This window comes from Miniopterus natalensis, chromosome 8, assembly GCF_054644295.1.
Source record: "Miniopterus natalensis isolate mMinNat1 chromosome 8, mMinNat1.hap1, whole genome shotgun sequence".
Taxonomy (NCBI): Eukaryota; Metazoa; Chordata; class Mammalia; order Chiroptera; family Miniopteridae; genus Miniopterus; species Miniopterus natalensis.
Window position 1 is genome coordinate 75,320,022 of NC_142088.1, and position 121,896 is coordinate 75,441,917.

At 45.3% G+C, this 121,896-nt stretch overlaps 2 protein-coding genes across 2 annotated transcripts in view; one reads left to right on the forward strand and one right to left on the reverse strand.

The window, feature by feature from the left end:
* The window catches only part of SCTR (secretin receptor), a 78,631-nt gene extending 55,278 nt beyond the window's left edge, over positions 1-23,353 (reverse strand). The window contains exons 1-2 of the mRNA XM_087819401.1: positions 23,285-23,353; positions 7,506-7,626 (exon numbers count right to left, since the gene is read on the reverse strand). Of these exons, the coding sequence (XP_087675527.1) occupies positions 7,506-7,626; positions 23,285-23,353 (190 nt within the window). The remainder of the gene's footprint in view (positions 1-7,505; positions 7,627-23,284) is intronic.
* A 12,568-nt stretch (positions 23,354-35,921) lies between these two features.
* On the forward strand, positions 35,922-121,216 carry CFAP221 (cilia and flagella associated protein 221). Its single transcript, XM_016209810.2, has 23 exons — positions 35,922-36,174; positions 38,362-38,462; positions 46,611-46,697; positions 46,855-46,953; positions 48,352-48,452; positions 71,425-71,528; positions 83,398-83,557; positions 85,762-85,882; positions 85,965-86,076; positions 86,273-86,381; positions 91,619-91,706; positions 95,616-95,705; positions 97,012-97,110; positions 101,923-102,028; positions 103,111-103,244; positions 104,881-104,961; positions 105,840-105,947; positions 106,037-106,171; positions 109,706-109,864; positions 111,219-111,310; positions 113,959-114,051; positions 116,485-116,580; positions 121,108-121,216. Exons 1-23 carry the CDS (start codon positions 36,036-36,038, stop codon positions 121,214-121,216), a joined length of 2,523 nt encoding a protein of 840 aa, XP_016065296.1. The 5' UTR covers positions 35,922-36,035.
* Positions 121,217-121,896: the final 680 nt, after the last annotated feature.

The window sequence follows — 121,896 nt, forward strand, 5'->3', positions numbered from 1 at the left end:
CTCCCACGCATATCCAGGCCCAGTAGATGCAGCCACAAACAGTGAATAGTGCAGCAGCTCCAAACAAGTAGTCAAAGGCCGGCTACACACAATGTTTAATGTTGACCTGTACCTGAACCCCTCCCAACTGAACCCAGGACCAACACAACCAGTGGTGGGTTTCAGACCACACCAGAGCTTGACCCAACTAGCTACACAAGTGGCACACCCAAAGAGAGATTACAGCAGGCACTAGACCCTGCCAAAGGTTAAAGACAAAAAGAGAATCTTAAAAGCAGCAAGAGAAAAACTATTAGTTACCTACAAAGGAGCTCCCGTGAGGCTGTCAGCTGATTTCTCAACGGAAACACTTCAAGCCAAAAGGAATTGGCATGAAATAATGAAAGTGACAAAAAGCAAGGACCTACAACCAAGATTACTCTATCCAGCAACTCTGCTGTTTAAAATTGAAGGCAGCCCAGCCTTCAATTATTTGTTAATATTGTTAACTAATATTAACAAAATATTAGTTAAGCATAGACCTATGATCTGGAGATCTCAGTTCGATTCTCAGTCAGGGCACATGCCCGACTGCAGGCCCAATCCCCAACAGGGGTCATGCAGGAGGCAGCCAATCAATGGCTCTTTCTCATCACTGATGTTTCTATCTCTCTCTCCCTCTCCCTTCCTCTCTCTGAAATCAATAAAATATATTTTATTTTTTAAAAAAGAGCTTCCCAGACAAGCTAAGGGAATTCATTACCAACGAAACAAATATTGCAAGAAATGTTAAAGAGCCTGCTTTAAGAAGAAGAAAGAAAAAAAGAAATTGGGGTAGGGGGGACATAGGTATAAAGAAAGATATAAGGGCAACAAATAAGTACCTATCAATAATCACCTTAAATGTAAGCAGATTAAATGCTCCAATCAAAAGACATAGGGTAACTGAATGGATAAGAAAACATGATGCCTATATGCTGTCTACAAGAGGCCCACCTCGGAACAAAAGATATACACAGAATGAAAATGAAAGGACAGAAAAAAATATTCCATGCAAACAGAAACAAAAAAATAGCTGGGGTATCAATACTTACACCAGACAAAATAGACTTCAAAACAAAGGCCATAACAAGAGATACAGAGGTCAGTACATAATCCTAAACAGATCAATCCAACAGGGGGTTATAACTCTTGTAAACATATATGCACCCAACATAGGAGCACCTAAATGTATAAAGAGAAAATTGATGGATATTAAGGGAGAGATTGACAGCAATACAGTTATAGTCAGGGATTTTAACACCCCACTGACATTAATGGGTAGATATTCCAGGCAAAAATTTAACAAGGTAACACACTGAATTGGATGGGTTTAATTGATATTTACAGAAAGTGGTAGAATATGCATTCTTCTCAAGTGCACATGAAACATTCTCAAAGATAGATCACATGTTAGGACACAAAATAAATCTTTTTTTTTTTTTTAATATATCTTTATTGATTTCAGAGAGAGGGAAAGAGAGGAAGAATGAGGGACAGAAACATCAATGATGAGAGAGTCACTGATCGAGCCCGCAACCTGGGCATGTGCCCTGACCGGGAATCAAACCCCAATCACCTGAATCCTAGGTCAACGCTCAACCTCTGAGCCACGCCCAGCTGGGCACAAAATAAATCTTTATAAATTCAAAAGGACTGAAATCATATCAAGCATCTTCTCTGACCACAATGGTAGGAAACTCAAAATCAACAATAAAAAAACTGAAAAACATTCAAATACATGGAGGCTAAATAGCATGTTATTAAACAATGAATGACTTAACAATTAGATCAAGGAAAAAAATAAATGAAAATGAACACACAACAACCCAAAACTATGGGGCACAGAGAAAGAAGTCCTTAGAGGGAAGTTCATAGCATTATATGCCTACCTCAAGAAACAATAAAAATCTCAAATAGACAATCTAGCCCTACACCTAAAAGAACTAGAAAAAGAACAACAAACAAAGCCCAGAGTAGAAGGAATTAATATAGATTAGAGCATAAATAAATGACATAGAGACTAAAAAAAGCAATACAAAAGATCAATGAAAGCAAAAGCTGGTTTTTTGGAAATGATTAATAAGATTGATGAACCTTTAACCAGACTCATCAAGAAAAAAAGAGACGAACCAAATAAATAAAATCAGAAATGAAAGAGAAGTAACAACCGACACCACAGAAATACAAAGGAGTGTAAGAAAAGACTATGAACAACTCTATGCCAACAAATTGGACAACTTGGGCAAAAGAGATAAAGTCTAAAACACATACAATTTTCCAAAACCGAATCAGGAAGAATCAGAAAACCTGAATAGACCAACTACACCTAATGATATTGAGACAGTAATAAAAAAAACTCCCAGCAAACAAAAGTCCTGGACTGGATGGCCTCATAGGTAAATATTTACCAAACATTCAGAGAACTAACACCTATCCTTCTCAAACTATTCCAAAAAATTAAACAGGAGGGAAGACTTCCAAGCTCTTTCTATGAAGCCAGCATTATTCCAATTCCAAAACAAGATAAAAACACTAAAAAGAAAGAAAATTATAGGCCCATATCCCTGATGAACATAGATGCTAAAAGCCTCAAAAAAAAAAAATATTAGAAAACCAGGTCCAGCAATATATTAAAAAGATCATACAGCATGATCAAGTGGGATTTATTCTGTGGATACAAGTTGGTACAATATGGGCAAATCAATAAACATGTTACGCCACACAAGCCAAATGAAGGGTAAAAACCACATGATCACATCAAGAGATGCAGAAAAAGCACTTGATAAAATCCAGCGTCCATTTAAGATAAAAACTTTCAGCAAAGTGGAGATAGAGGGATCATATCTCAACATAATAAAGGCTACATATGACAAATCCACAACCAACATCATACTCAATGGGCAAAAACTAAAAGTGTTTCTCTTAAGATCAGGAACAAGGCCCACTGGGTGTGCCTCAGCAGTTGAACATCAACCTAGGATCCAGGGGATCGTGGTTCGATTCCCGGTCAGGGCACATGCCCGGATTGCAGGCTCGATCCCCAGTTGGGTGCATGAAAGAGGCAGCAGACGGCTGATCAATGACAACTCTCTCATCATTGATGATTCTGTCTCTCTCTCTCTCTCCCTTCCTCTCTCTGAAATCAATAAAGATATATATTTTTTAAAAATGATTAGGAACAAGATAGGGATATATGCTTTCACTCTCTTATTCAACATAGTACTAGAAGTGCTAGCCACAGCAATCAGACAAGAAGAAGAAATAGAAGAAAACAAAATTGGAAAAAGAGAAGTAAAATTGTCATTTTTCACAGATGACATGATATTGTACATAGAAAATCCTAAAAACTCCACTAAAAACTTCTACATCTAATAAATTAATTTGGCACAGTAGCAGGATGCAAAATTAATATTCAGAAATTGGTGGCATTTTTATACACCAACAATGAACTATCAGAAAAAGAAATTAAGAGAACAATCCCATTTGCTATTAAATTTTTTTTTTTTTAAAAAAAAGGTACCTGGGAATAAATTTAACCAAGAAGGGAAAAGACCTGTACTTGGAAAATTATAGGATATTGAAAAAATAAATTGAGAAAGATACAAATATGTGGAAGCACATACCATGTTCATGATTGGAAGAATTAACATCATTAAGATGTTCATACTACCCAAAGCAACCTATAGATTCAATGCAATTCTTACCAAAATGCCAATGGCATATTTCACAGATATAGAAAAAATATTCCAGCCCAGCCGAGCGTGGCTCAGCGGTTGAGCATCGACCTAGGATCCAGGCGATCGGGGTTCGATTCCCTGTCAGGGCACATTGCCCGGGTTGTGGGCTCAATCAGTGACTCTCATCATTGATGTTTCTATCTCTCTCTCTCCCTCTCCTTTCCTCTCTCTGAAATCAATAAAGATATATTTGAGAAGAAAAAAAAGAAAAGAAAAAATATTCCAAAAATTTATATGGAACCAAAAAAAAGACCCCCAAGTAGCCTCAGCAATCTTGAGAAAGAAGAATAAAGTTGGAGGGATCACACTACTTGATATCAAACTATACTACAAAGCCATTGTAATCAAAACAACCTTATACTGGCGTGAGAACAGACATATAGATCAATGGAACAGAACAGAGAGCACAGAAATAAACCCATTCTTATATGGTCAATTAATATTTGACAAAGGAGGCAAGCGTGTAACGGAGTAAAGACAGTCACTTCAATAAATGGTGTTGGGTAAATTGGAGAGGTACATGCAAAAAAATGAAACTAGACAACCAACTTACACCATACACAAGATAAACTTAAAATGGATTAAAGACTTAAATGTAAGTTATGAAACCATAAAAATCCTAAAAGAAAATGTAGACAGTAAAATCTCAGACATCTCTTGTAGCAATATTTTTGCTGATATATCTCCTAGGGCAAGGGAAACAAAGGAAAAAATAAATAAATGGGACTACATCAAACTAAAAAGCTTTTGCACAGTAAGAAACCATCAACAAAATGAAAAGGGACCCCACTGAATGGGAGAACATATTTGCCAATAAAACATCTGATAATGGGTTAATTTCCAAAATATATAAAGAACTTATACACTCAACATGAGGAAGACAAACAACCCAATTTAAAAAATGGGCAAAGGACCTGAATAGACACTTCTCCAAAGAGGACATACAGATGGCCAATGGATATATGAAAAAATATTCAACATCATTAGTCACCAGAGAAATGCACATTAAAACCGTTATGAAATATCACCTCACACCTGCCAGAATGGCACCACCAGTAAATCAACAAACAACAAGTGATGGCTAGAATGTGGAGAAAGAGGAGCCCTGGTGCACTGCTGGTGGGAATGCAGACTGGTGCAGCCACTGTGGAAAACAGTATGGAGTTCCCTCAAAAAGTTAAAAATGGAGCTGCCTTTTGACCCAGTGATCCCACTTTTGGGAATATAACCTAAGAATCCCTAAACACTGATTCGAAAGAATATATGCACCCCTGTGTTCATAGCAGCATTATTTACAATAGCCAAGACCTGGAAACAGCTCAAGTGCCCATCATAGATGTGTGGATGAAAAAGCTGTGGTACATTTTACATAATGGAATATTACTTGGCCATAAAAATAAAAATTAAAAAAAGGAAATCTTATCTTTTGAGAGAGCATGGATGGACCTGGAGATTATAATGCTAAATGAAAGAAGCCAGTCATAGAGAGACAAATACCATGTGATCTCATTTATATGTGGAATCTAATGAACAAAATGAACTAACAAAATAAAAACAGAAGCATGAATGCATGGAACAAAATGACAGATCTCAGAGGGCTGGGGTTGGGGGAGTGAGAGGGAGCTGGATGAAAGAAGGTGAAGGGATTAACCAAAAAACATATACACATTACACATAGAGATAACAGTGTGGTGATAGCCAGAGGGAAAGGGGGTGGGTGGCAATTGAATGTGAGCAAAGGGTGGGGGAAATGGGGACCGGAAGAGATTTTGCTTGGGGTGATGGGTGCATGATGCAGTGTGTAGATGATGTTGTATTTAGTTGCACACTTGAAACCTGTATGGTTTTGCAAACCAATGTCACATAAATTCAATAAAGAAAGCAGTACATCTACTTTGTAAGACAGTTTGACGGTTTCTTACAAAACTGAACATGCTCTTACCATATATGATCCAGCAATCATGCTCTTTAATATTTATCCAACTGAGTTGAAAACTTATGTCTACACAGAGCAGCTTTATTTATAGTTGCAAAAACTTGGAAACAACCAAGATGTCCTTCAGTAGGTGAATGGATAAATAGTGTACATCCAGACAACAGAATATTATTGAGCTCTAAGAATAGATGAACTACCAAGCCCATGAAAAGACATGGAGAAAACTTTAAATGTATATCACTAAGTGAAAGAAACCATTCTAAAAAGGATACATCTTGTATTATTCCAACAATATGACATCTGTAAGAAACAAAGCTATGGAAACAGTGAGAAGACAGGGGCTAGAGAAGAGGGGGGAATGAATTGGTGGAGCACAAAGGACTTTTAGGATTGAGAAATTGCTCTGTATGATATTATAACGGTGGATATAGGTCATTATACATCTGTCAAGACCCACAAAATATACAACACCAAGAGTGAACCTTAATGTAGGCTACGGATTTGGGTGCTAATGAGGTGTCGGTGTAGGTTCATCAGCTGTAACAAACGTACAGCTCTGGTTCAGGATGTTGATGGCAGGGAGGCTGTGTGTTCGAGGAATAGGGCGTATGTGGGAATTCTGTCCTTTCCACTCAATTTTGCAGTGAATTGCTCTAAAACAATTAAATCTATTAAAGTAAATTCAAATAATATCAAGTTAACCATTTTTAAGTGTACAATTCAGTGGCATTGACAGTATTGCACAACCACGACCTTCCTCTGGTTCTAAGACATTTTCACCGCCACTGAAAGGAAATCCCCAAGCAGGTGCCCCTCATTCCTTCTCCCTTCAGTCCCTGACAACCATAGTCTGATTTCTGTCTCTAAAGACTTACCTAAAGTGACATTTCATATAAATGGAATCATATACTACATGGTCTTTTAAAACTGGCTTTGTTACTTAAGAAGATTTTAAGATTCATCCCTGTTGTAGCATGAATCAGTACTTATTCGTTTTTAAGATGAATAACATTCCATTGGACATACATACATTTTGCTTATCCATTCATCAACTGACCGACACTTGGGTATTTCCACCTTTAGGCTGTTGTAACTAGTGGTACTATGAACACACGTGTATAAGTCTTTATTTGAATACCTGTAATGGACTATTTTCTTAATGCAACACTTCCTTGCCCTTAGATGAGGGAAAACAAAGAAGATATGTTAAAGAAGGGACTAGAAATAAAATTAACATTTAAATATCAAATTACTAATATTTAGAGCTTTGTTTAGTAATAATAATTAATATTTAAGTTAATAATATTTAAGAAACACCTGATTTAACATACTTTATCTCATGCATCATTATAATTCTAAAGTAGACAACCACTTTATAGAGCAGGAAACTGTGAGGCTCAGATGGTTAAATAATTTGTTCATGGTTGCATAGCTAGTGACCCCAGGTTTTTCTGACCCCCACACTACCTTTCTGACTACCTCACTCATCAAACTAGCATTGGAAGTGAGAGAATGGATGAAAGGTACACTGCCTTGACAAGTAATTCTTACCAAACTTTTACCTTGGTGAAGTTATCATGCAGAAGTTAATGATACAAAAACCTTGGTTATGTATACAAGCCCAGAGAAAGAAAGAGTGATGATGATCTGGCTTTTTGGGTGTGAGTGGACTGATCACCAGCTGATTATCTGAATGAATGTAGCTGGTCCAGCCCCCTACAACCCCACCCTGGTCCAGAGGACAAACTTACCCTGACACAGTGGGACTGGACACGGCCCATGTCAGGAGTGGACTAAGGTGGGCTACATACCTGGGGTTGGCTGCACAGTGCCTAGGTCTTCTGTCCTCTCTTTGGAGAGTTCCTGCAGGCACTGGTCCCGCTCCTCCCGCAGCACCCGGAGCACGTCACACAGTCGAGGGAGGGCTCCAATCTGCAAATCCAAAACCAAGAATGTTCATCACTGCAACTAAGTTGATTCTGCCACACAAGGATTTACTGTGAACAAAAATGGGGCTAGACAATGAGATTACGAATTCAGGGAGGCAAAGCCCCTGCCCACAAGAAGCTCCGAGTCCACAGTGAAATACAGGCAGCCACTTCTAGGAAGGACTTCAGAACAACAATCTGCAGCTTGTTCACTGCAAATCTTGCCCTTAAGTTTATAAAGGCCCTCAAGTCCAATAAGCTACCTGCTTTTTGGGCACCTCATTATTAGTCTGTAGGACTTCATGTATTCCACTCCAACTGTATTTATTCGTCGGGTTTCCAAAGCTTAGCTTGGTTCAGACAAGGTCTTTGAAACCTTTATGTGCCTAACTCAGACCAATAGCGACTGCAGGAATGAGTTGAACAGGGAGGCTGAGGAAAAACTGGCACACAGTCCTGGCTTCCTAGCTCTTCCTAGGTTTCCAAAGCATGACTTCATTCCTTCATTTGTACTTGAGACTTAAAAAATATGTGAGTGAATAAATGAATGTATGAATGAATGAATGAATAAAACTCCTACTTTACTTTTTACAGAGTATACAATTACAATATTACAGATTCCTTTCACATACATTGACTTATTCAGTTCTCAAAATAACCCTATAAAACTCTCAGCAAAGTGGAAATACCTCAATGTAATAAAGGCCATATATGACATCATACTTAAAGGTGACAAGCTAAAAGTGTTTCCCTTAAGATCAGGAACAAGATAAGGATATCTACTTTCACCACTTTTATTCAACATAGTATTAAAAGTCCTAGCCACAGCAACCAGACAAGAAAAAGAAATAAAAGGCATCTAAATTAGAAAGAAAGAAGTAAAACTGTCATTATGCGCAGATGACATGATACTATATGAAGAAAACCCTAATGAGTCCACCAAAAACCTATTAAAACTGATAATGAATTCAGTAAAGCAGAACACAAAATTAATATTCAGAAATTGGTTGCATTTTTATACACCAATAGCAAACTATCAGAAAGAGAACTTTAAAAAACAATCCCATTTACAATTATATCAAAAAATAAAATACCTAAGAATAAATGTAACCAAGGAGGAAAAAGACAGAAAATGATAAGACACTGAGGAAAGAAATTGAAGAAAATACATATAAATGAAAGCATATACCATCCTCATGGATAGGAAAAATTAACACTGGTAAAATGTCTATACCACCCAAAGCAATCTATAGATTCAAATGCAATTCTTATTAAAATACCAATGGCATGTTTCACAGAACTCAAGCAAATAATCCTGAAATTTATATGGAACCACAAAAGACCACAAATAGCAACAGCAATCTTGAGAAAGAAGAACAAAATTGGAGGTACCATGCTACCTGATATCAAACTAACAAGGCTACAGTAATCAAAACAGTATGATACTGGCATAAAAACAGACATATAGGTCAATGGAACAGAATAGAGAGCCCAGAAATAAATGCACTTCTATGTGGTCAATCAATATTTGACAAAGGAGGCAAGAACATACAATGGGGTAAAGAAGGTCTATTCAATAAATGGTTTGGGGGAAATTGGACAGATATGTGCAAAAAAATGAAACTAGACCACCTTCTTACACCATATACAAGAATAAACTCAAAATGGATTAAAGACTTAAATGTAATACTCAAAACAATAAAACTCCTAGAAGAAAATATAGGCAGTAAAATCTCAGACATTTCTCTTAGTAATATTTTTTTTATATATCTTTTTGGACAAAGGAAACAAAAGAAAAAATAAACAAATAGGACTACATCAAACTAAAAAGTTTTGAACAGCAAAAGACACTATCAACAAAATAAAAAGACAAACAAAAGAAAAGACAACCACTGAATGGGAGAACATATTCTCCAATGATACATCTGATAAGGGGTTAATACCCCAAATTTATAAAGAACTTATATATGTTAACATCAAAACCCCCCAAACAATCTAATTAAAAAATGGACAGAGGATAACCCATGGACACAGAGAATAGTGTGGTGAAGGCCTGGGGGGGAAGGTGGATATGGGGGGAGGGGTCAATGGGGGGGAAAAAAGGATATCTGTAATAATTTCAACAATGAAGATAAATTTTAAAAAAACAAAATGGACAGACGACCTTAATAGACATTTCTCTAAAGAGAGATATATAAATGATCAATAGCCAAATGTAAAGATGCTCAATAGCACTAAGCATCAGAGATACGAAAATTTAAACCAAAATGAGAATTAAAACATCACACTTGTCAGAATGGCTCCCTTCAATAAATCAACAAACGACATGTGTTGGTGAGGGTGTGGAGAAGAGGGAACCCTCATGCATTGTTGGTGAGATTGCAAATTGGTGCAGCCACTATGGAAAACAGTAGGGGGGTTCCTCAAAAAATTAAAAATAGAACTACTGCCCTGGCCAGTTTGGCTCAGTGGTTAGAGCATCAGTCTGGGGACTGAAGGGTCGTGGGTTTGATTCCAGCTAAGGGCACATATCTCAGTTGTAGGCTCACTCGACCCCCAGCCCCAATCAGGGCTCATTTGGGAGGCAACTAATTGATTTGTCTCTCTCACATCAATGCTTTTTGCTCTCTCTCTTTCTTCCTTTCTCTCTGAAAAGCAATGGAAAAAATAAAAAAGAACTACCTTATGACCCAGCAATTCCACTATTCCACTTCTGGATATTTACCTGAAGGAATCCAAAATACTATTTCAAAATAGTATATGCACCCCTATATTCATTGCAGCATTATTTACAACAATCAAGATATGGAAGCAGCCTAAGTGTCCATCAGTAGACAACTGGATAAAGAAAATGTGGTGATATATACAATGGAATATACTCAGCCATAAAAAAGAATTAAATCTTACTATTGCAACAGCATGAAGGGACCTAGAGGGTACTGTGCTGAGTGAAATAAGCCAGATAAAGACAAATACCATATGATTTCACTTATATGTGGAATCTAATGAACAAAATAAACAAGCAAAATAGAAACAGACTCATAGATACAGAGAACAAACTGATAGCTGACTTTATGGGGCTGGGTGAGAAAAGTGAAGGGATTAAGAAGTACGAATTGGTAATTACAAAACAGTCATGGGGATATAAGGTACAGCATAGGGAATATAGTCAATAGTAGTGGGCACCAGACTTATAGAGGGATCACTTCATAAATTATATAAATGTTTAACCAGTATGCTGTACACTTGAAACTAATATAAAATAATATTGAATGTCAACTGTAATAAAAACTAAAAATAACCCTATGAAGAGAAACAGAAAAGGAAACCAAGGCCCACAGTGGTTAGGGGATGTGACCAAGACTGTTCACCCAGGAATCTCGATTTCAGAAACCAACTTTGGCAAAGGACAAGGCTTTATGCTCTCTTGTCAACCCTACACTAATACTCCATAAATGGAAGTGCATCTGAAACTCATATTAGTTTAGAAGGAAGAAGAGAAGGAGGGTGGGGCTGAAAACTACCCAAATTTGACAAGAGACATAAACTTATAGATCCGAGATGCTGAACAAGCTATTGATACATGTACCAACCTAGATCAATCTCCAGGGAAGTATGCCGAATGAAAAAAGCCAACTCCAAAAGGTTCCATACTATATGATTACATTTATATAACATCCTTGAAGTGGCATAATTATAGAAATGGGGAATGTATGAGTGGTTGTCAGGAGTTAAAGAAGGGGTGGGCCTGGGAGGGAAGTGAGTGTGACTGTAACGGGGCACCATGAGGTTCCTTGGGTAATAGAAATGCTCTGTACCTTGACTGTATCACCATCAATATCACGGTTGATCAATCGAACTCTTGCTCGCTTGTAATCAGTAAGAGAAATAACATCTGTTGCTGTATTCCACGGAGATTTTTGTGATTGTTATGAGCATAGCTGACTGACACAGGGTGGGAAATAGATTCTAGGGCAGCATCAATGTGAGTAGACAAGGAGTGAAGCTTCCCAAAAGTGGGTGGCAGTTTGCACTGCTGGAGGCTGAAGACTGTGGATATTCCACAAAGACGACTCTTGAGAGCAAAGGAGCAAGATTAGAAATGAGAGAACACCAGTAATGGGAACCACCCCCTCCACGGCAAGTTCAACTTCCTGGCTGTTTTTCCCCTGAGACTATCGAAAAATAATCAGAGGACAGTTTAACTTTATTTTCTAATCCTACATTTCTTTTTTTTTTTAAGTTGTACTAAAATATGTATATCATAAAATTTACCATTTTTACCATATTTAAATATACAATTCGGTGGCATTCAATACGTTTACAATGTTGTACGACCATCATCACTATCCATCTCCAGAGCTTTTTCAACATCCCAACAGAAATTCTGTCTCCATTAACCACTAACTCCCCATTGCTCCTCCCCCCAGCTCCTGGTGACCTTTATTCTGCTCTCTGACTCTATGAATTTGCCTATTCTAAGTAGTTCATACAGGTGGAATCATACAGTATTTGTTCCTTTGGGTCTGGCTTATTTCACTCTTATGTTGTAACATCTACCAGAATTTCATTCCTTTTTAAGGCTGAATAATATTCCATCGCATGTATAGAGCACATTTTGAACATCCAGTCAACTCCTGATGGGCACTTGGGCTGTCTGCACCTGGTGGCTGCTGTGAATAGTGCTGCTCTGAACATGGGGGCACAAATATCTCTCCTCCCTTCCCCTCCCTTCCCTTCCCTCCTCTCTCCTCTCCTCTGTTTTTGACTCTTTTAGGTATATAGCCAGAAGTGGAATTGCTGAATCATAAGGTAACACTATGTTTACTTTTTTTTCTATGTTTGCTTTTTTAAGGACCCACCAAACCGCTGCCCACGGCAGATACGCCCTTTCACACTCCCACCAGCAGTGCACAAGGGTTTCGATCTCTCTACACCCTCATCGACCCTGGTGACTTATTTCTTTTACCCTTGGTCCTTCCATTAAAACTTAATAAGTCAAGATAATTGTGTGCACTGGTGGTATTCTAACTAAAGAAGTGGGTGGTGTCCCCTGATGTGTGACAGCAACAGTATTCCGGATGGGACGGTGACCGGCCGTGGAGGACAGGGGGCCTCAGGGCTGCCGGGAGTGCTGGGGGACGGTGTGTTCAGTGGAGCAACCGCTGGGTAGGGGCCTGCAGCGGAAGAAACCCCCTTAGGATCTGAAGGAAGCTCCAGAAGGGGAGGAGAGACTGATACTTAGCAGCCATGTGTATATTTATATTGATATCTCTATATACTTAATAAATTTTAAAGTATTAAATGTAATTTTACTTAAAATCCACAGGGGAGACAAGTGAATATGAAAGCATTGCTAAAATTTATTTAAAATGTTTCTCAAAACAAGAGCTGTCAGTCCTTAAAAGCTTCCTTTAAACCATTTTTTTAAAAATATCAAGTTTGTATAAGTACTTAAAAAACGTTTGCTTGTCCTAGTATCAAAGTATTGGCAATGAAAGGGAGCCGTCCCTCCCCCAGCCTCTACCTGCCGCCGGCTGCAGTCACTTCCAGTTCTGTTTAGCTGTGGATCCCCGTTTGTATCTCCATACTTGACAATTATATTCCTCTGCAGCTATTTCTTGGTTTATTCATTTAAGACATTACCTGCTATGGAAGGTAAAGGTTTAGATGCTTTTTGATCTCCCCACATACACTTCTCTCCCCATGTATTACACAGCCTCCTTTTGACTTAATTTCTAAATGCCTGATCTGTATTTACAATGATTTATTTTGACTATGAAATATTGTTCAGCGCTGAGTCTAGTCTGTAAAATGATTATGTCTCCTCTTGTACATTTTGTCTTTCCTGAGGTCAATCGTTACTTTGTCGTTTCATTTGATTAGTTTTCTATGTAGGGCTAAATTTCCGAGTACGCCAACAGCTCTGCCGGCCGTCTATCAACAGTTCTTTGTTTTACCTCCGCAGCCCTCTCCCACAGCCTCTCCCTCCTGCTCCAGTCTGGGCCTGGCAGCTGGCTGTGGCTTGGGGTACCCTCTCCCCAACTCCCGGGGCTCGACCTCCGTTTCCTAGAGTCCACGTCTGTTTCCTGGCTTTGCTTCCTTGCTTCACAGAAGCACCTTCTCTAGGAACATCCTAAGAAAGTGCACGCAGGAGGTCGACGTTTGAATCTTGGAGAGCACATTAGGTTGAAAGGAACGTTTCTTCCAGATTTTCAAGGCATTCCTCCTTTTCTCTCCTGTGTGGTTGATAAGAAATTTATTTCTGATTTCAAATCTGTTGTGTATGACTTTTCTTTCTAGAAATATTTAGGATTTTTCTTTGTTTTCAGCTATGTTAAAATTTCTCGAGGAAATGGTTCCTTTTTTACTTATTGGTTAGATATTCAGTGGGCATTTCTATCTGAAGATTTGAGTTCTTACTTTCTGGGAATTTAAAAATAGTGCTATTTATTTTATGTGCCCCCTCCTCGTCTCTCTTCTGCCTTCCCGGGACTTGCAGGTCGAACAGTGACCAACCTGGGGGGACCCTCTGATCACCTTTCTCACTCTTCACCCCGTCTCCGGAGTCTCTCTGGGACATTTCCTTGGCATCGCCTAAGTTTTCTAATGAGCGTCTTGTCATCATGCATTCGATTTCCACAGGCTTTCCGATTCCCTGACCACTCCTGTCCACGGTACCCTCTGCCCCACGCTCCCTCCCCGGCTCCGGCAGCCTTTTAGGGAACCTTTGAAGGACGGGCTATTGGCTCTGCTCTTGTGTTTGGGGTTCCCCCCCTCTGCATGGCCTCTGCTTCTTCTCTTCTGTGTGTTGGTGTCCACGTTTGAGACTTTCCTCCGTGTCGCATCTGAGCCTGAGTCACTCCCGTGGCCCTGGGAACCACTGTGGGCCTGAGCCGCTTGGGGACCGGAGGCCTTCGCTGTAAGACGATCAGATGGAGGACGGCCCGGCGGGTCTGCGGGGTGCTTCTCCCCGTGCCCGGCCTTTCCGGAGCTGCAGGCCGACCCCACAGTTTCCCACGGACGCCCCCTCCTCCCGCTGCAGGCGTTTAGGCCCCTTCTCCTAAACGGCCACCCCTGCTTCGCCCGCTTTCCTTTCCAGAAGATTTCTTGAGACCTCCGCTTCCTTATGTGGAATCTAATGAACAAACTGAACTAAGGAGCAAAATAGAGACAGACAGACAGAGAGAGAGAGAGAGGGCAGGCCGAGAGCCTGGGGGGGTAGCGGGGGCGTAGAAGGGATAAGTGGTGATGGGGAAAGGAATGGAAGAAAGGAAACGTTACAGATGCAGAAATGCTATGGATGTTATTATTACTATCATTACCCTCTCATTCGCATTCATGTGTAGGACCAAAAAATAACCTAACCACAAAAATAAAAAACAGTCATCAGGAAAGAAGAAAAGAAAAAGAAATCTCTGCTTCCATGTCCCTTGTCTTGTTCTCTTTGACTTTGTGGTTTTAAAGTCTTTTCATTTTTTATTCCCTCGCTGTCACTTTAAGGGCATCCCCAAGAAGAACAGACAGACACCTGCGGTTAGCCTGCGGTTTCAAACTGGACGTCCCGCTGCGACATTGCGATAAGATAAGAAATGAGTCTACATGTGGTCTTTGTCCCAGGTTCCCAACACGGTGCTCCTGGAGGCCTTGTAATTTCCTGAGTGATGGGGTGAGGGGAACATCTTTTGTCATAATATTTGCTCTTAATCCCCAGATCCTGATACAGGAGCTTCTAAGACCCTTGGAATCTCCTGTGATGAGTGACTCTTTATATGCTAATAAGATGACTGGTGGCTGGGGACCCCTACAGAGTTTCAGGTTGGGGGATAGTCATTATTTAAATTAACCAAACAAAAACAGTTTCACAGTTTCAGTCCAAGCCATCTTTACATCCAGAATTTTAAAAATATTGCTAAAATCACGTAATAGTTTTAAAATACTTGGACCACAAAACTTTTCATACAACTTTCGTCTTTTTCTGGAATTTTAAGTTGACTTTCTTCCTTCCTTTTTTAATATGTTTTTTAATTAATTTTATTTTTTATTATTTTTATTTTTAAAAAATATATCTATTGATGTCAGAAAGAGGAAAGGCGAGGGAGAGAGATGGAAATATCAATGATGACAGAGTCATTGATCAGCTGCCTCCTGCACGCTCCCGACTGGGGATCGAGCCCACAACCCAGGCATGTGCCCTGACCAGGAATTGAACCCCGACCGTCTGGATCCTAGGTTGATGCTCAACTGCTGAGCCACGCCTGGACGGGCGTTTTTAAATTAACTTTAGAGAGAGGGGAAGGGAGAGGTGGAAACATCAATGGGCAGCCTCCTGCACTCCCCCGCTGGGGATCGAGCCCACAACCCGGGCATGTGCCCTGACCGGGAACCCAACTGGAGACCTTTTGGTTCACGGGACGACAATCAACCAACTGAGCCACACCGGCCACGCTCTTTCTTCTAGTTCATCACAAAATTCATAGGCCTTCACCGCGTCCATTTACATGTCCTGGTTGTACTCGCAGGTTCTGGATGGAACAACGCGGGTAATATTGCCAACGAGCTTCTCTGGGACTGGCCCCACGGAGCTCTGACTTTCTAAACCAAATCCTCTTAGGTCTGTTGCAGAACTCTGGAGTAGACTTCTGCCCATGGCCATGCTGGGTGAATCCCACTCTTCTGTATCCCATGTTAGAGATTCCATTTTGGCTTTGTTAGAGCATAACCTACACTTGTTGTTTTTTAGAAAAGGCACTTAAGTTGTAAACTTTCTGAGATTTTGTATATCTAATAGTGTCTCTGGTAGGGAGGGTCACCCTTTGTTTTCTCACTCAGCACCCAGTCATGGCTGGCCCGCTGCTTCCACCGTCCCTTTCTTTGGAGCTTTCTTAGATGGTAAACATACTTTGAGATGTCTTCTCAGCCTTTCTGCCAACAACTCCCCCCACTCCCACCCCAGGAAAGACCCCTTCAGCACAAGGTAGTTTGGTTTGGGCTGTGAGGTCCCATATCACTGATCAGACTAAGGGAGAAGACTTCACCCAATTTGAGACAGTCAGCTTCCCTCTCTTGGATACTTGCTACTGGAATTGGGAGCAACGTCTCTCTGTCCCATTCCTGAAGCCTGAAAGCTTCGAAGCTGTGGCACAGCCTAGTCTGTCCTAAATGAAGCAACAGAGAAATCCAGTCTGCAGAGAGAGATAAGGGAGCAAACCCCAAATAAGAGGGAGGGTGTCAAAGAGCAATCTGTAAGCTGGTTTAGAGTTGAATTTTGAACTCGAACCTGAAAAGATAAAATCTGGGAGGAGATAGAATACAAACCTATTGAATTCTGAAGAATTCACTTTACCTATCACATTTTATAATATAATTACTCGCTTGCCAACTTGAGACTGGAAAGAGTTTTACTTTGTGGCAAAATTTTTTTTTTAATAAAGCTAACTGGCATCTAGGGAAAAAGGAAACACTAGTCTAGTCTATACAGTGAAAAAAAGAGGAGGGAACTTATCTTACAACCAATCCAAATGCAAAATTTCAGCAAATTTTTATTGGGCACCTACTATATTCCCAGCAATCTGCTCATCACTGGGGACATGAAGGCAAAAGGGACACGGTTCCTGCCCCTCAAGCTCATGGTCTCCAATGGCCAGAATGCATGGTGAAAGCAGCAGCCAGATCATGATGGACCAAAAGTGACAGCAGGGCGTTTCCAGGAGGTGGCTACACCACGTAGCTGTGCAGTGAGGAAGAAGTGTTGTGCTCAGAGAAGCAACACACCATAAAGAAGAGGGCCCCGAGGTGGCAGATCTTTTAGGACATGGGTTGAGTGTGGGGGTGAGGCAGGGGACAGTGTGGCTCCCATGAGTCTGGTTTGGGTGCCTCAATAGTTTCAAGAACAGAGAAAGGCATAAGTTTGCGAGTTGGGGTAAGATAACTTTGGTTAGAAGATTGAATTTCTGTCTTGGTGGGTCTGCCAAGGACGATCACACAGTCAGAGCAGGCCGACTGAAGGGAGCAAGGGCAACAGACAGAGCCTGGGGAACGGACCCTCAGGCTGGAAGACTGAGGGCCAGCGAGAGAGGCAGGCTGGGAACCAGGAGGCCGCAAAAGGCAGAAGCCAAGGGAAGGGGAAAGGAAAGGAAGGGGGGTCCTGCCACCCAGTGCCTCCAAGAGGCCGGGTCCCATGCTCCTCTTTGCCCAGGACAGTCCACACGTATGCCTGCTGCCCCAATGTCATCATTCATGATGTTGCATCCCTCTCATAAATCACGTGGTCCCCCTAGGTAGGACCGGGACTGCAACGTGTGTAGTGAATGTGGCAAAATGAAGGCCAGCGGTGAGACTGATTTCAGGTGGGGTGGAAGCCAGATTGCAGGGCTGAGAAACAAGTGGAAGCTGCTTCCAAGAAGCTGGCCATCAGGGGGCAGAGGTGGAACTGTGGCTGGAAGGGCCCAGAGTGCAGAGGGAAGGCCCTCTACCACCTGGGCTGGACAGACTTGAGCAAGCTGACCAGCTGACGGAAAAAAACAGTCAAGACAAAGATGGTAAAGATTGGGCACAGCGGCTGCATTGTGTCATCTCAGAACGGAAGTCACTAAGGATGGTGGGGCAGGGATCAGGAGCACATGTATAGGGACTAGCATGGGCAGGAATAAAGCCTCTATTTCACTCGGATGGTATTATGAATGGAATGTTTGTATCTCCTCAAAATTTGTATATTGAAGTTCTAACCCCTAGTGTGGCAGTATTTGGAGATGGGGCCTATAAGAAGGTAATTAAGGTTAAATAAGGTCATAAGGGTGGGGCCCTGATTTGACAGGATTAGTGTCCTAAGAAAAGACAGCAGAGAACTCACTCTCTATCTCTCTGTCTGCACCTGCTCAGAGGAAAGACCGTGGGAGGCCAAAGCACACATCTGCAAGCCAAAAATAGGGCTCTCACCAGAATCCCACCATGCTGGCCCTTGATCCTACACTTCAGTGTCCAGAACTGTGAGAAATAAGTGTGTGTTGCCTCAGCCCCTACTCCGTGGTGTTTGTTACGGCAATCTGAGCTGACCGAGAAAGATAGAAGGAAGAGACCGGGGGTATAATTGAGACACGCTTATAAGACATTGGCATGGAAGTTCATCCACATAGTCTTGCCTCTCGGGAAATGGGAAGCAAACCAGTGTGTTGAAAATGAAAGGGGAGGTGGTGAGGTCAAGAGTTTGAAAAGACACGTAGACCAGGGAGAGCCTCTGAGAGCCAGTGGCGAGGGAGCTGATGCTGGACATGTGGGGATTCTGAAGACTGGGAAGCTCAGGGATCCTGCAGCACATTGAGTGGGACTGCAGAAGCAATCCACCGGGGACATCCCTTCCCTGAGTGCCCCTAGGAAGCTGGCAGACACAGAGTGGTGAGCCTGGGCGGCCCCAGGATACTCTCATTCTCTCGAGTCTGAGTGCTCGTGAAGGTTGAGCAGTCCTCTGTTTGTAATGTAAGCAGGTAGATAGGATCTGGGTGTTGTGGCTTTTACCTTGGGCTGCAGGCTGTCCCAGAGCCTGAGTGAAGGTCAGTGGTGAGAACCCTCAGCTTGCTAAGGACAGGGAAGCAGGGACCAAATCAGGGGTCCCTGGAGGGGCAGATCTGGTGGTGGAGCTCTAATCCTGAATGTGAAATCTGGGCTTTCAACAAGAGCGCCAGGAAGAGAGCTGTGCCCTCCCCTGGCGTGGGAGGTAGCTATGGGGCGGGGGTAATGGGACAAGAAGGGGGGGGGAGCTTGATGGGAATGCCAGAAAGGTGATGCCAAGACCAAGGGGACTCCCCTAAACACTCTGGGGAGTGTACCACCTGCTTGTTTGACTGGTGACTACAAACTCCTCCCTGGCTGCCTCAATAAAATGTTGTGTGTATTTCAGTATTTGTTTTATGTTTTATAAAGCAATTAGGTTAAAGTGAATTTAATGTCATCTTGAGGCTGGGGGAGAATGTACAACAGCACCTTGGGCACCGGAAACCAGAGCAGCCTCTCTGAGGGAGCAGGTGCATGTGCTGGTTCAGAACACAGTTAGGACCTCACACCGCCACGTCCGGCCGGGTGACCTCAGCAAATGGCTTCAGTGTCCTCATCTGCACTGGCCTGGGGGCACTAGTGCTTGATGTGAGAATTAAATCAGGTAGTGCTGGGAAGGACTTAGCAGACTGTCTAGTGTGAAATAAGTGCCCAATAAGGGAAGCCTTTATCAGCAGCATCATTCACATTAATTTTAGGGAAAGTAAAAATTTTAAAAGAAACCCACACTACTTCCTCAGAAAGTCAGTGATTTTTCAGGTATACAAAAACCCCAGTGGCCCTGCCTGAAGAGTTATCAATAGCCGGCTCTCAGGTGGCCTTTAGGCCTCCCTAAAATGCTGCTCACAGAGCCCCACAGACCTGCCAGCCTCCGGGTCCAGGTGCACCTCAGGCAGGGGCAGGGACCACCATGCACTGGACGCTTCTGTGTGCCGGACCCCAGCCTTGGAGTTTCTATGTTTCTGAGCCATCAGCTGAGGAGGGGTAGATAGAGTTGGAGGAAAGTGGGAAGGGAAGATGTAAAAAATCAAAGAAGCCTTTTTACCTGGTTTGGAAATGGATTTCATCAGATTCTCCTGCTTCAGTCCCTGTCACCAACCCCATTGCCCGAGTCCAACATTCAATTAACACCTATTATTAGCCCTGTAAATGCATCTCCCCTGAAACCTGACAACCTTTAGGGAAGTGATTCTCAGCCAGGGGCAGTTTTGCCCTCCCTGTCTCCAGGGGACATTAGGAAATGTCTGAAGGCATTTCTGTTGTCACAACTTGGAGAGATGTTTTCAGTGGGTAGAGGCCAGGGATGCTGCTAGACAGACACCACACAACGCACAGGACACACAACAAAGCATTATCCAACGCCCTTCCCTGCACCCTGTCCCCACCCCATTATTTCCGCCCATGCCAAGGGAGGGCATAGCTCTGTTCCTGGCATCCCTTGCTGAAAGCCCAGATTTAAGATCCAAGATTACAGTGCCGAAGTTAAGGAACCGTGATTGAAGGAAAAGGAGCCCCACACACCCACTTAACTCACTAAGATTATCACCTTGGCAGTTTGTCAGATGCCCTGGATAAAAACTCTACCTTGAATGACTAATTCTCCTTCGCTTGACACATTATGCACAATTTTGGAAGCAGTGGTTGCCTTCAAGATGTCATTCTTCATTATTTGTTGGTATATAAAACTGCCACAGCTTAAGACAGTCCCTATGGATGTCATCATCATTTCCTTCCCTCCCTCACTCATTCATTCAATACATGATCGCTGAGCTCCCTCGTACACTGTGGCAGGGCCTAGGGATAAAAGACTAAGAAAAGCAAGTCTCAGCGCTCAAGTTCAAAGTGTGTGTACTGGGGACGAGGGGAAGACAGATGTGCCAGTGAAGAAGTACAACACTGTCCCTGGAGGAAGTCCTCATGAGAGAGATCCACCGGAGTGGGGACAGCGAAGGGAGGTGTGGTCAGGGTTCCCTAGGGCAATCTCAGAAAAGTGCCCCCATGCTCCCTCTTTGGTTTCCGCTTCCAAGGCTCCTTCCTGGCACCTCCCTGTCTGGAAAGGCAAGGGGGGGGCTTAGTAACAAGCAATTTGGCCTTAATGACTTCCCATTAGGAAGGTGCCTATGCTCTTATTTAAGGGAGAGACCCAAATGAAAAAATAATTGTTTGAATACTCTTAAATTTCTAAATCAAGTGTCTCACTGCTCAGCCACACAGAAGAAAAACAGGATTTCATAGGCTGGGAAATAAGCCAGTCAATGTAGGTGGATTCCACGCCTATTTATTAAAGGAGTTCTTCACCAAGAAGTGTGAGACCTTAGGTCTGATTAAGCCCATAAGATAACCAGAGGACCAAGACTTACAGGACACTATCGGTAATAATATAAGGCAGTGCTGGTTAGTGTAGGAAAGTTACACGTAAGGACAAGGGATGTAACTGGCAGAGCCCTGGGTGGTTGGAAATCAAGAGATCTGGGTTCTAGTCCCAGCTCTACCACTAACTTGCAGATTTGGGCAGGTCCCTTCTCTCTGTGGCCTCAGTTTGCTCATCTGTAAAATGAGGGAACTGGGCCAGAGCATAATGAAGCATCCTTCCAAGGCACGCTGGGTACTAGAACCAAGTGAAGGCTCTCATTCCCCCCGCCCCCTGCTTATTCTTGAGATAACATGGGGTCCTCTTGAGATTAAAATGTAGACTGAACCTCAGACCTGTTGGTTTTTATGGACAACCTCAACGTCCCTGCAAATACTTACGAAAGCGGCTGGGAGGGTCACAAAAAGGAAACTAGAGGCCTCTCCCAGCCCGGGGCACTGAAGAACAACTCACCTCTAGGCTGTATTTGGTGCTGAATTGTCCTCAGTAACCCAAGTGACTTTTCCCCAAATTCAGAATTCAGAGTAATGAGCGGGTGCTGTTGCACTAGCGCCTCCCAGCACCAGCCCTGAGGAGAAGAGGCTCCAAGGTTGCCTGGGAGGTGGGGACAAGATCCCCAAATTCTACTCTTCCAAACTGCCACTGCTGGGGTGTCGTGGACCTGCCAGAAAGGTGGGCATCTACTGTTTGTCAAAACTCCCGTCAGCTCAGGGAGCTGAGGCTTTTCTTAGGATCAAGCAGGAGAGGACTGCAGGAGGGTAAGATCGTTGGACACCAGGAAGGACTTGCCAGGACAGAGCCTGCAGACTCAAAACTGGGTCCCCAAGTGCTTTCCCTGGGGAAGTTGTTGGGACAGAGGCCTTGGAGGCCAGTGTGGAATGTTGGAAAGAAATAGTTTGAAACCTGCATCCCTCACCCCACCCGCCGGCTTCCCCATTCCTTCCACTCAGCCAGCCTGGGTGCAGCCACTGGCTCAGTCACAAGTCCCAGGGGAGAGGCCTGCGATTCCCAAGAGTTTCTGTGGGAAAGAAAAACCAGCTACCCACTCTGCTGCTTTCTCTTTTCCCTTCCAGCTCCTCCCAGGACCTGGTTTGTGCAGACCAGCTGCTCCCACGAGCCCCCCAGGAGCGCAGACATTAGGGAGCCGAACCCCACAGGAGAGGGAGGTCAGGGAGCTGTGGACGCTGCATCGCACCCCCAAAGCTGGGGGCTGGGCTCCCCGAGGTTTTCCCATCTGCAGCCCGGTGTGTGTGGAAATGTCAAGGCTTTGGGCTGGCGGATGTGGGTTCCAGTTGTCTTCTCTTGGGGCAATATTTTTGGTCTTTCCAAGTCTCCGTTTCCTTGTCTGTAAAGTGAGGCTGATAATATCAACCTCGCAAGGAGGTTATGAGATTCCAATAAAATAATGGGAGCCGAGCGCCCAGCACACTACAGGCACCGCCAGGGACAGCTTCAGAATCTCCGTCTAGGGGGGCCTGAGGCGCAGTCCAGGGGGTCTGGGGGGCTGGTGAGGAGCGGGGCGGGGGTTCCTCTGAGAGGGGCCTTCTCCTGGCGCACGCATTTTTATTTTGAGGGAAGGGGGCCCTCCGGGGTGAAGCGGGTCGAGATTATTGACGCGGAGAACGGGGGTAAGGGTTTCTGCACCTCAGTGGAAGATCTGGGGGTCCCCCGCTACCCCATCCCGCCTGGGCCCGCAGCGCCCCCCCCCCCCCCCCAGCCCGCGGAGGGGCGCGGTACTCACGGTGTGCGCGGCGCCCGCGAGCAGCAGCAGCAGCAGCCGCAGCGACGGCGGCCGCGCGCGGGGGTGCATGGCGCTCCGAGCGCTCCCCACGAGCGCCCCGACGGCCGCCCGCCCGAGCTCGCCGCGCGCTCCGGGGCTCAGCGTCCCCCGCGGGGTCCCGGGTCCCGGCCGGCCGCTGCGCCCGGGGGAGCCATGGCGGGGCCCCGCAACCCTCCGAGGCCCCAGGGCTGCGCCTTCTCGGACGAGGCGGCCGCGCGCTCAGCCGCCGGCCCGTCGACAGGACGCGCGCCGCCTGCGCTCCTGCTCCCAGCCCGGCTGGCGGGGCCGGCGCGCGGGCGGGGGCGGAGGCGGCGGGAGCGCGCGGGGGCCCGCAGCCGGCTCCCGCAGGCTCTGCCGGGGGCCGCGGGGGCCGGGGAGCGCGCCGGCCCAGCCACCCCCCCAACTCCCGAGGGCGCGCTCAGCCCAGCCAGCCTGGCTGCGCCAGAACCCGCCGCCTGCGCCGCCCGTTTCGACCGCGGTGCTCTCGCCCCCGCGACACATCCAACCACGCCCGCCCTGGGGATGGAAGGAGGTGCGCTAGCGCCCTGGGGCCAGTGCCTGCCGCATCTAGTCCGTGGGGCAGGGGCCATGCAATTAGCTTCTGGTTCTCACTTTATTTTTCTTCACTATTAAAGTTGGACTGGCTCATTTTGGAAAGTTTCACCACCATGAATACCATCACCCGAAGAAGCCTCTGATGATCGGGTGGACCACGGAGGTCCGTCTGTCCACCTGGGCGTTGGGGGCTGCGCTGAAGATGAAGCGCGGGAGCCCGGTGCGTCCTGGCCTCGCTGAGGCTGTTTAAACGTCAGGCAGGTATTCCCAGCGGCCGGCCCAGCCTGGGTCTGAGCGCGCAGAGCCTTCAGAGGGTGGGGTGGCGTGTGGCCTCTCAGTACAAGGTGCCCTCAAATGGCTCTTGGACACCCAGCTTTTACTTCCTCTGCACAGTGTCCACTCCCTTTCCTCTTGTGTCTCTTTCTATCCTGACCTTTCCCCAGGTCAAGATAGAATACTTGAGTTCATTGAATTCCCCCCAAAACCCTTAGGTGACATTATGGTACTGGTTTGACAGAGGAGGGCAGAGAAGGTGGAGGGGGATCAGTGACAGGTCCAGGTACATGCGGCTCGGAAGGTCAGGTGCGAGAGCCTAGGCCTGCTGACCGGATTCTCTGTGACTGACCTCTGGTCAGATTGCTAAACCGCTACTAAAGTAAGATGCTGTCCATGAAGATGCTACGTGAAGAGATGGCTGATGAGGGGGGTTGGTAATCCACAGCGGAAATAAAAGGGGGGGAGATGCTTTCCGCTCCCAGGTCCACAGTCAGTGCTCAGTACGTGCCAATGTAAAGTTTACATAACTCACTTTGAGGAACTTTCACTGTAGAAATGCTCACCCAAGGCCCCGGTGAGAGCTGTGCGAGGATGTTTGTGGAAGCAGCAGCGCAGGAGCAGAAAACGGGAGGCAGGGCACGTGGAGGGGACACTCAGCCCCACCCTTGGTGTTTCCTCCCTCCTGGAGAGCCGTGAGTATAATCCTCCTGGCATCTCTCTACCCATCCCATTAATCACCCATCCCAGTGTGCACGTGAGCACACACACGCGCACACATGCACACATGCACACACGCGGGTGCGGTCCTCTTTACCTGATTGATACATCTGGGATAAGGATTGGCATGAGGTTCTGCCCACCCCCCCCCCAACTCTCCACCTCCTTTGACAGCACTCCCACCTGCAGAGAGCTTGTGACTGGGTTGCCCAGGCCAGGCTGTCACTGGTGGCCGAGGCTCTGACTGTGTTGATCCAGTAACACCAGTGACAGGGTGGTGGTCTGTCTGATCCTGGGTTCACTGCTAGAAAAGTCACTTGCCCACAAGTATAAACTACATTCTCCAAGACCAACGTTATCACTAATAAAAGTGACATTTGGCCCCGTCTGTCTTCATCTTATTTCTCCATTGGTTCGAGATTTAGACTGGAAAGAAAAATGTTACTCCAACACCCTACACGTGCATCAGAAAGTGCATGAGGTAAGGACCTGCAATTTTTACTCTATAAAATTTTTACTCTATAAAAGACTTCTCTGTTGCTTATTTCCTGTAACCACTGCATGTATTGTTTTGTATGTTTTTCTAATGGAAGGAAATAAAAAGAAAACAATACAAAAATGCAATTTGTGTTCTATACCAGAACTTCATGACCTTCACTGAAAAAGCAAAACAACATTTGTTCTGGACAATTCAATAAATCCCGGCCTGTGGCAAGCCACTCATTCTTCATACGGGAGGCTGTCTCTCAGAGCCCTGGGAAAGGGGTCTGAAGTGCTCTGTGAGGAGCCCTTTTAGAAGCCTTGGGTGCATCCGCGGCTTTGTAAATCCCACCTGAGAAAACAGCTGGACAGTAGGGGTGGGGAGAAGAGGTAGGGAGCTAACAAGATATTTAATGCCTGTCATGTGTGAAGGAGGCTTATAGGAATTTAGGGTGTGTTGTCATGTCGGGTCCTCCAAAACTACAATATAGAGAAGTCCTTTCCTCGACTAGCAGGGAGAAAACTTAAGGCTTGGGGGAGATAAGCACTGGCCTCCAACAGCACAGCTAAGAAGGGGCGAGGCCGGGATGGGCCCCCAGGACGGAGCCCAAAGCCCATGTCCTGTGGGCTGTACTAGGATTCCTCTCAACCACGAAGATGACCTCCTTAAGCCTGGGCTTCCGTGGCTTTTGCACACGTCACCTCATTGATCCTGAGAACAAGTCTGTGGGTTAGGGAGGACCAGCAGTCTGCGGCTGGCAGGAGCGGGAGCAACCGTTGCCCGCAGGGTTTCATTGAAGGGAGCTGGGCAGTAGGACCATGTGCAGGGCAGCGGGCAGGGACGCGAGAACCATCAAGGGGGAGTGAGGAGCCGGGGTTAGCAACAATGGGCCGGAAGGGTGACAAAGACCCTCTCCTGACCAGACTTCGCGCAGGCTCCTCGGAGTCCTCTCCTGACTGGGCCTCGGCCCGTCTGTCTCTCGCCCGCCTAGCGCAGCCTCAGTGAGAGCCCTGCCAGCAGTTTCGTGAGGATCCTCCCAGCCCTGATGTCTGGTCACCCTTCATACCTGGTCAAGTTCCTCACCGCTTGCCTTTGAGGTCTAAATCCCTCCAGCTTAGTAAGAAGCCCCTGCCCTTGGTGTCTCCCCTTGGCCGTCCCCCACCCACCGACCCCCCACCTGCTTCTTGTCTGTACATCCCCCCTGGTCCTTCCCTGTATTCCAAGTTGAGCTCAGGCCTTCACCCCCACTGCAGCAGTATTGAATAAAGTCTTTCTCTTTAAAATTAAATAAAATCTTACGTTTTAACAAGTGTCAGAATAATTTTTTCTTTAATAAAGGGCAGGGCCATATGAACTCACCCAGGGAGGAATGCAGCCACTGTCAAAGCTGTGACCTGGCAAGGGCATCAGGCGGTGGGATAAATACCTTGACCTCTCCCTTCTCCTGTGCGCTGGTCTCCCGGCAATGTCTTCCTTTGGCTGAGCCAACCCAAAGCCAGAGACAAGGCAGGCAGGCGGGCAGCGAGGCGGCAGGAAGAAACTGGCCCTAGAGTTGGATCTCCCATGTGGAGAAGATTGAAATGGACTTGGGAGGGATGAGGCAGAAGGGTAATAACCCAACTTGGAAATATTGTGCCCGTTTAATAGATGGAGAAACTGAGATCTGATGAAACTGTAACTCAAGATTACACAGCCGAGAGGTCAAGTTGCTGGTACTGAAACTCTGGTCTTCTGATTCCCAGCCCTAAGTTGTTTCCATCATTCTGACACCCATTTACCCCAAATCTAGCAATGAAAAAGCAGCAATTCTTATTATCATTTCACAGTTCTGGGGATTGACTGCGCTCAGTCAGGTAGTTCCCATTTGGGGTCTCTCACACGGTTGAGTAGACAGTGGCTGGGACCAGAGTCACCCCGAGATGCGATTGCTCAAATGTCTGGAACTGGGCAGAAAGACACATGTCTGGGGCTGGAGCAGCTGGGGGCTCCTCAGCCTCCCTTTCCCCTCCCACCATTGAGCTGAGGAGGGCAGGGGCGGGGGAGATTTTCCCTTCTCTGTGATACAAATCCTCTCAAAAATTAAGTTTAACATTTTCCTTGGTGCCAAAAGGGGAAGAGATCGTTTCTCCTCTCCCTTTTCTTTCAGCATTTCCTTTAGAAAACTGACCATCAGAAATCCTTTCGTTTTCTGTTTTAGATTCGTGTGTCTTTTTAAAATCTAATTAAGCCTCTTGCCAGTTTTGCATCCCAGGAAGGTCTTTCTTGAGAGCCTTGTCACCTCTTTGAAATGTGAACATCTGGGAAGATGGTGCTCTGTCCCCGTGGCTTCAAGCTGTAATTTCCTGCTTGTGGAAAAGCTACGAGATGTACTTTTTTCCCTTACACAGACGATTAGCGTCATGTGTCATGGATTGCATCTGCCCGGCGTATAAAAGGGTAAGGTTTTTATTTGTCTTTGCAGCCTCTCTTTGATTGCTGTTGATGTGCATCACAGCCTAGCTTAATGCTTATTTAATAATAAAACTAGTTCATTTTTTTCTTTATTTTTGTGGAGAGGATTCATCTGGTTGGCAGGAGATTTTATTTTTAATTATTTTTCCAACAAGAAATCATGTCATTTTTATTTTTCCTTTCTTTGCATATTTCCAACAGTAATAAGCAGTGTTAGAAAACCAATTAAGCAATTCATTCAATGAATATTTATGGAGTGCCTACTCGGATCCAGGTGCCAGGACGTTTAGAGGCCTGGGGAAGTTGCCCTTGGTAACCTCAGCCTCATGCACAAGGCCGGAGGTGCTATGATTGCTTCGCCTCCCGGGAGCAATGACTGAGGCTGGCAGTCGAAACTTCGGAGGCTTCCATAGCCACGCATTTAACAAATCTATTGGCTGGGTGGAGTAAGCAACTGCAGAGTGTATGGTGGCGATACCGCAAACTGATAAATTCCCTGCGAGCATGTACTGAGCATATACCAGACCAAGCCCTGTGGGCTAATGTCTTAAGTTGGGTCATATCAGTCACCATTTTTATAGGTTAAAATACATTTGAATATTAACAATTTTACAAGGTTCAACCTGATAGACATCTGTGGGTTGTGTCAGGCCAGACCTGATTCCCTTTCCTTCTGATACAAGGCCCCTCTCCCCGCCCCCACTCTCAGGCCATGGAAGCCTGGGTGGGTCTGGCACCAACAGCAGCCCAGGGGTCAGCAGGGACCCAGGCCTGGAGGCAAAGAGTCACCCAGCAACTAACTGCAGTGACTGGTTCGGGAATGGGCACATGATTCCAGCTGAGCAACAGGAATGGCACCACAAAAAACCCTATGTGGTGGCACTACCTCAAGTTAGGAGCAAGTTGGCAGCCTTTCCACAGCATGGAGAGACTCTGGCCGAGAATGAAGCCAACACGGAGTGGAGGGAACCAGGGAACAAAGACAAAATCTTGACCTCACCTGTCGCGTAGATGCAGCTGTGACTGAAGCCCCTCTCCATAGATGATAGATGGACAGATGAGAGATAATTTTTAAACTTTTTCTTCACTTTTGAATCTATTCTGTCACTGGTAACAGAAAGAGCCCCGACATACACTTAGGAAGGCTTCCAGGGAAAGAGATATTTGAGCTGAAAAGGTTGGTTTCGAGGTGCGAGGTGAGGAGAGCGCTGGGGAAGGAGTGAGGAGTTGGCGATCCTTGGGTGCCCTGGTTTCAGGCCTTTGCCAAATGACTCTACCAATGAAATGAACTTTCTCTGCCCCTTCAGTTGCTTAATAAACCAAACGAAAAGGTCTGTCCTCTCCTGAATGTGAACTTTACTGGGAGCTGAGCTAATGTATTATTGATGAGCCATAAATAATGGGGCAAGCATGATTTCCTATTCAGTGCTAAGTACAAAGATGTAACACTGACATTTTAATGAGATTTTTATGGTGCAGGTTCACTGTTTACACTTTGGAAATGTGGGCTGGCTTTCTCTGGAAAGCAGTTTTTCCTTTACTTTTATTATTTACCTCCTCCATTTGTCTGCATCTTTTTCAATATTTATATGAAATATCATGGTTAAAACTGACCAAAAGAGAGCAAATAAAACCATACATGAAAGACAATGTTGCTATTGCTCCCAAGGCCTTACCTCCCGGCCTTCCAGGGGCTCCCCACACTTCTGCTGGGTAAGGCAGTTTGGCTTGGCATACAGAAAAGAGTATTCACAACAGACACAACTGGGCTCAAATCCTGACCTAGTCATTGATTAGCTATGTGGCCTTGGGCAAATTACTTTGGCCCTCTAAGCCTCAATTTCTTCATCTGTATAATGGGGAAAGTAATACCCATATTTCAGCATTGCCATGAGGTTGAAAATAATTCAGTGCGATTAAATTGTTTAGATATGTAAATTAAGATGCACCTGGCTGCAGAAAATAGACAAGGCAACTCACACTGGCTGAAACAGCAATAAGGACAAGTGCCAGCTCACATAACAGAGCCAGAGGTAGAGCAGGCTTCGGGGGGGACTAGCGCAAGGCTCAGGCTCTGTTGGCTGTGCTTCTCTTGGCTCTGCCCTCCTCTCAGTGGGATAACCTCAGGCTAATCTTGCTATAGGCAAAATGTCTACAAATGACAATTTAGGGGAAAATTTTATGACACATCACAAACAAAACACTAATGATCCTAATATATAAAGAGCTCCAACAACTCAATAAGAAAAAGACCAGAACCTCAATGGAAAAATGAGTAGGGGACACGGATTTACAGAAAAAGAAACACAAATGTCCCCTAAACATATGAAAACATGCTTACCTTTACTTACCATTAGAGAAATAAAAAATAAAAGCATACTGAAGTACTATTTTTTACCCATCAGATGGGTAAAAATGTAAAAGTTTCATAATATATTCTGTTAGTGAGGCTGTAAGGAAACACGTGCTCTCATGCGTTACTAGCAGGAGTAAATAATTAACACAAAGCCCATGAAGGGAAACTTGACAATAGTTATCAGTATTACAAATGCACAGATCCTCTGACCTAGCACACTTCAGGGACTTTTCTTACAGATACACTCAGGTGTATATGGATGGATGGATGTACATGTTTGTAGAAAAGATGTATTCTTTTTTAAAAAAATCATTACAACGTAGTTTATCAGAGCAAAAGATCAGGAACAACCTATATATCTAACAATAGGGGCCTGATTACATAAATCGTGGAGTACGTATAGCCCTAAGAGAATGAGGGCCTACTTCATGTATGGAATGATGATATGGTGATATGGAATGATCACCCACATTTATTTTTAAGTAAGAAAAGCAGAGTCAGGAGAGTAAGCTACTTGGGCTTTTAAAAGGGGTGAACTGTCCACACATGCAAGCATACATGTTTCTGGTTATTTATTGCTGCAAGTACATCTATCCTCAAACTTACAGGATTAAAACAACCATTTTATTAGTTCTCACTAATTTGGGGGTCAGAAATCCAGGCAGGACTGGACTTGGAAGTTAAAGCAATCATAGACCCACCTAGGTTCTAGGGGAGGACACAGGGACCCACCTGTCCATGGGAAGAGTGTCAAAGAATGTTCATCCAGCTTTAACCCCCACGCCAGGCAATGGGGGTGTCAGAGGAGCACAGTGGAGTGGGGTGAGGAGAAGGTGAAAAGGGGGGCCAGCAGTTAGGGCTTGCAGAGCCCTGAAACTTGTGTCGAGAATTTAGAATTTTATTTTCTGTACAATGTGAAGCCACTGAGGGGTTTTAAGCAAGATTAATTGCTCCCCCCATGCTACTGAAATGTATAGCTTGCAGCTCCTGTGCCTGTTACCACACTCATCTCATTGCTTTAGTTTGCAGGAGGCCTGGATACCTTTGTATTGTGCTCATTGCAAACACTGAGCAAAATAAATGTGAAATACATAAATGAATTGATTAAATAATTGATTATCTAAAACAGCGGTAATTGTAGGGCATCAATGTGTCTACGAATCTCCTCGGGGAGATCTTAAAACACAGACTCTGATTCCTTAGGTCTGGGCTGACCTGGGATTCTGCATTTCTAACAGGCTCCTGTGTTGCAGTTCACACTTTGAGCAGTGAGTGTTTAGAAATCATTGTATGTCAGAATGTTTTCAGCTGAAAGAAAGAGATATGGGATGCAGGTACCAAACATTCAAAGGTGAAATGATGTAATCCAGGCCCAGAGCCTTCTTCCTGTCTCCTGCTTCACCTTAATGCTGGGTCCCCTCGTGGCCTCTGATGGCTGTTGCAATTCCAAGGAACCATTTCTGGACACTACAATGTCCGGAAAGAGAAAGATACTGTATCTATGCGTGCCTCTTTCTTAGGAGAGAGGAAGCCTTTTCCAGAGGTCTCCCAGAAGCCTTCTCCTAATGTCTGTGTCCAGAATTGGGTCACATACTCAATTCTAAATCAACCATGGGCAGAAGACTCAGGAATTCAGTGATTGACCTAAAGTAATCAGGATCTACTGCTGGAATTGGGGATGTGAGGAGAAACCTAAGCAAAGCTATTTCTGTTGGTAAGTGCAAGTAGGCAACCAGCAGTGTCCACTACACTATAATACGCAATTTAGCTAATTGATTGTACAGAGACCTACTTATTATAGCACATCTATGTATAAAACAGGGAATTTGGCAATTTTTCTAAGAAAAAGAATTAAGTACAAATTAGAAAGGGTTACCCAATACCCATTAAAAAATGTATGGAAACAAGCATTTGATCATTTCAGCTGGGTATAAAATTCTGGGACTATTGGAAACATAGTACCTGCCCTGGAATCTACAATCTTGTTGGGGCAACAAAACAGAAAGAACTAAAGTAACCTACCACATACGCAAATGAATTTTTTACCCACTTGGCCAACGGTTACTGGGTAATCACTATGAACAAAGGATTTTGTCAAGGGCTGTGGGAGAATCCAAAGATAAAGCACAGACCCCTCCCCCTAAGGAGTCTGCAGTTTAAGACACACACACACACAAATAATGGTGGGTACACGTATAAAAAGATGTGTCAGAAAAGATGGTGGAGCCCGGCCAGCGTGGCTCAGCGGTTGAACATCGACCTACGATCCTGGAGATCGAGGTTCGATTCCAGGTCAGGGCCCACGCCTGGGTTTCGGGCTCAATCCCGGGTGGGGGGCGTGCAGGAGGCAGCCGGTCAGTGACTCTCATCATTGATGTTTCTCTCTCTCTCTCTCTCCCCGCCTCTCTCTGAAATCAATAAAAACATATTTTTAAAAAAGAAAAAGATGGTGGAACAAAGTATATGGAAGCCCAGAGGAGGGAAACAGCCCTTCTGACCTGTAAGGTTATGGGAAGGACAGGAGATATGCCATCTCTGGTCCTAGCCTTGAAGGTGGGGAGATTTTTAATCAGCGGTGACAGGAGCCGGGAGGGGGGCACTGGAGAATGGGGAGCTAGAAGAAATAAACAGTCCGGGGAGCGGGGCGTAGAAAACAAAACCACAAATAGCACAAGTGATGTGGGTGTGAGAGAGGCAGGTTCTTCATTGAATTCCTGCTATAATCTGTTATCAACAAGAGCCCATAAATGACATCAAACAAGTGTCAGGTCCTAGAGGGACGGAGCAAGCCCGTGGCAGCGGCCGGGGCTGGGGAGGCCGGGCCCTGCGCAGGGAATGCCCCGGGGGGCAGGGCGGTGCAGGCGGGCGGCGCAGGCGGGGCGGGCCCAGTTTCGTGGCTTATAACCCTTAGGTACCTGCATCAAGGACAGAAACAGTTTCTTTAGTGAATGCATCGCAACAACAACGAAACGATAGGGAGGGAGAGTGCACGGATTAAAGGAGACCCACAGACATGTCAGCCTGTCGAAATGTGTGGATTTTATTGGCATTCTGATTCAAACCGGCAACCCCTAAGAAAACATGACATTTATGAGACAATTGAGTCAAGAATACTTGAAGATGTTAAAAGTGACTGTGGTATTTTAGGTACTGCTATTGTGGCTCTGTTTTTAAAAAGAGTTCTTATCTTTCGGATTTATATTCCGAAATATTTATGGGGGAAAGATGCCTGGGATTTTCTTGAAATAATGCAGCGAGTAGAGGAAAGGTACAAGGTCGGATTGGCCCTGATTTGACCGTGGTTGCGGGCGAGCGCTGAAGGGCCCCCCACTATTCTGCCTTCGCATTTACATGAAATCTGTGATAACAGCAGACACAGAGCTCGCGATACTAAGGGAGAGCGCCCGGAGCGCACGGCCGTCGGGGAAGCTCCGCCCACGGCGCTCGGAGGCCCCGCCCCTCCCGCCACCTGCTCTCCGGGGGGCCCAGGCTACAGCCTGTCCGACTCTCTCATTTCCCCTCGGGAACCCCTTGGCTTCGCACCTCCTACGTCGCTGTCTCTGCCCTCCCCAGTCCCCACAGACTGCTCAGGGTCCCCAGACGACACGCACGGCCTCCGCGCCTCTCGCGGCGACAACACGGCTCCCCCCACGTTCCTGGGGAATTTGGTCCCGCCCGCCGCCCACCCTGGGAGCGCGTCCGCGTCGTCATGGCGACACTGCGGCCGGCGCCTGCGCTCTGGGAACCCGACCGGGGTCCACCCGCAGTGTGAGCGGCCCTGGGACCCGGGGCGGGGGTGGCCCCTGGGCGCCGCCGAGCTGCTCGGGCCGCCTGAGCCCCGGGCGGTCCCGCCGCCGGCAGCCTGGGCTGGGTCGCAGGAGAGGTTGGACCTAAAGGAGTCATGGGAACGGGGGGCGCGCGGGTTTGGGGCCCGCCCCTCCCTACCCCTCGCCGGCTGGAGTTTAGCCGAGCGGAGGGAGCGGGCACCTGAAAGAGGGGGACCTGCGGGTAGAGGGGGGGAGCGGGGACCCAGGATGCGGGGGTGCGGAGGGAAACAGGTCCACCCCGCGGTGAGCGAAGGGGAGAACGGTTTCGCCCTTGTACCCGCCTGAAGAGAGGCGGGGAATCCGAGGGACCCCGCGGCGGGCTGGAGACTGAGCCCGCGGGAGGCGTTAGGGCAGGGCGGGGAGTGAGGCCGGCGGGGAGCGAGGCCGGCGGGGAGCCAGGCAGGCGGGGAGCGAGGCCGGCGGGGAGCGAGGCAGGGGGGAGCGAGGCAGGGGGGGAGCGAGGCAGGGGGGGAGCGAGGCAGGGGGGGAGCGAGGCCGGCGGGGAGCCAGGCAGGCGGGGAGCGAGGCCGGCGGGGAGCGAGGCAGGGGGGAGCGAGGCAGGGGGGGAGCGAGGCAGGGGGGGAGCGAGGCAGGGGGGGAGCGAGGCCGGCGGGGAGCGAGGCCGGCGGGGAGCCAGGCCGGCGGGGAGCGAGGCCGGCGGGGAGCGAGGCCGGCGGGGAGCGAGGCAGGGGGGAGCGAGGCCGGCGGGGAGCGAGGCCGGCGGGGAGCGAGGCAGGGGGGGAGCGAGGCCGGCGGGGAGCGAGGCAGGGGGGGAGCGAGGCCGGCGGGGAGCGAGGCAGGGGGGGAGCGAGGCCGGCGGGGAGCGAGGCAGGGGGGGAGCGAGGCCGGCGGGGAGCGAGGCCGGCGGGGAGCGAGGCCGGCGGGGAGCGAGGCAGGCGGGGAGCGAGGCAGGGGGGGAGCGAGGCCGGCGGGGAGCGAGGCCGGCGGGGAGCGAGGCAGGCGGGGAGGCCGCCCGAGGTGTGGGAATCCTCAGCGACGCCAGGGCGAGGGATGGGGAGTGAGGGAGAGGGGAAACTTCTTTCAGAAAGTGATTATTAAGCACCTTCAGTGCAGTCAACCACATTATGCTCAGTGCCAGAGACTTTGGGGGATCTAAAGCTATGAACCTTCTCAACAAACAACAAGCGCATAAAGATCCACACATGATTTTTCATGGCATTTCAGGGGCTTCACGGAGCAGTCCCCAGTCTGTGCCAGGGCCCCACATTAAGACACTTAGCTGGGAAAATATAAAGATGTGTGGGATTTGTAAGGTGTCCGTTACAGGGCAATAAACTGTTAATGCCAAATGAGTCGTAGAGCCTGTAATTGCTAAAGAATGTGAAAGTGTTGGTATCAGTGTGGCCTCTGCAAAGAGGGTGAAACTCTAAATGTGTGACAGGAAGGCAAGTCTGACAAAGGGCATGGCGTGGATCCCGACCCCAGGTCCTCAGACAGCTTCCAGGAAGGACCCAGGGGGGATGGAGGGGTCTTATGGTGTCTGCAGGGCCTCATTGTCCAGAGAGGGGCCCAGGAAGGTGGCTCATAAATGCCAGTGTCCTGGACAGTGTCTCCAAATGTTGAAGGGTTTCATGGTCACATCTTAGAATCTGATTTGGAGAAACCTCAGAAAGAAGAGGCCTGTTTAACTGTTTACTTCAACATTTTCCAAACTTACTCTACTATGAGAGCCTTTAATTTTTCCTTCACGTGGCTGTACTAATAGCTCAAGAAGCATGCCAGGACTACATTTAGGAAAAGCTCTTGAGAATTAGGACCATGAAAGGGCCTTGAGTAATGGCACGCTACTGGGTGTGATATGTGATGCAGGGAGATTAATGGGACAGCGTGTGTGGGAATGGAGTGGCCCGGGGACAGACTAGAGGCTGGGAGGGCCTGAACCACAATAAACCGCAGAGACCAGAGGTACATTTGTCAAGGACTGAGAAAAAAATGTGTGTGGTTTCTCATGGATGACTGTACTGCTACTGTTTTCTTCCCAGGAAATGACCTTGGCTCTAAAAAGAACACTCCACTCTTCATGATAAAATGGCAGCAGTGAAGACCCCCAGCAGAGAACTGAAGAAAGCCCAGGAACCATTTAATAATGTATCGCCCCTCCTTTTGAAGAGCCTAGTGGAGGAGCCCAAGAAAAGAAGGGAAGTGCCCAATCACCTCCTAGAATCAAGTGAGTGGTAGGAACAGACTTGCTTTACGACTCACGACTTTGCAGAGGCTCCAAAGTCCAGAAAGCAGAGTGGAATTTTTGGCGCTGATGTGTCTATATCGTTTTATAGGCTCATAATAGCTTTTATTAAGAACAATGGTTCTATTTAGATCCACTTAACTGATAGATTTTTGAGGTGTGAATTAGTCACCAAGTTCTGCCGCTTCCACTTCCTCAAATATCTTTCCTCTCTGTCCCCACTGCATTGTTCCTCGCCCTCAGCAGGTCCCCAGGGCTATGGTAGTGCTTCCTAACCTGGCCTACTCTCTCCCAGACCCCCCTTCACACCCCAGTTAGTTTCCTTGGTAGAATCCTGGCTGGCTTCTGCCCCCCTCCTGCTGAATACTCTGAGAGGTTCCCCTGCCCACAGAATGAAGTTGCAACTCCTTCGACTGGCATTCAGCCCTCTTTGCTGTTGATCTGAACCAGCCTGCCCAGCATCATGCCCGTGCCATGCCCCTCTCATCCAGCTCCGGCCTCTTCTTGTTACTCCTGCTCCCTCAGCACCTTACACCTTCTTGCCTTTTTCCATGCACATCCTGGGAAGCCTGGTAAACCCTATTGCTATTATGTAGAAGGCGAAGCATTTTGCCTCTATTCTTTTCACTTAATTCGCATGGCATCAACATTCTGTTTCCGCAATACCTTTGGGGAAGCCAAGACTCAGGGAGGTCAAGTGAATTCCCCAGAGTGGCACAGCTAAGTGGAGAGTTCATGTTCAGCTGTTGCAGCCCCGTGTCCAGCTCTCAACATCACTCCATGTTGCTTCCCCCTCATCTTTCAAGGTCCATTGCAAATGGAAATGTAGTATTTGGTGAGGCTCTTTTTTCATTGTGGAACTTGAGTGCAAATTAGTATACTTGACTCTTTCTGGGCAGTAAGAGAAAAATGCTCATTTACATATATTTTATGGCCCTAAAAACAAAGCCTTCACCATTTAAAATATCAACTAATGTTAATTTCAATACTTAAAAAATTACCAGATGACCTGCAGAGATAGTTAGCCTCCCAGAAACACCATCCTAACTCCATCCCAGCCTTTCAGTTTGGCCCAGAGCTGACGACAACAGCAGCTCACCTGCGAGGAGCAGAAACACCAAATGTATCGCCCCCCTGCAGATGCATACTGGAGTCACAGTGGGCTCCGGGATGGGTCAGGGTGTCTGTGGCTCCCAGGACAGAGATACAGCCAAAGCTGAAAGGTGATCATTATAAGAAACTGGACTATTCGTTCACATTGAGGGAGGCAGTTTCACTGGAATAACACAGACCTGGGCTTAATTTTTAACTACCAGCTGTGGGCAAGTTGCTTAGTCTTGCTGGGTCTCGCTCAGCTCTCTTATCTGCAAAATGGAGATAATGCCTGCCTCAGAGAGTTGGAGTGAGCATTACAAACTCTTGCTTGGCTTAAGGCCTGGAGGCATGGAAATGACCATGGAGTGGGGTCTCCGAGCCTTCTCCGCTGTCTCAGCTTGTGCCTGCAAGAAGAGCTGGGGAAAGTTCTGTAGACCTGGGCACTTTTGTGAGCTGTTTTAACCTTGTTCTCAAAACTGAAAGAAAAAAAAAGACATTTATATTACAATAACAGTTTGAGACTTTACTGTCCAGAGTGATAATTATTCAGAGCTTTAAGATTACTCCGTATCAAATAATAGGTATTATGTAATATCCATTTTAAAAAGATTTCTCTATATCACGTGTAATTCTATTCAGAGGAAATAAATAATAACAGTTAAATATCCAGTAATACAATTAAACACTTAGTGTTTAGATTCTTTGAACTGGGCACTTGTTACGCAATACGCAGGCACAGTGTTACAGAACAAAGACAGGCTTGTGCACTTTGTGAGCCTATGTTCTGCTGCAGAGACTGTACAAAACGTGAAGAGCAAATTACTAGGTAATGAATAGTACACGTGAGTTTGAATGTGATGATGGTGCCTCCCAAGTGATTTGTAAGATCAGAGGGAGAGGCACTGCTGCTCATTTAGAACAGATCACCCGTCTCGTTGACAGCTATGTCCTCTCTCTGAGGCTTTCACATGTTGAAATACCCTAAATTAAGAAGAGCCCAGGTTAATGGGACCTTCTTTCCTTTAATGTTTTCTGTCTCAGCTCATGATGTACTTGTCTACATTGTCTTTGCAGAGGTTTATGCAAAACTTCTGAATAATAAGGTTGTACAAGCAAAGCCTGGCATACTGCACTTTGGAGGCTATCACGTAGGAAAACAACACCAGCAGATTCTGGTAGGTGCTTTGAAAGTGGAATCATTGATCATAATAACAAAAGATGTGAATCTCCTGCATCTGTATTACTCATTCACCTAACGAGCAGCTGAAGTGCAGGTATAAACTGGGCCAGAAAGGTCATTCAAGGGTGAGAAATGTTGAAGTTGCATCAGTGTCCTTGGACAAGTTACTTCCCAGTGCCAGAGGCTCCTCCCGGCACTCTATAACTGTAGTGGTCATTGCTGAGTGACTCTTAGAGGCAGGGAGCTTGCTTTGCATCCCACATAATTCAATTCAGTCCTTATACTAGCTCTGTGGACATTGTAATGTTACTCCAATTGCACAGATGCAGAAACCGAGATTCCAAAAGCTTAAATAGTTGGCTCAAAAGCACAGAGCTACTAAGTGGTGGAGACAGACTGACTTTTAGGCTGCCTTCCTCCAAGCCAGTTCCCTCCCAATCCATGCCTACACCACCAGGGAAAGACAGGTTCCTTTCCTAAGAGGCCCCAGCAAGGGCCCATGCCTATGTCAGTCATTCTGGCCAAAGAGATTCTGGCCAGACCTGGGATGGCAGGGGCTAGCTCCATTGAACAGGCTTCAGAAGGGACAGATAAAGCCGACGGTGACTGCAGTCCACCACAGAGCCACGCTGAGGGCCAGTCCTTGCTGGGCCCCTTCCATTGAACTGGAAGTTCAGACTGGAGCGGGTTATGGGTGACTACAGCATTCCTAACTCCCATGCCCAAGAGACCTGAACATTTAAATTTGCTCTATAAACTTCAGTGACATCAACACAATACCCTAAAGTCGCACTGAGCAGGACCTCATAATTACTCCATCTGGGCCTTAGAGCTGAGCCATATGGCCTCTGAGCATGTGTTGGAGTGGGCAGAGGTGGGCTCTCCACGTAGGCCCTGAGACACTGGCTCTGTATGTGATATCACCCTCTGGACTGGTCCCCAGCCACAAGTCTCTACTTTTAAATGTAGTGCATTCTTAAAAGCCATGTCTTAAAGTGGATCATTTTAAAATAGAATTCTGACTGCTGTGTTAGATGCGCAGAGTGAGGAGAGTCACTGAGAGAAACTGGCAAATGGCAAAGCTCCTCAGGAAGTGAGGGAGGTTTTATCAAGCAGCCCCAATGAGCAGAGATGCAGTTTCAGTGAATCTTTACGCATTGAAGTGGGGAGAGAAGATAGATCAGGAGAGGAACCTGTTAGGTGCCAAGTGTCCCCTTTCAGGAAAAGGGTTAGGATTTGAAACTGTGACTAGGAGCTTCACCCATCAACCTACATGGACACATTTCTTAGAACATGGCATCAAAGACCAAGGTCAGTAATACATTCTGGAGCTTACTTTTCCTGGTTTCTAAGTTTGCTGTCTAGATTATGGTGGGATAGATCTAAAATAATTATCGTTCATAAATATTCATTGTTTATAATGAGTAAACAATTCACCACCTGTCTCTAGGCCCCTTGCTCTCCTCACACCCCCACTCCACCCCCACCCTTGGCAACTACAGTCTACTTTCTGTTGGTATAGATTTGCCTGTTGTGAATGTTTCATATAAATGGGATCAAAGGACATGTGGTCTTTCGTAACTAGCTTTTTTCACTTAGTATATTTTCCAGGCTCACTCAGTTTGTAGCATATATCAATACTTCTTTTCTTTTTATGGCTGAATAATATTCCATTGTATGGATGTACAACATTGTGTTTATGCAGTCATCCATCCATTGATGAAAATCTGGGTTTGTGCTTTGGGGCCATTATGAGTAATGAATGATGTTAGGAATAATCGTGTACATGTTTTGGATGGACATATTCTCTTGGCTACATATTGAGGAGTGGAACGTTAGTTTTCTGTGGCTGCTATAACAGATTACCTCAATTTTAGGGGTTTAAAGAACAGACAATTATTCTGGATACCAGAGTCCAAAACCAAGGAGTCAGTAGGGCCGTGCCTGTCCCCAGCTCTTGAGGAGAATTGTTCTTTGCTTCCAGTTTGTCTTGTGGCTGCAGAACTCTAGCCTCTATTTTTATTTCCACATGGCTTTCTCCTCAGATTCCCTGTGTCTTCTCCTCTCTTATCACTAAAAAGACTCTTTCTATTGGACTTAGGGCCCATCTGGGTAGTGGACGATGATCTTATCTCCAGGTCCCTAAGTTAATAACATCTGCAATGAGCCTTTTCCCAAATAAGGTCACTTTCATAGGTGCCAGGTATTAGGGTGTGCACGTATTTTTGAGGCCACCATTCAACTCACTGTTGTTTTATTTGCACTTCCTTAATGGCTAATGATGTCGAACATCTTTTCATTACCTTATTGCCCATGATGTGGAAAAGGCTTGTAGATGAGAAGCCATTTGGGATAGTCCAAAAGCAAAGTGAGAGGGAGGGAGAAGACACTCTGGGAATGGAGGAAATCATGAGGAGGGGTTCAGGGTAAGCAAGCATGCAGCTATTTGGAGACCAGGATGCAATCTGGTTTACCTGGGTTGTAGGGCTTTTGATGGGAGGTAAAGCTTCATTTTGCTAAGGAACAGAGGTCATTTCTGTCCTTTGTATAGCACAGTGCCCGACACACAGAAGGCACTCAATAAACACTTGTGAAGGTACTGAACTTACTTTATTGTGTCAACTAATGGTCGTTGGTGCCAATTCAACACCAACAGGAATCCCCAGTCTGGGGTGTGGTGAAGAAGGAAGCTTTATTCAGTGCAAACAGCTCAGCTGCAATACAGCTCAGCTGTGAGGTGGCAGGACGGCCCCAGGGTGAGGCAGCTCTGCCCTGCTCTGGTCTGCTCCGCCTGCCCACACTGCCCTGCTCCTTTCCCCACCGGCCTGCGCGGCCCCTCTGCTCTGCCCTGGTTCATGAGCCTTCCATTTGTCAGCTCCAGCTCAGGAAACACACTCTTCTGTCTTCCAGAGGAAGAGAAAGTGGTATCTCTGAGCCCCCAGGGTGCTGACTTATATAGAGAGGAGGCCCTGACCCTCTTCCCTGATTGGTCCATACTCATGCAAATGAAGACTCCAAATCCTCACAGTTTCACTGGTCCAAAAGGCACCATCCTGATTGGTCAAAATGGAGTCACTCTGATTGGTTGGTGAAGGCGCTGATGGGGTTATAGCTGTGCAGCCCCAGGTGGAGAGGGAAAGCTTCAGTCCTGCTGGTTGAAATACAGTTCCAGGAACTGCTTTGTAAGGGCTCAGATGGCAAGAACACAGTGCAGGCAGGCAGTTCAGTGCAGAGGCAGGCAGTTCAGGGCAGGCTTCTCCCTGAAGTGTGGTTTGTGTTCCTGTTTAGAAATGACTGCTATATTCTGTTTTTAAAGTTAAGTCCCATTAGCCACCAGGAGCCCTTCTTGGTAGGTATCTTCTTTCTCAGGATCCACAATTAGAAGTCACTTGGCAGGGACTCAGTAATTCCAAATAAATACAGGGTAAAATCTAAATAATCATACTGCTTCTATCAGACATTAAAACAAACAGAAATAGATAAAAGTACAAAATTATTTCATCTTAATAACATTCTGGAGCTCTTAGGAGAGCGAGCCTCCTGTTTCCATCAGCAAAGTTAAGCGGAAGCTTAAGGCAATTACCTTGAGATTCTTGCCAAACAAGGGAAAATCCAACTCTGCTTTTATCTTGGTTTTGCTACAGGAAACTATGCAAATTGCCCAAGAATGGAATGATTGAACATGGCTTTAAAACCATGATAAATTGTTCATTCACATTTGAGCTTGATCCAGATCTGGTTAAAGAAGCAATCACATTTTGCTTGGATTCATATTGAAATCAATGTTTCTATTTACTTTAAAATTTGAAATAATGATGTCTAGTTTTTGCAAAACCAAGATCTCTCAAATTCTTTTTCCCCATGTGTTATGGTTTTGTCTGGGTAACTATATTTATTAATTAAATAATCAATTTCCCCATGAGACAACGGGTGGTGATGTTGCCAGCCTAAAACAAAGTTGTTAGCCTCTACCTCCTTATCTTAGTTAACTTCACAGTCCTTTGACCTTCCTGAAACAATAGTGTTAGTCTTCAGTTTCCTAGTGCAGCATTAGAGACCCCCAGCCTCTCCTGTCTGTGAGGGTGCAGAGAGGTGAAGCCCCAGTGTAAACACGGTGCATCTTCCTGGTGCATCAGTTTCTCTCTTGCTTTAGAGAAATGCATTACACAGCAAAATTTTAGAGTGAAATGCATGGCCAACATGCATTTTAAGATAAAAAACAGTTTAAAGAATTAATAGGCTGTTTGAATTTTGTCCCAGATCCCTGGGGTCGAGTATTAACCTTCTCTGACTGAGAAGCTGTGCCACTGAGGGGAGGTGTTAAAAGACCCAACTTCAAGTCTGAAATGTGGTGTTTGGGAAAACACTATGATAAGTGCCTGGGGTTAAAGGTTAGCCCCCATCTACCCCAAGCCAACACTTCACTGCGGGGTGGGCCTTGCTCTGCCCTGTGGAATCTTCTGAGAGGAGAGAGGAGGGGGCCTGTGAGGAGCAGAGATGGGAGGGGGAGTGGAGAGAGCTGTGCGCAGTACTTAGAGAACCCCTGTAAATCTGAGTAAAAGCTGTTAAACCCATAGTTTGAGTGGGGTTGGTTTTTTTGTTGTGGGAATCAGTTCTGAAAAGCTGAAGCAGAAGCTGAATTCCATGTGGTGCCCTATGGAGGCAGCCTCAAGGTCATGAGGGCCAGGAGAAGGTCAGCCCCCAGTGGACCGGAGATTTTGGAGAGTTTGGGGCTATCTACTGACCCCCAAGATGGAAAGACAGGGTAGGATCTTACACGGTCCTCAAGGGTAACACTGAATTATTCATGTTTTCAAATAAACTCATTATTCATTTAAAATACACTTTCTAAATACTTTCTTCGCCTTCTCAAGGCCTTTCCCCCTTGAATGATTATTATTTTTTCCCCCAGTTTTACTTACAAATAGAAAGGCAGGAATGCAATTGTAGTCCTGAAAGGATATTTTTAACAATTAAAATGTAAAAGTGACCTGCTGATAAAGTACAAAAAGAAATAGGAAGTACAGTTTGGGCTCTGAGCTATGCTGAGCTAGGGGACAGTGGGATGTAGCAGAAGGAACCCTGGGCCAGAGCTGGAGACAGGGTTCTAGACCCAACTCTGCCACGGAACCCTGTGTGCTGTGGGCGGGACCCAGCCGCTGTGTCTTCACGCACTAAATGTCCTCTGGGGCTCAGACAGCAGTCCTCAGTAGCACTAAGATGTGATCGTTAGAGTGTGCAATGGGTACTTATAATCGAAAATTGAGACTTGCAAAATTAACAGAATCTCCAGTGTTCCCAGTATATTTTGGAAGTCAGTCTGGATGTTGACTTTGTTTTCTAAAATGTAGAGAGCAAGTTGTTCATTTCTTGCTTTAGTTTGTTAGGTTTTGTTATTGTTTTAAGTTTTTTTAAACTCATTGGCAAACATGTCCCCAGGAGTTGTGTTAGGAACACTGGTTTGAATGTCCTTGTGAGAAGGATGCGGCCCCTCCCCACCCACCCCCACCCGAGGGTCCTTGGCTGCCATCGTGGCCCCTGCTGTCTACCGTGTGGGACGGGGGCCCAGCCTTCAGTCTCAGCGAGCCTCCGTTTCCCGTCAGATGTCAAGTGAAGGCTGAACATTTTCTTCCTGTTTACGCCCCCGTCTAGGTAAACCTAAATGTCTACATTTTTGTATGAGTCTGTTATTTCTTCTTTTACTGATCCAAATGCATAATTCCAGATCAAGAATCTTTTGAAGGTGAACATGGGAAACGGTAGCCAAATAATAGATCTTGTGTTCTCATCACAGAGTGTTATACCACAGAGTGGGACCTGTGTTGTTTCACTCTAAGGAAGTCACTCAGCATGTTCTGAGTGCTAATTGTTCCTCCTGTGACAACACAGGTGTCGTTGCCTGACTGCTACGTGCAGCTCTCACGTGCAGATGGGTAGTGGGTGTGGTGGGTTTGCCCTGCCACACTCGGGTTGGAGGAGGCATCCTGTTTCTTTATTTTTAAAATCAAAATCCGGCTCAGCCCCTGACCCACAGGTGCTGGCTGGATCTCCAGTCTCCGGGCTCCAGCGCCTGTCCCTTGGGACCAGTCGGGGGCCCTGGGACACCTGGGCCAGCCCAGCGGCTCTGAGGACCCGCCTCTGGTCTTTAGCCTGCAGTGCTGCTGGTTGCAAACTGACTACGCCAATGAAGTTGTTTCTCACTGATCATCTGACCCTGGTGGGAGGTGGGAAGCACAGGTCCCCTCCCCACAGCCTGCTCCCAGGCAGCCTGCTACTCTGCAAACGGCTCCGAGAAGAATTCTGCCGTGCGTGGAAGCACTGACTGGCAAACGGGCAAGGGGCCGTCACACTCAGGATGTCCAAGAAGCCTGACCGCAGCGCCTCGCAGGGAGGCCTCGCAGGCAGCAGCCCTGCACGTGGGCTGGCCGACCTTCCAACAGCTGACAGAATTTTTTTTAAATTTAATTTAATGTAATTTTATTGTCGACAATATTAGAGATACCCCCAAGCTGACGCAATTTTTTGTGAAGTGAAAAACATGGGACCTATGGGGGTCCTGGGCCTTTGAATGTCCTTCCAAAGGATAATGGGCTCTGGGCTCACCAGATTTTCACAGAAATGCCACAAGATATTTCTATACATGTGTCCTGAGCATCCCTCATGCTAACAAGGAGACTCTCTTAAGTGTCAGTGCAGGTGAGCATTGCTGCAGCCCTCCTGGTGGCCACCCCTGGGGTGTGGGCTCAAGTGGAGGGCCCCCAGCGCCCCCCAAGCTCTCCTGGAGTGCGGGTCACTGATTCCTCCAAGGTCAACCTCCCCAGGGTGCACGTTGAAACCAGTTCATGCACCCTTATTTGTTGCACTGTCCTTACTGACTTATTTTAAAGTACATGACAGACAGTGTAACCACTCTTCCCGGTTCTTCCTGAACTCCAACTCGAGGCCATCACAGTCCTCCCCCTGTGACAAATATGGGGACAGAGGTCTCTGTGAAGACTTCCAGAACCTGGAGTTGAGTGGCGACCTCTCCGTCTCCAGGCAGGTGCCACCACCCCAGACTCAGCTCCAGGGGTCCTGGGTCCCAGCACACCTGTCCTCAGCCTCTCCTGGAAGACCGGTGTCCTGGGCGGGGCCCAGGAGCCCACACCTTCACCAAGACTGCCCCTCCGCAGTGCCCCTTGGAAGGCAAGACATGTCTTGGCAACTTTTTTTCATTTTTTAGGCTTTTAACATATTAAAGAGAAGATGTGCCAAAACATGGTCACGAAGATTGTGGGGCTTTGAGAATGTTCACAGGTGACAAATGAGAACTTTTAACAAATGCAGACACTAGTGTAACCTCGCCAAGAAATAACGTCTGAAGTCTAATTGGGGCTTTGATCAATGTGAGGCCTTGGGCAATGGACTCGGTGACAGGACCAGCCTCTGGCCTAGACTTTGGAAACCAAAGGACTCTTAACTGTCCCTTGGCCCAGGTGAAGCCCAAATCCCCAGAGACCAAAGTTCTTGCTCCCCTCTCAAGCAGAGGAAGGAAAAGACCTCTACTCAGAGGCCCAGTAAATTTACCTGGCAGGTGGTCCTGTGTCACAGGGTTGGCCTCCCTTCACCATCAAAGACTCTGACCTTGAAGTCCTTTCAGTTTGCCCAGGGGTGGCTGGAGGCTATGCCAGCCACACTGTTTTTTCTGAAATCTTGACTGCCTATATGGGGGGGAGAGGGGGCGGGCGGCAGGACCAGTGGCATGAATTAGAGAAACTGTGAGAGTCGGTGGGTGGCTGGCTTCTTGGCTCAGTTGAATCACAGGGCACATGGAGCTCAACAGGAAGATAGATACACACTGTAACCTGTCAGGACTGGGAAGGATATGTGCCTGGGGGACCCTGGGAGAGGGTGCAGCCTCTGGTCAAGTCCTTAAGCTGGGTGGCACTTGGGCGTATTTTATTATTCGTTAAATGGTGTTTGTTGTGTTTATTTTATAACTCTTTAAATAGCATATGATGGGTTTAGAAGCTTTTAAAAATTTAAAGAATACATTGTATCTTCTAGAATCCTTCTAGGAGTAAGACAAAGGGTAAGTAATTGGGGAGATGAATGTGCACATGGAGAAAGCAGTGCATTTACTCTGATTGCTTTTTCTCCCCAGCACCTGGTCAATGTCTCCGATGAGGACATACATGTTCATATTTTACCCCCGCAAACCAAATACTTTCAGATCAAGTATGTGAAAAAGGTAAGCCTGTTGGATGGCCCACTCTCTGTGGTGGCCTTTGTTGGGCTGTGGCTTTCTGCGTCACAGGTCACCTTGGGACTGTGTGTGGTGTTGTCACCAGAGTCCTGCTCTCTGAGTGCTCTGGGGCTTGTCCCAACAAGAGCCCCTTTTCTTCTAGGAGCATCGCCTTGTCCCTGGCTTGTCCCTCACAGTCACCGTCACGTTTTCTCCAGATGAGTGGCGATACTATTACGATTGCATCCGTGTTCACTGTAAGGTGAGTCTCTTGAAATCAGGCTTTTGAGGGTGGGGTGGTGCCAAAACTAACATTCTCAAGGGAAGCAGAGAGGTGGAATGGTGGGCATGAAGTTTCCCAGCCCAGCCCCTGGGGTTCCTTGTTTCGCCAGCCTGAGTGGCATGAGGGCCCTTGTCTAGTGGGTTCCTGTTGGAAAAGCATTAGGCTGCTGAGAACTGGGTCAGAGCCACAAGACACAGTTCGATGCAGGTTTCCCACCTGCCCTGGCCTGAAAACCTCATTTATCGTGGTGCTGGGAGCTGATGAAGGCTTTTTCAAATAACTTAGCCATACTCTTTAAGTGCTAGATAAAAAAATTAGCAAGAACCTTGAGCTGTGTTTATAAACTCTGGGGACAGGATCATATCCTGTGTGGGACTGTCCTCAGAGGCAGCCCTGGGGTCTGCGGAGATGTGGGAGCCTGCATGGCCCGACCTCAGGTGGCTGGCCGTGCTATGACTTCATATGAGCCTTTTCTAAGTCCCCTAAGTCATCCTTTGGCCTCCAGCCAGAGCCAGCTCCCATGCCCTCGATCCGTATCTTAAAACGGTCATTGCACACTCGCTCTGCTCTGTTCCAGCCCTAGCTCTTGTAAGTCAAGAAGCCTTAAGGTTAAGTAAATTTAAGTTTTCAAAACTAAAATGGAAGAGTATGCTTTAGTAACAAATGAGCTTCAATTTTTTAAAAGGAAAAAAAAAACTAAAACTGAAAATAGAATATTGCTTTCTGGAGGAATATTCTGTACCAAGAACACAAATCCCCACCCCAGGCATCATGAGAGCCCCAGCACGGTTCTGGCTCTCGGTGGTAATGCTAAAAATACCTCGAATTTATGCAGTACTTTCTCCCTTTTCAGGCCATTCTCAAAAATGCCTCAGGGAAAGGCAGAATATCCCCATTCTGCAAAGGAAGAAGCAAGGCCTGCAGAGGTTAAAGGTCATGCCTAAGGTCGTACTCCATGTAGGACTAGAGCAGGCCTCTGCTCGCTTCCAGTTCTGTTTCCCATCTGCTCTGGAGCAGCCGGTTCTGCTGGTTCCTCTTTCTCTCAGGCCACCGAACACTGTGCTTCCCTGTAACTTCCTAAAATAGAGACAGACAGCTACTGTCTTCATACCTATGTGAAGGCATTATTATCATCAGCTTTCCTGCATAATAGTGAATATTATTTTAATGAAATGTATTTAAAATTATTTATACTTTGTTTATAGCTAAGAAAAACCACTATTTTAAATGTTGTATTTAAACACTGAGGTTTCTTAAAAAATACTTTTTCTAGAAATATTTCTAATGATAGAAAACAAAATAAATTAAGTATCTACAAGTTGGTCTTTAAAAAATTCCAGTCTTCTATAAACTTGACTTTTTTCCCTTTAATTTTAGGGTGATGACACGTTGCTGATCCCCATCCATGCCTATCCTGTCATGAACACACTGGACTTTCCCTCATTTATAAATCTATCCAATGTCCTACTTGGTGAGAGGTGAGTTACTGAAATGAACTACCTAATGTCACAGGGTGTGAAAAGTTAAAAGATAGTCACATACATAAAAACTTAGATTGTGTTTTTCCCAGTAGAAGGTTAGTTTTCTAGCCGAGTTAGACCAGAACTGTAATTACAAAGGGAAAACAAGCAAACAAACAGTCAGAATACTATAAGGAAAGGGGATTAATTTGGTCATTTAGCTGCCGGGTGCTGGGTGAGTGCTCAGGCAGGGCTGGGCTGGGAGTTTAAGTCAGGTGGCGGGAGCCTGGTGCCCCTGTCATCCCCGTCGTGGCCGCTGGGCCTTCTTTCTCAGCTGGCTGCTCTGCATGGGGCAGGGCAGCTGCCAGAAGCTCCAGACACTGTTGGCAGCAAGGGTGCTGGGAGGGGCTGCAGGAGTTGGGGGTATTTAAGCAAAAGTCTCAGGACTGCGTCTTATTGGACCAACTTGGAGCTCGTGCCCATCCATTAACCAATCTTTTTAAATGAAGCGGGAAATGAATGCAGAGATAACAGAGACAAAACGTCACTATAGAAGCCAATTTTCAAATTCCTTCTTCTTGTTGGGAGAATAGTTGATGATTCCAATTGTGATTTAAGATCTGTCTTGTGTTTTCAGTAAATATGTATTAAATATCTACTCCCAGCCATAGTGCTGTCTGTCCGTAGGGATATAAAGAAGATATATATTGAGCTGTTAGATACCGAGATTTAATGGCCATGCCATTATACGAAATACTTTTCCACTGGTTGGGAAATACATGCTGTCCCGAGCCCTGCCTCCAGTCCCTCCACCCCAGCTTCCTGGCCCCTGTCTCCTGCCATCCCCTCACCTCCCAGCGAGTCAGCAACTAAGTTGTTAATACCTAGCAGTTTGGGGGGTGGGGAGGCACCCGCAGGACCTGGCTCCAGCCTCAACTTTCCATTCTAATTGAGTCCTGCCTGTGAAGTCCCAATGGAATAACCAAAGGTTCTGATTCTGAACGCCTTAGAGTCCAGAGGGGCTAGACCCATGCCACCAGTTAATTACGCTAATTACTAAGTGCTGTAATAGAGGCACATATAGGGTCGTGTGCAGCCCAGAAGAGGGAGCACAAAACTGGAGAGATGGGGAAAGTCCTCACTCATGTGAGGGTGACATGGTTATCCTGGAAGGACACCGTGGGGTGGGGAGTGAGGATGACATTCCTGGCAGGGAAGTAGCATGTACAAAGGTGTGTAGCAGCAGAGAGCATGGCCTACACCTTGTAGGTGCTGAAGGGCCACTGAAGGATTTTAACCTGCCCAATGGCTGGCAAGCACTAGATGCCTCGTGATGTAGGCCCAGATGGTGAGCAGAGATTTTGGGCCTCTGCAGGCAGAGACCAGTTCAAGTCCCTGCGGGCAGCACTGAGCAGGGGAGTGGGTTACAAGTCGCTAGAGTTAGAGGCAGGGGCAGCTGAAGCCCTTTGGAGGTGGTGGGAGGACTGGTATATATGAGTTTCAGGACCTTTCCTTCTTAGTACCATCTGTTGTCCCTGAGAGAAACCCCCAAGTTTAGCTCTGGAGCAGTGGCCTTGGTTGAGCTGTTGTGTGCCCCTCTTCTCACCCCCACACCTTCCCATGAGCCTCTGACTACCATCTCTGTGTGCTCTATGCACAAAAGAATATATAATAATCTGTAGAAATTCAAGAATAATAAAAATAATATAATGAACAATAGTTTTAAGACATAAAACATTACCAGCAACTTTGCAATCACTATTCTGAATTTTGTGGTAATTATTTCTTTGATTTATTTGAAGAGTTTTGACACATACGTATGTACCTCTAAATAACACATTGTTTAGCTTTGCCAGTGTTTGATCTTTATATAAATGGAATCATGCTGTACGTAAGTTCTATTGTAACTTGCTTTTTTTCATTCAGTATTATGTTTTGGTGGGTCAGCCATGTTCATCTATATAACCGTAGTTCACGGCTGTAGTGTCTTGCTGTATGGATTTACCACTGATATTCTGTTCCGCTAATGGGCCTATGAGCTGTTTTCACTGTTTTTTCTTTGCCCAACACTGCTTTTGTATATCTTTGTATATGGCCTGGGGCACATGTCCTAGAGTTTTGTGTGGCTATATGCATGCAAATGAAATTGCAGGTTCAGCACAGATCGGTTGTTACTGTCTAATGTCAAATTATTTTCCAAAATAATTTCACACACGCACCTGCAGCATATGAAAATGTGTTTTCCTACATCATCGCCAACAGTGGGTGTTCAGACTTTTACATTTTGGGTGACGTCTATTCTTGGCTCCTCGTTCTTCCATTTTCTGTTTATTTGCCCCAAAACATTCTGCCCGAGCTCTATCCCAGCCCTTCCTCACTTCACCTGGTCCTTCTCAGTACCAAGTGCTCTGTACAGGAACCCCAAGGTTCACCTAACAAAGGCCAAGCCCTCCTGGTGGGGCCCACACACTCTATGCATTTTAGGGCCAAACATAGCCATTTCCCTTAAATGGGCGAATATAGAAACTTTTACCAAAATTGAAGTGGCAGGAAACAACTTTCTAGTTCATTCTTTTCTCCTTCCTCCCCTCCCCTGCCCTCCCCTCCTCTCTCCTATACATTGTTCTCTTTCCTTTCCTTCCTTCTTTCCCTCCCCCTTCTTTCCTTCCTTCCTTCCTTCCTTCCTTCCTTCCTTCCTTCCTTCCTTCCTTCCTTCCTTCCTTCCTTCCTCCCTTCCTCCCTTCCTCCCTCCCTCCCCCCTCCCCCCTCCCCCCTCCCCCCTCCCCCCTCCCCCTCCCCTCCCCTCCCCTCTCCTCCCCTCCCCTTTCCCCTTTCCTTTCTCCTTTCCTTCTGTCTCTCTCTCTCTCTTTCCCTCCACAAATTACTTTTTGTTTGCTCCATAAACCAGGCTTATGAAAACAATGCTTTAATATGCTGGCGAAAATGATATGCCCTAAAATGCAGACATCAGTCTTGGTTCTTAAAACACAAATCTGTCAACCTCCCTAGAGGCCTTTCCGGAGCTATTTTGAATAGAATTTTCTTCATTTGTAATCCGAAAGAACATTTCAGCTAAACAGTTTATTAAACTGAGTTATTGTGTATAATGATATAATATATATTTTTAAATCTTTCAAACAGTAAGCATGCTACTTTTTCCCTGACGACCTTCTGGCAGCCAGCAGTGCCTTCCCAAGACTTTATGTACTTTACATAATGGGTTTTTACCAACTTGTAACTACCCCAGCCATCTTAGGCTGCATTCAATCCAGAATGCCTGGTAGCCCGGTGAATACATGAATGAGTTTCACATGAAACGTTCCCTCCTGATCCTAGGCTGCCTTGGGGATTGAACATATCACTTGGGTAGATTCTTTATTCAGCATTTATTCACTCAAGAAATCTTTATTGAATGCCTACTATGTGTCAGACACAATGTTAGGTACTGAGGTTGCGGAGATGATTAAGACCTGATATCATGATTAAACGGACCATTGTGATTTCTAATTCAGTGTATTCTGAGGAAGGACACCTAACCCAGCTCAGTGTGAGGGGAGTTAGGGGTAGGTGGGCTGAGGCAGCTCAGACAAGACCTGGGCTCAGACAATTGGGAGGGATATCTTGGCTTCTAGAGGAGAACCTGTCTGAGTTGTGAAGGATGACTAGAAATCAGTCAGCAGAAGGGAGTGGGGTCGGGGAGAACAAGGGTATCTCAGGTAGTGCTGTCGCTTGGACAGTCAGAGGTGCAAAAAGGCACAGGTGTTTGGGCCTGTCTAGAATATGTGTGTGACTGGACATGGGGCAGGGGAAATAGAAAAACAGCTGAGCAAGATAGGATTTGCTGGGATGTGTAGATTTTACTGAGGCTATCACTGAAAGATTTAAGCAGAGAAATGGCACGGTCATGTCTACCTTTTAGAAAGAAACCTCACTCTGGTGCCCCATGCAGAGAAGTGGAGGGCGATGGGCAGGACTGCTGTGGTGAGCCAGGCACAGGACAGCAGAGCACTTGGAGCACCTGGACACTTCAAAAATAAGCAGTGAGGAGGGTTCTGGTCAAGATGATGGTGTAAGTAGTGCGGTACTCAAATCCTCCCACAACCACATCAAAATTACAACTAAACTACGGAACAACCCTCATTCAGAACCACCTAAAATCTAGATGAACAGAAGTCCTACAACTAAGGATATACAGAAGAGCCACATCGAGACTGGTTGGAGGGGCAGAGATGGGCACGTCCCACACCCACATGTGGCGGATAAAAATTGGGAGGGATATCTTGGCTGCAGAGATCCCCTCTGAGAAGTAAAGGATACCAGCCCCACATCAGGTCCCCTAGCCCAGGGTGCTAGTGCCAGGAAAAGAAGTCCCCATAACATCTGGCTGTGAAAACCAGCAGGGATTGAGGCTAAGTGAGGCTGAGACTTCTGAAGTCCCAGGCAGTTCCTCTTAAACGGCCAACACATGGACTTAGACTCACTGGCTCTGAACTCCAGGTCTAGGTCAGCAGCTCAAAGGCACCAGGGATATACAGGGAGGAACTGAATTGTCTGGCATCAGGGTAAAGTCCAAAGGGGCAGCTTTCTCCCAGCCATAAGTCCTGGCAGAGGCCATTGTTCCTTTGATGAGCCCTCCCCGCACAGAGCCAGCAGATAGGCACCATGTCTGAATCTCCATCAACCTAACATTGTTTGCCTTTCCCTGGTGATTCCCTGAGACCCTGCCCCACCTAGCCTGTGGAGCGACTTCAAGCTATTTCCAGTGGCTTTTCCATTACAAATGGCCTGTCTTGGCTCAAGCTTCAGACTTTCCTAAAATCTCTCAAACAAGTAACATCTGGCCTCAGCATGCCCCATAACTCTCGATAAGTGGCCTCAGGACCAGCACTAGGGGCAGCCAGCCTTGGTTCATAGCTTGGCCTCTCCTGGGCACCTCCAAGCTGAGCACAAGCAGCCATCTGTGGATAGCTCTGTATCTCATACCAGGTGGCCATGGCCAAGGCACAGGTGGCAGCTAACCTGGCTGCACCTCCTAGGAGGCCTCAGAGCCAGCACACCTGGTGTACAGCTTCAAACCACATCAAAGCACCACCCAAACACTTCCACTGAGGGACACACTCTGGGATGGACTCAGCAGGCACCCAAGCCCTGTTGAAAAGTCCTGCTTTATGGGGTTGGCCCCTGGACAGCTGATCCCCAAAGATTACCACAGCCAGTCTTTGCAGCCAGTCTGCCTGGGGGTAAAACCCTCCCATTGAGGTGCCAACAGCAATCAAGGCTCAACTACAATAAGAGGGTATACACAGCTCACATGGAGGGCACACCTGGAGTGACCAGGGAGGCTTGTACCACTGGGCCCTACAGGATACCTACTACATAAGGCCAATCTACCAAGCCCAGGAGGCATAGCAGCTCTACCTAATACATAGAAACAAACACAGGGAGGCAGCCAAAGTGAGGAGACAAACATGTCCCAAAAGAAAGAAGAGAATAAAACTCCAGAAAAACATAAACAAAACGGAGACAAGCCATCTGCTAGATGCAGAGTTCAAAACACTGGTTATAAGGATGCTCAATGAATTTAATGAGAACTTCAACATTGATATAAGAAACATAAAAATGGAGATAGAAAATAAAAAAAGAATCAGAAATGAGGAACACACTAACTGAAATGAATACATCACAGGGAATCAGCAGTGGAATAGATGAAGCAGAGGATCAAATAAGAGATTTGGAAGATAGGAAGCAGAAATACCCAATCAGAACAGCAAAAATAATGAAGAATTTTTAAAAATGAAAATAGTATAAGGAGTCTCTGGGACAACTTTAAGTGTACCAATATTCACCTCATGAGGGTGACAGAAGGAGAAGAGACAGAGCAAGAAATTGAAAACCTGTGAAAAAATAATGATGGAAAACTTCAGTAACCTGGTGAAGGAAATAGACATACAAGTCCAGGAAGCACAGAGAATCCCAAACAAGATGAACCCAAAGAGGCCCACACCAAGACACATCATAATTAAAATGCCAAAGGTTAAAGACAAAGAGAGAATCTGAAAAGCAGCAAGAAAAAAGCAGTTAGTTACCTTCAAGGGAGCTCCCATAAGACTGTCAGCTGATTTCTCAACAGAAACATTTCAGGCCAGAAGGGACTGGCAAGAAATATTCAAAGTGATGAAAAGCAAGGACCTACAACCAAGATTACTTTACCCAGCAATGCTATTATTTAGAATTGAAGAGCTTCCTAGACAAGAAAAAGCTAAAGGAGTTCATCACCACCAAACCAGTATTACAAGAAATGTTAAAGGGAATTCTTTAAGAAGAAGGAAAAAAAGATTAAAAATATGAATACATATGATACATATCTATCAACAATTCCTTTAAATGCAAATGGTTTAAATGCTCCAATCAAAAGATACATGGTGGCTGAATGTATATCAAAGTAAGATCCTTACATATGCTGTTTACAAGACACTCCCTTCAGGTTGAAAGACACACACACAGAATGAAAGTAAAGGGATGGAAAAATATATTTCATGAAAATGGAAGCAAACAAACAAAAAAGCCTGGGATAGCAATACTTATACCAGACAAAATAGATTAAAAAAAAAAAAAAGCAGAACAGAAACAGACTCATAGATACAGAGAACATTTTGATGGTTGCCGGATAGGAGAGGCGTCAGCGGGGGTGGGTAAATAAGGTGAAGGGATTAAGAAGTACAAATCTATAGTTACAGAATAGTCACAGGGATGAAGTATAGCATAGGGAATATAGTCAATATTGTAATAAATATAACTATGTATGGTGTCAGATGGGTACTAGATTTATTGCGGTGATAACTTAGTAAGTTATATAATGTCTAATGACTAGGTTGTACACATGAAACTAGTATAACATTGTATGTCAAGTGTAATTGAAAATAAAATTATTATTTAGAAAATTTTTTTAAAAGCAATGATTATAAATATTTAAATGTAGCCATAGGGCCTTAGGTCAGGTTTCTTAGAAGCAGAAACAATGTTCATTGCACATGATTTATTAGGACATAACCCTTAAAGCAGTGAAGGGTAGGGATGGGGTGCCCAGCCTCCATCCAAGGGCACTTCTTTGGAGAAGGTCAAGGTGAGAATCATCAGCCATAACACTCCTAGACCTGCTGATGGGTGCACCAGCTGGTGAAGGAGAGTGCCAACAGCATTCACTACAAATCTATAGCAAGAAACCTGGTCTTGGATTTACACACCCACTTGTCAGCACACTCCATCAGGCTTTATCTGGCTCTGGAATTGTACTTACATGGAGTGATGGTATGGTTTTCATGAATAGTTGAGCTGATATAAGCTGTCACCTGGCAGAGATGATAATTTCCTGGTGGGTTTTATCAGGATTGGGTAGTTCAGGGCTGATATACAGTAGGTGAACCATCACCAGGATGCCTTCCCTCACCAGGACAGGAAAGGAGGCCTGGGCAGCCTCTAGGATTCCTATTGGGTCACACCAAGAAGTGGGTGGTGGGAGTGGTCCTGCCCACATGAGAACAATAATGAGAGTTCATTGTCTGTAGAAAAAATTTAAAAGACAACAAAACCTACTAGAAGTCATTCTGCTTTTGAATATTGCCATGCACCAACAATTCTAAATATTATCAGTGATAAAATATGTCTCCCTACAAGCCACTGCTTAGCAGCATAAGAAGGCGCGATCACCTGGTTTGTGATCGCCGTGTCTCACTGTGGTCTCCAAGCTTGCTGCTCTCATGTTCATTCCTACCAGCGTTTCGTCACCCGCATGGCCCATTGGGCCTTCTTCCTTGGTGCTGACATGCAGTCAGCTCCTGCTCTTTCTCTGCCTCAGCGCGAGGCCCCTCCCCCCATATGCACAGGAATGCCTTCTTCAGAGGCTGCTTGGGAGTTCAGGCTGTGGGACCAGAGCCAGATGTGCCTCTGAACACTGCTTCTCTAAGGTTGTCCCAGCTTCTTGGCAGCTTCTGAGTCCAACCTCACCCATTTCTCCTACCTGCCCCACCAGACAAGAGGGTAGCTCCAGTCAGCACCTCCTCAGCTCCACCATCCACCTGTCATTGTCTTCAATAGATGGGACGCCTGGCTGCTTCCAGCTTTGCCCCGGGCTGGTTCTACTCCCCTCTTAGCCCCGCAACCTCAGTCTTTCCCTTTGTACCTCCTCAACAGAAAGCTGAAAGCCTGGGATGGTTTCCTAAGGAATTTTTAGATTGTTGGAAGGGAACCAAGATGTGGTCCCTCAATCCTCATTCTTGTCTGTTGAAAGCTACTTTATAATCCTCAACTTGTCATTGCTCCATGATTCACTCATTCACTCACTCACTCACTCACTCACTCATTCACTCAGTCATCCATCCATTCTGATATTGGCCTGTTGGCTTCCAATTTATGGCTTCTGATTTAATTAAACTATGACCTACTTGATTTGATCCACATGGATGTGGCCCCTACATTTCATTTTTTAAAAAACATTTGAATTAGCCACCAAAGTTTAAAAATCCAAAGATTTCACATAAAAATTTAGGTTTTCGGTATACAAAAGAGGAAAATCCAGCAGTACTGGACCCACATTCTTGGGTGATCACAATGAGTTCAGCTGGGATGGAATAGAAGCACCTCTTTAGAGGGCAGTGCCTTGGCCAGCTCGCCACAGTCCCCACCACTCCCTATCACCTCATGCTAAGCCCTCTTCACTCATTTTTGTTACCTGCCTGGCCCTTAAGGACTTTCATTAAAGAAACTGAAAAGGAGACAAGGAAATATAATGTTGTGTTTAACAGCATGGACCACTGAGGCTCTGGAGCCATTCTGCCTGGATTCCAGTTGAGGCTCCACTTCATGATGGCTGTGTGACCCTGCGACATGACGACTTCTTTGTGCCTCTCAGAATCCTCACCTGTAAAATGAAGTTCATAAGCTTACCTACCTTGTAGAATTGTTCTGAGAATTAAATGAGTTAAAATGGAACTTATTGTTAGCAATAATAGTTAAAAGTTTTTAATATTTAGTAGTAAAAACAGTGCTTAGCATATAGTTAGTGATTTATATTAGCTATCATCACTGTCGTCATCATTGTCATCATCACCACCAAAGAGACTTTTGCCTAAAGAATGCACAAATGAGACCCAGCCAGTTTGGTTGACGCATTAACAAAGGTCGACAAGATATAGACTAGCTGCAATGAGAGGCTTGGTGTGGGAAGACTAGCAGCCAAGTTGAAGGTGGTCTTCCAACACTGAGTGACTGGGCTGATGGCAGAGGGGGACGTGAGGCCCCCGAAACAGCCTGCCAGAAACTGCACAAGCTTATGGCCCAGTGGCAGTTCCACAGAGGGACAGAGCAGGGATTGGGAGGGATATTGCCTGTGGCTGCAGGTCTAGGATGAAGAGCTTCTTTGTCCCGCTATTTACATTTTTAAAAAAGTTTTGAGATATCCACATCTTATCACAAAATTTACTAATTTAAAATGTACAATACTAGTTTTAGTATATGCAACAGTCACCATCATCAATTTTAGAACCTTTTATGACCCTCGAGAGAAATCCCACACCCACGCCTTATTTTCCCTCCAAATTTCTCAGCCTCAGGCAAATTCTAATTTACTTTCTATCTCTTTAAGTTTGTCTACTCTGGACATTTCATCACGTGGTCTTTTGTGACTGACTTCTTTCACTTAGCATAATGTTTTCAAGGTTTATCCCACTTATAATGTGTATTGGTGCTTCATTCCTTTTTATTGCTGAGTAATATCCCATTGTGTGGGTGGACCACATTTTACTTTTCCACGCTTCAGTTGATGGACATTGGGTTGTTACTGCTTTGGGCTATTTTAAATAATGCTGTTATGAACATTTATGTAGATATTTTTTCAATTACAGTTTACATTAAATACTATTTTGTATTAGTTTCAGCTGTACAGCATAGTGTTTAGACAATCATGTACTTTACAAAGTGTTCCTCTCAATGTTTCCAGTACCCGCCTGGCATCATACCTAGTTATTAAAATATTATTGACTCTATTCCCTGTGCTGTGTTTTACACCCCCATGACTATTCTATAGCTACCAATCTATACTTCTCAATCCCTTCCCCTTTTCACCCAGTCTCCCAAACACCCTTCCCTCTGGCAGCCATCAGCCTGTTCTCTGTATCTATGCGTGTGTTCTGTTTAATTTGTATTATTCTTCAAATTCTACAAGTACGTGAAATCATATGGCATATGCCTTTCTCTGACCGACTGACTTCACTTATCATAATACCCTCTAGGTCCACCCATGCTGTCACAAATGGTAAGGTTTCATTATTTATTCTGGCCAAGGAATAGTCCATTGTAGTAAATGTATACCACTAGGTTTTATCCACTCATTTATTGCTGGAAACTTGGGCTGCTTCCATATCTTGGCTATTGTAAATAACACTGCAGTGAACACAGGGGTGCATATAATTCTTTCAAATTACTGTTTTGGGTATATATTTATATATATATATATAGTCTCTAAAAGTAGAATCGTTAGGTCATAAGGCAGCTCCATTTTTAATTTTTTTGAGGAACCTCCGTACCGTTTTCCACAGTGGCTGCACCAGTCTGCATTCCCACCAGCAGTGCACAAGGGCTCCCTTTTCTCCGCACCCTCACAGCGTGTGGTGTTTGTTGATTTATCGATGGTGGCCACTCTGACCGGTGTGAGGTGATATCTCGTTATGGTTTTAATTTGCATCTCTCTGATGATTAGTGATGTCGAGCATCTTTTTCCATGTCTACTGGCCATCTGTATGTGGCCATCTGTATGTCCTCCTTGGAGAAGTGTCTATTCAGGTCCTTTGCTTATTTTTTAATTGGATTGTTTGGGTTTTTGGTGTTGAGTTGTATGAGTTCTTTATAAATTTTGGATATTAATCCCTTATCAGATGTATCATTGGAGAATATGTTCTCCCATTCAGTGGATTGTCTTTTAATTTTTTTTTAATTGTCTTTTTATTTTGTTGATGGTTTCCTTTGCTGTTCAAGACATTTTAGTTTGAAATAGTCTTATTTGTATATTTTTTCTTCTGTTTCCCTTGCCCAAGGAGATATATCAAAAAAAGGTTGCTAAGAGAAATGTCCAAGATTTTACTGCCTATGTTTTCTTCTAGGATTTTTATGGTTTTGGGTCTTACATTTAAGTCTTTAAATCATTTTGAGTTTATTTTTGTATATGGTGTGAGAAGGTAGCCTAGTTTCTTTTTCTTTCTTTCTTCCTTTCTTTCTTTTGCATGTATCTGTTCAGTTTTCACAACACCATTTATTGAACAGACTGTCTTTACCCCATTGTATGTCCTTGCATCCTTTGTCAGATATTAATTAACTGACTATAAGTCATGGGTTTATTTCTGGGCTCTCTATTCTGCTCCTTTGATCTATATGTCTATTTTTATTCCAGTACCATGCTGTTTTGATGACTATAGTCTTGTAGTATAGTTTGATATCAGGTAGCGTGATTCCTCCAGCTTTGCTTTTCTTTCACAAGATTGCCAATGCTATTTGGGGTCTTTTGTGGTTCGATATAAATTTTTGGATTATCTGTTCTAATTCTGTGAAACATGCTTTGGTATTTTGATAGGAATTGCGTTGAATTTATAGGCTGCTTTGGGTATTATGAATATTTTACCAATGTTAATCTTTCTATCCATGAGCACGGTATATGCTTCCACTTATTTGTATCTCTTCAATTTCTTTCAATATCTTATAATTTTCCAAGTACAGGTCTTTTATCTTCTTGGTTAAGTATATTTCTAGGTTTTTAATTTTATTTTTGATGTAATTGTAAATAGATTGTTTTCTTAGTTTCCCTTTCTGATAGTTCATTATTGGTGTATAAAAATGCAACTGACTTCTGGGTATTTATTTTGTATTCTGATACTTGGCTGAATTTATTTATCAGTTCTAGTAGTTTTTTGGTGGAATCTTTAGGGTTTTCTATATACAGTATTATGACATCTGCTGTGTATATATTTTTATGAGGATATTATGTGAGATTGCTAGTTTATGTGGTAATTCAATGTTTAACATTTTGGTGAGCTGCCAAACTACTGTCCAAAGTGACTGCACCATTTTTTTCATTCTTACCAGCAATAAATGAAAGTTCCAATGGTATGTGTGTGTGTGTGTGTGTGTTTATATACATATCTATACACATACACGCTCACACATATACATACTTGGGGGGAAGAGCCATTTATTTATTTATTTATTTATTTATTTATTTATTTATTTATTTATATCTTTATTGATTTCAGAGAGAGGAAGGGACAGGGAGAGTGAGAAATAGAAACATCAATGATTAGAGAGTCATCATTAATCGGCTGCCTCCTGCATGCCCCCTGCTGGGGATCGAGCCCACAACCTGGGCCTGTGCCCTGACCGGGAATCCAACTTCAATCTCCTGGATCCTAAGCCGATGCTCAACTGCTGAGCCATGCCTGGCTGGGTTATTTATTTTAATTTTATTTATTTTTTCCCCATCATCATTTATTCCCCATATACCCTTTTCCACCTCCATCCCCTCACCTTTCCTGGTACTTATATTTTTAAATACAGAGTAAAGGAACCATTTCTCCAGCTAAAGAAAACATCCTATACATTATGGAGAGGGACAAGGGTGATGGGAGAATACAAATTCAGCAGAAGGAAGATTCAGAAGGATATGTTTTCTCTTTGCATATGGAATTGATTTAGACAAAATGGCCAAAAGTTGTAGGATTTGCATCTGATACCACTGAGTTTGCTTTCTCTCTTTGAGGCTGCTCCGGAGAGAAGCAGCTGTTGTCCAGGTAGAGCCTGTCTGAGGACCGGGTGGCACCAGCACATTTGCACAAGGTTGTGAAACAGACTTGTGTGTATCCATCTTTTACATTTTCATTGTCTGCATTTGTTGCTTATAAATTTTCTATATGGACATTTGCCAGCTACCTATAAACAATGTTGGTGGCTTAAGCTCTAGTAAAATGAATTTTGACAGCTTCTGTAAATAACAGAAAGGTGTATTCCAGTTTCTGTCCAACATCTCTAAATCAAATACTGCCAGTGCAGAGGGCTTTCTGCTCTGCCCCTTCTGTAGGTTGAAACTGTGCTTTATAACTGGGCAAACCTAACCATCTTGGCTGGTTAAAATTTGCAGTTACTTCATATCTTAGAAAGCATGTGGATAAAATACAGTCTTACCCTTCCTATATACACAAGTAAACCAGAACATGCTTATGTTAGGTACTGAAATTTTATACATTTCCATTCCCATGGTTCTACGAAGACTTATGTGTCCCAAGCTCAAAGTTTATTATGCTCAGTGGTTTCTCCAGCAGAGTCTACCTGGCACCAAATAACTAGCTGAAATCTAGAGCAAATTCAGGCAGTTGACCAGTTGTTCTCTCCAGGTGTCATCAGCTGACCCTCCTGTGCACCAAGTTGGCTAATGGGCCAGTTGGTTAGTGTGCTATAGACGAGCTGGCATGAAAGTCACCTGGGTCCTCCGCTGAGTTCCCCTTCCCTTCCCCTCCCCGTTTCTACTATGCACCTGATCCCATGGGCAGGGCAGCCACGTTGCTCTCGCTGCAAATGGAACCATGTGCTCATCTCAGGGCTGCAGATGCCTGGTAGACCACAGGCCACAGTAACAATGCTAACAGGAAAGGTCCCGGTGACTCCATTGAAAGCCAGAGTATTTTAGTCTCTGGAACTTCAGCATCATTAGTTTAAGAATTTACCAAAGGATGCTTTTCCTTAAGCAGTGAACCTCGTGGCTGATTTTAGAGAGAGTGGGAATACCCAAGGTTAGAATGGGACGTCCAAGTGAAGCCAGATTCCCTCACTGCCCCTGGAGTTAAAAGCATCCAGGCCATGGGAGAATGGAAACTCTTACACTTGCCCCAAGAGGGGAGATTGGTGGTAACTCTTGGCCCAGCATGAACAGCCAGGTCCTGTCTGTATTGTGCCAGCATGGAGCCTCTGTGTGAGGGGCCCAAGAGTCAGCTGTGACTGGCTTAGAATGGGGGGGTCAGGATAAGACTGAAATTGATCTTCAGAAGGATATTTCAAAGCCCTCGCAGAGAATAAATTCACATTTTTCAGCTCATCGAGGGAAACATGCTCCTTACTCATACTAGGGCCTCATTTTATGTGTCCCAAGCTCAAAGTCTGTTTGAAGGAACAGCAGCATTTCATAAGAACATTCTGACAAGGGCGACTTGAACTTGTCAAAAAACTTGTTTTTTACTTCAGCCCCTCCTTGAGTTATCAAGCAGTAGTGAACTTGTATTTTAAAACTGCTTTGAAATTTATATTCAAATAAAACATTACTGTTGCCTGGCTGGTGTGGCTTAGCGGTTGAGCATCAACCTATGATCCGAGAGATCGAGGTTCGATTCCCTGTTGAGGCACATGCCCAGGTTGTGGGCTTGATCCCCAGCAGGGGATGTGCAGGAGGCAGCCGATCAGTGACTCTTTCATCATTGATGTTTCTCTCTCTCTCTCCCTCTCCCTTCCTCGCTCTGAAATCAATAAAGCTATATACATATATTTTAAATCACTGTCAATTAACAATAGCCTGAATTTTTACTGCATTTAAAATTCTCCCACATTTTGTAGTTAAAATGTCTTTGATTTAACATCCCTTTGCTGACCTACTATTGATCTAGCTGCTCCTCTGGATGCCGTCTCTTTTTATAAATTTTGGCAGGAAAAGAAAATCATCCGACCCCTAAACCGCAGGGATGGAACTCAGTAGTAACGAAAGGGCTTCTGCGCGTCCCTCTTCATTCAGTAGAGGTGGCTACCGGCTTGAGACAGTCAGCAAAGGGACTCTCAGCAGAAGACCTAAGTTAGTTTTTGTTTTCTTTTTAAATTTTTTTCTCACAAAATGTTGAATTCTAAACTTTCAACTTTGGGAGAAAGAAATCGAAACGCTAAAACACCTAAAACCAGAACAGCCAATATTGACCTTGAAAACTGTCATACTCTGCTCTCCTTCATTAAACACCGTGCAAGTGTGACTGGAAAATCGCGCAGTTGGTTGGATGGGGCTAAGGGGTGAGAAACTCAGATTCACGACCAGCATCTAGAGCAAATGAAAGTGTGTCCGGGCAGTAATTACATGTGAGGTGTTTTTCTTGTCTTGGGCATTCTAGTCTTTTGTATAAATTCTTGGAATGATTCATTAAATTCAAAAGCATATACATTTTGTGGCTTCTATGAAACTAAGTATTATGGACTAAGCAGTAAGAAACTTTAAAATACTGTTATGAGTAGTAGCTGTGGATTAATTCTCAATTCTAATATTTAAGACTATAACAAGGAATTTCAGTGTTTACCCAAAGCACACGCCTAGAAGCAAAAGCAGAAATTGTGGGTGTGCTCGGTCTCGGAGAGAGACTCTAAACTGACAGTGTTTTCTGGGCACACCTGCTCCTTGCTTGGTTTACATGCTCTTGAATCTTCTGCCAAGTACTGTACAGGCGGCCACATCTGGTCGCTGCTGCTGCTGCTCTGATGCCCAGTATCACAGGCTTTGATGCCTACACACACACTCTCACACACACACACTCACACACATACCACACATTCACAAACGCTCACACACACACACTCACACACATGCTCACACCACACACACACTCACACCGCACACACATACTCACACCACACACACACGCACACATACACTCACACACATACCACACATTCACAAACGCTCACACACACACACACACGCTCACACCACACACACACTCACACCACACACACACACCACACACACATGCACACATACACTCACACACACATATACACACATACACACTCATACCACACACATACATACACACACATGCTCACATACATACACACATACTCATACCACAAACACACATACACACACATGTACACATACACACTCATACATATATACACACCCACTCAGACACACACACACACACATATACACTCACACACACACATACACACAGACACACGCTCACATACATACACACACACATACACATTCACACACATACACATACATTCTCACACCACGCACACATACACACACACACCTACACTCACACACACACATATACACACACACACAAACATTCACACACATACACACACACACACACATACTCACATGCACTGCTAATATGATTTCTGGAATGTGATTATTTAATGCTTATCAAAATATTTAAAATAGAGTAGCAACCATTCAACTGCATGGTGAGTTTTTTATTAAATAGTTGCCTTTTTTTGCATATGCCCCAAATTTCTCACTAAAAAGTCTTATATATTATAATTTTAAGCCCCAAGTATTTGAATTTAAGTTGCTTTGCTTTAAAAATGTGTTTCTTATTCCACTGCCAAGCGACCTTTTAGTTCTAGTAACTGCTGGTGGGTGAGCCAGGAGGCCTTGGAGGCTGGCAGCTGGTGCCCTGCTGGCTGTTTCAGGCCAAACATCATTACAGGGCATTTAGCTCCAAGGAAGTCTGAGTGAATGCAGTTAGCATGTGGGTCCTTCTACCATCTGTTTTAAAAGAGGCAAAAGCCATCGGCAGTTTTAGTGTATTCTTATCTTCTCTGAATAAATGCTGTCTTTTCCTCACCAAAATGAAATCAGCTGCAGGAGGCTCTTCCATCTCCTTTCCCTCTAATGGGCCTCCTTCCTGATGCCAGACCTCGCTGCTCTCTGGTCCCTACCCGCGGGCCCTGCTCTGTTTCCCCTGGGCCTCCCCTGAATTTCATTCCTTACCCCGTAGTATCTGCAACTCCGGTGAGTTGTAAGGTGTTATTTTCCATTAAATGTATTATTTATATTAATACTTTTTAAGTGAAGTTAAGTTTAAAAGGTACTTTATACCGTATAATTCCACTTATGTGAGCTACCTAGAGTAGTCGGATTGGAGACAGAAGTGGAGGGGTGGCTGCCAGGGCCTGGGGGGAGGGGATGGAAAGTTACTGTTTAATGGGGACGGAGTTTCCGTTTCACAAGGTGAAAAAGTCCTGTGCGTAGATGGTGCTGATGGTTGCAGAACAGTGTGAATATACTTAATGCCACTAAAGTTACACTTAAAAATGGTTAAAATGGTAAGCTTTGTTATGTACATTTTACCACAATTTTAAAGCATGTTTTTGAAATATAAATAGGGTACATATTATCTATGCGAGTGACAGAGTGTGTCACCTGGTCACTTGTAACTTTTCCTGAGTTCAGTTCCTTTCCAGTCCCTGGAGAAATGCCTTCACTTCTTTCACCAAGCAGGCAGGGGTGACCTCCTTTAATCCCGCTGGTTCCCGGGTGTGTTCGCCAGAAGCCCGCCTTTCCTAAGCTGCTGGGGCGTGGCGAGGGTGGGAGGGGTGGTTTTACCAATGGGGAGGACAGGTAAGGTTTGGGAAGGAAATAACCAAGGGCAAGAAAGGAGTCAGGGGCCAGGCTCTCTCTCTCTCTAAAATAAAAACTAAAAAAATTAGATAAGCAGCAAATGAAAATTCATAAGAACATAAATGATCTTAGATGAAAGGGCACACATTGAATTTTGAAACATAATTTATCCTCAATTCTATATCTTTTCAAATTGTTTCTCGTTTGTTTGGAGTTTGGGGTCTGGCTTATCAGGTAACTAATCATTATGTCTGACTTCTTTCTGGATTTTTTGGTCACATCCTGAATACAGCAATTTACACCTAAAGCTTAAGGGAAAGTAACTGGCCAGGCCCAGGTTTCCTCCTTTCCCGGTGCAGGTCAGCACTGCAGGGAGCTTGGGAACATTTGAGGAAAGGTCTTGAGATTTTATAGACCTTTCTTGCTGATGTCCTAATTAAAGGAAATATCTTCTAGAAGCTCGACAAATAAAGCACAGAGGGATGGGCTTCACAGAGGATGTCCACAGAGACGAAGACTGCAGTGTAAGCACTGAGGTGTCATGAGCTAGTCCCCAATATTAGAGACCTGGGAGAGCCGATATTACAGCAGTGAAAAGTTCAGGTTCTGGAGCCCGGGCTTTAATTTTTTTTTTTTTTTTAATATATCTTTATTGATTTCAGAGAGAGGAAAGGAGAGGGAGAGAGAGACAAAAACATCAATGATGAGAGAGCCATTGATCGAGCCCACAACCCGGGCATGTACCCTGACCGGGAATCAAACCCCGATCACCTGGATCCTAGGTCAACACTCAACCGCTGAGCCACGCCCGGCCGGGCTGGAGCCCGGGCTTTAACTTGCACCTCACCTCTGATCAACTGTGTGGCCTTGGACTTCCCCATACGTCAGGTTATTTATCCATAAAATAGGCATAGCACTAGTCCTCTTAACCCCTAGTGTTGTTAAGAGGGTTAACTGACATACAAGCACAGTAACAGGTATATGTTAAAGGCTAGAAGAACAACAAAAGACTTAAAAATTGCCAAATCAAGATTACAGCCAGAAATGAGGTAAGGTAATCACTCATTAAAACAGAAATGAGGTGAGAAAGAGAATGCTGTTTGAGGTTTTGTTTTTGTTTCTGTTCTTGTATTGCTGTGTAACAAGACACCCTAGAAATAGTGGCTTAAAATAACCGCAATCATTTCTTTTGCTGGTGGGTCCACAGCTTGGCCGTGGCCCCACGGAGGAGACCCGGCTTCGCTCCGCGTGCAGCCAGCGGGCTCTGCTCCCGAGACGGCCGTTGGCCTGCTGCGCTGAGGGCCGGGCTCTCTCCGCGCGCCCTCCCAGGCGCCTGGGCTTTCTTACAGCCCCGCCACTCAGCTCCAGAGGGGGCTCCCCAGGGGAAGTGGGGGATGACCGTTTCCCAGTCTTGCCTTAGGAACAGTGCGGCATCGCGTCCACTGATTCTAGTTAAGGAGTCAGAGGGCCGCGTTCTGCAGGCGGAGACAGGCTTCTTCTCTCCATGGGAGGAGTGCCCAAGGGTTTATGGGCTGGTTTCAAAACGACCGCAGTGTGCAGTCGCCACGCTTTCCCAGGCTGATTCTTCTCATGAGTTCTGTGTGCATTTGGGAGGGAAAGAATGGCACACAGATGCCTCACTGCCGTCCACTCTTTCCATCTGTCAGTGATTCCTCTGCCAGTGAGCAGCTGACTAAAGAGAACTCCTACTCCACTGACGTGGTATAGTCTGTCTCATAGTTTAAATTATCAGGCGTCTCTGTGGGGAGGCTTCCCTTTATCTGCATGGTGTTTCCCCCTCATTTTACACACTCATAAGCTAATGGTTAATTTATTGTACTATCTGAATCCAGCATCTTGTCATAAATTAAAATTTGTCATACTCACTGTCAGTTAACCTGCATTCTCCAAAAAGGACTTAGACCCGACTCATGATAAGATGTCCTGCTCGTTTACCCTCTAGACATTGAGATCTTTTAATCGGGGAGGAAATGTAAGGTTTATCATCTACAGTAATTCACGAGATCACTCAGCCTCTCAAAAAATCCTTAATTACTCCTCTGACAAACACAATGTTAAATTTTAGGGTAAATGAGAAAATAATATCAGAGTAAGTTAAAAACAAGTGCTACATAATTAACTAGGAACTAAAGTGATATCTGGCCTCAGCTAGCATTTATTTGGAGAAAGGACAAGAAAGATATTTTAATTTATATTAAATTATTTTATAATATTTACTTACTGTAAGGCAAATACATGCTCTCTTCTAATAGGCACAAAATTTGTACATGATCGTAATATAAGTCTAGGTGTTTTTTTGTTGTTTTTTAAAATCCTCACCTGAGGATATGTTTACTGATTTTAGAGAGAGGGAGAAAGAGAGAAATATTGATCGGTTGCCTCCCCATATGTGCCTTGACCGGGGGCCGAACCCACAACCTTTTGGTGTCTGGGACGACACTCCAACTGACTGAGCCACTGGGCAAGGGCTATAAGCCTAGTATTTTAAAAGTTGGGTTGGGTTTTATTCAAAATAGGGAATCATTCTGTTAAAGTACTTAATATATTTTTACACGTAGCCTCAGCCTGATTGATAGGATGTTTAATCGGTAACGCAGCAAGGTCAAAGCGGGGTTGCCTCCGAAGAACTAACTCCGTGGGCTTCGGGGTTTAGCGGCGCTTCCTGTACGTTAGAGATGAGCTCTGCCTGAGGCTCCCGCTTGCTTCTGAGGGGAACAGGCGTCAGGCGAGGATTTTTATCCCACCTTCTTCCTTGGAGATCGGTTTTAATGGTATTTGACAATGGGGATTTAGATTAGAATTTTTTAAAATCCTACCTGAGGATATATTTTTTTCCTTGGTTTTTAGAGAGAGTGGCAGGGAGGAGGGAGGGGGAGAGAGAGAGAAACGTCCATGTGAGAGAGACACATCGACTGGTTGCCTCCTGCAGGAGCCACGACCGGGCCGGGGATCAAACCTGCAGCCCAGGTACATGCCCTTCACTGGGAAATGAACCTGCGACCCTTCAGTGCGCGGCCGACGCTCCAGCCACTGAGCACGCTGGCCAGAGCAGTGACCTTGAAAATGTGATGACAGGTACCCAGTGTTGCAGAATTAGGAAGCATCTCAGAGCGTTAAGACGGACTGGATCCTTGTGGTAGAGCCCGAGTTAGGACAGGGTTTATGAGTTTGGTTAGAAGCTGGTGGAGTGTTCATCTCACTGTTGGCTGAAGAGAATACTCTAGAATTTATATCAGTGGATATAACTGACCAAGTTAATACCCAGAATTTACAAATTAATAAGAGAACAAAACAACCAAATAGAAAAATGGGCAAAGGGTATGCACAGGCAATTCAGAGATGAGGAAATATAAATGGGTACATACGCGTAGAAGCTCAACCTCAAGGAAATGAAGTGAAAATAAAATGAGATGCCATTTCACCCCATCAGGCCGGGAGAGGTTAAAACGCCGGAAGATCCTGTGTGGTAAGAACAGGAGCTCTTGGGTGCTGGTGGAAGCGCAAACTGGTAGAAGGGCTTGGAGAGCGTTCTGGCCACATCTAGTTTGGTTGACAGTTTTACCTGACGGCTGACCAGCAATTCCATTTCTCAGTGTTCCCCAGAGTGGCTCTGGGACGGGTGCTTGAGGAGTCACGCACAAGGCTTGTCGCTGCCACGTTGCAGTAGTGAGAGGGCGCAGACCTAAGCGCCACGCTCTCCTGCTGTGGCCGCAGCCTAAACGCCCCGTAGCGGGGCGTAGATAGGTACGTGTGAGATGGGACCCTCGTCACTGGTTAAAACGAACGAGCAGAGCCTCACGCACCATCATGGGCGAATGTCAAAAGCCAAGTGTCACACAAAATTAGCACGTTTTTGAACAATTTTGTTGAAAACAAACAATATAATACATATTTCATGGGTACATACATGTGTTGTGATATTCTAAAAATGCATGAGCATGGTAGTGAAAACAGGGTGGGTTCCCCTGGGGAGGGAGGACCCAGGAGAGGGCAGGGGAGGGGTCTATAGGGGTACAACTGTCCTGCAGATGGTTTCTATGAACATAAAACACTGATTCCCAAAGTGAAGGTTTGCTAGAGCCTCATCGTGGAATAAGGTGTCTTTATTTTGTTATTCTCTGTATTTGGAATATTTCAGAAATGTTTAAAACGTAATCAATTTAAAGCCAAATGAAAATGCTCATGCATAATCTTCAAAATCACATTTGGACTGTACTGTGCCCCCAAAATTGCTCCCAAAAGAGAGTGATTTCACTTTGCTCAGCAGGTAGTAGTTGAATGCTTAGACTCTGGGACTTTGCCCATTACCCCGAAGCAGCAAGTGGACTCAGCTCTGCCTTCATAAGACTCGTCTCCCACATAGGCTGGCGCTGGGCAGGCGAGGAAGCGGGTCACGTGGGAGAATCCCCACGCACACAGCCTGGATGGGCACCCCCGGAAGGCAGTGTGGGACCTGGCCCTGCAGCTCGGCCAGGCTGATGGGGTCCGGCCTCCCAGGAGTAGGAACTGGGAGGTGTGAGGGGCAGGCAGCTGGCTGGGGGCCTCAGCCAGCAGGCTAAGGGGTAGGGGCCAGCACTGGGCAGGGGGCGCGATGGGCCGCGAGCACAGGAGTTCTGAGGTGGAGAAGGCAGGAGCTGCAAGGAAGCCAGGGCGGAGGGCCTTGCTGGGTCACCCAAAGGAGGAGCTCAGCAGGCTGCTGCTTAAGGTGCCGGATAACCTGCGCCAGCTCCGAGCAGGATGCAGTGCCCTGGGGGACTCCAGCGCTCCAGGCCGCGCTCCTTCCCCAGACCCGCGCCCCCCTGGCAGGGGCCCACCAGGAGGGGACTGGGGAAGCTCAGGGCTCTCTGAGAAAGGCCTGCCCTGCGGCAGCTCCCTGGTGCTGTGAGCGACAGCCCCAGGCGTCCCCAGCAGCTGACCTCGTCTTGTGTGAGAGAGCGGTTCTGAATGCACGGACCCTCCCCAGGTCCTACCCTGTACTATCCTGGTTGCTGGCCCTCTAACCGAACAGAGCCCCCAGCATGTGTCCACAAACAACCCCCCGTGTTGTTTCTTCCACGCGGCCTAGGTCCAAGCTGTGTAAGGCGGGGGCTTCCCAGCTTCTGTGAGGCCTGATTGCTCAGTGGCTCCCAGGTTCCCCGGGGCCTGGTGTGTGGCAGAGACGCCCCTCCCCTGTGACTGTACCAGATAAACCTGCAGTACTTGAGGCCACAAGGACACTGGTATTTGAAGTGTGGGCACTTGGGACAGTTGGCAACCATTCGGTTCCAGTTCTGCCACTAACTAGCCATGTCACCATGGCAGGACACTTACTCTCTCTTGTGCCTCAGTTTCCTCTTCTGTAAGTGGGGAGATCATAGTGCTACCACACAGGGTTAGAATCGTTACTATCTGGGGGGTGTAGGAGAGCTGGTACCCAGGAGTTATTGTGTTGGTGTTGACTGTTGTTATTGTTGTAATTGTTAATTACATAGCTGGAGTCTCTAATCTTTAATACCAAAAGAGCTAGTTATAAAGAAAAATGATATTTTCTATTTTTCTTTCTTGCAGCAAAAAATACGTTATTCCTTTGCAGTGCAGCTGCCCTGTAGATTTCGAGTTCCATATTGCTCTGATCCAGCCTCACCAAGCCTTTACCATCAAGCCACTATCAGGTAAGGAGAGTCAAGATTCCAAGTTTCCAGTTTCCTTAGAGCTCTTAGATCAAAGAGGATTTGGAGGGGTAGCTCTCAAGTTACAAAAGAGAATAAATTAACCACATTTGAATGTTATTTTCAGATGTGTAGCAGTAACAGATTTTACGTATGTGGCATAGTGTAAAATTGGAATCGGACATTTGGGGAAAAGGACACTTGGGGTCATTTGTGTCATGCAGATCATTTCTATTAATGTCCAGGTAAATTCTTCCAAGATCAGACCTTGAAATCAGAAGTTAATTTACTCTAATTTTGGCTCTTGGAACCTCCTTGGTTTGTATTCACATTTTAATTAAGGTCAAATAAAATGGGGGTATTTTGTTTCCCAAGCTTTCAGAATCCTAGTGAGGTTTCTCGCGAATTGCGGGCAGCCTGTTTTTCATGCCTCGGAGGACATGAGTCCCAGTGCTGCTCAGGCCTTTGGATGGGAAACCTCCACCTGAAGTGATGTCTGCTCCCAGCTTCTGTCTCCTGATGTTTAGGTTTGGGATTTAAATGTCTGCCCGCAGTGGTCTGCTGTGACCACTAACGTTTTCTTTTTAAGTGTCGGGAGTTAGCCACTTGTTTCCTGATCTTTCATCATTGCTAGTGCATATTTTGTCCGCAATGAGGGTCCAAAGCATGAACTTTGAATCACTTGTAAATTATAAAATGTACATAATTTCATAGAGAAGCAGGAGCCATTCTGAGATTTTTGAAATACAATGTAGCTACTATTTATATTGCAAAAAACAGAACTTGCTTCTCTTTCCAGAGAGAAGAATTTTATTATTTTTAGGCTTTAAAAAGGAGAAAAATAAATGGTTACCAAAATTATGCTAAATATGATATTTCTGCTTTCAGTAGAGTTGATCTTCTCAAAATAGGCCTTTTGGTAGAATATAATAGTAACACTTAGCAAGGCACTATTCTATTCTGAGCTACATGTATAGATAGAGATACATTTTATATATATATATATATATGTATATATGTATATACATACACACACATATATGTTTAATCTACACCATGACATATTATATACATATATATATTTACACACATATATATGTTTAATCTGCACCACAACCATGCAAGACCTACGATATCATTTCTATTTTATAGACATAGAAATGAGGCACAGAGGGGGTAAATAACTTGTCCAAGGACACTCAGTAGTAAGTGGCAGAGGTGAGATTTGGACCCCTCAGCCTGGGTACAAGTCTGTGTATTCACTGCCTCATAACGGCAAACTGCTTTTACCTTAACTCTGGAGAGCTAATAAAAATTTGACCTACTCGGTGTGTGGGTAAAATAAGCTGGCTCCTGTGATCTTAGTGTGGACTCATTAGAGAAGTAGAGTTTGTAGCAAGGAGGAAGGAGTAGGGGATCCTGCCCACCGTAGGCCATCAGACCACACTGGACCTCTGGGGCTGTCCCTGGGAGCCACATTCTAGGGCAGATCAGGTAAGTCCCTTATCTGTTGGGGTCAATGAAGGAATGGGGGTAGCAGGCCTCAAAAAGAGAGAAAGGCGCTGGAGGCGGGTTAGCTGCGTCAATAGTGAGAGTCACTATGGAGTGGAAAGGAACGGGCTTGTACCCTGTGGCTCCAAAGGGCAGAACCAGAACCCGTGCATCACAGAGACACCCGAAGATGGTTTCACTGCTTATCACGTCACTAGTTCACCATCACTGGGACTGGTGGGAATGTTACAGAGGACAGTCAAACATCAGTGCCCCAAAATGTTGGACACTGCAATGCCCAGGGATCCGTCCCTGGTGGTTTGTGTTTAGCAGCTCTGGGAAGGGTCTGCTTTCCTGTACTTGTAGCAAGCACCTCGAGATCATTCTGATACAGGCACTCCTCAGAGTGGAGTTTGGAGATCGCTGGACTAGCCTACCCCACCTGATGGTCTGTAATTCTATTAAGTCCCACAGGCAGGAGGGAACCACTAAGATTTCCGAGCAGCTGTGATGGGAACCACTGTTAGGAAGGTCAGTGTAGCTGCAGTGTGTAGGCGTGACCAAAGTGGGGACAGGCGGGAGAGCAGGAAGTCATCGTGCTGGGAATGAAATAGTTTAGGCCTTGAGAGCTCTAACTAAGCTGGTGTCAGCGGCAACGAAGAGGAAGGTAGGATTTGGGAGAAAGCTAGAGATGATTATGGCCAAGCTTCTTCTCTGTAAAAAGCTATATCCCAAGACACAGAATGTTAACTTACCAAAAGGGTTTTGAAACACAGCCTATTAAAAACCTGGGGACCACGTCCATAAACAGATACAGTGTTGAGCATATATGAATGGCAACTGTACGTGAAGCACTTTAAAAAATCATGCAGATCTTTCCATGAGCGCTCAGGTTGTGAATTGTACAGCCACACAATTCAGACAAGTGGGTGATCCCTGAGCACGTTTCCTGCTCAAGTCTGATGTGCTTTTCTGATTGTTCTGGTGCTTTGTCTATTGCTTGTCTTTTAAATTCCTCCTTTAAGTGAAATCAAATTGCATATACCAGTTTGGAGTCAAGAGAGGTGAGAGACAGGGACATAAATTTAGGCATCACCTCAATATTGATGGACCATAGAGGCGTAGGACTGGCAAACAGGTCATCCAGGGATTGAGTGCAGTCGGAGAGAACAGTGGACTGAGGACCGAGCCCTGGACACAGGCACTCAGAGGACAGCAAGGGGAAGTAGGTCCAGGACAGAGACCAAGGAGGAAAATCAGGAGAGTGGGGAGCAGGAGAAGATGTGAGTGAATGAACGGGTGGATGAAGGAACAGGGCAAGCCAGGGCCCTTGGACTCTGGGAACCCCACCTCCGTGATTTTGAATGATCTGCATCATGTGGACGGTGTAGCTGGCCTGGCTTCCCAACTGGCTCCCTAGGCCGACCGCTCTGCCTCCTCAGTAGCTATTTGATGAGGCTTCATCCATCCCCTGCTCCCCTGGTTTCTCGGGCATTTCCTTGCTTTGGTTTCCCGCCGTGTTGAGATAGCAGTACACCTTGGCTGCTGTTCTTCTGAGGCCATGGAACTTAGTGATGACTTTCATTCACCTGCAGTAAAACCGCTTGGCTGCGTGGGCAGTGAATGCAGTTTGGGTGGCATGTAGCCCAGGCGAGCTTTGGGCTTTCCTGCCTTGTCAGGCATCTGGCTTGACTCAGAGACCTTACAGTTGGACAGTCATGGGTCACTTATTTGGCCAGAAAGTCATTTTGCCTCCATTTCACAGGTAGGCTAAGCACCATAGGCTACTTTTACAGTTGGCACGTGTATTTTGTAGACACCGTTTCGGACGCATCTTCGGTAAGTGTCTAAAGTCTTGTGGAACTACTCATTGGTCCATTAGGTTATGAAGCAACATTTTCTCTAGGAACTGGAAGCAGCATTCGTCCGTGCCTTCTGGGCATTTTCTGCTCAGGATTGCCAAGTAACAACATTTGAAAAAAACTATTTCCATTTACAAGGTATGAACCTGACACAGAGCCCTCAACTTCAGCCCAACTGGCCATGTGGCCACTGGGCATCCTCAAGATGCAAGATGACTGTAGCTGTCAGGAGCTGGGTTTAGTGATGGCGCCGAGATTTCCCTGAGATGGGGGGAAAGGAGTAAAGGACTTGTGACCTGCCTGGTACTGTTGACAAGAAATCATACACAGTTAAAACATCAGGACACTGTTGATAATTTTGGAAGAGCCAGCAATACATGATTTTAGCCAGATCTTATTAGTGTTGGAGACCAGACAAATTCCACAAAAAATTGTTGCACCCATTTACGTTTGTCTACTCTGAGATCCTGGGCATTCTCTTGGTGTCACACACTCAGGAAGAATGCATCCAATTCATGTAAATGGTAACCTGTAGCATAAAATGGCTGGTTAAGCAAGAGTTCCTTTTCTTTTTGAACTATGGTGAATATATCAGACATTTACAAATAATTTTTATTTTCTTCCAAAATGTACATTTTTACAACTTTATATTGATTCAGAAGCCTCCGCCCTTGCTTTGACCTCAGGCTACCTTTTGGTTATAGGCGTTACCCATAAGCCCAGGGCCTCCAACCCAGCAGGCAGCACATCCCACGAAGAGCAGATTCCCTGCCCGGGGATGAGCACTCGGACACATGAATACTGCGCCGTGCTGTAGAGATCCCAAGTCCCCCGTGGGCCACCTGACCTGGGTGGCCTGTCCAGACTCAGCCCCTAGTCCAGTCACGTCCTCTCTGTCGAACTCATTCTTGCTCCTACAACATCTGCCGTTGTAGGGCCCACACCGCAGCATTTGGATTTCAAAAGGAAGGAGTGTTGAGCCCTATATGCCTCTTTTTTTTCTCCAAAGATCCCTTTACTAAGGTATTTTTTTCGCATAACAAGCCTCACCTGCAGGGTCCAGAGCTGTTGGGAGTCCACGGGCAGAACCGTTCCTTCCAGACAGGAATGTGAGCAGGAAGGTCAGCCCTGCATCTCCTCCCTGCCTCCCCATACACCTGCGATGGCTGACCCCAGCCTCCTGTACGAACTGCAGGGGACAGATCAGGATTGTCAAGGGGATGGTAAGACCTGTGGATCTCCAGCACACAAAAGGAGGCCCCCTAAAGTGTTTCTGTGAGGCCCCGTGAAGTGGTTAGGACGATCGTGAATGGACTCATCCCAAGAAACATGCCGATTCTACGGCAGTACAGAGACAGAGACATACAGGCCTGTCTTTGGCAAGTGACAGAAATGAGTGAGATACACCAGCACAGCGCTTCTGACATCTTCCAGTCCAGCAAATGAAAGACTAGCCAGCGGCCACGCGAGGTTGGGACAGAATGCTCAGGAGAAGTAGAATCGAGACCAGACTTTCTCGGGACTTTCTAGAGCACCAAGCCTAATGGTGAGGGGACACTTAGGGACAGTCAATGTGTCAAATGCAAATGAGCTCCCCAGGTCCCTAATTGATGGTGGCATCCTGGAGAGAGCAGAAAAAGCCAGATAAGCAAGTGGTACTTCAGGCATGGACCCTGGAGCAGCTCTGTCCCATGGGTGGTGATGCCACATTTCACTGGCACGCGATATATCCTCAGCTGATTGGCATGATGCTAACAGTAGCTCCCACTCACTAACTGCTAACCACATGCCAGGTACCATGCCAAGCACACAACATGCACGGCCCCATTTCATCCCACAGCCCTGGGAGGAGGGACTGTTATCACTTTCAGGCCTAGGAAAGGGAGGCTCAGGGAGGCCAGCTGGCTTAACTCCAGACTCAAGCCTTCGGCGACCACCCCGAGCTGGAAGAGTAATGACACCAGGATGCCCTGGAGTAGGAGAGGGGGCAAATAGAATTGCATCACAGACTAGAGTTTAGGAAAATTCTATTTTGTAAGAAAAAACTTAGGGAAATTAATAATAGCTCTCAACCAAGTCTTATATATTCTGCTTGCCTTCAAGGGCCCATGGTGTCACCTGTTCAAGATGACATGTCAGTTTGGGCTGGGTACGCTCAGTTCACCACAGCAGCGCTCAGTGAACTTCACCCAGACAGCAGTGCCTGTGCCCTGACCAAACTCTGTGCTTCTCCTCGCCATTCAGAAGGGCCGGTGCCACTGAGGCTCGGGAGGAGGCTCGGCTTGTTTTGGCCCATCCCCGTGTCCTGCCAGGAGAGCCTGTCCTCCACCAGGGAGCAGCTCTTCTGTGGGTCCCTCAGGGCTACGCTGGAGAAGGTGCTTGGCCAAGCACAGGCCACAGTAACAGCAGAGGAAAGAAGAAAAGCTCTGGGTGTAAATGAGTGTGGGGGATGTTGCTTAAACAGACATGAATATGTTTCCGTCCAAAGTGGCCTTATAAAAATGAAATACGTTTGTTATAAAAAATTCCAACACTGCAAAAGTTCAAAATCTAATTTGAAAAATATACCCAGAATATTGCCACCCCAGAAAAAGCCATCATCACCATTGTTGAGCATTGTCACAGACACCTCCCCATGCTCATGTAGAGAGAAGGGGTGAGGGGAGCTGGGTACACACAGTGATACGGAGACGGGAAAATATCTGGGAAATGGGAGCTATCGTACATAAAAATACTGGCTTTATGATTTGATAGTGATTAAAGAAAAACAGATGAAGCTAAAGGAATTGGTGAACTTCCCTGGTATAAGTGATTCCTAAAATTTATGACTAAAATTAAGAAAGATTATAAAATATTAAGAGGTCAGAGCCACTTTTTTTTTCAGCTGCCGGCTTCAGCTTCAGCCAGTACCTCGGCTGTGGAAGAAGGGGGAGTTAGCACACGTACTTCCCCTCCCTCCTCACAACTCCCAGTTCTATCATTTTATGTCATCGGATTTATAGCATTTATATTTGGTCTTATGAACATAAATGCCACAGTTGTTTAGTTTCTGTTTAAATAGAACTAGGAGCCCTGGCTGAGTGGCTCAGTTGGTTGGAGTGTCTCCCACACACCAAAAGGCCGCAGGTTGAATCCCTGGTCGGCACGTATGGGAGTCAACCAATCAATGTTTCTCTCATATTGATGTTTCTCGCTTTCTCTCTCTCCCTCTCTCCCTTCCTCTGTCTAAAAATCCATAGAAATATATTGATCCTCTGGTGGGGATAAAATAAATGGAACTAGGGTTTCACCTCCATTCCTTGCTCCATGTTTTCTCCATCTCTATATTTCAGTTCTTTTTCTGGCACCTGGATTGTGTCGTCTAGTGGCTGTTAACATAGGTTCCTGGGGTCAGCATACCTGGAGTGTTTGCCTGTTTAAGAAAGTCTCTCTGCTGCCTGACATCTTGAAGGACAACTTTACTGGGTATAAAAGTCAGAGGAATAACGTGGGAGAAGGGATGATGCTGATAATAACAGTAATAATAACAGTAGCAATAGTTAATGTCTGCATCGTGCTTACCATGTGGCAGACACCTTCTGGAGTGGGCCCTGGGTCTAAGACCCATGGAAATGACATGGCAGCAAGTGGCTCCATCGGCTCCCCTCCCGGCTGTTCTGTGATGTTGGGGTTGGGTCTCTTTGTCACAATCCCCACTTTTCCAGGGCCCAGCCACACTCCCGCATTTCATCACGTTAATCAAAGGGTAGTTGGGTGTGTTTTCAGGGCTGTGACTCTTACCTGAGGGGAAATCTGCTGCCCCCAGGTCTCAGATGCCACATGCCTCAGGCACGCTGCTCATCTGTGCTTTGCAGTTGTAGTCATTCCCCCTTCCATTGGGCATGGTCTTTCCCGCTTATTTTGGTGAGTTTTGCAGGAGGGTAGTCAGGTTAAAATAGCTTTATTTCAACCTCTTTTGCCAGAAGCGCTGCCGGGGTTGCTTGTGCAGGGTTTGTGTCCTTCCATGTCCACCCAGGCATTCGCTCTAGAACTAAGTGCTCAGCACCTAAGTGCCTGTCCCAGGCACTGAGTTAGGGACCGAGGTGCCAAGGGAACAAGACAGACACACTCCTGCTCCGCTGGGGCTGACACGCTGCTGGGGGAGAGACAAGCACACCAAGAAGGCCATTGCCCAGGGTAGAAATGGTAGTGAAGAAAAATAAAGCTGGGTGATGTGGCAGCTCACGGCTCCAGCTAGGTGGTCGGGAAAGGTGTCCCTGAGGAGAAGCGCTGGCAGCTCAGACCTGATGGATAGAGGTCCAGGTCTGGTCAGAGCCGGGAAAGGGACTTCCAGCGGAGGGAGCCATCGGCGCAGAGCCGTAAGCTTGGAAGAGGCTTGGCCTGGTCGTGTGTGAGGAAGTAAGGAGGCCCAGCGTGTCTGGAGGGCGTGAGCAAGGGGAGCAGGTTGCGAGGCCCAACGGGGGACTCGAGCGGATGGGAGTGAGGGTTTGGTTATGAGCTGGATGTGAGTCCATTGGAGGTTTCTAAGCAGGGTGGCGGCTTGACCTCATTTAGGTTTTCAAAGGTCTCTTAGGCTCCGAGGGGAGAGAATATTGGAGTAGCACCGGAGGGGAGCAGTCAGCCCCTGAGGAACAGAGCTGAGGTTGGCCTGGATGCTGCCGTGGGGATGGCCAGGGGTGGGTGGTGAGTGGACAGGCCTTGCTGAAGGGTAGGCGAGGCTGGGGTCAGGGGTGGGTGGTGAGTGGACAGGCCTTGCTGAAGGGTAGGCGAGGCTGGGGTCAGGGGTGGGTGGTGAGTGGACAGGCCTTGCTGAAGGGTAGGCGAGGCTGGGGTCAGGAGGTGGCTCCTGATTTTAGTTGAGCCGTGGGCAGATGGGGGCTCTACACTACACTGCCGGCAGCTCCCAGAGCTCAGCAGTAAGCCCTGCTGCACGGTCACTGTGCCCTCCCAGGATCTGGTGGTGCTGGGCACAGTGCCCGGTACCGTGGGCAGGCAGTACCCGTGCGCCGCACGCCCTGCTCCCAGCCCGCGGTCGTAGGCCTGGCAGACAGTGAGCTTCTTGACCTGCCTGTTTTCCCGGCACCCTTCTCAGACTGCTTCTCGGCCTTCCACCCACAGGCAGAGCCCCGGGGTGCTCTCAGCCTGCTCCCACATCTGCATTTTGGGAGTTTGATGGGCAGGAAGGAAAAGGAAGATTCCAATACTACTTATTTCTGGTTCCAGTGGCAAACGCTTGCTGGAGGGAGAAGGGGTTAAAGATTAAAATAAAGACCAAGGACTATTAAGAACTCAAAATGGGTCAAGTATAAGTTTTTCCAAGAAACATTTCCTCCTCTTGACATTAAAATGACAATTTCGTAACAAGAAAATGTAACTTGCTTATTTGCCTCGGACTTTGGGAAGGACACATTTACAGGACACACACTACGGGCCAAGTGTTACTCCAGACCCTGGACGTTACTCTCTCCTCGCCCCATTTCACCGATGAGAAAATGAGGCTCAGGTAGAGTAACCAGGCCACAGAGCTCGTGGGAGGCCAAAGGGCGTGAGTCGGGGTCTGTGTGGCCTCCAGGGCCCTTCCTTGTCCACGTGCAGTGACAGCCTGGGATTGTCCCAGTGGGTGGCATGTGACTCGCGTGGTGAGTCAGATGGAAGGAGCACCTTGAAGCCCTCCCTTCTGTAATCCAGTGAGTCAGAGAACTGTTGGAGTTTGTCAACAGCTTGTTCATGGACAACTTTTAAACTACGTAACTATTAAAGTCTCAACTGAGGTGTAGAGAGATTAAGGAGTTTACCCAAAAATCACAGCTAGAGAAACCCTAAATTTGGAAGATCGAGGTCAATACTTACTAACACTTCAAGCCTGTGGGAGAATGGTCTGTACTGAGATTCTTAAAGAAAAAGCTACTTAAAAATTATAACAACATTGTAATAATACTGTATGCACATGTAAGACGAGAAATCTTTAAAAATTATCCCCATCCTGGGCCTTATGCCCTAACAAATAATGTACTTTTTAATTTTCTTCTTTCAGTAACTGCCATATTTGTGCACATTTTACGAGATTGTAATCGAGGCAGAGTATCGTGGTATTTTCTGCTGATTTCATTTACAATTATAGCAGTTCTAAGTGTTGTTACATTTTCTTCCTAATACTCATTTTGTCGATAAACTGGGGTTTCTTCACCTTTAGTTTATTTGTTTGGTCCTTGCTTCCCCCTCTCTCTCCCTCCTCACCCTCCCCGCCCTGTGATTTAACATTACCCCTGGTTGTGTTACGGGTAATAATCTGAAATTGAATTGAAGCCATAAAACCATAGTTTGGGTTTTCTTAATGAAGTAGTAAATTTGGGTGTGCTCTTCTCACTTCTGAAACATGAAACATGCTCTCATTCACCCCACCGTTAATATTTGCCAAGCAATAAGCTATGACTGTAACTTTCGAGAATCGTCTGCGGCCAAGTTCTGTTAACAGAGCTGTGTTAACAGGTCCCTGTTAATGGAAAAGGCGACGTGCTCCGGTTGCCTCGGCCACAGCTCCAGTGTGCTTTATGTATTGGAGCTGGGCTGGGAGCACTTAAAAATAAATCAGCCAGGTCAAGGCAAACATTAATCCTTGCTCCAGAGCTTGTTCTTATTTTTTAAGTTAATGAGCTGAAGCAGAAGCACTAGAATGTTCTTAGTCTAAAGCCCCCAGTGATTTGCAGGTCAAACGGGGGTATTTTCTGATCAAGCGGGTGGTCGAGGTACTGAACTGCAGGGCATTGGGGCGTTTCTGTTCTGCTGAGTGGAGGGCACCTGCTGGTTACCCCTTCCCTGCAGCAGTCTCTTGAATCACTGGCGGGTGTTATTTAAAGATTTTCATTCTGCTCTCAGGAAATTGACAAATAGCTATTTCTGAAGCACTGGGCTGGGGATCCACGAAGATGAAAGAGCTTTGGGCCTGCTGTCTCGCTGAGGGGCTTGCAATCTAGTTAGGAGCTTGTAACATTGAAAGGCAACAATTCAGGCAGTGCCTGAGTCCTGCAGGGCTGACGAGTTTAGAGGGATTTCCGTCCCTATGGATGGAGAGTCAGGAGGAGTTTCATGTAATGCGTAACATGACATAGGCTTAAAGTTTAGATTCATTCACTCATTCAACAAGTATTTATTGGGGTGGGAACACAATTATGAGGAGGCTCCTGCTTCTGTAAAATTTATATTCAAATCCAGGAACAGGCAGATGGTAAATAGGTAATTTCAGAGAGTAGGATGAAAAACCAAAAGATCTAGAGAAAGGGCTTCCCAGGCTAAGGAAACAGCAAGAGCCAAGGCCCTGAGGCAGCAGGAGCCCGACCTCCGGGGGTTAGAGCAGAGGCCCTCCCCTCCTTCCCGTCTCAGCTGAGCCTCTCCTCCCCGAGAGGCCTGTCTGCGCGCCCTGTCTCAGAGAGCACGTCGCCTTTTGCCTGTTGGTACTCATGACTTTATATTTTACATTCGTATATTTATTTCTGTTTGCTATCCCCAGTTAGAATGTAAACTCTGAGATCCGTGACTGTTTTGTTTATTGCTGTTTCTCAAGTGCCTACAGCAGTGCCTGGCACCCAGCTAGGGCCCCGTGAAAGCCTAGCTGGCTGAGGGCGCGTCCCGTGGCGAGCGCAGAGCGTGGCCGTACACGGTTCAGAGGACGGTTAGACGGACGGTGTGTGAGGGCTTTAGGAGGGCGTGTGCAAGGCCTCCGCAGGGACGGGAGAGAGCAAATGCGCAGGGGCACAGGGAGCCATTTAGGAAGCAAGCCCGAGGGCCTTCAGCGGCGCCAGCACAGCAGCCCTTCTCACTCTTGGCCCCTTGGCCTGCCTCCTCTCCCCTCTCCCTTCCTCCCTCTTCTTTTCTTTCCACGTGTATTGGGCACCTACTGTGTTCCAGCCCTGATGGCAACAGAGGTACAAGGGAGGATTGGGACATGATGGGGTATTTGACTTTGAAGAGAACAGTTGTCCATCCTGAAAATGTTAAAGCAAAGAATCAAATTATACAAAAATATAGGGAACTGCATTATTTGGACAAAAACTTTAATGTATGTTCCTAGCTTTACCTGGTTGCTCACAGCATTGACACTGACATCTGGTAATTAGTTTAAAGATCACAGTTCTGGGAGTTCATCTGTGACTTACTAATACTGATTGATATGTATGTATTTAGGTAACTGACACAATCCAATAATTATTATAAAGGATTATTGTATTAATTGGTAAATAAAAATCAATGTAAACCCCAGAAGGTGTTTCATGTGTATTTAATGAAAAGGCTACATAAAGAGGATAGAAATACTTGTGCTTATCCTGGGAAGAATGTGTGTGCATGTGTGTGCTTGCATGTGTGTGCATGTGTGTGCATGCACGTGTGTGTGCATGTGTGTGCATGCATGTGTGCATGCACATGTATGTGTGTGTGCATGTGTGTGCACGCACGCATACATGCCTCTTTGGCTGGACTTTGTGGAAGAGAAAGCATCATTTTTTTCTCATTTCTCTCCTCAGGGATAATCCCAGCTAACGGGAAGATGAACGTGACTGTCAAGTTCACGCCCTGTCAGTACGGGACGGCCCAAGTAAGAATGCAGCTGTGGATTTCCCAGTTCAACTCTCAGCCCTACGAGTGCGTCTTCACCGGCACGTGCTGCCCCAACATGGCGTTAAGGTACGGCGGCTTTGCAGTGCTTTTGTTTGTTCCTAAAATCTTTTCAAGAATCCAAGTCTTCCTTCTATTCTGGTTTTCTGTCTTGTAACAGAATGTCATAAAAAACTGACTTTAAATGCACTTTAAAATATAAGGTAATGCACGGAATACCTCTACTTGTAGCAGCCGTTGCTTCTGCCAGGAGGGGAAGTGCTGACTGAGGAAAAGGGGTTTTCAAGGGATACATTCTCTCACTGATGATTACTGGTGAGCTGTTTGAATTTTTGACCTTATGTATGTATGACTGTTTACTCAAAAATTTAAATCATAAGGCCAGAGCAACATAACTTTTCAAAGTTTCAATATAATATTATAATTTATTGAGTATCTGCTCTGGGTAGTGTCCACTGCAAAGCCCCACACCCTGAAGATACCCACAGCAGAGGAGCCGAAATGCGTCGCGTATAACAAGTGACTTCGACATAAGGCAGAAAGGGAAATGGCCACACAGGAGGGGTTTTTAAAAATACTATCAGCGTTCAAGTCAGTGTAAAGATGTGAAATGGGGTTGTTTTACTTCATAACAACTTTTCTTCTGAAGTTCTATTTTCATTTGAATGTGAGCTTGTATTTTTATATCCCAATCTAGCTAGTTAATATTATGTTTTATTTTAATATGCATGATTTTTATAAAAGTTAAAAGGAAAATTTGTCACAGTATAAATATTAATTTTGGAAAATCCTTATAAATATTTTGAAAATGATAAAGAAATAGCTTGATTTTCTTCCTTTTGTGATGCATAGAAATGTTTTACATATTTACATCATAAGGCATATTAAAAGTGTAATTTCATGATTTATTATATATTTATATCATGATTTTCTTTCTAAAGACATCACTTGAGTGGGAGTTTTACTTATATATCTTTCTGTAGACATGCACAAAAGCATTGTATGGAAATGCCAATATACACTATTTCTTAACTAGTATGTTTTGGTTTCCCAACTAGTTTAATATCTTATTTAGCACACTCTTGACATTTTTAAGGGTCAAGACCTTCCTATCTCCCCAAACTGCAAATGGTCTTATAATAAATTTCACCATGAAGGAACAAATTATCCTGCATTCAGTGTTCTCTGGAAGTTTCATGGGTTGCTTTTTGTTTCAGAATTGGGTGTGTGATGGACTTACCCATGTCCTAAACTTGGCATGACCAAATTCCAGGTGCAACTCTTCAGTTTCTCACTGTCTTAGACCCCTTCATTTTTATTGTCAGTACCAGCAATGAGATTTCTTAAGGAGACTGTTTTAACACCCTCAGTTTTCATTGTTGTTTCCTAATATTACGGCAGAATTGATGTCAGAGCTCTATTGAGATGTGGATGCTGAGCACAGCTCACTCCCTGACCAAGCACCTCACTCCCGCACATCACGGCATGCCCCTCAGTGTGCCTCTCAGCACAGGGGCTCCCAGCCATGGGCCCCCCAGGCGCCCTTACTTAGGCAGCGTCAAACGTGAGGCTGCTGGCACGCCGCTCTTGCTGTGCAGTGGGGCCTGTTCCACGGGTGCTCAGAGAATGCATGCTTAGCATATTCTCATCTCCTGTGTGTAATTTCATGGAAATCAGTAATGCTGTAAAACAAACGTTCAGGCATTTTGCCTAAAGAAATGCTTCATAGGTAGCACTTCTGAACATGACGCAGTTATTTATTATGTTCAAATAGCTTCCGCAGGCATGTTAGCAGCACTGTCCATACCTACATGTGTCCAAAGGCAGTTTGCAGTTATAGAAAAGATCTCAAACATTTGTCTGAATCACCTTGTGAAAGATCTTACTGCAAACAGTGGATATAATCATTCTTTTGCTAGGAAGATAAATCAACGGAAGATTTTTTTAATGTAGTAAATTTAGCTGTTGAAAACCAATAGCCTGGAAATGAATTATGCTAGACTGTGAGAGCAATTTTCAGTATAGCATGCTTTCTGCTGGTTATGTTCTCTGAGAACATGAGGAGACACAGCCATTGGGAGCTGTTTTGGTTTAAACAGTTACCTTCTGGTATACTTACATTGCATTTATTGTAGCAGACCCATGCTTTAGCACAACTGATTTTCAACTACTAATTAATGGACTATCAGTCATAGTATTATCAGAAGGCAGATAAAAATAGGAACCTTGAGTTGATTGATTATATACTAATTTTAAATCTGTTTAAACTGTAGATTAGAAGAATTTGAAAGATTAAATATTCTTTCTAAGAAAGTAGACATTCCTGCAGAAAAGTCAATGACACAGATAAATTTTCACCGACTGCCAGCAAAGTTAAAACCTCCAAAGATTAAGGTAAGTGGTCATCATGTTAACCGTGATGGGAGGAATGAGAGAGAAGCAAAATAATGACTTTTTCCTCCTGATTTGGTCGCAGGAAATTGAATATCAGAACTTGAGATTTCCAGTAAATTTATCAAATCCATTTGCTGTGGCAACTGTTTTAAACCAAGAACCAGGAAAATTGAAGATTAAAGAATTAAGAGAAGGTAACCAGCTGAGCCACTGTAAATCAGCACCTGGGCAGAGCAGGAAAGACTTATTGCTTGTGGCATTTACTATTTATGAACGATAACAACAAAACTCACTTAGATCTCTGAGTTTTGCCTTTAGAAATGTGTTTTTCCCTCAGCAAATGACTCTGATTTGATTACTGGTATAATCATTGTCTGCTCCTGCCCTCAGTTTTGGACCAAGGCAATGAGGTTTCAAAAACAAGGCAGATGAAGGAAGCACTGTTTGAACAGAAAGTCAGACAGGACACTGTGGAAGAGATTGAAAATCACCTGAAATGGTAAATATTGAGCACTTTTTTGTATCAAGTGACAGTAGTTTGTTTTTGATAATGGCTTTTTTATATGAGACAATGAAATGTCGTAACTCTTGAAAACTCTGATTATTGTTTCCCTCCACTGGACCGTCCATTTCAGAATGAAGCCACTTGTAGGAATAAATCAGTGACCAGCCTTTCCCTTCCCTAAGTGTGCCCAGGCAGCGGGAGGCCCGAGCACACAGGCGAGAAGCGGGCCGCTGCTCCCGGCCGCCCGAGTCTCACCCGCTGGGAGCGCCGGGGCCTCTGCCAGCCCGCAGTGCGGGCTGTGGGGGCGGCTGCTGATGGAGGCTTTAAAACTCAGAGTCGAGACTTCTGCCTGTCTCCTGCGGTCACAATGGAGCCCTTTTCACAATTTTTTACCAGGTCATACGTGGCATTTCCATGTGTATGGATTCAGCTAAAGCAAACTTCAGAAACTCTTAAGCAAAAAATAAAGATTCCTGTAAAGGGTCTTTGAGAGGCCGTCTTGTCTGCCCAGGCGTTCCCCACCCAGCCACCCTGCTTGCATTGGGGGAGGGGTGCCCTTTGTTTTCATGGAAATACCTTCCACTTCAGCATAAGTTTGTATTCAGGGTCTGAGCTCAGCTAAATAGGAAGAATGTCAAGTAATTGAAGAGCATTTTTAACAATTTTTTATTTTCCAATTACAGTTGACATACAACATTACATTAGTTTTAAGTGACTAACACAGTGATTGGACATTATATCACTTACTAAGTGATCATCCTTATCAATCTAGTCCCCATCTGACATCATATATAGTTATTACAATATTATTGACTATATTCCCATTGCTGTAGTTTACATCCCCATGGCTTTTCCATAACTACCAATTTGTACTTCTTAATCCCTTCATCTTTTTCACTCAACACACTATCCCACTGGCAACTGTCAAAATGTTCTCTGTATCTATGAGTCTGTTTCTGTTCTGCTTGTTTGTTTATTTGTTTTTTAGATTCAATTGTTTATAGATATATGTTCATTGCCATTTTATTATTCATATTTTTAATCTTTTTTCCTTCTTCTTCTTAAACAAGTCCCTTTAACATTTCTTGTAATACTGATTTGGTGAATGTGAACTCCTTTAGCTTTTTCTTATCTGGGAAGCTTTTTATCTGACCTTCAATTCCTAATGACAGCTTTGCTGGGTAGACTAATCTTGGTTATAGGTCTCTGCTTTTCATCACTTTGAATATTTCTTGCCACTCCCTTCTGGCCTGCAAAGTTTCTGTTGAGAAATCATCTGACAGTCTTAAGGGAGCTCCCTTGTAGGTGAGTAACTGCTTTTTTCTTACTGCTTTTAAGATTCTCTCTTTGTCTTTAACCTTTGGCATTTTAATTATGATGTGTCTTGCTGTGGGCCTCTTTGGGTTCCTCTTGTTTGGGACTCTCTGATCTTCCTGGACTTGTATGTCTATTTCCTTCACCAGGTTACTGAAGTTTTCCATCATTATTTTTTCACATAGATTTTCAATTCCTTGTCCTCTCTCTTCTCCTTCCGGCATCGCCATGATGTGAATGTTGATATGCTTGAAGTTGTCCCAGAGGCTCCTAATACTATCCTCACTTTTTAGACTCTTTTTCCCATTTGCTGTTCTGACTGGGTGTTTTCTGCTTCCTTACCTTCCAAATCTCTGATTTGATTCTCTGCTTCATCTCTTCCACTGTTGATTCCCTGTAATGTATTCTTCATTTCAGTTAGTGATTCTTCATTTCTGACTTTTAAAAAATGTTTTCTGGTTCTGTTTTTATGTTTCCTATCTCTTTGTTGAAGTTCTCACTAAGTTCATTTATTCTTCCCCTAAGTTCATTGAGCATCTTCATAACCAGTGTTTAAACTCTGCGTCTAGTAGATTGCTTGTCTCCATTTTGTTTAGCCCTTTTTCTGGAGTTTTATTCTGTTCTTTCATTTGGGACATGTTTTTTATTGTTGTTGTTTTGACTCCTCATTTTGATAGCCTCCCTGTGTTTGTTTCTGTGTATTAGGTAGAGCTGCTACATCTCCCAGGCTTGGTAGATTGGTCTTATGTAGTAGGTGTCCTGTAGGGCCCAGTTGCACAGCCTTCCTGATCACCCGAGCTGGACATTCCAGATGGGCCCCCCGTGTTGGCTGTGTGTACTCTCTTGCTGTAACTGAGCCTTGATTGCTGGTGCCATGTCAATGGAAGGATTTACTCACAGGTGGATCAGCTGCACAGACCAGTTGCAGCCACCTTGTAGGATCAGCTGTTCAAGGACCCACCCCTTGGATCAAGATTTACTTCAGTGGGGCTCTGGTTTCCATTGATTCTTCCCCTTGAGTATGTCCCTTGTGGAGGTGATTAGGTGTGCTTTGAAGTGGTCAGAAGCTGTTTACCAGTTGTGCTGGCTCTGGAGCCTCCTGGAAAAGGTAGGCCAAGGTCAGCTACCACCTGTGTTCTGCCAGGGACCACCTGGCATGGGCTACAATCAGTCTGTGGATGGCTGCTACATGTGCTAGGCTTGGAGGTGCCAGAAGAGGCCAAGCTGCTGACTGCCACTGGGCTTGAGGCCACTTAGGGAGAGGTACATGGCAATCCAAGGTCAGATGCTGCTTGTCTGAGAGGTTTTAGGAAAGTCAGAAGCATGATCCAATACAAGCCACTCATATGGAAAAGCCACTGGAAACAGCTTGGGTGGGCCCACAAGTTAGTTGTGGTGGAGTCTCAGGGAATCACCAGGGTAGCGTTAATGGTGTCAGCTAGGTTGATGGAGATTCGGATATGGTGCCCACCTGCCAGCTCTGTGGGGAAGGGCTCACCAAAGGAACTATGGTCTCTGCCAACACTTCTGTCGAAGAGAAAGCTGCCCCTCCAGCTCTCACCCTGATGCCAGACACTTCAGTTCTTCCTGGTATGTCTCTGGTGCCCTTCCAGCAGCTGTCCCAGTGCTGGAACTCAGAGGGAGTGAGTCCAAGTAAGTCCGTGTGTGAGGGCTATAAGAGGAACACCTGGGACTCCAGCTGCCCTCCATCTCACTCAGCCACAATCCCCAATGGTTTTTACATCAAGAAGTTATGGGGTCTTTTCTTCCTGGCACTGGAACCTAGGGTTGGGGGGGCCTGGTATGGGACTGGGACCCCTCATGTCTTAGGGCAGACCTCTGGAGTCTGGATATCCCTCCCAATTTTTATCTATCACCCATGAGTATGGGACCAGCCTGTTCCATGTCTCCACCCCTCCTACCAGACTCAATGTGGCTTATTCTTTGTTTCCTTAGTTGTAGGACTTTCATTTAGCTAGATAGAATTCAGGTGGTTCTGAATGATGGTTTTTCTGTAGTTTAGTTTTAATTTTGATGTGGTTGTGGAAGATTCACATACCATATTTGCCTATACACCATCTTCAGAGAGCATTTCTAAAAATATTCTTTCTCTGTTATAAAAATGAACACATTGTCATGGTAGAAAACCTGAAAAATATTATTTATAAAGTATTGGGAGGGAAAAATCATCACTATGTTTTTGTATTTAAATGTTTTATTATGAGCATATATTCTTTTCAAAATAATAAAGAAATTTAAAGATAAAAAATAACCAGTATGATGCAATGACCATGTCCTTCCTTCTATGCTTGAAATCACATCCTAAATTCAATTTTGAATGCCATGTTGTTCACTTAATATTTTCTCCCAACTTTTTTTGTTGAAAGATTTTAAACCTTCCAGTAACACCCATATACACTTGATGTAGGTTCACCAGTTGTTAAAATTATGTAACATACACTTCCCCTTACTTTCTACACACACACACACACACACACACCTTAATTTTCCTGAGCCATTTGAAAGTAAATTGCAGACATCATGAAGCTTCACTCCTAAAGACTTTAGCATGTAATTCCTAAAAACAAAGATATCTCCAACATTACCATAATTGCTTCTGAGAAAGTTAACATTATTACAATCAGATTGTAATAATCAACCCTCACACAAATTTACCCAGTTGTCCCATTCATGTCCTTTATACCTGGGTTTTTGTTTTTGGAGAGGATGAATCCAGGGTCCAATCAAAGATCATACAATTTGTATTTAGTTTTCATGTCTCTTTTGTCTCCTTTAAGCTAAAACAGTTCTCCAGACACCCCCTTTCTTTTTTAAAGCCATAGCTACTGCTTATTTTGAACATGTATCAGGTTTCACGATAAATACATTACATACCAGAGATTTTTAAATGGTGAATAAATGCATAAAACATAATATTCACCATTTTAATAATTTTAAAGTGTACAATGCAGAGGTTTTAGGTATATTCATAATATTGTGTAACTCTTACCATTAATTAATTCCAGGACATTTGCATCACTCCAAAAATAAACCCCTTACCCATGAAGCAGTGATTCTCATTCCCCTCCCCGCCAAGCCCTGGCAACCACCATAGATTTGCTTATTCTGGACATTTTATATGAATGGAATCATACAATATATGGCCTTTTGTAACTGGCTTCTTTCATTTAACATGTTTTCAAGGTTCATCCATGTCATAGCCTCTATCAAGACTCTATTCCTTTTTATGAATAATGTTCCATTATATGGACATTCTACATTTTGTTTGTCCATTCATCAGTTGATGAGTTGGTGGTCTCCATTTTTGGGCAATTGTGAATAATGCTGCTATGAGCATTTATATACAAGTTTTTGTATGAACATATCTTTTCTGTTCTTATGGGCATATAGCAAGGAATGGATTTGCTTGGTCATGTGGTAATTCTATGTTTAACTTTTTGCAAAGCTGCCAAAGTTTTCCATCATGGCCAAACCATTTTATATTCCCATCAGAAATGTTTGAGTGTTCCAGTTTCGCTATATCCTTGGCAATACCTCTTCTTTTTCTTGTTATTATTATTATTATTATCATTATCATCATCATCATCGCCATCTTAGTGGGTGTGAAGTGGTACATCATCGGAGTTGATTTGCATTTCCTTAATGACTAATAATGAACATCCAGATTTTTTTGTTCATAAACATTTCAGCATGTGTCACTAGAAGAAAAGCTTAATTTTACAGAACCCATTATTCATCTTAACTATGCCGCCAATGGCTACACCTCCTCTTCCCCGTGGTGTCTCCTCCAGTATCTCAGCATCCCTTTTCAATCGTAGAGTATGGTTAAGACTCTGCATTCTAAAATTGGCTATTGCATTCTGATGGTTTCTGGAAGTTGTGTTTTTTCTCCCCAGGCGGGTGCACCTTGGTAAAGATCATATGTCTTTTAAATTTATAAAAGATCTTGCCGATGAGCAGCAAAGAATAAACGACAAATACAAGGTCAGAATCACTGCTAACTGTATATCACGTAGTTCACTAACTAGTTTGAATTCCTGCTGTAGGCAAGATGCCGTATCAGGGGAAAGAAAACTTACAGCGAAGTTGGGAGGAGAAGAAGCTGATAACAAGCTGGCTGTTAACTGTAATTAAGGCTGGCTGTAAATATCACAAGAGACCGCTACTAAGTATTAGGGGGATTCAGAAGCTAGAGGGGAGAGAGAACTCATCTAACTGGAAACCTTCCTTTAAGACATGGTATAATTTTGAGAAATTGTCAAGGGGACAATTGAGAGGAAGGGGATGCTTCAAGTTTGGGCTGGAATTCCAGGTGCGAATTGCAACTATCCTATGATCTGCAGGTCATGAAGATAAGAAAGACCAAAGACAATAATCAGGAGCCACACAAAATCCAGATTCAAACAAAAGTTCCAAGTCAAAGACATTCAAAGGGGCTGAGCAGAGAGTGGAAACCTGGTTAGGGGAGGAAGCCACACCTGAGTCACCAAGGCAGCACCTGTAGGTTCAGGGATGGGAGAGTAGAGACGGAAACTGTGGGACTGTGCAACACCCCTGGGCTTACTGTGTTTCATGTGTTTCATAAGGCATTGTTAGTTGCAGGGCAGGTGCAGAGAACAGTAGACAGGTCCATAGTGGCTGAAGCACAGGACACACAGGGATGAGAGGTGATAGGACTTGGCTGGGGCTCCGTGGTGCAGGGGCTTGGACTTGACTGGTAGGGCTTATGGAATCATCACTTACTGTATTAGTCAGCTAGGGCTGCCGTAACAAAATACAACAGACTGGGTGGCTTAAACAACAGAAATCTATTTCCTCACAGTTCTGGAGGCTAGATGACCAAGATTAAGGTGTTAGCAGGGTTGGTTCCTCCTGAGGTCTCTCTTTGGCTTGTAAGTGGCTGTCTTTTCCCTGTGTCTTCACATTGTCTTCCTTTTGTGTCCAAATTACTTCCAACCCTAATCACCTCATTTTAACTTGATTGCCTCTTGAACTATCATATCTCCTGACTAGGAGTTAGAATTGGAATTTTGGAGGGACACAATTCAACCATAAAACGCATATGTAATCTTGGGAGTGCGACTTCCCACAATCAGTGCTACGCATAGTGACAGTACTGAGCAAGAGGGACTGGGAAAAAACATGTATCTTGTCAGATATGAATATATATCTCAGATAGAATATGTTTTCTTCCTAGATTTGGAGTAGAAATCAGATATTTGAATAAATTTGTTCTTTTTTAATTTTTAAAAAAATGTAAAATCATTACATTGGTAAATCTTAGCATTTAGGAAAGGCACATGTTTGACTGGCATTTAAACTTGGTTTGGTATGTTGTTCAGATCCTTTGCACATGATTTTAAAAACAAAATGTCAAGTGTTTTCTGTTTTAATGACGAAGGTGATAGACATGCCACAGCTGCGTCAATGTGAGAGTTAAGGCTGTAACTGCCAGCCTTTGGTTGACAGACAAACCCAACTGTTTATTCACTAGGCAAGTGTACTGAATGCCCACTGCATGTAAGGTTCTGTGCTAGTGAGCAAGCCATGGCCCCTGCCCTAGAGATCAGTCCAGACGGGGCACAGAAACATTAAGAGATGGTACAAAATGTGCTGAGTGCAGTGACAAAGCTAGAACTTATAGAAAAATTGGAGTTGAGGAGTAAGGAAAAGGAAGACGGTTCCTAGGTTCCCAGCTTGTGTGCGTGTTTGTGGTTTTAAAGGAGATCGCAAATTTGGAGAAACCCTGGCTTAGTGGAAGATGAGAAGTTTAATGTAGGATCTGTTATATCTGGGGCAACTAGAGGGTGTCCAGGTGGCAGCTGAAGGGACAGGCCTGCACTGGAGACAGAGACTTGGGAGTGATCAGCACTGAGTAGAGATTGATACCACAGAACAAGTGTGGTGACCTGGGGAAAGTAAGTATCTTGAGAAAGAAGTAGCTCAAGGCAGGAATTGTGGAGGACTTCATGGCTTAAGAGGAGACCAGCAGACAACTAAGGAGGTAGAGGAGAAATGGCTGGGAGGTCAGCGGGCCTGGGGAACACAGAGAAAGCAGACTCGGGGGGATCAGTCAAGTGCAAAGAGGATTCCAGGAGAAGGCCTGAAGAGCACATATTGGATGCGGCCACTTGGAGGTCCTTGTGTGCAACTCCAGTAGACCTGAGGAGGGGAAAGCCATATGGTGATTCTCGAGGAATGTGTAGAAGCGCGTGGTTTCTTGACAAGTTGAGATGAGCAGGGTCAGTGAAGAGTAATGGATGGACCCTTAGAGGGGCTGAGAGGTCAGGGAAGGGGTTTCTGATTGGAAGAACTTGAACATGTTTATGGCTGAGGGCAAAGAGCCATTACAGAGGAAAATGTTGAGGAAGCTCAGGAAGAGGCCCAGGTCAGACAGAAAGCGCGTCTTTGAGCAGGAGGACGGCCTGGAGAAGGCCGCGGAAGGCAAGGCAAGGCTGTAGTCAGCTTTGCAGCAGAGGGGGCCATTGAAGAGCTCCCGTGGCCTGGCCTTCCCGATGACCCAGGAAGCAGGCCACTGCGGAGACTGGGGGACAGGGACCGGAAAGAGGCTTCCCAAAGCTACTGTGGGGAGCAGGAAAGGAGCTGTCGCATCCTTCCTGTCAACCACCAGGACAAGCGGAAGGAAGAGCAGGCCACCTGAGAGCCCAGGGTCGTGGGAGAGCGAGTGTGCGGGGACTCTGTTCTTCGTGTCCAGACTTCATCTGGCAGCTGAGTCCTGACTGGTCACCTAGTGGCAAGGGACACCTGGAGGCCCAAGGCATGTGGCAAAAATCGAGAGGGAGAGGGGGGAGCATTTGGAGGGAGCAGCATTCTAGTTGACGGCACAAACCCTCAATGGTGGTGAGCTCCGGGAGATCAGTGAGACGAAATTCTGAGATGTTCACCACAAGTGAGTAGGATGTAAGAAATCTCCCTCCGTTCTTCCAGCAGACAACCTACTTGCCATCCCTTCCTTAAGCTGCCTGTTTCATTTTACTTTTAGTGGTTGAGAGGGTCAGGGTCTCTCCCCACAAAAATCTGTATTTTGAACCTAAGGTTCACAATCTCAAACTCAGCTTCCCAACATGGAGATTAGGGCTCAACAGCTCACGCCCCTGGAGACAGTACTATGGCTCTCTTACCTCTGAAGAGATGTTAATGTGGTGATCAGAATAGATTTCTTCCAATTCAGTCTTTAAAAATGATTATGAGCAGTGTGCCTAAGCGCCAAGCTAGTTTTGGAAGTTACCTAACAAACAGATAATAAAAACCACAAACAGGCAGAAACGTTTGCAGCGTGCACGGCCCTCTTTCCCATGGAGGCAGCGATGCAGACACCCAGCCAGCCAGCGCCCCCGGGAGGGACCCATGGCTCCTGGGGAATAGGGAAGGAAGCTCAGGGGCCACCAGGGAAATAGATGGGGAGGGTACAGCCTGGGGACACTCACTCCAGGGAAGGGGCAGAGCCCATCAGCCTCCGACACTCAGAGAAGGGAAGGAATCATTTGCCTTTGTTAAAACCTGATGCTTGGATAATCAGCTCTGAGGAGCTTAAAACTTCACTGGGACATTGCATTTTTTTAAAATGAAATCTCTGTACTCCCGTGGTTACACGGGTACCTAAAATCCTGTCTGTGACTTTTAAATGCCTCAGAAACAACAGACAGTCTCCTCTAGTTACAAAAAGAAGGTATTGGGCTTGTGCTTCTATTAAAACTCCCTATGTTTAAACAGTGAGTATAATTATAATGATTATTTTAACCTAATTGTGTCACTGCCCCTCCCAACGGAACTTCTTGGGTGGAACTTCTTGGGTTTCTAGCACTTTTAAAGAGAAATAAAGTTGTGTGGTTTGTATTAAACTTGAATGTTTTCAATGATTACAAAACCCAGCTAGATAGAGGAGACCCTGTCTTGGATGAGGAATTTCAGCGGCTGAAGACAGAAGTTAACGACAAACGGGTTGTTCACAATCTAGAAGAGGTGGGTACCTTTCCTTTATTTGCAGTCTAATTCTCCGCGGCTCTTTGTATGCTTACTTTTAAAGCACTAAGCAATTTTAAATAAACCTTTTAGCAGGAGATATTTCATAGTTTTTAACATGCTTATGTTTTCAGGGTGTTTTTCACAACATATTCACAATAAAGCATCAAAACTCATAATTAATGTTTTCCTTGAAATTAACAGGGTTACATATGTAGGCTCCTCCTTGCCACCCTCTACTTTTTCCTTCGTGGTCTCCATTTGTTTCCTTCGCCCTCCACAACCCCGCCTGAAGGTCATCAGGGTGGGCCCCTGGGCCTCCGTTCACTGACACCCCCCCTTGGTGGGAAGGGTACAGACAGGAAGCCAGAAGCCGGAGTTCTGGTCCCAGCTCTACTAAGATTTGGGACCTGGAAAAGCCCTCTGGGCCTTGGTGCCTTTGTTCCCTCAAACGTCAAATGGCACCAGCAACCTCTTCACCTGGGGATCCACTGTCATGTGATAGTTTCTGGTTGAACCCCAATTTTTAATTTTAACAATGAAAAAATTCTTCCTAATCTCCCCACCTCCATTGTTCTCACTTTCTTTTTCTGGGTTTGCCACATTGGAATTCTTTTAACCTCTTTGCTTCTCCCCCACATTTAACCTGGCCACCAAGTCTTTCCAGTAGCTCTTCTATAAGGCCATACCCAAGCCCAGCCTTCAGGTCTCACCCCCAACTAACCCAGCAGATTATCCACATATCTGCCCCTCTTGCCTCTCCTCTTCAGCCCACTGCATGTGCAATGTGAGACTAACTTCTGATGCCTTTTTCTTATATTATTTCCCTGTTCAAGAATCTATAGTGCCTGAGGCTCTGGCTGGCCTCAGCCCAGCCCCAGGCACCCTTTCCTGTGCATTCATTTACCCACCTCACACTGTGCCCCCGATATGTAGGCGCTGTGCTGGTGCTGAGGACAGGGCTGAGCACAGTAGTCCTCCTCCTCCACTGGGCATCACACAGGCTGCTCCTCTCCTGGGTGCAGTTCGGTGTGACTGTTGTTCCTCAGGGTTGCATGTGTTTGCTGGAGCTTCCTGAACTAGACTGTAAATTTTTTAAAGCCCAAACCTTCCACTTTGGGCCCCCAACCCAAGAAGTATTGCCTATGATGCTGTGTATATTCAAAGTACTTAATAAATACTTATTATATGGAAAACAAACAAAAAAATAACTAGATTTGGGGTCAAACTTTAAAACATTTTTATTAAATGCTATGCCAGAGGTTAAAATTTAAATCTTAGATGTGCCTATATTTTATGTTCACAGAAAATCAGGGAATTTCATCCTAATTTTGATCCACTTACGAATAACACTTGGGTCAGCAGGTTCAGGACGCAAAGACGGATTCAACAAGCAGCCCGCAAGGTAAGTCTCAGCGCCGGGCTGGGATGTTCATTTTAGTCATCAGCACAAGGAAATCAAACACTGAGTTTTTTATAACAGCTTTATTGAGATATAATTCATACACCACATAAAATTCACTCTCATAAAGTGTACAGTTCAGTAGTTCTTAGTATATTCACAGAGCTCTACAACTATCACTATTATCTAATTTTAGAACATTTTTGTCACCACATAAAAGAAACTGGTTCCCATTAGCAATCCCCCTCCATCTCCCAGGTGGCCCCGGCAACCACTAATCCACTTTCTGTCTCTGTGGATTTGCCTCTTCTGGACATTTCATATAAGTGGAATTATACAATACATGGCCTTTCATAACTGGCTTCTTTTCCTTATCATGTTTTCAAGGTTCATCCATGTTGTAGCATATATCAATACTTCATTCCTTCTTATGGAGGACTGCTTTTCTATTATATGGATAGTCCACATTTTGTTTATCATTCACCAACTGAAACATTTGGGTTCTCACTTTTTATGAATAATAATGCTGTGAGCATCTGTGTACAGTTTTGTGGACATATGGTAACTCTGGAACAGTAGAATGTTGATCAGCACTTTCTAGACAGAACAGTGGAGAATTTCTGTGGGATCTTGTCTCTACAATTCAGGCTTATGTCTTCCCCTTCACAGCAGTCATCTCCCAACAACCAAAAGTCCTGGTCTGGACGGCTTCACAGGTGAAATTTACCAAACATTCAAAGAAGAACTAATACCTATCCTTCTCAAACTATTTCAAAAAATTCAAGAGGAAGGAAGACTCCCAAGCTCTTTTTATGAGACCAGCATTATCCCAATTCCAAAACCAGATAAAGACACTACAAAGAAAGAAAATTACAGGCCAATATCCCTGATGAACATAGATGCTAAAATCCTTGACAAAATATTAGCAAACCAGATCCAGCAATACATTGAAAAGATCATATGCCATGACCAAGTGGGATTTATCCTGGGGATGCAAGGTTGGTGCAATATTTGCAAATCAATAAACGTGATGCATCATATAAACAAAATGAAGTGTAAAAATCACATGAACAAATCAATAGATGCAGAAAAAGCATTTGATAAAATTCAGTGTCTGTTTATGATAAAACCTCTCAGCAAAGTGGGAATAGAGGGATCATATCTAAACATAATAAAGGCCATATATGACAAACCCACAGTCAACATCATACTCAATGGGCAAAAACTAAAAGCATTTCCCTTAAGATCAGGAACAAAACAGGGATGCCTGCTTTCACCACTCTTATTCAACATGGTACTGGAAGTCCTAGCCACAGCCATCAGACAGGAAGAGGTAAAAGGCATCCAAATTGGGAAGGAAGAAGTAAAACTGTCATTATTTGCAGATGACATGATACTGTATATAGAAAACCCTAAAGACCCCACAAAAAACTACAAAAGCTAATAAATGAATTTGGCAAAGTAGCAGAATAGAAATTAATATTCAGAAATTGGTGGCATCTTTATACACCAACAATGAACTATCAGAATGAGAAATTAAGAAAACAATCCCATTTAGTATTACAAAAAATAATAATAAGGTACTTAAGAATAAATTTAACTTTGGAGGTAAAAGGCCTGTATTCAGAAAATTATAAGATGGTGAAGAAAGAAAATGAGGAAGATACAAACAAGTGGAAGCATATACCATGTTCATGGATAGGAAGAATTAACATCATTAAAATGTCCATATTACCCAAAGCAATCTATAGATTCAATGCAATTCTTATTAAAATACCAATGGCATATCTCATAGATATAGAACAAATATTCCAAAAATTTATATTGTACCTTAAAAGACCCCTAATAGCCTCATCAATCTTGAAAAAAAAAGAACAAAGTTAGAGATATCACACTACTTGATATCAAATTATACTATGAGGCCATAGTAATCAAGATGGCATGGTACTGGCATAAAAACAGACATGTAGGTCAATGGAACAGAATAGAGGGCACAGAAATAAACCCACGTCTTTATGATCAATTAATATTTGACAAAGGAGGCAAGAGCATACAATGGGATAAAGATAGTCTATTCAATAAATGGTATTGGGAAAATTGGACAGATACATGCAAAAAATGAAACTAGATCACCAACTTAACACCAGACACAAGAATAAATTCAAAATGGACTAAAGGTTTAAATATAAGTGGTGAAACCATAAAAATCCTAGAAGAAAACGTAAGCAGTAAAATCTCAGACATTTCTCATAGCAAATTTTTTTCTGATATATCTCCTCAGGCAAGGGAAACAAAGGAAAAAATAAACAAATGGGACTACATTAAACTAAAATGCTTTAGCACAGTAAAAGAAAACCATCAACAAAATAAAAAGGGAGCCCGCTGAATAGGAGAGCATATTTGCCAATGATACATCTGAAAGGGGGTTCATTGCCAACATATATAAAGAATTTAAACAACTCAGCACCAAGAAGACAATGCAATTAAGAAGTGGGGAGAGGCCCTGGCTGGTTTGGCTCAGTGGGTAGAGCATCAGCCTGTGGACTTGATTCCAGCCAAGGCCACGTACCTCAGTTGCAGGCTTGATCCCTGGCCCCACTCAGGGCCCATGCGGGAGGCAACCAATCAATGTCTCTCTCTCTCTTTCTGAAAAGCAATGGGGGGGAAAGAGAAGAAGAAATGGACAAAGGACCTTAATAGACACTTCTCCAAAGAGGACATACAGACGGCCAAGAGACATATGAAAACATGCTCACCATCAGTAATCATCAGAGAGATGCAAATTAAAATTACAATGAAGTATCACCTCACACCTGTCAGAATGGCTCCATCAACACATCATCAAACGACATGTGCTGGCGAAGGTGTGGAGAAAGGGGAACCTGGTACACTGCTGGTGGGAATGCTGACTGGTGCAGCCACTGTGGAAAACAGTGTGGAGTTTTCTCAAAAAAATTAAAAATGGCTAGCCCTGGCCAGATAGCTCAGTTGGTTAGAACATCATCTCAATACGCCAAGGTTGCAAGTTCCGTCTCTGGTCAGGGCACATATAGGAAGCAACCAACAAATCCTCTCTCTCCCTGTCCCCGCTTCTTTCTCTCTAAAATCAATAAATTAAAAATTTAAGAAATAAAGTAAAAAGGGGAAAGAATTAGAAATGGAACTGCTTTTTGACTCAGCAATCCCACTTCTGGGAATATGTTCTAAGAAACCCAGAATTCTAAATTAAAAGAATATATGCACCCCTGTGTTCATAGCAGCATTATTTACAATAGCCAGGATCTGGAAACAACCCAAGTGCCCATCAGTAAATGAGTGGATTTAAGAAGCTGTGGTACATTTGTACAATGCAATACTACTTGGCCATAAAAAAGAAGGAAATCTTACCATTTGCTACCTCATGGATGGACCTGGAGAGCATTATGCTAAGTGAAATAAGCCGGTCAGAGAAAGACAAATACCATATGATCTCACTTACAAGTGGAATCTAATTAACAAAATAAACTGACAAACAAAATAGAAACAGAGGCATGGATACGTGGAAAAAACTGACAGCTGTCAGAGGGTAGGGGCGTGGGGGACTGGATGAAAGAAGGTAACGGGATTAAGCCAAATAAAACACATTTATATGTGTATCAAACGCACAGACAACAATGTGGTATAGCCAGGGGAAGGGGTGCTGGGGGCAGGTGGAGGTGGGCAAAGGAGGGGGAAATGGGGACAGAAAGAGACTTTGCTTTGGGCGTTGGGTGCACGATGCAGTGTGCAGATCAGATGATATTTTGTTGAGTTGTGCACTTGAAACTGTATGGTTTTGTGAACCAGTGTCAGCCCAGTAAATTCAATTATAAAATAAAAGAACCCATTGCACAATTATTATCAAGGCTACATGGTCATACTGGATTTCTCTTTACCCCTTCAACATGTCTCCTTTGTTCCTGAATCGGGATCTTTGCACTTGCTGGTTCCTCGGCTCGGAACTCTCTTCCCAAGATCTCAGTCTCCTTACCATTCAAGGCTGAGATCAACCCTCACCCCCCTGGAGTGGCTTTCCCCAGTTATCCCTGCATAAGTGGGCAGGCCACTCCCTTCCCAGCCTTCAGTTGTGTTTTCATGCATCTACTCTCTTTTCTTTTCCTCAGGGTGTTTATGTTGTTTGTTTAAGTGTTTACCACACCTCCCCCCGTGTACACACACTTGGACCGTCACCTCTGTGCCGACTGACAGTTCCCACCGTATCTCCAGTACCTTGCACAGAACAGGCCACAGAGTAGCCACTTCATAATAGCTCTTAACGAAAGAGCCTCTTCCTGATGGAAGGAGCGTTCGCTGAGGAATGAACGGTCTCTTGGCGGCAGATCTGTGCACGGGAGCACTCGCCTGCCGCAGCATCTGCTCTGAAGTCAGCGCCCGGCGGTGTGCAGTTAGCGTTGCCCGTAATCCACAGCCCCGTTTCTGCAGAATTGTCCATTTCCTTTGTCCTTCAGCTCTGAAAACAACACAGTGGGCGCATTACTATTCATATATACTGAAAAAAAGGAATGTAGAAATAGGCACTGTTTCCACTGTGGAAATATTTGAAAACCAGGTCTCATAAACTGGGTAAGACAAGGCTAGATGACAACCTGGTCTCTCTTGTATTCAGGGAAGCCAACATCACCCTGACCTTGAAGTCCCTGTGGCCTCAGTCTCGGCAGCAGCTTGCCACTCTCCTTGTGAATTCTGGCCTTAGCCCTTAGATGTGGTCGGGAAAAATAATTAAATTAAATGACAAAATGATTAAGCATTCAAAATCATTATTCTTTCTAATTCTAGATCATGGTTCATCGGCGATTACTTAAAATGCTGGACGCTATTCGTTCCATGGACAAAGAGGTCATATTGAAAAGGCTCCAGCTTGAAAGACAATCGATAATACAAGGTGAGGTGCAGCTGGCAAGTGCAGCGATACTTTGAGCAGCAGTCCTTAGAGCATGAGGCTTTTTTATGATGAAGCTAGCTGTGTAGAAATACAATATTTTCATAAATCACAGGGATGTTTTCTGTGGCTGCTGTAACAAATCACCACAAACTTGTGGCTTAAGACAACACACATTTATTATCACACAATTCTGGAGGTCAGAAATCTGACATTAGGATGTCAGCAGGGCTGGGTCCTTCCAGAGGCTCCAGGGGAGAATGTGTCCCTGCTTCTTCCAGTTTCTAGAGGCCGCCTGCCTTCCTTGGCTCGTGGCCACTTCCTCAAGTCACTCTGACCTCCCACTTCTGTCATGACTTCTCCTTCTCTGACTAACCCTCTTGCCTCCCTTTTATGGATCCTGTGATTACTTTAGGTCCACCCAGACCACCCAGGACAATCTCCCCATCTCATTTAAGATCTTTAATTTCATCATACCTGCAAAGTCCCTTTGCCATGTAAGGTCACGAGAGACTAGGACAGTCGGCACTTACACTTGTTGATTGATTGGCTGGGTCTGGTTTTATCTCAATCTAGCATTTACACATAAAGCTTTTTATCTCATATTATCTTTGCTATTTAAAAAAAATTCCAATCCACAGATGGACTGGGACTGTTGGAGGCCCATTCTCAGTAGTTCTGGGAGCCCAAAAGCCACATCACCATCTCCTCCCAAAATATGTATTTCCAATCTGTGGCTCATGTGCAGGTCCACAGGCAGGTCCTGATCTTTCCAGAGCCTTCCTCCCTTCCCAAGCCCAAGCCCCTGAATCTGACTCAGGTTTCCCTGGCCTCCCCCAAAAGCAACTTTTTGGAAGTAAAAATAAAATTAAAATTTTTTTAATTGGAGAAGGGGTTGAGGTAAAGAACAAAGGAGGCACTAAAAATGGGACTATATCCATCCATACATAGATACTGTTTTTGAAATGCATGTGTCAGGTACCCACTAATGGTATATGACAAATATGCAACCAGAGATGGTGGTGGATTCACATAAAAATACCTTAAGAAGCCCCCAAGAATGCTATTTTGTTTTTCCTTCATAGACAAGAATCCCTCCAAATACCTTCTGCTGCGGACCAGTCAAGATGATTATTCTGGCCGGTTCTCTGTGTCACCCAAGCAAGTGCTGCCCTTCGCCTTCCCATCCCACAGTCCTCCCCAGGGCTCCGATGAGTTGGTGGGTGTTGTTGGGCTGGGGTGGGGGCCGGGCATGATCACATGGTTGTTAGGCAGATACCAAGGCAGGCCCTGCCTCAGTCTCAGTCTCTTTGCTTCCTCCTGAGAGGCTCCCAAGGGAGACCTGTGCCCAGGGAATTGTGACCAATGGGAAACCGGGAATCGTCTATGGCCACCTGCCTGGCATCTGACATACCTGTGCAGAGCTTCTGAGAGCCTGGGCTGGTCTTTTCCAGCCTGGCTTGTCAGCCCAGGAACCAGGCCTCTGAGCAGAAGGAAAGACAGAGAAACTCAGAGGACCTGGCCTGGCCCGGGGAGGCAGGCCCTACTCAGCTGAGCCCTTCGGCTGTGTGAGCAAATGGAGAGGCCAGAGAGGGATGGCCCAGTATCCACCAATCTAACCCATAGGACTCACAATTCCCTCTCTCTCCCTCTCTCCGTCCCTTCTCTCCCTCTCCCTCCCAGTCCCTCCCTCTCTCTCTCTCTCCCTCTCTCCCTCTCTCTCTCCCCCCCCTTTCCACTCTCTCTAAAAAATCAATGGAAAAAATATCCTCGGGTGAAGATTAACAAACTAACCAACAAAAAGATCAGAATACTTTGGAAATAAAAAATCTGTGATTTTCCAGCAACAGTAAATATCTGACACCCAATAACTGATGGAAGGGATCGTCACTGCGCTGTGGAGCCCGGCTCGTTCTTTGTGGGTAGTTCAAAGCTTAGGCATTTCACTTGGTACTTTAGTTAGTTCTGCAGAGGCTTCTCTGCTGCTCAGAGTTGATGAAAAGCAGACTGCTCAGCATTCCTGCCTTCAAAGAATGTTCTGATTCATTCCATGAATACTGTATTTTATCAATTATATGATCACTTTTTAAAATATTTAGCATCTTTGAAATTGGGAAGTGCCTTATGATTGATGGCATATTAACAATGCATCATACTAAATGAATTATTGTGTCTTAGATTTGGTGAAATGCAGTGTTTACTGAGTGCCCATAATACGGTAGATGCTGTTCCAGGTTCTCCAGGTGTCCGAGGCAGACAGGCCTGCAGGAAGTTTATTAGGTGATGCTTTGGGGGTAGCAGCTGTAGAAGTGAGGTGGCGGGAGCAGGAGTGGACAGAGAGAAAAGCTGGACTGCAGGCCTTCTTGTCAAAGTCCTCAGCTGATTCATGAGGAGCTCCGATGCTGGGATAGGGTGAGAGGACCTGGCATTTATACCTGCTTCAACCTGTCATTGGAGGTGGGCTGCCCTTGGAGGGGCACATGCCCTTGGCCGAGCCAGCTCCCTCAGCCAGGGCATCCCCTAGAGAGGGCTGACCCCTGAGAATTGTTTGTATGAACGGGACTCCTAGCAGCTGGGGGACTGAAACCTTCAAACCTAAAGGGGATTCTGGGTGGCACACTGCAGCATCCACCATGGTAGGAAATGAAAACGAAGAATCGCATCCACTAAGAGACAAAGAGGGGGTGGCCAACGCCACCTCCCGGCCCCACACATCCTGCAGCAACTGTGGTTGCGGGAAGGCTGCTCTAAGGACAGAGCTGTTCACTTAATGTTCAAAGTGTATGGAAAAGGAAGCAAACCCACTTTTGCTCAGCGTTGGTTATGTATCAATTCCTTGAATTTTCACATTTTAGGCTCCTGATGGCCTTGGACCCGTCCCAATTAAATCTTCAGACGTTCACATCAAGCACAGCCACTCCTTCTTCAATCTGCAGGTCAGGCCTGTCGTGAGGCATTAGTTCACTGGGTTTCCCACGAAGTGAACAAAATAGTCTTGCATTTGAATTGCTGGTTTTATTAGTTTGTTCTACAGTGGGTTATACTGTGTAGCATACTGTTTGTATTTTTCTGTTGTTAATTCTATGGTATGTATGAGTATAACAGACTCTGAGTATAACAGACTCTGTTTTCCTAATGTGGCTTATGGGATCCAGGGTCCTTACTTGTTCTGTGGAAATAGCATATATTATGCATACATGAAGCCACCTGAACTACATAGATTAGAAACTTTTAAGAAAAAAACACACGACGAAGTCAACAAAGTCAGTCAGTCCTTTTTGAGTATATATGAATATTGATAATATGAAATTTGAAACTTGAATATTTTAACTTGACCAAGCCGTATTGGGGGTGTTTCTGCAGTTAAAGCACTAGCCCGGCCGGGCATGGCTCAGGGGTTGAGCGTCAACCTAGGATCCAGGCGATCAGGGTTCGATTCCCGGTCAGGGCACATGCCCGGGTTGTGGGCTCGATCAATGACTCTCTCATCATTGATCTTTCTGTCTCTCTCTCTCCCTCTCCTTTCCTCTCTCTGAGGTCAATAAAGATATATTTTAAAAAAAAAAAAAAGCACATGGTACTAGAGAGGACTTGTGAGTGTTCCTGTGTGCTGGCACCCAGGACAGGGCCCAGGACTGGCATTAGGCCTCTCCAGCTCTGGCCAAACGAACAATTGCCACAATCTGGTGGCGATAATGTGGAACTTGTTTTTCTTTTACCATCAGGCAGCTCAGAAGCGCTGTTGTTGAGAATAGACCCCACTAAATGGTCCCCTTTTAAGGATATTCAGTCAATCCTCGTGTTTCACCCCCAGGTTCCTCAAAAGTACAAACTTAAGGGGTATCAGCCATTCTCTGTCCAGAGGTCTTCAACAACTTATAGACCCCAGAAACTTGCTCGAGCCCTGAAACAAGGAGCTGAGGTACCACATCCCACCCTCGGGAATTGCCCTCACCTTGCCCCTCTGGTCCGGGAATCAGGACTAACACACTGCTCTTGGTCCTCGCACAGGATGAAGCCACCACCGTGATAACCCTACCAAAGCAGGACGACACCCCTCAGTTCCCGGGCAAGACCTCAATCTTGAACATGAAACCACCTGAGGCCTTAGCCGTGTCTCCAGACTATGACCCACTGTATATCTTTGTAAGTGACCATTGGCACAAGTCTGTGTTCTGTGTTCCTTTATTTTAGCAGTTACTTCATAAGAAAACAGATGCATTAATTGGGAATAATTTTACCTCTTTGGAATTTCAGGGTTTAAACAATATGTCATCTTTTAAATTGCTTGCTTGGAGAATATCAATGCTTCTGTCTTTTAATAATTCCAGCATTTATCTTTATGACAATAGCTTTGTGATATTTTCTAATTATATGTAATATATTATATGTATATACATGCACACACACACAATATTTAAAAAAAGAGAAAGGAAAAGACACAACAGAAGAAGAGAGTAAATTACCCCAAATCCCATCACTCGGAGCTGTCGGGTCCTTATGCCCTTGGGCAGTGGTGGCTTCCGTGCCCAGCCTCTGCTCCCAGGTCCCTGATGAACTTCGCTTCTGTAGCCCCCCAGGATTCCCACAGGAAGCACCCTGACCACGCCACGTCCTGCTCAGCATCTTCACGGGGCCGTCTTCTACCAAATTAAGCCTACGCTCCTGAAGATGTGAGGCCAGTCATAATCCCCAACCGCATTTGTCCCCGTGCCCCTGTGTCCCTGAGCCCCTGCGAGTCCCTCCCATCACCGGGCCTTCACGCACTCTGATCTGCCCTCACGGGGTTTCCCTCTTCTCGACATTTCCAGCTACCCGGGTCCCAGGCAACTGGAACCCACGCAGGAAATCTCATGAGGTTCTATGTAATGATGGAATCATCGGTGAAATGCCACAGTAGTTGCCCAAGTTATGGTCCATTTTTAAAAAATATGTTTTTATTGATTTTGGAGAGAGAGAGGAAGGGAAAGAGAGGTAGAAACATCGATGAGAGAGAACATGGGTCGGCTGCCTCCTACACTCTCCTCACTGGGAATGGAGCCCGCAACTCGGGTGTGTGCCCTGGCCAGGAACTGAACCTGTGACCTCTCGGTGCATGGGCCAGCACTCAACCACTGAGCCACACCAGCTGGGCCATTTTTTTTTTTAAAGACAGACACATACACACTCAGAACGAAGGGACCTCAGACACTACTTGAGGAAGTCTCCTTTGTGAGAATCTCCAAGTGCAAACCTGTCTCATGTGGGCAGAGTGCTAAGGGCCACACCAAGGTCACCCAGCCAGTTAGCGGAAAGTGGGAGCAGCAGCCTGCCTGTCTCCTGACGGCCTCAGGCTCTTCCTTGGAATTACGCTGCTTTTCTGTGCAGAGCTGTGATGTCTGCGTTTTGGCCATAATGTGGCATTTTCTTATTGGCTCGTCAGTTGAGAAGAATGCTCCTCAGAGACGTAGAATCCTAGAACTGGAATGACCTCGCAGGACATTTAACCCAGCGACCTTCAGACTTCCTTTAGCACCAGAACCCTCTCAACAGCTGAAACTTTACAGAGGCAGGCAAAATGTAAAATAGATAAAGTTCTGGTTGCTGGGATGGCAGTGGGGTAGGGGTTCTCCTGAAGGGGTGCCCCTACAAAACTCTGGAGGTCCCCACAGCAAGGTTTGAAAACCATTTCCTGGCCATTTTATTTTATTTTTTTAAATCCTCACCCGAGGATATTTTTCCATTGCTTTTCAGAGAGAGTGGAAGGGACAGAGAGAGAGAGGAACATCGATGTGAAAGAGATGCATCGATTGGTTGCCTCCCCCACATGCCCCAACCAGAGCTGAGGATCGAGCCTGCAACTGAGGTACTTGCCCTTGGCTGGAATCGAACCTGGGACCCTTCAGTCCCTGGGCCAACGCCAAACCGGCTAGGGCGTCCTTGCCATTTTGAAAGTGAGAAAACTGGTCTAGAGAAGTTAAGGGAATTTTCCAGTCACACTCATACGTCCTTAGAAAATATCAGTAGTTTTCTATTAACTCATTAATTCCACAGGCACTTAGAGCGTGCCTGCTATGTGTAGCATAGGAAGCTCATCCAAGAGACACAGCAGCCCTAATATTGATCCACCTAAGACCAGAGCTTCAGGATGCATGAAACGAAAACTGATTGAACGGCAAAGGAAAAAAATAGACAAATCCCCATAGCGGGAGTGCTCGCCCTGTCCCTGTCCTTGGTTCTCCGTCCACAACTCTCTCGCGCTCTGGGTTACTTAAGGTGGCATGCACTGACACGGGAGATGCTCCCACGTGTCCACCCACCACCCTCCTTGCTCTCCTTCCTCTCCACCCCCCTTCTGAGCTCTCAGGCCTCCCCTGCTCTGCCTCACCAGGGCCCCCGCCTCTCACCTTGCTCCCTTCCAACCCTCCAGCCCTTAGCTGGGTAGAGGATCTTTCCTTGAGCCCCAGGGGGTGAAGCCCAGTGTCCCCATTCTCTTCGGTCTCTGCCACCACCCCATGCAGCGCTTTGAGGAACTGGAAGAGAACCTGCTGCTGTAAAAGTATATCTGTACCAACCCTAACTCTGCCCCCAACTGCTGGTGGAAGTGTCTGTTGCTTCTGCGTCCCTGCGGCCACTGCACACTCCGCGGCGCGCACCGTCTCCTCGCTGCGTCCTCCCTTGCACCCAGGAGCTGAGGCGAGAGCCTTCTTCGGCCTCCCTGCCTGGCCCCAGCAGCAAGGCAGCCTCTGCACCTACAGCTTGCGGCCCTCCCCGCGCTCCCGCCTGCACCCCCGACCGACCGCGCGCCGCTCTGGGCTCTCCCGCCCGGCTCTGTGCCACCCTGGTCTGCTGCAGTTCCCTTAAGTTGTGGGAGACATTCGCTTCTTGGCAACGAGACTGGGTTCCTATAAGCCATGTGGAGTTCTGTTGTTTTTTCAAAAAGATTGTTTTAAAAATTATACAGACAGACAAATAGAACAAAATCTCAACTTGCTAGCTATGAAATATCTGAAATTAAACAACTATAAAGGGGCAAAAGCTTCATTGTTGTTTGGGACAAGAATGGGGTTTTTGTTGGACAAATCCTGGAAGGATCATTAAAAGGCTCTATATTCTCATATTTTGATGTAATTGCTCTGTGCCTCCATTAGTTCTGCTGGAAAACTAATAAAGAACAGGATCTTCCTTAAAACCAGATTCGACATCCAAATGGAGCCTTCCTCAATTAGAAACATCTTCAAAACAATGTTAAATGTTGACATTTCCTGATATAGTAAATGTCACCCTCTTCTTTGTCCCCTTTTTGAAATAGTTTTTGAAAAGCTACCTTTGTTTTCAAAGCCAGAAGCTTACTTGCTTTTTAAAACCAGTTTGCTTACTTAATAAATCCCCTAATTCATCAAATTAAGAAACAAATACTTTAAACCATTTTAAGCTGTTATTTCAGTTGTTACTTGTTTCCATGTGAGCTTAGTAAATCCATGTGGTATGTAATGAAGCCCTTAAGCTGGAAAAGTGACATTTATGGACGGCTGTGACATTTAGGACTGCCAATCTGAGGGCGCCTCTGCTCTCCTGCTTCCCTCCAGAGGCGCTGACGTGGAGCCGCTGTTAGTGCCGCTGGGAGCCGTTAGCGGACGCCTCTCCTCTGCCTGACTTAGAAACTAGTAACCAAACAAGTCTTTTTCTCTCTTTCTGCAGAATCCCAACCCAGGATTATTTGCTGTGATGCCCTCTCTGACCTACGCAGAAACCGTGATAGACTACCATCTGTGCTCTCACCCCAAGTACAAGTTCACCAAGGAGTCCCACGTCGGGTCCAGCATCCCTCTCACCCAAAAGCAGTTTCTCCATCACACGGTAATGCCATCCCCGGGCTCACTGGCAGAGCTGACCCTGGGCTACGGGAAAGGGCGGGGAACACGGATGGAGGGGCACAGCTGGAATTGAGACAAAGAAGCTTTGCAGCCACAGCTGCAGATCAAGAATAGTACCAAAGGTGGCTGTGCGCACTCGCACCCCAGCCCTAGAGAGGTACCCGTGGGAGACTCAGCACCACCCTCGTCCGGTCCACCCACCTCCCAGGCTACAGGCTGCCCCTTTTCAACATGCTCATTCCCTTTTTCCCTTGAAGATGACGCCCCATATTCATTTCTGTTCCTGTTTCAGCCATGTGAAAACACACAGCAGGCACGACCCCATGTCTCACCTCCTCTTTCTTTGTCCCCAACAAGTGTAGAAACATCAGAATGGACAGGGTGGTGAGATGACAAATGCATGTTAAGGAAGAGGTCCCGAGAATTTCTTCTCCTAGATAACCAGCCTGAATATCCTGTGGCATCTCTGGAGTTGCCCTCAGGACCTTCACACTCAATAAATCCCTAACCCGGGTCGCAATCTCTGCCCTCCTGCTGCCAGCCTCACCTCGGAGTGCTCCCCCTCCGCTCACCTTCTTGTTCTGTGATTTGTGCAGTGACCCGTGTGACCCTTGGTCCCTGCCCCTCCCTCAGCCCCGTATCTAACCATCACCGGATTCCTCCAGTCTGCCTCAAACAGCTTGCGAATGTCCCTCTCCTCCCCCACGGCCACCACTGTGCCGTCGGCCCTCTCTAGAAACCCTTCGGTAGGCATCCAGCCGATCGTGTTGTTTTCCAGTCTGAAAGCTCCCGGTGGCCCTGCTGCCTGTGGGAGCAGCTCCACGCTCATTCGCTTGGCCCACAGGCCGTCTCGACCAGCCTGTCTCTTCAGACTCATTTCCCGCGGCCCGTCACTCACCCTGCACTCAGCCCAGCGGGTGCCCTCCTGAGAGCACCCTCCCTGCATCTCCACGCGCCTGCCGGCGCCCCCCCGCCCGCATGCGCGATGAACCCGCAGCCTCTTTGACTGTGGCCTTAGCCCCACGTTCATAAGAATCAAACAGACCGAAGGCCGAATCTGCCCTCCCTCGCCAGGGCCCGTTGGACCGTGATGTGCCCGATGAATCGGGCAGGGAAATGGCCCCTTTGGCCCTGCTTTAATTCTGTGCTCCATTGTTTAATGCCCTTTGCTGGAGCGGTTGTCTTTTAGCTTCTTAAAAATGCTAACTGAATGAAATTATAAATTTTGAAGCTAACTTTTAACAATAGTCATTTGAATGAATGGAAGCCCCTCCTAGACTTCAGCTCTCCCAGCAGTCGCCTTACACACAGTGGCCATGGGCCGGCTTTCGTTCCAGGACATTATACCCGGAATAATGCACTGGAAGAGGTTCCAGCCCCTGGCTCTCTCATCTCTGCCCGAGACCTCCAGGACAGAGACAACACAGAGGTGAGCCGGGCTCGCCCGCCGCCTGCCCCCGCGTCCCGGGACCTGCCCGCCTGCGGCACGGGCGACCTGGCGCCCTCAGCCCGCGGTCCTGAGGGTGAAAGCGAGAGACGACGCCCTTCCAGCCCCGCACGCGCCCGGGACCTTGCGGGGGCCGCTACCACCAGGCGGCCTCGCTCTGCCGCGTGGGGCCCGCACGTGTGACCCCGTCATCCGTAAACAGCTGGGCGCGGGCGCCGTCGGGACACAGAGCAAAGTGAGGAGCGGCAAGGGTGGGGGCCACCCTGTCCGCCGGCCTCCCCACGCACAGGCGTCCAGGATTAAGGGGGAGAATCCTTTTTTCCCCAAAGCGATGTCCTTGGAAAAATCTCCCAAGGCTGTTCTTTCAAAAAGCAGTCAGGGGGCTGTTACCTTGGGCTTGAATCGACCGTGAGTGACACATGCATTCTACATGCACTAAAGAAAACTCCCCCACTCCGCCTCGTCACTTCAGCTCCTGTGTCTGAGCGCTCTGCTGGGCCAGTTTGTTTCCAAATAAACCGTAATCATATAACAGATTGTAAAGGCAATAAACCATAATTGTATTACAGATCATAAAAGCAAGAAGGAGTCCATATTTCTTCATCATGGATTTTCATGATGTAAGATTCTAGGCCATGTTTTTATTTCTAAAAGGAGTTACAAAATAATAATGGCTTTTTTTTTTAAGTTCCTACACATCCATTAATGATACTTGAACTTTGCAATCATTTTGTTTGAATGAATAAATCACCTATTACTCATGAGGTGTTTCCCTTGTGTCTTTCTCCATTGAGAGTTACCCATGTTAAACCATGTGATAGTTATTTAGTGTTTGTCCCAAGTGATTTTTGTATTTGTAATAATCAAAAGAGCTCACTTGGTTTCTTTACTCTTTAATAAATTTAGAGAGAATTTGTTGAATCTCCAGGACCTTTATGAAACCTGAGAGTCGAGACCGACTAAAGAGGTTATCTAATCCAGTGCCCAGGCTTCTGGGTTTTATAGACGAGTGAAATGCCAGGGGGATTTGGGACTGACTTAGCACTGTCAGAGTTTACTTTGCCAAGCAAGACGTTAAAACAAAGCAAAACAAAACACCCAGCACTATCTGTTGTTGCCACTATTTCAGTTTCAGAAGAACATATTAACACACGAAAAGTAAGAGGAACATGGTCTCAGAACTTTAAAACTGGGTGAGTTTTGTCTCAGGAAAAGCCCTCGGTGTTGCCATTCCATCTCCCCAAACCGCCTGTTTCTGGGAAGGAGTCCGGGCTTTCTGCTCCTGGGGCAGGACTCCCCTCTGACGGCGCACCCCCACCTCGCAGTGTCCTCCGTGTGGTTGTCTGTTAGGACCTGCACTCTGCCAGGAAGTCAGTCAGCAGACAATCTCCGGGTGGTAGGGCCCAGGTTCCTTTTAGTGAGGGGTGACTTTTAAGACCAAAATCCCCGCACTCTGTGTACTCATGGCCATGGGGGGGGGGAGGCGGGGGGGTTGTTTCTTGGCCTCCTCAGCAGATAAGCCAGGGTGTGTATGTAATGAAATATATATGCAGGCACAAACATATACACACACATACATATATACATGAACATACCAAAACACATGCACGTGTACATGTAATATGCACATGTGTACATATACATGTGCACATGCACACATATACAGTACATGTTTCAGAAGTCATGAACTCACACCAAGGCTTATAATTCCGGCCCACAGCCACAGTGTTATTGCCCACCCCCCCAGTCCGTGCTTGTGTGCTCCTCCCGCTGGGAGAGCCCTGGCTCCTCACACGTTTATTCTCCCAATCCTGTAGCACATCGAGAACAGTTCCAGAGTCACTGCGCTTACAACCACTTCATAAGCAAGCGCATACAGTTCAGGTTTAGTTGTAGTTGGCCCCCTACCCTCATCTCATTCAAAACAGGAAATATATAGTCAAGTGCTATATTTATAAATTACTTATATTACTCTCCCTCCCTCCCTCCCTCCCTCCCTCCCTCCCTCCCTCCTCCCTCCCTCCCTCCCTCCCTCCCTCCTCCCTCCCCCCCTCCTCCCTTCCTTCCTTCCTTCCCTCTCTCTCTCCCGCTCTTCCCCTTTCTTTCCCTCCAGTGTGATTTTGGAATTCATGTGAAACATTATTTGTTTCAGTTTGCTTTCTTTTGGGGGGTTTTCCTTTCCTTCTGATTGATTCAATGTTATTTTTTTGACGTGTAGGACGTTGACGTGCTTTCCAAACTCAAAACTGCCTGAGGGGCATTCAGAGCAGGGCCGCTCCCTCCCACCCTTCGCGGTAACCAGCTTGGTCTCTAAGCCACCTGTCCTTTGCTTCTCTTTATAACACTGAGCAGAATATATGTATTTCTTACTTTCCCATCTTTCTTATACAAAAATTCTGTTTCTGAACCCTGGGAGATGTCTTGTTTGGCAACATTCTGGATTTGACTGGTACCTGTCACACCCCAGCCTTTGCCTCTAGGAAAATGTAAGTGGATTTCAGAAGTGAAGGTGGACAGAATGGCAAAGCCTCAGCAGGGGTTCAATAAAAGTGCTTTAGAAAATGATGCAAAGCCCCCAGGACTGCAAATGTGATCATTTATCTTCGGCTGCTTGTGTGATTTTTCCACAGCTGTGACTCCCTCAACTCAGTTATGCTTCCTATAGATGTCCCTGCTGTTCTGAAAGCCTTACCAGAAGAAGACAGATTGGAAACAGTCGAACGGTACAGTTTTTACCTTCGGTCTCTAATGTAGTCTGTTTTCCAAAAATATGCTGGATGCTGTGCCTGAGCTTGCAACCCAAACGGGACAAGGCCAACACCTAGCCGTACCCCTAAGTGGATATGATGCTAAATTCGTCGCAGGGAGTACACAGTCTCTCAGGTCTCAGACTTGCTGATCTTTAGGTGTCTGGGAGCTCAAGGGAGGAAGAGCAGAGGCAGTGCTAGGTCAGTTTTCCAAACCCACCTAGGCTTCAGTGGTCATGTGGACTTGGGTAGGTAACTGAAGGATAGGCAGGACTTGGAGAGGCATGAAGAAATATAGGCCCAAAACCAAGGCACTTAAATTTCATTTTACTGATGAGCGTCCAACATCCAGTAAAAATATGTCCTTGAATCTCCTATCACAGTGCCCACTTAAATGTTTTTACATATAAATAATCAGTTAGTGAAATCCCAGATATCTGAGACGTATAGCCAGTTCTTCTAAGACCTGCCCACGAGCAGTGATTCTTGGCAATACCCTGAGCATTTAAAGCAGGAATCCAAATCCGAACAGGAAGGCTGGAGTGTCTTCTGTTCATCCCACCGCAAGGGGGCATTCCTGAGGCGGCTGCAGCCAGGGCCCAGAGGAGCAAGTCCTGTCTGCCAGGGCCTCTGGGGAGCCGCTCAGCAAACCAAAACATAGCTAACCTCTCCTTCATTCACCGCTAATGTTAAGACTATTGCGACTCAGTTTCCTCGTCTTTGAAATGAGAACAATAGTGCCTACTTCATAAGGGGGGCTTAGAGTTGAAGGAGATGACGATGCTAGTGATGCGGTTGGTTACTATAGTAACGCATATTTACGGAACTCTCAGTGTGGACCAGGCGCAGTGCTTGGCAAGCAGTCTCATTTAATCTCCAGGATGGGCTCTTGTCATCACCCCACAGGGTGAGGAAACTGCTAATGGGAAGATCACGTTTGCGGAGCCGGCAGCGTAGTGGTTCACATATAGCCGCTGCTTAGTAATTGTTAGCTCTCAATCTTGTGGGACTAGAACAACTTTTGCAGCTTTCACAGGTACTTTCCTTAACGGAAGCTTGCAAGGCCCACTCCATTCATGTACCACTGCTGAAGAGGGTTCCTGTTTGTGATTCCAAACTTTGAGGCCCTTGTTGCCTTTGGTGATCTTGGAAGCATTTCTCTTTGAGCGTGGTGGAGACAACTGCTATCAAAAAACACATTCTCCTCTTCTCCTAAAGTAATAGACCTGTTAAAACTAGGGGCTAGCCCTAGCCAGTTTCGCACAGTGATTAGAGCATCTGCCTGTGCAGACTGAGGGGTCCCAGGTTTGATTCCAGCCAAGGGCACATACCTCTGGCCAGCAGATGTGTCTGTCTCACATGGATGTTTCTCCCCCCCCCCCCCCCTTTGAAAAGCAATGGAAAATATATCCTTGGGTGAAGAAATAATAAATAAATAAATAAATAAATAAATAAATAAATAAATAAACAAACAAATAAATAAATAAATCAAGGGGCTATACTTTCCAGTCTCCCTTGCAGCTAAGTCACCCATTTGACTAAGCCTTTGCCAAGTGTGAGCAGGCCTGAGCTTTCCTACTTCTGAGGTCAGGACCCTTTGAGGAATGAGTGTGTCTCCTCCATACTCTCTCCCTCCCCTGCTCCAGCTCCTCTGTGCAGTGACCCAGCTTTACATAACCATCAAGCAGCAGAGCTCCAGCCCAGGGGTCAGCACGCTGGCCCACGGCCAAATCTGGCCTGCCACCTGTTTTTACAAATAAAGTTTTATTGTAGCATAACCACAGCCATTTATTTGTGTATTTCCTATGATCCCTTTCATGCTACAATAGCAGAGTTGAGTAGTTAGTCACATAAGAGACCGTGCGGCCTGCAAACCCTTTACAGAAAAAGCTTGCTGACTCCCGGCCTACCAGATAGCAGACGACAAGATATAGCTAACCTCGGTCTGTTAACTTGTTCTTTCACCCATCAATTATTTAGCAACATATTGTTTAATTTTTCAAACAGTTGTGGGTTTTTTTAGTTACCTTCTTTGCAGCTGATTTCTATTTGAACTCCTTTGTGGCCAGAGAATGTACTCTGAATGATTTCAGTCAGGCTTCCTTTATAGGCCAGGGTATGGTCAATATTGATAAGTGTTCCATGTGCACTTGAAAAGAACCTGAATTCTGTAACCCCGTTTTAAAACTTCCTTTTTATTCTCTGGTTATAAATAACTACTCCTATTGTTGTTCGCTGGTGGAAAGCAATTTATCAGCCTTATGCTCTCTCAGCACGGACTCAGCACAAGTAGGTAGAACTAACGCTGAAGGCCACAAGGGCTGTGTAACTCTTAAATGACTACAGCATTTCTCTGTTCTATTTTGGGAAGGAAACACTGTTCCAGCTAAACATCTTACTCCTTTTCAGTGAGCTCTATGAACAAAATACAGAAGTTATGCTGACCCCAGAAATGATCGAAGTGGAATTCCCTATGTTGGACCACAAGGACACCAAAAAGGAGAAGTAAGCGGATGCTCTTATGCCTAGTAAGAGGTGGCCCTGGGTAAAATTTGTCTGGCAGAAAACACAGAACTGTCATGTTGCCTGAATCTAAATTTTGCAGGTTTTGAGAGAGAGGTTTTCAATGATTTCGATATTTAGATGCGTATTTTATCTTAGGCACAGTTGCATCCCCTTAGATGTTGCTGGCCAGTAGCCTTTAAAAACTGAATCCAATTTTTCTAGGTGCTTATCACTTAACTTCAGAGATATATTTGTTTCTTACTGCTAGCTGAGGGAGTTTCATTCCGCGCGCGGAGCCCAGGCTCTGGGGCCAAATGAGACCTATGGCTGAATCCCAACTCCACAGTTTATTACATGCGAAAGCTCCAGCCAGGTTACTTATCTCCAGGAACTGGGCCTCAGTTTCCTCATTTGTACATGCAGAAAATAAACTCTTTCCCAGGTGGTTGTGAAGGGTAAATGAGACTCAAATGTGAAGACACCGGACTAGTTGCTGGGTGTGAACTAGATGCTCGGCAGATGTTGATTCATCCCTTTGCTGTACGCCAGGGGCCAGCCAGCTAAGCAAACATCATCACCCTTAAAGAAACTGGTATTGCCCTAGCCGGGTTGGCTCAGTGGTTAGAGTGTTGTCCCATGTACTGAAGGGTCCTGGGTTTGAGTCTGGCCAAGAGCACATACCTCGGCTGCAGGCTCGATCCCCGGCCCCAGTCAGGGTGTGTGTGGGAGGCAACCAGTCAATGTGTCTCTCTCACATCAATGTTTCTCTCTCTCTCTGTCTCTCTTCCTTCCACTCTGAAAAGCAATGGAAAAACACCCTCTTGAGAGGATTAAAAACAAAACAAAATGTGCTGATGAATACTTTTGTAATAGAAATAACCACATGTACTTCACATGGTTCATAAGTTTGAAATTCCAGGTATACTTTTAAAGATTCTTTTTATTTTATTTTATTTTATTTTATTTTATTTTATTTTATTTTATTTACTTATTTATTTATTTATTTATTTATTTATTTATTTATTTTTTAATATATCTTTATTGATTTCAGAGAGAGGAAAGGAGAGGGAGAGAGATAGAAACATCAATGATGAGAGAGTCATTGATCAGCTGCAGCCTGCAACCCGGGCATGTGCCCTGACTGGGAATCGAACCCCGATCTCCTGGATCCTAGGTTGACGTTCAACCGCTGAGCCACGTCCGGCCGGGCAGATTCTTTTTATTTTAAAAAATGCTTTTTACTACTAAAAGTTTTTTAAATAAAACAAAAATATAAAGAATAAAATAAAAACATAATCCTACCACCCAGAGACAGTAACTTGTACATTTTGATGTATGGTCCTCCAAATATTTATTTATTTAAGTAAATAAATGTACATATATATGTATTAACAAAATTCAATCATATTATTCATATTATTTTGTCTTATACACTTTTATTTAGCAATATATCATAAACATGTATTTATAAATACAGATATACATCATGCTATTTCACTGGTAGATGTACCATAATTTAGTTAACCAACCCTCTTCTGATGATCATGTAAATTCTTTTCATTGTTTTGCTGTTACCAGTAGTACTTCAGGAAACATCCTTTTGCCATAATTTCTTGAAAACTTATCAGACTGTTTTCTTAGGATAAATCTCTGGAAATGCAAATGCTAGATCAATATGCCTTGTAAAGTTTTAATCTATATCGTTCAATTGCCGTCCAGGGGTTGCATCTGCATACCTCCCACCAGCAGAGGTCAGGGCTGCCCACATTCAAGTGTCCTGAACAAAGCACTATCATTTTTTTCTTTCTTTAACAAGATGATAGATTTTTATTTATTTATTTAATTTTAATATATCTTTATTGATTTCAGAGAGAGAGAAGGAGAGGGAGAGAGAGAGATAGAAACACCAATGATGAGAGAGTCACTGATCGAGCCCACAACCCGGGCATGTGCCCTGACCGGGAATCGAACCCCGATCGCCTAGATCCTAGGTCAATGCTCAACCGCTGAGCCACGCCTGGCCGGGCACCAATATGATAGATTTTTAAATGTCCATCTTATTGTTTTCATTTTAACTTTTTTGTTTTCAAATGATATTAAAATTTTCCTTCCCTGGCTGGGTGGCTCAGTTGTTGGAACATCATCCCACACACCAAAAGGTTGCAAGTTCGATCCCCGTCAGGGCACATGCCTAGGTTTTGGGTTTGCTCTCCAGTCAGGGTGCAAATGGGAGGCAACCAACAGATGTTTCTCTCTCACATCGATGTTTCTCTCTCTCTTTCCCCCTCTCTCCTTCTCTCTCTAAAATCAATAAAAAAAATATTTCCCTTTAGCTCAGCAACTATTTTTTCTTCTTTATAAGAGGCTTGTTTCAACTATTTTATAGGAAATGTTTATCTTTTTCTTATTTATTTGTAAGAGTCCTTTATATATTAAGGATAATTGCCCTTTCTTATATGTGCTGTAGGTTTCTCAGTTCAGAGTCTGTCTTTGGGGTGTTCCTTTTTTTAAAGGAATGCCTACATGTCTTAGAGCACCTGGGAGTCCCTTTGGTGTGTCTGTGGTAGTTTCAGAGGCCCACAGCAACCAGCACTTCTCAAAAGTAGTATGGCAGTGTCCGGTAAAAGAAAATTTAGGAAATAAAAAATTTTAAAGGAATTTCAGTGAGGATCTGTTTTGATCAGTTAATTACCAGTAAAATATCACGTTACACTACATAGCTCATAAACCTCCTATACCTCAGCAAATATATGCCCTTTGCATTGCATTTTGTGTCAGGTTCCAAACAGTTGACAAGGAGTTTTAAATTAAAACTTCTTTTTCCTATTTTCAGAAATTCCCCTGGACATAGAATGGGTCATCCCATGAGTGAGGGGATCTCCAATACCCCTCTGCTCACTGCTCTTTAATGTGATTTTCATCCTGCCGAGCTAATGTTGAATGCCACTGGATTGTCAAAGTATTATTAAATGAGATAGAAGTTCCTATCTTATATATTCACCCGAAGTGGTATATCTTTTTTCCCTTTTTAAATGTATTTCAGCTACTTTACCAAACAAAATAAACTAACAGTAAACTCTAAACATTTTTTGCACACCAACTTAGTTTCCAATTCTTTCAAAATACACATACATTTCACACATTTTTAGTGAATGTAGCCATGCATTTTGAATTCACATATTTTGCAGTTTAAATTATTTTATGTACATTTTTTTCATGTGTCAAAATTGCCACCATAATTGTCACTTTATTGGTTGACTAGTATTCCAACAGGTTGATATCCCATAGACGATTTTCAAAAGTTCTTTTGGTTCAGAAATTCCCTTCGGTCCTATGACTCTGACCCTCTGCCCAGTCCCGTGTCCTCTGTCCTTGCTCCTTTCTCACGCCCTTCGGCCTCAGCCAGGAGCCGGCAGGCACAGAGCGGCAGGAGCGCACCAGTGCTGTTTGCTTTCCCCACGGAGACTGCTATCTATTTGGTTTCTGGCAAATACTATTTTCATGGATGCAGTGAACCCTCTGCTCTCCCTTGATGGCTGTGATTAACCCGAAAGATTCTTCGCCGCCCTGAAGGTGACCTCCGCTCTCTCAGGACCATTAAGGGAACCATGTAAAGCGTCCAGGAAATTGCGAGACTGGCTATAGCTGCTGACACTTCATTCAGCACTCCAAGGTCTTCACAGTGTCACTCAGTCATCAATATCTTCAAAGGGAGACATGCCCTATATACTCCCAAATGATTCCATAAAGTGGTCCGATTAATTTTTAAGTATATGTATTAGGGACCATTTTAATTCTCCATTTTCAGATATCTCTGTTTTTCAAAACTACCGGGCATTTGCAGAACTTTACATTTCACCCTCTTTAGAAAATGCTTCCGAATCACTGGATTTTATAATGTATTCTTCTGTCTGGGCAGAGCATATGGCTGAGCCCACAGTCTTTAGGCATCTGTCCTTTGAACCAAACGCACTCATCGTTTCCTCCCAGATGTTGGGAAAGCTCTACCCAGCACCCCCTTGCCACACCCAGCACACATCCAGGCGCTTCACCCTTCCTGACTCCCCCCTGCTGGAGCTGTCATCAGAGTCAGAGATACTGTGTGTCTACTTTATTTACACACATGAAGAATCAACTATAGCCAGCTGAGCATTTAGAAGACATCGCACTAAAATGTCTGTAAATAATTTCTCATTTCACCTTCGCAACAGCACTGGGAGATGGGAATCATCACCACTTCTGCATCTGGAAAGGGAGACAAAGTTTAGGTAACTGTGCACGCTAAGCAGCTGGCGCAGTGAGATTGGAAGCCAGGTTTGAATCCCTTAGCCAAGTGTTTTCACTGGCAACTAAATTACCACTAATATACACATATATATGTATATATGTGTGTGTGTGTGTGTGTGTGTATATATATATATGTAAAACGGCTCCTTAAACCTTCACTGAGGGCACTGGTGGGTGACTCGAGTGTCCTATGAATATCAAGTGCCCTGATGCATCCTTGTCTGGTTCTTTGATATTTAGAGAGGTGAAAGACCAGGCACAACCAATGGAGAAGGCCGGAGAAAAGGTGCTGGAGGAAATGAAGAATCTGCGGGCCAAGGCTCTCAACCCATACCTGATTCTAGAATAAAACCAGTAGGTCAGTTCCTCTCATTTGCTTTCTGCAGTCACTGCAGTCCTTTTATATTCCAGCCATTTGAGGAATTAAAGTTTATAGAGGAAAATAATTGAAATGTGGATGATGTATATATTTTTAAGTTACAATTTTTCTTTTTAAAAATAAAAGTCATTAGAATGATGGCAGTGTTTAAAGGGTCTTGGTGGGAGATTTCGTGCTGGTCAAAGAGCTCCCGAGCAAGGCGTGGCCTCTGTGAGGAAAACTAGGAACCAGGTTCTGAGAGCCCTTTGGAGGGTGGCGCCCAGGGCCAGAGGGAGCAGGGTGCAGGGAGGGGGCACTCTCCCACCTCTGCCTGGAACCAGCCCCTCAACCCCTGAGCATCGCTGACTTTGGCTTTGGCAGCCATTCCTGGAGAAATCAGCCTTGGTGAGGACACTAGCTCCCCCAATAGCTATGTGATGACAGACACTTGCAAGGGGGGATTAGAAATGGAGGGGACATTATGGGGCAAATAGAGCTTGTAGACTAGTTTGGGAGCAACTGGAAAACCACCCCTCTGGGAACTCTCAGAAGCACCTGGGACAGGAGATCATTGCCAAGGGTCCACGAGTCCCTGTAACCATGTCAGTAGAAACCAGGCTTTTAATTGTGTTTGTCAACATGGTTTCATTCACCTGCATGAGCTGGTAAGG

What these genes read in the sequence shown, in the direction of transcription:
- CFAP221 (XM_016209810.2), top strand. Translation starts at nt 36,036, where the DNA reads ATGGCAGCAGTGAAGACCCCCAGCAGAGAACTGAAGAAAGCCCAGGAA. An exon ending in GCATCCGTGTTCACTGTAAG is followed by an intron (nt 46,954 to 48,351) that starts GTGAGTCTCTTG and finishes CTTTAATTTTAG; the next exon opens with GGTGATGACACGTTGCTGAT. An exon ending in ATGACCCACTGTATATCTTT is followed by an intron (nt 106,172 to 109,705) that starts GTAAGTGACCAT and finishes CTCTTTCTGCAG; the next exon opens with AATCCCAACCCAGGATTATT.